Genomic DNA, 144,179 nt, shown 5'->3' on the forward strand with positions numbered 1-144,179 from the left:
GGAGAGCCGCTTGGTACCAGAATCTGCAGCAGCCCCTGGCCCCATACCTTCCTTCTGTGGCTCCAAGTCAACCCCTTTTTTTCCTGTAAGGAAGGCATAGAGCAAAGAGAGCTCTGCAGGTCAAAACAGATTGGCAAAAGCTGTCAAGGATATCAAACGCTGCAGTAACACTTGTGAGATCAGCACGGATGGGGCACGTTCTTTGGCAACCAAGTATAACAGTCAATGTACCAATTTGCTCTGCACTTAAGTACATAAGGCAACTTCTTTAAAGACAGGCAGAGACCAAGAAAACCTGCAGCTTCACAACTTCCTTCGATTTTCCTCATACTGGGATGGGCTACTAACTGAGAGCTAGCTGTTTCTGCCGAGACTTCTCTGCCCAAGCATGACCCTGCCTGGCTCTTCAGGACTCACTGGCACCTTGCCTCTGAGGAGGAAGCGCTGCTGATGCTGCCCATGATGGATGTGGCATTTCCCATCTGGCTCTCCCCTGCCAGATAGGGTAATGGCCGAGCTTACAGGTTGCAGCAGAAATCTCTGCCGGCACCTCTAACTTTTGTGAGCACGGCTGAAGCACTAGCAGAGGAGATGCAGTGTTTATCTCTTGAGAATACTGTTCTGTTTCCATGGCAGTAGACGGCTCAGTCCAGATTTGGGCAATCTTGTCTGCAAAGTGGTATGGAAAAAAAAAATCAGAGAGAAAAACTTGACTGCAACTGAATGGAGGCAGTCAAAATTAATCAAGCTTGCATACACTGAGGTTGTGTCTGCTCTATGAGACTGCAGAGACTAGGAAGAAACCTATTTTCTTCCTGCATAGCTAAGGTGTCTGATTTAAAATCAATTTCAGTGAGATTCTGCATGAGACTTCTGCCACTTGCACTCTAGGGGGTTGTCTTCTGACAGGTAAACTATAACTACTTGCAATGAGAAGAAAAAAAAAAGTTGCAAAATATAATTATTAATTCTTGAATCAACAGTAGAGAATGAGATAGCTATTGTTACAAAATCTCTACAGGATAAAATGGTCAATGAAATGGCTGTTTCTTCAGGGATGTCTCAAACATCATCAGTGCACACAGCTTTGGAAGACAACTTGTTAAAGTGGATCGCTTGCCTTGTTGGGACAGATATACTATGATCTCTTTCTAAAAATTGATGAAAGTAACGGAGTTTGTCAGAAAGGAGGAAAATGATAGATGAGGTAGGTTTCAAGTTGAGCTGTGAAGGAACACACAAACTAGGTGGAGCAATACTGGCCACATCTGAAAATGTCGGTGGATCTTTAGTGTGTTTCCAGTGATTTTGATGGCATCTGAAGGAAGGTTGTTTGACTCCCTCAAAGCTAACTTCCAGTGAAACAAAACTGTTCCTAGAGAATTTTAGTAAGTGTTTCTATTCTTTTAAAAATATAGAATAGCTGTTCTGTATTGATAGATGGTAAGCAGTATGTGTGCTGGATGATAGATATACGTTTATTTTTGTAAATTATGTTAAGGCGTTATGTGTGTGTGTGTGTCTGAGTCAAATTATATCCAACTCAGACCTAAAAACTAAAGATTGTTCTAAGTTCTTCATTAGGTTGCTCGAAGGTCCTTCTGGAGTATCCCTGCAAATAGGCTGTTTCTTCATACAGTCTTTGCCAATGAAACCAAAATGACAGATGTTGCTGAGCAAACTATGTTATAGATTTTTTTTTTCTTTTCCTTCCTGTGGAGGATGTACTAAAATAGATAATAAGGTATCTCTTCTGTTTAGACAGATTTAGATCTTTCAGGCCATGCTTTTCTGTAGCTGAAGAAAGCTCTCTGGCCTGTATCTTCCAGGGACTGTGATTTTATTATTATTTATATCATAGCACTGCTTAAAATGTGCAACAAGATGAGACCATCATTATGCTGAATGCAAGCGTAATAACAGAGTTTTATTACTGTTCTGTTCTTCAAAAGCTTCAGTCAAGAAGAATGAGATGTGTAAAGAACAGAAAATTGCAGAAATGCTTACATTTCCCAGATCTTTCATGAAGCTTGCATTCATACCAGAAAACAAAAGTGAAACCCAGTGGAGGCCACTATATCTCTGTTGGCTCATTTAGCAATACTGCAGGAGAAGATGCATGGCTTGGGCATTTCCCTGTCTCTCTGGGCTTTCTGGTTCCAAATGGAGAGATCATAAACCCCCTTTGAATGATGGAAGCTTGTACCCAAGAGCTGAAACTAGTTTGGAGTTGCTGTATTCATTTCCTTGTCCCTCTGGACTCTACATGCTTGACTAGATCATTCTAAGACAACCTCCCCCCCCTGCCCCATGACAGTCCCTCAGAAGTGGCACTGTGTTCTGACAGATTATGGATGAGAGAAATCACTGACCGTTAGCTGGAATTGAAGCAAAATTTCAGGATAGATCAAAAATTCATTCTTGCTATTTCGGCTTTTGGTCACCAAAAGATGTAAATATGGACAGAGCCTCAGGCAATGCCTCCTTCATGAGCAGAATGTAATATCCCATGCTGCCAGAGAAAAACGTGCATCCCACAAATATGAATCAGCACTGACAAAGCTACTTGAGTTACAGCAGAAACAGGTGAGTAATACTTCTTTCCACCATCTTGCATTACTAATATCTCTGACATTTGTAATCAAGGGGAGCCAAAGGGCATGAATGAAAAAGCCAGCGGGTTTCAGAGAATTCTGGCATGAGTGACATTTGGGCAAAGGGCATGTGGGATCCACTTCTGCTTTGAAGGAATGGTGCCCACTCTGTCATCAAAAGTGAAGGGTCATGGTTTCTAAGGGTCAAAGAAATGGTGCAGCTTTGTGGTATCACTTGCTTACAAAGAGGGATGTGGCTTTGAAATCCTTGGATCGCCTGTGGAAGGACTGCAGAACTGAGAAGAGGATGAGGACGTGCAGGCTGGTGTGCTCCAGGGTCTCAAACTACATCAGAAGAGAAGAGGAGTACTTCTGAGGGACAACACAGCCATGTGGCTCAGAGCTGTGCCAGGAGCCCCATGAGAAACATGCGGCTGCAGCTGGAACTGCGCAAGACCACATTGCTTCCCAACACCCCTTTCTTCTGATAGGAGAAATCTGAAGCCTACCTTAATGTATGGAAAACTGTAGACATTACTCCCCACCTCCAGGGAGCATAGGCTGTGCTGTGCATTGCTAACTAGGCAATGCAATTAGTGCTCACCCATTTTTCCAATGTGTCACGTGGCTTCTCAGCAGACCCCAGCCTGGGTCCTCTAGCTTTTTCTTTCCTTAATAAACATAATGTAAAAATGATGACAACTTCCTGTTGGCTTTGTTTCCTTGTGGACTTTAATTACCTCATGGCTTTCTAATTGTTGTTTCACAGACATTCACTTAACCTAAGCTTGTCCCTCTTCCTCCCCCTAAATTCTGAATAGTGATTCTGACTTATCAGCAGTATACTCGAGTATAACACGGCTGTCACATTCTGCAAGATCTGGAATGAATTAGTATATGTAATTGCAAATAGTAGAGATGATTATAAATAATAAGGGAAAATAGAAAAATAAGTAAAAGAAACAAGGAGAAGCTTAATAAAATGTTAATGATGGTGAATATTTAATTAGTTCATTTATTTAATCATCAACTAAACGGATATAAATTGATTGTATTTTGGCTGTGTTGCACTGTCTTCATTATAACTCTCAATTATAAAATTGATTTCTTTGTTTCCCAATTACAACATTGTATGAAAAATAGGAAGTGGTGGCTTCTACCTCATGTCCTCCTCCAGAAGGTAGCTGGGCAGGTTGACCTTCTTGGGCACCAGAGCTCCTCCAGAAGGTGGTTCAGAGCATAGCTGTAACAGGGGTACGCTCTATTTGCCCTCAAATCTGTTTTTCTTTTCCATGTGTCTTTTTTTTTTTTTTCCCCTGCCTTTGCCTTCCTTCCATTTACTCTTTTATTGTTAGACAGCTGGTAATTCAATGACTTTGCTTTGCAGCACTCAAGCTTGCATGAATGACGATCACTACTAGTAACTAAAATGCTCATTTGGCTTGGGTTTCTGATGGCAGTCTTCACAGCTAATTTTATTGCTTTGTCAGTTAAAACAATAACATAGGACCTTTCCTTTCATAACACCTATCAAGCAGGGAAAATTGGTTGTATATTACTTAGCGTCACTCTGTTCTTCAAATGAAGTTCCAAATTCTGAGCTACAGAAACGTTTCCACTGAACTTTTACTTGAAAATATTTGAGAGTTTATACTTATTGTCCCCCTATTTGCAGATATATTTCATGGTACACCTAACTCAGGAGGCACATTTCTTTCTTACATATGTTTCATACATTTCCACTTTTATTGGAAACTGAGAGGTGCCAAAATTCAGGTCAGTGTCTTGTGGGGTGTGAAATTAATTCATAAATGTTACTATTATTGCCGATGTAGAATATTATCTTCTTATTCCATTATATCAGTCAAGAAAATTTTGGCTCTGAAAAGTCAGTGTCTGACATAATTTCATCCTTCATTGAGAAATCTGCCACATGCTGAAAATACAAGGAAGAGCGACAGAGAAATTAATAGCGTTATGTTTAGAAACAGACGTGCTGTAGAATATGGACATTTTGACTTGACTGAGGGACTATTACATTACCGGAGAGACCACTCTTTTTCTTACCAATCAGAAAAATGATTTTTGTAGCTTCTTCTTCTCTATGGAATAATAATAATAATAATAATAATATAAAAACATTGAAACAAAAAATCCACAAAACTACCCTGCGTTTAAGAAGTCTGAAGCATAAACCTACAGGCCTTTTCGTGACATATGCATTATGGGGTATGACTGTAAAGTTTTGATTATGAGATGCCATCCTTGCTAGTCTTTGGTTTGTGGTGGTTGGTTGTTATTCGTGGAGGGGAGTGCGTGTCCTGTAACGTGACCATGGATGTGGGATTTGGGCAGACAGTGGTAGTTCAGGGGGAAGTCCTGGCACAGTTTGGTGTTTTGGCAGCTACTGCCACCCCATGGCTTTCCATAATGGATAAATGCTGCAGAGATGTAGTTGATTGCATTTCTCCAGAAACCTCTTGTAGGTCAGAGAGACAATGATGCATATTCATTTTGCTTTGCTCTCTCCTTCTGCACGTCCCCTTTTCTCCAGAATCCTCTCTGCAAAGAAAAGCAAGTATGGCGTGAGCAGTGCTACTTTGGCTCAGGGCGGGTGAGTCCTTTCCATTGGATTTACAGCTATGTAATTGAATATTAATTTTGGCTCCCAGGAGTTTTCACTAACTGATTATATTTGCCTTGGCAGGAAGTATTCCAGCTTTTTTTCTTTCCTTCTTTCTTTCTTTTTTTTTTCTTTTTCTTTCTTTTCAAGAAACTTCAAAATGTACATCTGGAGCAAGCTTCTGAAACTCATCTCAGAAAGTTGCTGCAGCTCTGGGAGTCTGCATTTACATCATGGATGCCACAGACCGACAGATCTGGGTTAAAGGAAGCTGGTCGAAGTGTGGTGTTGTCCTCTGAGCATTGCTTCCAGCATGGCTCTGACATGGAAGGGGATGTTTCAATACCATTATTCCCCTCGTTACCCTGCTTCATGCCAGGGAATACCCTTGGTATGGAAGAAAAATGTTGGTTTTATTGCTGTTTTTTGAGGAAGGAGCAAGAGGAATCATGTCTCCTCTTGCATATCTTCTGGGGCTGGACATTTCTTTCCTTTTCCAACTCAGCTGAAACCAGACATCAGTAAAATAGGCTGTAGAAAATAACTCACATGGCTTAGAGTCAGAGATGTCAGCACAGGTGTTTACAGTACCTTGTACAGTATTGGGATCTCTCACCTTTAATCCAGTCTACGGTGGCCAGAGCCTGTTGTGGGTGGAGAGCACCCTGAGCCCGGTATCTGTGCTTTCAGGCTGCCCTACAAACCGCATCCCCCCTCCATCATCTGCCCATGGTGCCTGAGGACCCTGGTGGCTGCAGGGTGCCAGGACCCTCTGCGAGCATCTCCTCCCTGCCCTCACCTGTAGCTGGGCGCCGCTTTTCTTCACGAAAATAAAATAAAATCAGTAAAACAAAACACCGCTCGCAGCCCCCATCCCTTCCCGGCTGAATCCCTCAAGCGAACCACAGTGTGCGGGGATGGGGGGGGGTGGAGGGGGGTGGGCTGCCTATTTTTTGGGGCGGCCGGGATTTGTTTGCGCTGCCGCCTCCCCCCGCCCCGGGGAGGAGCCTGGGCCCCGCGTGGGGGCTGCGGGGGGGTTGCGGGGGGGCTCCCGGGGCTCGCAGCTCCCGGGGAGGCGCCGCTCGCTGCCCGTGTCCCCGCTGGCCGCCCGCGATGCTCTGCTGGCCGTGCCGGGGCGGCGGCAGCCCGAGGAAGGGACGGAGGCGGGGGCGCGGGGGGGGCCGCTGGTATTCCCCTCGGAGTTGAGCCCGGAGGGGAGGCAGGAGGAAAACAACAAGTAGTTGGCGCCGCGGGAGGAGGAGGGGAGCCGCTTTCTGCCCCCTGGCTCAGGTACCGGAGGGGCAGGGAGGGGGGCGGCAGGGACAAGGTGGTGGTGGTGGGGGGGATCGGGAAGGATGCCCTGCGTTCCCCGACTCGTCCCTGAGATGCGTGGTTTCCCTGGGAAAGTGGCAGCCCCGGCTCCGCACGAACGGCTTCTCCAAGGGTGTGCCTGCCGCCCGAGCTGCTTCATCCCACAAAGCAATCCCTCCCTCCCTCCCTCCCAAAATAGATGGGGAGCGGGGAACAAGCCTCCCACCCCTCTTTATCTCCGTAGGAAGCTGCTCGGCTACCACAAGGCAGGTGCCCGCTCTCTGTTCCCCCAGCCCTGAGAGGAGCTGGCGGTGGCGGTGGTGGCGGTGGGCTGGGCGGCTGATCCTGCCGGGGGGAGCGCTGACAGCTCGCAGCTCGCCCCGGGGGGACCGGGGGACCGCCTGGAGCCGTGCCCGGGGCGGCGGGGGCCGGGCTGGGCGGGGAGCGGCGCGGTGCTGCCGGGGGGGGGCTTCTCCCTCATCCCTCATCCCTCATCCCTCACCTCTCTCCTCTGTCCGCGTTGAAGGCGCAGAAGCTCGTCCCCCCCGGACCCCCCCGCTCTGCCCCCTGCCCAGTCATGTCCCACCCGGAGCGATGGGGAAGCTCGAGGACAACGAGAGGGTGATCCTCAACGTGGGGGGCACGCGGCACGAGACCTACCGCAGCACCCTGAAGACCCTGCCGGGGACCCGCCTGGCCCTGCTCGCCTGCGAGTCCCGCAGCGAGTCCCCCGGCGCCGAGGAGCCGTCGCCGCCGCCCCCGCCGCCCCCCAACCCGCCGCCCCTGGCCGGGGGCTGCCCGGAGCCCGGCAGCGGCTGCGGCCCCCGGGTCGGGGGCGGCGGCGGGGCCAGCGAGTTCTTCTTCGACCGCCACCCGGGGGTCTTCGCCTATGTGCTCAACTACTACCGCACCGGCAAGCTGCACTGCCCCGCCGACGTCTGCGGGCCGCTCTTCGAGGAGGAGCTGGCCTTCTGGGGCATCGACGAGACCGACGTGGAGCCCTGCTGCTGGATGACCTACCGCCAGCACCGCGACGCCGAGGAGGCGCTCGACATCTTCGAGGCGCCCGACCTGCTGACGGGCGAGCCGCCCCCCGACGGCGACGACGACGACCTGGCGGCCAAGAGGCTGGGCATCGAGGACGTGGGGGCTGCCGCCGGGGCCGCCGACGGCAAGGGGGGCCGCTGGAAGCGGCTGCAGCCCCGCGTCTGGGCGCTCTTCGAGGACCCCTACTCCTCGCGGGCCGCCAGGGTAAGCGCCCTCCGACGGCGCTGCTGCCCCCGGGGGGCCCAGGGGAGACCCTGCCCCTGCCTCTGTCCATGCCTCGGGGTGCTGGGGTGGATGGTGGGGGCGCGGGGTGGCGAGGGGAAGCATGGCCGGCTTGGGGTGGGAGTGTGGCTTGGGTGGGTCACCACCATGGGGTGATGCTGGTGGCCCTCTGTGTCTGCAGGTGGCAAGGGGCTCCTTTCCGAGGGCCCCCAGGGCGGTGTGTGGGGAGCCATCATCCCACCCCAGTTCTCAGGGTAGCCTTGGGTTTGGGGTGAGGTGGTGGCAGCCGCATAAGGCCACCTTGTCCCTTCAGCGTCCCTCTGTCAGCGCTGGGAGAAGGTCCGAGTTCAACGCAGTGCGTGTGGCAAAGGGTCACCCTGACTGCCCGCACTGGTTTCTCAGGGTCACCCTCACCAGCCTGTGACTAGCAGGTTGGGGAACAGAGTAAGCTTTCATTATTTAGGTAAGGAATTGAGTTTTTGATGCTACTTTCTGCTCTGGAGTACGATCTGGATTTTAGTTCTGCTGGATAGCTGCTGCTATCAGTGGTGACGGGAGTTTGCTTTCTTAACCCTGGCTTTGGAGCAAACTAATAGTTGTAACTCCTTTGGGAGAAATACACAGCCATGCCTTGAACGTAGCTGTGACAAAAGCAACCAGCAACATATCCTCCCTGCAACGCGTGAAAAGAACTTGTAATGGGAAACGTGCTTGAATTAAGAATATCGGTAAGTGTTTTGCAGTGTATTTACTGGGATTCCCCGTGAAGCATTCAGACCTGAGCCTCATCCTGCAAAAAGTGCAGTTACAACCAGTGCCATCCCCCGATCAGCCATACCAATTTTGTTGCAAGCCGATAGATGCGAGCATAAATGTGTGGCTCACAGATTTCTTGAGTTGCACCTCATGGCCTGGCGCAGGTTCTGTGAAACTTGGCAACCCCCACGAACTTAGTGGGATAGGCAAAACAGAAAGCAACATCCTTGTAGTTATTACTGACATTTGCCGAGTGCCAGCACTGTTAATGTTTTCAAAGTGTCCAACAATTTGTTTACCTTTGGCAGCTGGCTCCAGCTGATAGTTGAAGTACATTTTTAATACTGGATTAGTTCTGAAGACGCTTCTGGGAGTTTTTTTCTGGTTTTGCTCATTAACGACTCGCACGCGTTGCTCACATCCTCGCTGCCGGAACTCCACAGCTCCTTTTGCTGTCAGGTACCTGACAAAACAGCAGTGTGCAGCGATCCTGCTGCAGCCTGTCTGTCACCACTGCTTCTGTCAAAGTTGCTGACAGCAGCGAGCCTGCAGCTGTTATGCTACGGAGCCTTCCCCGTGGACTGTGCTGGGGCACTGATGAGCCTGAAGTAAACATTACATGGAAGGTAGCAGAAGAAATACGAGGGTAGGGTGCTGGTTGCCATTACACCCCAAAATGAGAGCTGTCACTTGTGCTTTCAGCCCACTTCAGTCCACCCCGACAGAACCTGTAGGCAAGGTTTGCCCAATTTCCCATCCATGCTACACCATCAGTGGGTTGGGTAAAGATATCTCAAATTTGGAAATGAGCACTAATTAAGTTGATGTCATAGTGTAAGATTAACAATACTGATTTCTTAAAAACTGGTTTTAAGTGTTGTGTTCTGGTTTCTACCACAGGCACCGTCAGAGCTGTAGCAACAGTGTCTAAATTGGTGTTTTAATTTTCTTCTTCAGTGCTGCTACTCTGTATAGTGATCTTTCCAGTAGGAAGACAAGTTGCAGAATCCTGGCAAGTTTTAAACCATAAAGCACCTTTGCACTTAGGGACTGGCATACACCTGGTGTTCACACCTGAACACATAGCAGTTGAGGTGATGGGAAGCTCAGCGTGGAACTGAGATGTTACTGTCAGTTCAACATTTTCCCACACCTGAGAGAGAGAGAAAGAGAGAGAGAGAGAGAGAGACGTTATTTTCTGAGCATTCTGGCAAATGCCAGCACATTGTTGTGTGTCAGCTGAAATGATGACTAACTCTAAAAATATTTGGGTGAAATCCTGGCCTTACTGAAAGCAAGAAAAACTCCGTGAACATCAATCTTGTCTCATAGTGTTAGCTACTGACTCATGCACTGCTGGGATTATGGTGAGACTGCTTAGTGGTAAACTTTCTTAGTAACTGTGGTAATTATTTATTTATTTGTTTAAAGCGTTGCTGCCTGATTTAACTTCCACGATATCCATTCTGGGAAATATGATGTTGATTAAAAACTGGATATTTGTTATTAATGAAATGGTACTTAATATTTCTGATTTTCTTTATCCTAAACTGTGATCTCTAAAAATAGAAATTTATAGAAATTCAAATATAAGTTGCCATGGTAACCTATTGGGGGATAGTGCACGCACAAGAGTATTCTAGCAAGACCATCCAATGGTGTTATATAAATAGAGAAACTAGTTTGTTGACAAAAAGGTTTGCTTCATTGGAGATTAAAAAAAAATCAACTTTAATGTGTGCAGTTTGTTAATCAGTGAGTGACATCTACTAGCCATGTTTTTTTGTAAATATAGAATGTAATACACATATATACAATTACTTTGAAACCTGCAACTCTTTACTTTGTATTTCAAGTTCAGGAGTTTTTTTCTGAATATTGTTTTTGTTTTCATTTTGTCATTTTGGGTATCATAGTCTGTGAATTGTAATTAAAGGGTAGAGTGGCACTCCTTTCACTCCAGGCTTAATAGAGCTATCATTCACAAACTTCCATCTGACAGGACACTGCTATGTAGCTGCAGAGATGCTGGCGTAAGATACTGTCACAGAAGAAGAAGCGTTGGGCAAATAAATCTTCCTGTGTGTTGGTTTAAGCAGCTCTGAAGCAGATCCTTATCCAATTCTTACCTCAGTCGTGTGAACTGAGTGTGACTAGTTAACACCTGTAGACTATTTTGGTATCCTTTGGCATCCCTTGCCTCATAAGTACAAAGTATTCATTATGCTTTAGTGCAAAGAAATGTCTAAATAGTTTGTAAGAAAGTACAAGAGGCATAATTAAGCAGGAGTTTGAAAGAGCGTCTGCAGATGCCCAGAGGGACCTAGAATGTCAGTGCCAGTCTCAGATATCATATTTCAAATTAATTAAGCTTTTAAGGCCTTTTACTGTTGAATAATAGTTGAAGTATGGCACTGCTTAAAGAAATAATTATCATTTGTCATTGATTTTTCCTAAGGATTATGGATTATTCATGTACTTAGCGCAGGAACTCACAGATGCCCTGGGGAATCTCAATGCTCACAGCTGTCTGTCCATCCCTCTGAGAAGCCTGTCTGTCTGTGTGTGGAGCTAGGATGGGGAAGCCAGGGTGGATAGGTTGGTGGTGGTCTGGGGCACGCAGTCAGGCACTGCCTGCTTGTCCTGTGTCATGTGTGGTGGCTGTAGGGACCTGGCATAACCCCTGTGCTGCACCTTTCTTATCTGTCAGAAAGACCATCATTATTTGGTTTGCAAGGGAAGGATAAAAGCTAATTAGCATTTGTATTTGTAAAGTTTGCTTGGGTGTTCACAGAAATGCAAAAAAAAACAAAACCAGAGAGCCTTGCAGTTTGGGACTTATGCTCACACCTTGCAGGTGTTCTTAAAAACAGTGATCCTACAGCACTTCATCGTGACGCAGGGAGCGGGACATGAGCAGTAAGCAGCACTGCTGGCTGGAAATGCAAAGTTCCTGTGTGCTGCTCTACGTGGTGGAGTCACATCAGCAGAGGCTTGTTGTAATGCTTCCACTGGCCTCGAGCATTTGGTGAGGTTAGTTGTAGGAAGGCTCAGCTGAAATAAGTCAGGAGGGAGAATGGGGAGAATATGATTTTATGGATCCCCTCAACAACCTAAAGCCCCAGAAATCATATTGGAGAGCATTCTTAATAAAAGTAACATATATTTACTTGGTAGCTTGTGCACTTTTTTTTTTTCCAGGAAACTAGATACCTGTCATGTCCCAGGGTGGCCGAATTGCATGGTTTATATTTAGGACTTTGGCTATTCATAATGCAAAACAGCTTTTATTTCTGGTGGAAGCAATGCTGCTGGGACAGTCTGATGGAGACACTGTAAATAGAGTGGGGAGAATATGCTTAGCTCAGAATATACATTTGTAGGTTAATAGCGAAGAGAAGAGTTCATTTGCTTTCTTAAAAATATAAAAGCCATTTAATTTATAAGTGCAAGCCTTTACTCTCTATCTTTTATGCAAGAAGGAAAGCAAGTATACTTTAGATCTTACTATTAAGTAATTCTTTAATTATGAAGACTTTCTATCTGAAAATGATTATAGAAGTGTACAAAGAAAATAGTAAAGAATGGCAGAGAAACTGAAAGAGGGATTTCCTCTTGCCATCTTGGTAATCAAAGTGTTGAATTTTATTTCTAAGTGGGAAAGGAGAGTCCATTCTCTTAAATTGGCTAAAAACAGTGGTTCTGCTTAAAGCATTCAGCCTATGGGAGCAGTAGTTGCTTTTAAAGCCACAGCAAGATTTGTACCTAGTGACAAACACCATGAGGCAGCACTGTTAAGGGCATTTGTATGCTCCATAGTGTACACAGGATGACTAAATCACATTATAAGTCATTTTTTATTAATTTATTTCTGGAATGCTGGCTGTTGAAAGACTTAATTATAAATTGTTGCTTAATGAGTTACCTGTTCAACATGGGCAAGTTTGATCTACATTAAATTTAGTTGGAATATGATGGCACTGATATATCGGTGAGGTAAAATCAGAAAGATTTCTGCCTCCCTAACTTCTGCCTTTTTCTTCTACAGCTGTTCTGCCTGCTGCTGCTACTGTTTCCATGGAAACAAGCCAGCTCTTGGCTTCCTTTTTCCATTGAAAACAGCCTTCTCTCTGTCACTTATTAATCTCGGAGAAGCATTTTGTCATGGCTCTGACATGAACGCCACAGAGATGATCTGCCCTATCATTTCAGAAATAGATGCTGTCACATATTTGTCCATGCACATAGCCAGGTTCGTTTTCTGACTGAAATAATTTGGTTAATGGACTTATTCAGTATTTGCTTTGGTGTAACTGGAAGTGGAAATTAGCCTAACACACATAGCTCAAGATAATAACAGTGTGAGAATTATTCTTGGTTGAGAAATCTGGCAGACAGGATTCTTTTATGCAGTTCAGACATAACGCTCTGCTCTCTGTCATGTTTTGTTTACAACAGTGAAATGCTAAAATGATTTACTTTGGGGGTGAGAATGTGTTTTCAAACCTACTAAGATGGTGGAGGAGGAGTAGCTCAAATTCTGGTGAATATAAGGTATCACACAGAATAATGCCATCATGCAATGCAGTCAGGGTAAGAAAAAAGTGAATTAAAAATGGTATATTCAGGGACCCTATATTCATAAAGTGTCTGGTACTTAGCCCGTGATAAATGTATCAATGTTCTTTGAAGAAGCCAACATTTTTTTGCCTGCTTTTGTGAATTTGTGTTAAATAATAGTTAAAAAAAATTCAGAACTCGGACTAATCTCAAGTCCTTGATTAGTTTCCCTCTTTGCAGAAACTCTAAGATGTTTTAAAGAAACTCTGTGTAAAACTTATTTGCCCTTTTTGTCTTCAGCAGTCATTGGCAGGAAGTGTCTGTTCTCTTCCTATGAAGTTACCTTGCAATCAGGGAAGAAGTATCAGAGAAGAGGAAAGGCATCTCTATGCAATTTTTAAATATTTTTATATTCTGATTGCAAGTGGTGTTTTGGTGTTGTTCAACTCCACAGAGATTCCTGCTCTTAGCTGATCTTGGGGAAACATGGTTTCCTTCAGCCAGAACAGGAAAGAAAGGGTTTGTACTCTCCGTATTTAGCACCTGATGGGATGGGATGTTCCCTTTTAATTCTCTTTGCTAAATTCTTCTTCAGACATTTCTGCTGGCAGTGTGATTTGCATAAGCTTACTGATCCCATGTAGGAGCTTGTGGGGATTTCTGCTGTTTACTTTTTACCATGAGTAAAGTATGTAGGCCAGTAAAAATACAGATAGGGTAATATATGGAGTATGAAGCTGTTGGTTATAATTCTGCTAAGGATATTTCTTATAGTAATACTTTCTTACGTGTGCAGTTGCTTCTAAAGAGCCTTCCTTCTGATGCAAGGGCTGAAGTATGAGGATATTTCTTGCACCAGAAATACTTTGAAGTGGTGAACGCAATATACAACTATGGAAATGTGTACAGACATAGTAATATAATCTTAGCATTGGCAATTATCAAATTTAGCATTATCAACATGATAAAAGGGATTTAAGTTGTTAGTGCTGACCTGGTATATTTACATACACGTGTATATGTTTCTATAACTGAATGGTAATCATGTCAGAAAGAGATCCAGAAACAGTTGTAGAGAAAGAACATGAAATCACTTTTCTTTTTTTAGTTCTACAAATGTGTTTAATTAACATCATTGTTAGTACTTTATGATGACTAAAGCACTTTTGAAAGAAAAACTCCACTTCCATCTGTTAATCAGTAGTGTTAAAAATAGAATGCCATCTAATCACATAAAACACATTTTCTTGTGATTTGTAATTTGCTTTACAGAATTTTTGACTGAAGTAGTGACATGAAGCTTAAAAAATGGATTATCCAATTATATATTAGATCTCTGTTTTTTTCCCTGTCTGAAGATTTCGAGATGTTGCTGTGGTTTTGGTCTTTATACCTGTAGGTTAACTATTGCAGGAGTGTAATAATTCAATCTTTTCTTATGACAGACAGCCTTTTTTAGTTTCTTAGCATTTCTAGGTGAACCTTAGGTATCAGGTCTCTGATATGCTCCTGAAAAAATGCTGTAAATAGAGGAGAACAGTCTTTTATCCTGGTGCTGAATAATATGGTAAAGTTTACTAATATGTGTTGAATAAAGAATATGCTATCATTTAGTCTTATTTCTGAGATAAGTATAGTTTCTTAAATATGTACATTGTCATTAGTATATAGCATACAAATCCTTTTTTTTTTTTTTGTTTCTTTCTTTTTCTTTTTTTTTTTTCCTTTTCAGTATGCCTACACTGAACAAGGTGGAGTATCTTGAAACTTGTGTTTTTTGTTTCAATAATTTGTAGGGTATACTGCTGTATAGCAATAATATTCTTCTTAAATGTTTAAACCTTGTCCTAAGAGAAATAATTCTTCTTCAGGAATGACTTTCACCACACTGAAGTGCTTTCTTTAGTAAAAGCTCAGGGCTACTATAATGCTAGGGGTCTAGCAGTATGTGGGATTTTGAAGTAACAGAAATCATACACTAAGACTCAGTTTCAATGGCTGAGAAAATTCTCTTTCAGGGAATCGCTTTAGAGAACATGAAGTATAGTGACACAAATGGTGACACAGAATGGTGCTGTGAAATGCTACTTACATGTGGTTGCAAAAATAAGGAGCGTGAGATGAGATCCTGATGGTTTTGCCTGGGGGGCACCTTTGCTGCCGGTCATGGTGCTGGTTTGGAGTGGTCAGCCTCCCAACAGGCACCCTGCTGCTCAGTGGGTCTTAACTAGGGGGAAAAGTAATGTCTCTAATCATATTTCTCTTGGCTTGCTTAATTTCTCAAAACATAAATGTTCACAAAATATATTATACTTTTATATGCTGTCTACTGTGAGATCAAGGGTAATCAAGCATGTAGTGATTAGTATTTAATATGAAGACTGTGCAACCACAGAAAGATATATATATCTTTTAAAGTAGTGGTAAAAATTCTTATGGAATAATGTAAATGTTGTTTTTAAAGTACATAAACATATGGTTATAAAATTTCTTTAGTTCTTAGACAACACCATAGGAGACATCTTTGCTAGTCCTTATTCTTGGACATGTATTTGAAAATTCTAGGCAATTTTAAAGTGAAGTGTCTGTTTTTACATGTATATTATTCATTGGCACCTAGTAATCCTTTACCCATGTGAATAGCAATTATTCATATTAATTGGATTCAGGATTATATTAATTTTTACAGAATTACATTGGTTAAGAGGTAGAAAAAGCTATATTAGATTTTTTTTTTTTTTTTTCCCAATATCATCCCAAGCATTCTGCATTATTATGATTATTATTATTATTTAAACAGGAACTTTGCAGCATTCTAAATTTAATCCAGTTATGGCTTGGAGAAGAACCTCAATTCTCTTTTTGGTTTCTAATCACACTGGGGAAAGGAATTTTCTTTCCATTGAGATTCTAGGTCTAGTATCTACCTTCACTTTTCCATTTGAATTTTAGGGAATGACTCATCTCCAGGCACATATGGGTTTCATCTTGAACATCCTTGCATTGGTCTGGGAAAATATTTAAACACATTAGATGCTCATTTGATTTCTTGTGTGCTTAAGTTTAATCTTGTGTCAAAATATTCTGTTGGACTGGGAACTGAGTTTGGGCCACTTGCAGAGTTAAGTTCCGGCATACCGGACCTTAACTCTTTCTCTTACACTGAAAAATGAAGTCCTTTATGTAATAATTATTTTGTGATTCATATTTTCATAGTATAAAAAATAAAGTGTATATACAGTAACTGTAATAAATGGCATCAAAAGTTTTTTTTTTTTTTTTTTTTTTTTTTTGGTAGAAGTCAAGTGAGGTAGGATTTCAGCCCAAGTATTGAACATAAGCTCTGCTGCCTAACTCATTGCCTGCTTGTTATCTGGTAAAACTTCACGTTAAATTTATTTTAAAAACTTAGATAGATGTTTCCATCCCTTGGTCAGTAAATCTCATTACTGGATATATGCTAGGCTAGGTTGAAACTTTTGACAGTAGGCTGGAGTTATATTCCAGCTTGCCCAGGTGGTATTATACCTGTGTAGCTTGGAGAAAGAAACGGTCGTGTTTGTCAGTTGTCTCCAAAAGGGCCACATAAAGCTGATGTTTCAGTGACCCTTGAATGGTCAACAAAATTGGTTTGATGCATTGCAGCTACAGGGTCTCCTTGGTTAGTCATTGCGTGTTCTAAATTGGTTTCTCAATAGCAGGACAAATGAGCTGGGGAAATTAAAAAGCAGAGAATATTTGATAAAAAGGAAAAATTACATCTTGGTTGAAATTGAACCATTGTAGACTGAAACAAGGAATGTAGCTTCATTATTTTACTTTATCACAATACAGCTGGCCAAACCTTAAAACCAGGAAAGGCATTTTGTATTATGTCTATTTTTTATGAATGGCTTTCATTGTTTTAAGGATGGAAGATGTCAGTTACCTTTAAACTGCAGGTTTATCTACCAGATTGATGCTGTTCATTACAGTTGCCTCTTCCTTAATCTTTAAATGAGAAGGGAGCTTTGATTTTTTCAGAATGATTTCTCTAATGACTAGGTTTATTCAATTTTAGAAAAGTCTATTGTAGCAAGCACAGTTTTGATGCAGGTCTTCATCTTAATTCAGCTTCTGAGACAACTGCAAGTGTCTCCCCAAACCATATTTGGAGGCTGTTGGTTCTAACTTATCTGCTTCCTCAATCCTCAGCCTCACCTCATTGCATTCAATACCTTGCACTACAACTGAGCCAATGGCTGACTATTCTAATACTTATGAATCCGTGCTTTTCCAGTGTTTTTGTAATACAATTAACCATTCTGTTTGAGCTTGAGTTGCAATGATAATTATATATGCTTCTCTACTCTCAGTGCTACCTTCAGTAGCTGTGCTAGCAGCATTTGTTTGAGAGAGTGATGGCATTCATCACGTATTGTAATGATTTTTCAATTTTAGTGATTTTGTATTCTCAACAATTTAAAGAAATTTAAATTCAGTATTTGTTAGCAGAAATGTACCCATTAGTCTTTAGAGAAGTGCAGATTTAGTTCATGTTGGGTTTGTATTTCATTAGAGGAATCTATCTTGCACTGGAGTTATGACAGATTCATGAGATGAAGGCAATCCTCTTTGAAACAGTGTCTGCTTTTGTTAAAATATCGATACCTAACTTTCTAAAACAGAGTGAGGAAAATTATTGAACTCCTGTCTTCTAGTGCTACTGTTTGTTCACTCCTTGAAAATATAGATCAGGAGGCATCTATTAGTAATTAAAATGAACAAACATTGCAAATCTTGTTTGTTTACTGGCAAAGCTTTTTAAAAATGATGAGGTAATTGTTATGGTTTGTAATTATATGGTGAACATAACCCTTTCTTCATAAACCTAAACCTTGTTTCTGGTTGGGAATGTCTTGGCAATAGTGGGGCCTAAGGGAAAATGCTATATGCTGTAAAAAATTGTGCTATATTTTTTTTCTTGTGATTCTGCTGCTCAGACAAGCACCATGCCAGTGTGACAAGTACATGCCCTGCAAGACCAGGTGTGAAGAGTAAGTCTGACACAGGAGAACAATGTTTATGGTCCTTGTGCTTTCAAATTTCAGGTGGAGTTTTTATCCATATATACATCAATAGGGATGTATCATAGAATTACAGAAAGATTTGGGTTGGAAAGGACCTTAAAGATCATCTAACTCCAACCCCCCTGCCATGGGCAAGGACACCTCCCACCAGACCAGGTTGCCCAAAGCCCCATCCAGCCTAGCCTTGAACACCTCCAGGGATGGGGCATCCACAGCTTCTCTGGGCAGCCTGTGCCAGTGCCTCACCATCCTCTGAGTGAAGAATTTCCTCCTAACACCTAATCTAAATCTACACTCTTTGATTTTGAATTTACACTCTTTGAAACTCATTACTCCTTGTCTTATCACTACATCCCCTGACAAAGAGTCCCACACCAGCTTTCTTGTCATCTCATGTTGAGCTTCTCATCAACCAGCACCCCCAGGTCCTTCTCTTCAGGGCTGCTCTCAATCCATTCTCCACCCAGCCTGTATCTGTGCTTGGTCCTGCACCCAGCCCAGGTACAGGACCTTGCACTTGGCCTTGTTGAACCTCATGAGGTTCGCACAGGCCCACCAGGCCTACCCAGGTCCCTCTGGATGCCATCCCTTCCCTTCTGTGTGTCAACTGCACCACACAGCTTCGTGGCATCAGCAATTTTGGTATATATTTACACACACACAAATGCATTTCTAAACATGTACATAACAGTGTTCCTAACTTGATTATGATAGACAAGAAGATTTTCTCTGTGCATATGTATATTTTTCCCCATCTGTGTGTCCTTGAGGACTTTAATGAAGAAGGACGTATCCCAGGTCTCATGACTTAATTATTTTAATTGTTTGACACAGATTCCACCTATTAGTTCAAATACTAATAGTAGCATGTCTGAACACCTTGCAGAAGACATCTTTTCTTAAGAAAGCATTTACATTTCCACTTGTTGCAGCATCAGGAAGTGTAACTCTGCCGCAGTACCTGGAGTGGACTTGGCTGATGTAGGAAAATCCTTTGAGAGCTCTGCCTTTTGTTCAATAAATCATAAATCAAGTTGGAAATTGTTTTAGTGTTTCATTCAGTCAATCCTGCATTATTGCATGTGTGAAACCAATAGTCTGTGGTGTTCATTGTTACAAAAAACATCTACAAACTATAAACAAGAAGACTTCTTTCCACAGATTTGCTTCCAACATCCTTCAACAGTTAAGAGAATTATATTATTTTTATAGAGTTAAACTGAATCGCTCAAAAGCATATAACAAGTTCTGGTAAATTATACAGTCTTGCATTTGAACCCTACTGATTTTTATACTGTAAGATTCTGTACATTCTTTATTATTATAAGGCGTTTTAGGAAAAACATGTCTCCTAGGGATGTAGCTTTCCCCTCTGCAACTGTTGGTGAAAGGGAAATGCTAAATAACATCAGATTTGGCAATCATCTTCATGGGATGAGACTGATAAACACATACCATGATATTTCATCTTTGAAATAATCCAACCTGTTTTATTATTCATTCATTTATTTATTTATAAGTTTAGTTATTTTTTGTAGAATGAAGAGAAGTTCATCTCAAATCAGATTCACGCATTTCTGCTTCTTGTAAGGCAGAATGGGATTGCCAAATACAGAGAAGCATAAAAATGTGAACCTAACATTTATGTAGAAGATGCAAAAATCTTAGTACAGTGCATACTGTGAGTGTTATAAGGATTACGTTATGACAAACTTGCTTGGTCAGACTCTGTGGGAGATGGGGAGTAAAGAGGGCTTGGGGACTAACGCACTGGCAGGGAATTCTGGAGATCCAGTTTGTGCCTGCCAGGCTGTAACATCTTCCATGGTTCACCATACCACTGTGATTCACCCTGTCTGCAAACTGGGAAGACACAGCTGTCCTCCTGCTCTAGAAGATCACAAGATAACTTTTAAAAAATAACGCAGTGCTAACATAATGCAGTACCATAAAGGGACTAAGTATTTTTGTTGGTGACAGTCAAATGTAGTTCAGAGGAGAGTTTAGGAACTTTTTAAAGAAAGTTGGGGATAGTTTGCTGTTTTTTGTGCCCACTAGTTTAAGTATATATAATCATCTCATGTTCTTCTGTTTTTATTTTTTCATGACCTCTGTCTCATTTATTTTACAACATGGGTATATTCTGGGAATAAACTGGGGCTGTGTCATTGTGGTATATGCAATAATTAGTAGGAGAGGAAATCCCCTAAGTATATTGATAATTTGATTTGCTCAACAGAGACGGAAGGGAATATTCAAATAAGAAGGCACATATCCCACACCTGAACAACCTAGAAAAAATAAAATTTGGAATTCAGTAAGCAAACATTATCCATTTTGTGAGCTGACTGAGGCAGGGTTTACATGGGAAGAAACTCTTCAGTCATGTTAATGAAGATTTCTTTGTAGTATATGAATGCAAGGAGATCAAATTAAGGTGGAGCTTGGCTCAGATACACAGATTGTCAAAGTTTTTCCCTGGAATTTATGTTAGAACTTATGAAATCAAAGGTTCCTGGAATTTAATACACCTGAAAACAATGTAATTTTCAGTCTTTCTCACCAATTTCTGAATGTTTACAAAGACACTTGGCATTCAGCCTGTGCAGTTAAATTCAGGCAAAACAGAGCAGGGAGTCTTAAAATGAGAAATATTGGCCAATCTATACAGTTGGCTCTGCTACCAATTCAATCTGCAGTATATTAGAACAACTGTTCAATATTTTCAATGATCTCGTGTTGATTCTTGGTTGTGTTCTGCTTTTGAAGCATAGATTTGTGGTGGCCTCCCCATATCAGCTACCAGATATGGGGAGGAGGGGAGGAATGGTTGAGACTGCAGGCTGTGCTTCTAGGGAATATGTTTTATTAGACTCCTCCTAATTAAAAAAAATAATAATAATAAAAAAATAAAAGCAAGATCCCATAAGAGTGCCTCGTGTGAGCAATACTGATGGTACCATTTAATTTTGTACTTCAGGAGTGTTTGTATCATTTAGTGAAAGCTAGTTCCTACCTTTGATGCTTTTAATATGTTAACTTGTTGTGTGCAACTGTTCGGATATTCATTATTGGCTAAGCACACTGGTGTTGTGACTGAATTACTGTAAATATTGGTAAATGATTTTCCCGAAGGAGTAGGTCATAACTGCTCCTTAATTCTGAAGTAACACCCAACTTTCTGTCCTGCTTCACGTACAAGACTGATCTATATGAGAACTCTAGCTGTGAGTTTTTCTTATGAGGGAATTCTTCCTGTAGAGGTAAATGCATTTTCATGAAGAAGACATAATTTAATAGTTTACTGAGAATTGAAGTCAAACATTTTGTTAACTCGATAGATCTGAATTATTTTGTAAATGGTGGAAGCCAAGGACAGCAAACAAGTTGCCACAGAAATGGTTGAAGTGTTTTGAAAATCTGTCTTTAACTGTGGGCACTGACATTGTTGATTTGATTTCTCCTTTATCCCCAGAAAAACCCTTTCCCATGTCAACAGAAGCATTTATATTACTTTTACATATTATGAAAGCCATACAAATTACTACAGGAAATTCATTAATAGATTAGCTGCTATGTTTCTGTGCTGGAAATGACATCTAACTTTATTTCGCCAAGATCTGGGGATATGTTTGCAGCACATGGCATTGTTGGCTGAATTCAGAACAGAATACAGCAGCCTGCAAGTATTAAGTCTGCTCTGATTGCAGAAAGACAAGCAATTTCTTCACCCTGTTAATAGCTGTGGGACAAGAGGCAGGATAAATGAGTGAGCACTGTTTCTTTTTCCACCTGAAATGGTAACTGCCCGTAGTCCTGACAGGAGAAAGCTACATTTTTGGACTTTCTTCTGAGGCTTTTGAAGTTTGAAAAATTCCCCTCTGGAGCGTTGTTAATAGCTGCATAAAACAGATCTGGATTTCAGTACAGTTCCTTATGCAGAATAATATCTGATCTTGAAACAATATCCAAGATTTTACACAGAATTGAATGCACATTTCCAAGCAATAAAACAACTGTAAAGCATTTAGCAACAGAAAATATATAGAGTTATAGTTTTATGAGTCTACCACATATGCTTTCTCCTCTGTGCATGTGTTGTGCTGATTTTGTGCAAGGTTCTGAACCTTGTGAAAGTGAATCAGGAACACAGCACAGATCTGGTTTCATATTCACTGTATAACTTTGAAAACCAAATCTTTCATTACAGGAGTTTAACATGAAAAAAAAATAATTCTATGTATTCCTAGTGGCAATGGCAAATTGTTGGCATGGGTCACTAGTTTAACTCTAAAAAAGCTATGAGCTTGTAGCCATGCTAACAAGCTGTAGTGCTTTTCAAAGTGAATTTGGCAGTAGAGGTTAAGAAGGTCTTCCTTCACTGCCACAATATTTATTAGAGTAAAAAACTGATTTTTTATTTTTATTTTTAAAATTATTATTATTATTATTTTAAAGATAGTAGCGCATTGCACTGTTCTTTCAGTTCCAGGATATTTGTATATAAAAGAATGACACTGGGCTTCTCATTGGCCTGGCAATCTTTAAATCAGGAAAGGATCTCCTAGAATATGCAGGGAATCTTGGATAAACTGCACATTGTCAAACTGATAAGCTAAGTATGCTAGAGGATTTGAGTGTTCCTATAAATACCTATAAATAGGAAACCAATAAAAAAATACATTAAGACTTTGAGGAGACAGAATCTTAAAGGAAAAATCTAATCAGAAGAAGCTGAAGAAAAAATATAGATATTTGAAATGGCAATTAACAAAAAAAGGCTAGGAGAGAGAGAAAAAAAAAGACCTGATGATGGGGGTGGGGAGATTTTTTTTATTTTTTTTTTTTGAGGACCACGAAATGAGCTAGGCTCAGATAATTAGGGACTGGCATTGCCTTGAAATGGAGGTTGTGTTGGTTATAGTTGCTTCCAGATTTGTTTTATTCTGCAGCCTAGGGAAGGAAAAATACATGTTAACAGGTTTGTAGGGTGAAAATATTTGCATTTATTACAGTCCTTGGGAATTCTTCAGTTGATTAGAATAAAATATTGGTGGAGAGGAAGGGAAAAAAGAAGGCCAGGGAGAAGCCTCTGTGCCTATCCATGCTGAGCGGTGCATCACATCTGAGGTGTAATAATACACTTGGTTCTTGAACTTCTGAAAAAAATATTTAAGACTTTCAGTTTACTGTGAATCTGTCTGAGCTGTATCTGAAGGGCAAAAATTCAGTGTACCTCTGTAAGATTTGGAAAATGGTCCTGCCTGTGCACTTATTCTTTATTTTTCTAGTGAGAATCAGTAGCTCACAGTCTTGACACTGCTCATGCATAAACTCTATCAAAACTCGTGCTTATTCTGCAGTGTTTATAGTGGTTTAGATAAGAGATAACAAATAACTGGAAATATGTAACATATGGCATTGAGATGTAACTGTGTTAAAACACTTTCAGTTGTTAAACATATTTATGTACTAATATTATAAAAATTACTACATGTACTAATATTGTAAATATTATTATATGGTGATTTTTCAAGAAAATGGAGCACTTTTTTAAGTTCATAGAAAAATGAAAAATAGGTCATGATAAAGTGACAGAAGAGGCTAATAAGATAAATTTTTAATATTTGAAATTCACTAAGTAGCAGAAAGATTTTTTTTTTTCCTTCATAGGAACTAATGGGCTAGAAATAATAGACTTGAATAAAATTATCCTAAGTCAGGGTATACTATATCATTCTGAATTGGTCTATTCAAGTCAAAGCTTTTTCTACATCTTAAAACCCTTTTTTTGGGGGCTGTTGAAAGAACACTAGTACTGCAATTGTAAGAAAGAATACTAGCAAGGCTTTAAGGAACCTCAAATTCCAGGTGATTCTTCTACTTTTTTAAACAAAGAGCATTTCTGAAGTTATTGGAAACTAAGAAAGATGTGTGATCTGTACTCCATCATGGGGTACTCTTCTGTAAATGTTGCATTTACATGGTATGAGCTAGCAGCAGCTTTTATTCTTTTGTGGGAGAATCACCAGAGATAGTGCCAAGAATGGCTACTGTCTTGCTCTGAAGAGAAAAGGTGAAACCAACTTTAAATGATGGGACAGAACTTTAAATGAGGATGGAAATTTCCACCCCCCCCGCATTTTCCAGCACAGGAATCTCCCCCTCTTATTAATAAGGAAAATTATGAGTGAATTAGAAGCTTAATAAGCATGTTTCCTAAAGACCTAATTGTTCTTTAATCTTGTCTCATGCTTTTCGTTGATCAAAGGTGAAGTCTAGAAGAAACTGTTCAGCAAACATCTCATTTTACTATTTATTTATTTATTTAATATTTTTACTTTTTCTCTATGGAATGGTAGTAAATTTTCTCTCAATCATTGTCTTGAATACAGAAATATGATGACCCTTGGAGTTCCAGGCTTAAGCTAATACAAATTCATTTTTTTTAATTCCTGTTTTTTTTTTCTTTTTTTTTTTTGTTTTGTTTTGTTTTGTTTTGTTTTGTTTTGTTTTCCTTAGTGCCTTAAAAGCTATCAGAAGCTTTGTTGGAGAGTCTTTTTTTTTTCATCATAAATTTATATTATGGCAATATATTTTTTGTTGTTGGTGGTGATAGATGGTGTTTTTGATTTGTAATGTACTTTTATGCTCACAGCAGTGAAGAATGGGTGATTTGCTTCGTCATTGATCTGAGGTTGGATCTAAGATTGATAGTTGGACCAGATGATCTTGGAGGTCTTTTCCAACCCTAATGATTCCATGATTCTAAGGTGCCTCTCTGTATCTGATAGTGGTTAGACAAGTAGTATATGTATGCAATCCAAAACTGGAAATCTTTTGTTTGGCAGTAGAGTCTTACCTTATTTTCATCAGCTTACCTTATTTTCATTACCTTAGTTTCATCATGTGCTGTTTCTGCTTTGGGCTAATACCATAAAAAAATAGAATCATTGTCCTTGACTGTGTCATCAGTTTTCTGTCTTTAAAGATAACACTGTTAATGCTATTAGCTAATGTTGGATTGTTATGAAGAGAGACAACAGTGAGCGGCAGACTGAATGACTTGCAATAACATAAAATGCTATGCTGTTTGACCTGTAGGATACATTTTTATTACTGGGTCTAGGAGACTTATTATGCACCCATTCAATTAAGATGAAGGCTCAGGAAAGAAGAGGAAGAGCAGTAAAAATTGAAAATGAAGCCTGAAGATTTGCAGTACTGCTTTTCATGAATTATAGATGATGTAAATTAAAGTGTCAGACAGTATTGAAAAACTGCTTTGTCTGTGACCATAATCAGACCATTTTATGAACACTGGAATTATTTTGGAATAAACATGAAGAAATAGACCAAACCAACATATGAAAACCAGTATGCGTGAATGATGATTTTGTAACACCTTTTTTACCAGAGGTTTGATTTGGAACGCCTTATTGATAATGGTGTGGAAAGGATAACTCTTCCTAGATATGCACAACCAGAGACAATTCTAGTTCTGCATTAAACTTAGGTTTTTCTTCACCTTCTTTTATTCAAGTATGCAAATGTTATATCATCCTCATTTCATAAATTAGTTAATGTTTGGAACAAATTAATTTTCTTTTGGCCATGTCCTATTTTTTTCTTTCTAATTTGTTTGTTAGATATCTGATCCTGCTAAGAAAGTATGTGGGGTGAGTCCAAATGTTATTTTCCGCTTTTAAAGGAGAAAAAAAAAAATATATATATAAAAAAACAAACTCTGTAGGCTCACAGCTCAGTGCTGTGAAATATAATGAATAACGTTCTCTTTTCAAAAATAGTTAGACTTGCAAACTTAAAACAACAAGGAAAACTACCTCTATTTTTTGTTAATCTTAGCTGCAGACCCATTTTATTTCTATTACAGAACCCTGTACACAATTTCTGTCTGAAAAGTTCTCAAGTGTTGTGGTATGTATTTTTTTTTTTTCAGCTGGGTGTTTGGAAGGTACAATTCAGAACACCTAAAATTAGGAGTCTAAGTTCTCTGTCTTTATAGTTAGAGATACAGGCTTAGATGATCAAAAATAGCCAAGAGAGATGTATACAGTCAGAGAGCATAAAAACCCTTTTGAGTGTTTTCAATACAATTCTGCTATATGTATAACCAAACCACACATTTATGTGCAGTGTATTTTATTGGGATATGCTCGTTTGCACACAAGTTGTACTACTGAGAAATAGGCATGTGAAAAGTGGAAAAATAGCAAAATTGTTGTTTTTGTGCTCTAAATATAGAATTCGCATTAGCATAACTATATTTTTTTGCTAAAGCTGTTTTTCCTAAATCAATATAATAAGCTTGTATGGCCATGTTGTTTATAGTTCAATCAGGTTAAGAGTATCTTGTACTCGTTTAGCTTAGTTTGGGTCCAAACCAATTTTCCCACACTTTACATAATGCACTAGAGGGTTGCTCTGATGTAAATAAGACAACTTCCAAAGCAATTTACTAAATTGGTGCAATTTCTATGTATACTACTTTATTTATTAGGATATTTATACCCTCATCAGATATTGTAGGAAATCACTAGATTTCAATATGTCATACCTATCTTGAAATTAAAGTATTTGATTAAAAACAGATTGAACTGACTCAGCTACTCAAAGACTTACTTCAGAGCCACTCACCGCCTGCCCATGTGTAGTACTTTTCTGTTCCTGCTCTTTGCCTTGGTCTCTCTCAGCTTTAAATTCCTTTTAAGCACTGGTTTATTTCTATATGTGCATACGTATTTGACTTGAGCACATTTTGGATTGTGCATCAGGAGCCTTGGTATCATCCAGCTTCCCTGGTGAATGGAGAGTGATGGGTTCTCAATGCAATTTACTGTAAAGTTTATGGTCTCAGAGACAAGTGTAGTTTTAGAGAGCTTGGATTTATATATGTATATATAATTAGGAAGTCAGTAAAATCATCTTGATTCCATTCTAGCATGTCTTTATTAGTGTTAGTGGGCAGGGACAGGACTGTGACAGTTGCTAACATAACTTATTGCAATTTATGACATCACATAACCACCATGAGTTTTTTTTTTTTTTTTTTTTTAATTTTTTACATTTGTGCTGAATTTTCTCCTTGTCTGTAATGCCCCCCAATTGCACAACAGAGCTGTTGCATGCTCTTTTGACATGCTGTGACTTCATGAGCCCTGTTGGGGCATGAGGTGCACCTCTAAAGCTGTTATTTCTATGTTAGTGATCTCTATTGTGTGTCTCCTCCTTCCCCCCTAAAAAAAAAATAAAATCTGCCCTTCCAAGCAAGATAGCAGAGGCTCAGATGGCTGCACCACACAGGAGGACTGACGTGCATCTGGGCTGTGTTCAGAATCAGCAGAGAAATTCTCGTGGTAAATCGTGCCTTGTGTTTTTGTGGTGCGTCACTTGCAGGAAGTCAATCAAAGGGTGAGGACTGTTTGTCCTCTGCCATGTGAGGCAACGAGAACAAGATTAAAGTGGAAAGCTGCCTGGATGGACCTGTGGAGATCCATGCAGGTGCAGCCTTGTTTTTCTTCCAGGCCTTTTTTGGGGATAGGATAAGAGATGCATCAGAGCATCATTAACTTTCAAAGCTGTTTTTCTACAGAAAACAATACACAGCAATCAAAATCAAAACAGAGGCCAGCCCTAACCCAGGCATGCTTTCATTTTAAAAGGTATGTAAATAGTAAATAGTCTATGTTCAAAGGGAAAGCAAAGCAAGGGCTCAGCAGGAAACCTCATGCCCGACTGCAGTAGGCACACACCTGCTCAGCAGTGGTGTTCAAGTGGAAAGCACCATGTGCCTGTGCAGCACCGTGGTAGCGCTGTTTGGTTTCTTTTTACCTTATGAAGCAGTTCTTATTTTGTTATTTTAATTTTTGATAGAAGAAGCTATTTGTATTGAATTCTTGTAACTTTGAAAATTGTTGGGAAGGGTATTATTTTTCACGGTGTGTGTTTTAGAGAAACAGATTCTGAGGTTAAATAAGGTATAACGTGGCAAGGCTGTGAAGATCTTCCTGTTTTCATCACTGCATACTAAACTACCTTCTCAACACTGCTGTAGACATCACTGGGATTTGCATATATCCAAGCTGAATTTCGGTTGTGGATGACATGCATGCACTGGTTTGATTGGGGAGGTTACTGCAGCGTGGTGTTCAGTGATGGCAAAGAAGCCAGAGAACAAATACAGACTTCCCGTCAAAGACCATAAACTCTCCTCCAAATACTGCCAGAAATAAAGCATTAGGAAAAGCTGCTCTGAAGGGTGGCTGACCATAGCTATTTTGTTTTTCCAGAAGAAGTTTCTTTGGAGCTGGAATCCAACTCCATTTGCTTGTCTGAAATTAATGACTTTACCCATTGCAGAGGAAACTGTCTAGTCATGATCAGAAGGAGATTGATTGTGTGACTGAATGTCACTGGAAATGTCATAAACATGAAAACACCTTGTTTTAAATTTCAAGCAACAGGTCTTGCCAGTGGAAATCCAACCCAGTCATGCAGTATGTGGCTGTTGGATATGTGTCACTCCAATGTGTTGTGTTTTTTACTTGTACTTTCCAACAAATGGGAAAGGTTGTGAGAAACAAGTTTCTCTGCTGTAGTGGCTGTTGGATACTCTTATAGGGTGTGTTGCCTCATGCTGATAGATTTCTTTAATTAAGTCTGTTCCGGAATGTAGTAGGATTTATAACATTTTCAAATATTCATAACCACTATAGGATCTGACTTAGCAGGGAAATTAATGTTTCATGGTTTTGACCTCAAAGGATGTACAGACTTCACAGGTTGGCTATTGCAGAGCTTAGGTTTGATTCTGGATCCAAAAAAAATTTAGTCAGTCTGCAGCCAAGCACGGAAAACAAATTGAGCTCTATTAACTTGGAAAACCCATGGCTTAAAGAACAAAACTAAAACTAAATCTTCAAAGACACATATTACAGATGCTGTTTTCAATAATTAGAATTGTGAGATTTTTGGCAATGTTATGGATACAACATTTCTGAGCTTTCTTGTTTTATTTGTTGTGGTTTAAGATTTTGTGGATTTTCTATGAAACATAGTTTTATTATTGGGCACAAAACCTGTATGTCCAGCTGCAGCTGAACAGCTGTATAAATATTTCTAAATGACTCCCTTTCCACCATATCTGGCACAAACACAGGAAACATTACAAATAAAAAACAAACTGTTGATAACAAACCGGGTCCTAAACACAACACAGCATCCCTCTCTCCTCAGCTTACCTGAGCTTCTGCCCCTTCAGTTTTATCCATGCAGGTTGCCCTCCTCCTCCTTCTCCTGGTGCACCCCTCTGCAGAGGCTCTTCCACTGGGGTCAGCACCCTCAGGAGGAGCTGGTGTCTTTCCTTCAGGAACGGTAATAGGGGATGCTGCTTTTCTTCCCAGCATGATTCTGGGAAAGGGTGGGCCAGGCTAATTGCATCTTCAATTTGCTGCATAAATTCCTACTGAGTGTTATCACTTTATTGTTTTCATGTGGGTCAAATCCTCAAGTGTTGCTAAACTGTTGTGAACCAATGACTGATAATAACGTGTCTGGGAAAGAAGTAGAAGTAGGAAGGAAGGTAGGACTAGGATTTACCGAGATTGAATCTACTGGGTTTGAAGGGATAGCTTTTTTTCTCATAACCCCTTTTCCTGTAAGTGGCAGTTTCTGTTTTAATTTATTAAAATGCTTATGGAACAATGATAGAAAGATGTGTACTAATGGCAGACAGCCCAGACCACCAAAGCAATCAAAGATTTAGAAATCGTGGCCTATAGGAAAGGATAAGGGACCTAATGTTTGTGTTAGGGATTAGGATGCTGTAGAAAGACATAGGGGAGTTCCAATAGGCTGCTGCAAATAAAAAAAGTGAGCTTTTCCAGTGTCTATACCAAAGAGACCAAAATGTAATAGGATTAAATTGGAGATAGAGAGATTTAGTATAGATTTACACTTCAGTTCAGTGCTTTGGTATGACTAGAACAGATTCTGATGAGACTGAGTTGAAGCCATAAACAAGAAACATCAAGCCTTAATTTGCTTGTCTCCTTACATTTTTCCAAATTCTTTCAGGTCACAAAGAGTCTTTAGGATTTAAGTTCAAATTGTACTTGTGTATCTGGAGAGTTATAAATTAACAAACTATTGCCTTGGATGAGATCATCCATACTTTATTCTCATTCATGCTCATTTTATATTTTGTTTTTAATTGCAGTGTTACTTTTAAAGTTTTTAGAAGTGGAAAAATGGTTAATATTTAGGAGATAATATACTTATAGTCAAATAAATTTGGAAAATGTGTATTTACCCATAGATTGTGATCATACGCTTGTAGAACAAGAGAGTGGCCTCAGATTATAGCTTAAAATCTGGTGTACTCCTTATTTTTATTTATTTATTTATTTATTTTCAGACATTCTTTCTTCCTTACTCCACATTGTCATTATGTGTAGCTGTTAAAACACCAAGTAACAAAACGAGTCCCCTATGACAGAAGTGTTGTGAGCTAAGAGAATTGTGCTGCAAGGCAATGTAGACTGAAGTTATTTTGCATTTGTATTACAGTTGCTTTGTAGCAATAGTGGGATGGGCACAATTCAGATGATAAAGAGAGTAGTGGTCCTCCAAAAAGATCTGACTGGGGAACTGGAACATTTTTCATGTGCAGCCTTGATTTACAGTCATGAATTTCTGCTCCACAGTCTCTAGTCAGAGTCATGAAGCAAGCTTTACTTTTCTTACAAGTAGACTCTGAAAGGTGATCAAGGGGGTGCCATACCCTACTGTCCAAATTCAGGGTCATCACTCACAATTTCTGTGACACAAATCAAGCCTCTCCTACATAACAGAAGATGCCAGCCAATTTCTACCTCTATATCTACACTCCAAATAAATTTACACTAGTTTATAAATAATCCAGTGATAATCCAATGACGTATTTAAAGAAGTGCAGGGAAAATTTATAGTGCGTGCTTGAGACAGAAATACTTCATTGTTATTAAAAGGTCTATCTTTTTCTCATGGGAAATGATAGCAAAATTTTTACCTGAAACAAGACCTGAAAGCAGGTTTAGAAAGACTTGAAAATAATAACAAAACGCATCTGGAATACCCTCCAAAATCTTGAATTCGACCAGATTTTATCTTCCAAATATGTTTATTCATTCAACAGTTTCTTCTTCCAGCTTTGTCAAGCCTTTGATATTTTTCCTCTTCATGTTTGTGTATATGCAGATAAGTGCCCGTTTAATGTGCTTACATGCGTTCCTGAATCAGAGCTATAATTTTATTTCCTGTATTGTGTGTTTCATACATGGAAGTGCATTCAAATCTATGAAAAGTAGCTGAAATATTTGGCAGTATTTATTTCTGACCAAGTCCTTGGTCAGTAACAAATTTGTCCAAACTGAAGCTTAAAGGAGACAAGCTATATATATTTATTTATTTATTTTGATAACGTAGGTATGGAGAAAGAAAAATAGTAGGAAGGGGCAATATTTTTAAAATGAGTAAGTATTTTTACCAGTTTTTAATTCTGGAACATCATTTTCAGTAGCAATCTCATTATAAATTTGAATGAAAGATAAAAAAAAAGATTTAAATATTTCAGCGTTGAACAGAAAATATTTTTTTTTCCCCTGAAAAACAGAAATATGTATATTATAGACTCATTCATGTTAAATTCTAGTATTTCTTTGTGTTCCTCAAACTGAGAAGTTCATTATTTTTATTGCTCAAGTGACGGCCCATGGTTAGGCAGCATTAAATGGCAAATGGTGGCAGAGCACCCTGGGCATCAAACGCCTGAAGCAAAACTGACAGATTGCTCCAGTCTGAATTGTGTGCCAGTATGTCAAGGCCATGTGCACTTTGCCAGCAGTTTTCTGGTGAAAGTTCACTAATTTTGGTGAAATTGTTGTCCTGTCAAAGGGAAAATGGAGTTTGCAGCTTAGCGTTTCAGCAGAAGTAAGAGGCATGCAAGGGGTTAAAAACAAACAAACAGAAAATAACCTTGGCACATTTGATGGTCATGATGAGTTTACTAAATCTCAGACTCAAGTATAGATAAGTTAAAAAAATCCTTTTAGAGATTTGATATGTAAACTTGAATATATTTCAGTAAAAGCATGTGTAATTGGAGGTGGTGAGTCTTTATGAAGTGTTACTGGCTTTTTAGCAAAGTTCATTATGCAGAAATATTTCTGTTCTGCTCATTTCAAAGTTTGGTCATTAGGCTTACTGATTCATAAGAAGGTGATGTGGGTAATAGGCTGTTATTAATGTGCATAACTGCTGAGGTGAGCTTTGTTCTGCTGCATTAATAAGTGAATAGTAACAGAGATGGCCCAATTACCAGCTGAAATGGAATAGAATTTCTTTATAGACAAGGCATAAATAAATATTATCAATTGTGATAACTTTTACATTTTATTAAGACAAACAACAAAACAAGTGGAAAAGAATAATTGAAGTTTCAATGTGAGAAATCACAACAGTTAATTTCTCTATAACCGCAACAGTCTGAGCTAATGGAGCAGGACTGCATGCTGGCTAGGGAAGGGCTTCTCTCTGAAAGGAAATAAAAAGTAGCATCCTTAGATACACCCCTGGAAAAAAAAAAAGTGAAAAGCTCTTTAAAAGGCATTTCTGGAAGGGAAATCAGTTGCTTTTGCTCACCTATTTAGAATGCCTACTCAAAATCTCTTCTTATACACTTCTGTAATTTGTGTATGCATGGAAATGTTGTTGTCCAGGAGTCCTGTTTTCAAGATTTAAATGACTTTGAAAACTCAAAGCAGGTGAAATGCTATTTCACTGAAATGAAAATTTCTCACCAAGATTGAAAAATTAGAAACTCATCAGAAATTTGGACCAGAACTGTTCTTTGCAAGATGAGTTACTGTTTACTAGTTGCGGGAAATTTTTTTTTTTTTTTTTTTTTTTGTTACTGCTGCTGTATGAGTGCCCTGCAGATATATGAGATTTTGTGTAATGATGGCACAAAGAATGTGTTGTGTAAAGGAATACCCACCAAACAATCCCTAATTGTCTTGAAATTTTGTTCTAGTATTAACAGAAAAAAAGAAAAAATTGTGGTCCTTGTGAGCACTATGCTCAGTGCTGTTTCCTGTTCAGTCACCGCTGCACAAGTTGAAATATGAGTTAACTCAGTTCAGCAATCTGTTTGATGTTGTAATGAAGACGGAAGAAGTCTGAGGTGAAGGCCTTTTAAACAGGAGCACCAGCAGACACATATGCCCACAGCACAGGCCGTTTTTTTTTAATATTTCTGCTCACAGGACTGTCAAGGTTAACTGTGTCTAGCAGATGTTTTACCAGGAGTGCTGTGTTCCTGATGCTGCTGGAAGGTTTTCATCTGAGAGATGCAGCAGTGTGTTTTTCTGGCACTCACAATGTGAGAGAACAATTTCCTTTTAGAGCGATGTTGCTGAAGGGAGAAGTAAGTGCTAAGTTAATGAAAACACGTACCTTGAATATTTGAGGTTAAAAAGTTCATTGAATGATTGGAGCAGCAAATAAAACAGAGGAAAAACAAAACACAACAAAAACAAAAACAAAAAACCACAACCCCCACCTGGGAACTCCAGACACTCCCTAGTAACTGGATGTCCTCGTTTCTCAAATTGTTCCAGAGCTTGAGTAGTGGTCTGCACAGGGACTTAGGGTGCTCCTGAACTGCTTTTCCAGAATATGCAGTGTGAGGGGCTTCTCATGGCAACACAAACCTCATGGTTGTACTCTCTATGTCAAGAAGACCTTTCTTCAATGAATTATGGTGAGGAAAGAGGCATGAGAGGTAACTAGAAAATGCATATATGTGTCTGGAAGGGCAAGATGGAGTATCTCTACTGTCTCTTCTGTCCCTTGGGAGAAACAAGCAGTAGTGAACAGGTTTGTTAGGACTCACAACTCTAATTCACAAGATGTTTAGTACAGTGAACTAGCTCTGTTTTTGGAAGAGTCTCATTTTGCATTTTTGAATAACTGCTGTGGGTACAACCAGTAGCTTTTAGACAATAGACTTTCTGCAGCAGAGTTGGTGTCTTGCTTTCTGTGTAATTTCAACATTTAGCCAACAAGACCGTTATTATGTTTGTGACCTTACAGCACTGTAACTTTTTTAAAATTTCCAAGTAGTCTAATGGGCAAAGGGGAGAAGTGCCCAGGATAATCATGGGAAATGATGGGAAATGATTTGAAGCAGCCTGCGAAGGTAAAGGTGCCCCCAGCTTCTCTATTTGTAATAGAAAACAGAACTGTAAACTACATTTGCAAACTGCATCCATCTCCCTTACATACAAAATTTGCTCATCATAAAACACTGGAGACTGAAACAAGCTTTTAATTTTTCTTAACTTACTATCATATCTGGGACAGATAGAGTAAGGTGACAAAAAACAAGAGAGACTTAAAATGTATTTTAAACAAGAGAGACTTAAAATGTATTTTTTGAATTCACAATATGTTTATATATATTTGGCTTTCTATCAGTAAAACATGTCTATTGATAACAGTTTTCTTACCCAGCTTTTCAGCGACTTCAAAACAAATTGGCTACTAATAATGGGAACAGAATTTGGCAAATGACTACCCTAGCTAGGCAGTAACATTTGTTAAATCTGTCTTTTTTATTTTTGCTGTAATATAATAAAGCTAGTAATCTGAATATATTTGCTATTCAATGGAGAGTGATAACTACTATAATTATTAATGCAATGCCAGTCATTCAAACATGTGGTATTCAGTATGAATAATAGTCTTTCTTTTAAAACGATTTTCACTCCTACGGTAATAATTTCATTACTTACTTCATGTCTTGTTATTATTACATGGAGTATACCTAAATGCACTTCAGAAAAGATATTGCTGACACTTTCAATTTTGTTTTAGGTCTAATTAAACTTCTACCATAACAGATCAGGTATTTGGGGCTTTCCAATATTTCATTTTTATTTTTTAAGAGCAGGTGAAATGCCACTGGAACAGATAGAAATAGGAAAGCAAGCTGTTGTGGCATGATTTCATAGGTAATGCTGAGCCTTTCCTCCTTGTGGAAATGCTGAAGGAAGAGCACCAAGTGTCTCAGGGCACAACTGGACATCAGAGCTGACACTGGAATGTATTGCTGCTCAGATGGGATGCTGCAGATCTTCATAAGGCAAAGCAGGCATGTTGAAGCTTATGGGAGTATTGGAATCTGCAAGAGAGTAGGAGAAACCCTAACTTGCAATATTAATCACCGTCTTCAAGCCTGTTAAGTTTCCATTAGCAAGTAAGTAGTGAGATTAGATCCGAACACAGGAGTACCAAATGCATCCTGCTGATGGAAAGGCGGGTGGTCTGATTCTCCTGATAAGCATTTAAAAATAGTCTCAGGCACAAGAAACATGCCAAAGGGGATACTATCCCAGAGAAATTGCAGGAGGGGTCACTTTGATTCGCGTTTTATTTGCTTGTGTTCTGAATGTAGCACGACTTCCTGATCTGTGGCAGTTGTATTTTTTAGCTCTGGATCAGAACCATATACTGGAGAGAAATTTGCTTTTTTTAACATGGAAACATTTGTGGAGAACATTTGACGAGTGAAATTACGCATCTGGCTGCATCACAGCTTTGGAGTCAACAGAAGTATCAACTGATTGTCTTTATCGTACAAGCAATGAATAAAACTGGTATCATGTGAGAATTCCTTTATTCCAAATGAAGAACTAAATGGTATTTTGGCTCCCTGTTGCTGAAGTTCTCCATGGCTCATAGGTGCCATTTTCAAAGGAGAAAATCTATGTGCCAATTTGAATTGCATACGAATGCTTTAGTGCCTAACTCATTAAAACTGCCTTGCAAATCCTGGCTGACAGATGTCAATAGTCAGATATATCACCCATTGTGCAAACTGCTGTAAAACTGGGTTTATTGCATGCTGGTATAGTTCAGGCAAATGACCCTGGTTTATACCACAATAGAAGCTAACTTTTTTTCTTTAATAGACACACAAGAAAACTATTATTGATATTTCTTGGTTTATTTCAGGATTATAATTATATATGTATATTTATCAATATCATTGTCCTTTATTAAGTAGGAAAAAAGTCTCAGTTTTGTATGTAAGAATTTCATGGCTTTGTTCTTGGTAAGTATTCACTTCCTTAGTTTTCTGCTGTCAGATAAGAAAGTACATTGAAAAGTAGTTGATTCCTTCAGCTACTCGATGGAAAATTAGCTTGGGAGAATAGCTTAATTTTGTGAGGCAAAAGGAAATTATGATTTTATACCAAAATAGGGTGCATAAAAGGCAATTTCTTGACAGTTTGTCATGAGGTACTGATGGGCATATATGCAAAGCTTTGGAAATTAATTTAATATGGGATGGAAGCCAAAATGTAATATTGTTTTTGGGCCTGTGAACAATTCTAAGTTTACTATCAACTTACTGCTAAAAGTCATTGTTACAGCTGATGGGACTGTTTCCTAGACCTTATTAAGATATTGATTTCATACTCATTCTTTTTAGCTAGATAGTTCATTGTATAATCTGATGATACAATATATCTTTTGTTGCCATACTATTAGTTTATTTTTCTCCTAACTTTTAGTTAGAAGTGCAAGCCACATTTCCCCCATGTGACACAGTTCTATTTTCAATTCTGGCCCAGCTGAAAACAGGAAGGTACTTCTAAGTTAGAGTCAAGCCAAAAGGCTTGCCTGTTTATTAGCTCCGTTATTTAGGCTAGAAAAGAGCTGAGCTGATGTCACACATACAGAAGATAATAACATGGTATATTAGATCATTAGCGCTCCCAAGAAGTTGTGGAAGATTCAGAGAATAACTGAGGTAGGAAAGGGCCCCTGGAGATCATCTAGTCTAACTGCCTGCTCAGAGTAGGTCACCCAGAGCAGGTTGCTCAGGGTTTTGAATATCTCCAAGGATGGAGGGTCCTCAGCCTCTCTGGGCAGCTTGTGCCAGCGCTTGACCATCCTCATAGTAAATTATGTTTTCCTTATGTTTAAAGTTCATTTCTTGTGCTAGTTCCTCTTGCTTGTCTCTGGGCACATCCGGGAAGAGTCTGGCTCTGACTTCTCTGAGAAGAGTCATGCTAGGAAGGCACTCAAAGCCTCTCCATACAGATCTTAAAGACGGAGGACCAGTTTCTAAGGCTATATGAGAAAACAGTATTCTTAATATTCTATTTGATGTCATTTATTAGTGTTACATTTTGATGTGTTTTTGGTGTTTAAAATACATTATCACTCATTTGATTAAAAGAAAAAGCTTTGATTTTACTCGAAAAAGAGTAATTCTTCTTAAAATTTGTTTGTTTCTGAGAAAACAACACCTTCTTATTGCACACTCTTCTCTACTGCCTATTAGAATAAGTCTCTAAAGCCATGAATAAAATTAATATTAATTTTTAAAACAATGTACTTTTACAGTGTCACCTCTGCTGGCAGAAAAATTGATAAAAGAGAATGACTCCTTAGTAATGAGGGTCTAAATGTCATTCACATGAAAATTTACTGGAAATTTAAAATTTTCAAGGTAAGCAGTTCTTTTTAATTTTCAGTCAGTGGGGTAGCTTTATTTTCGGAGAATGGAGTATCTTGCTTTTAAGAAAAGCAGAAATACAGCAAGGAAAACATCCAGATACTTGCTTCACAACATGAGGAAGAATCTTATTAACCTAGCCTTCCATGCCAAAGGGATGGTTTTTCACAGTTTTTCTCAGTTAAAAAGTTGTGTAGTCTTTCTGGGTTCGTAATTGTGTAGTCTCTGAGAAGTGCATGTGAAATCTCTTGTTTAACAGCAGCAAACATTTTGGTAAATCTCCATGAACAATGAACACAGTACTCTAGCAATAGAAACCTGACATGGATTAATGAGAAGTATCTGTATTTCTTCAGCGTTTAGACGTTTCTTCATTATATAGAAAATTTAAGGAAGGTTCTGAGGGGTAGTAGACTCAGAGACTGCACATGGCTGTTGCCAAAACTCATGTCATAGAATCATGAATGATTTGGGCTAGAAGGGATCTCACAGATCATGTAATCCAACCCCCTGCCATGAGCAACCAGACCAGGTTGCCCAAAGCCCCATCCAGCCTGGCCTTGAGCACCTCCAGGGATGGGGCATCCACAGCTTCTCTGGGCAACCTGTGCCAGTGCCTCACCACCCTTATAGTAAGGAATTTCTCCCTTATATCCAATTTAAATCTACCATCTTTTAGTTTAAAACTATTTAATTACTCCTTGTCCTGTCACTACACTGCCTGATAAAGAGCCCCTCCCAGCTTTCTTGTAGGCCTTGAAGTCTCTTGTTTGTTGTAGTCTGTCACCTTCAGAAAATAGTGTTGTCTGGCTAGCTCTTTCTGTGTGTCATTATTAGCTCATAATCACCACTCTTCACTATCATTCCTAAACTACTAAAAGGTGCTTGCAGGAATGCTTCTTAACTATCACGGTATTGTCCCTCAATTTTGGATGCACTTCTGTTCTGTCGTGTTTTTCAGAATTTAACTATACTAAGTAATTTTTTTTTTTTCTGCTCTGAAATAAGACAGAAAAGGAGTGTTAGCAACAACATTTGATTGTAATTAATTCATTTTAGTGTAAAGCTTTTGAGAGTCAGGGAAATTGTCTTTGGCTTGGGTACCAAACCTGCATGCCTCCCATGGGCTGCTGCATTGCTTTGCCCCACCCTTCCCTCTGTCATCACTCTTGTGGAAGGCTCTGCATTGTGGTAGAAGGATAGAAGGTTGTATCAGGCCTTTTCTCCTCTGGATGCTATGGTTAAGAGCAACAGCTTTAGTTTCATCCTTGCTAAATGTCAAATTTGAATCTGGTTTTGTGGAAAATAAACAGATCTGTCATTACAACAGGTAAACATAAGGTTTGCCAATTTGGCCAATTCATGTTCTCTGTTAAAATAAAAATATTTACACAGGAAATGGCTCTTCTATACCTCTGACAGCATTATGAATAAAATTTCTGTATTTATGTTTTTATTTTTAAATAAGTAAAAATCATGGCTTGATTTTTATGTAAAGAGGAAAAAGGAAGACTAGATAGATCAGTTTCCAGTATCATTATTTGCTCATTTGAAGTCTGCAGGTTTTTGTAGGGGCATCAGGCTTCATGTAAATAATTTTTTGCTGCTCTAATGAGACATACGTGCCTTGAAATGATTACTACTTGAGATGAATACATACACTCAGACTGTCTAAGACTGACTTTGGCAGTTGTTGGCCTACAAGAAGTCTGCAGACTTTGCCTATGGAAGATAATTACAGTTCTTTTGGGAAGTAAAAATCCCCTCTTTTCAGCAGCCACAGAATATGTGCTTAGACATCATGGAGCATTGCCTTGGATTATAAGCAGCCTAATTTTATGCACTTTAGCACTTTTTTTTTTTTTTTTCTGGGCTCTGCTGGCAAATCAAATGTTGATGTAGAACAATTTAGGCTTTCATAGAACTATGAAAACTCATGCCATCTAACAGCAAAGAGGAAAAACATTTCATGTAGAGTTTAGTAAATTCATGGATGAAACTGGGTGACAAGGCTTTTAGAAATTGAAACAACTAGTCCATGGTGTGTCCAGCTTGCTAGTATGCTCAAAGTATGACTGGTATTGACAGCATCTATTTGTACCATTGTTGTACTAATCCCAGCCCTCGAGTCTTCTGCTGTTTGCATACTGGGATTATTCCTGACGTTACGTTGTACATCCTGTCTTCTCAGGAGTTTCTCATTTTTATTTGTAGCAGTATAAGAGAGGCTGCAGTAGGTAGCCAGGAGAAACTGGTGGGATCTGCTGATGCCATGAGAAGTACCAGAGCATCATCAGTCCCTGGTGTGGTTTGTCATGCTCATGTGCTTAGATCTGTTACCAGCTTTGTGGCTGCAGCACGATTTCCCACCCAGGTTTGAAAAGCAGGCGATGGTTGGGTCATTGGTTATCATTTTAGTTCCATTGCAGAATCGGGTCTGGTCCACTTTCTTTGAGATTTAGGTCTCTTATATGATGGAAATGTAAGATGTATTGTGTTTTTGTTTGTTTGTTTGTTTAATGGGTGTAGTAAAGTGCTTGTTGCTTGCAATGTGGGGGCACTTAAAAAAAAAAAAAGAAAAAGTATTTTGTTCAGTTACAAGGGATTAGGGTTCATGACGCTGGCAACATGGTCTATTCCTGTGAATGAGGGCTGAATGAGTGAGCCTGGCATTTCCAGCTTCTGAGTGTTTGAATTTTATGACCTAATTAACATTTTTAATGTAATTCCTTATGAGTGGAGTGTGTAGTATAGATTATTGCTTTATGCAAATTGGTTTTTGAAAAATACTGAAGAGAAAATGAAAATATTCCTTTCAGAATGACAAAAAACAAAACAAAATGCAACAACCTTCTCATGTAGGAAATATCTACAAACATTATATAAAAGGCGCTTTTTCTTATCACTGGGAAAAATTTGTATTTTTCCTCTTGCAATTTTACTTTTTTATTCATTAGGCAGTAATAATTTTGAAAGACAAAGCATTTACAGGTCCTACATTTAAGTACAACAAAACAGAAAAGCAACAGGAGCCTGCTTTCAGTAGTTGTTGCATTACAGTTCCATTGAGTCATGAAATTTAACCCCCTCCCCCCGAAATATTTTTAGTTTTGAGGTGGATGAATCTCTCTCAAAAAAGGTAAATCTCTATAAACTAAATTGATTTAATGTTCATTCATTTTTAAATATTTGCACATTTGCTTTGTGCCAAGATAGTACACAAATATTTCACCTTATCATGCAATAGGTCTCCTTCAAACAACAGATTTTTGTGTTTATTAAGAAATTTTGAACTTCTGTTGTCACTGAATAGCCTGCAGCTGTTATGAAACATTGACTAATGATTGCTCTTTCATGTACATCAGTAAGAATTGCTTACCTGAATGGTATTATCAATTATTTGTGAGCTATGGGAGTGTTTAGCATTAAAAACTGCTTCAAAATCTTCTGAATGGAGCAGTGGTCCAGGCTTGGCTTGTCATAGGAAATAAAACTGCTGCTTTTGCCTGGACTACTATCTAATTGTTTGAAATGTTATCTAATTATCTAGCACTCTATCTAATTTCTAGCTATAAAACTCCTGGATACCAACATTTTTGAAGCTGTCAGATGTATAGGAGGCAGCATCGTGTAGCTCTGGGGCTGAAAAAGAAGCGTGCTGTGATCTGACCTGAATTCACATGGGCTGTAGATATGAATACCTTGAGAAGGGTCTAGAGGCTGGTCCTTCCTTGGGGCAGGGATTGGTCTGGACAGCGCTAGGATGACCAGTTTATTAAAAATATGCACCATGGTATTTTGTACATGGGTAGATACAGATGGTAAACTGAGAATTACAGTTTTCTCCTATATGTTGCTTGTACAATTGAAATTCTTATCAGAGGTGAGATGAAGATATTTAATTCTGCAAGTTTTGCAATCTAAAGGGTTGCTAAACTACTTCTCAGCTTAAATTTCCAAATGACTTTATTTTTTCCTTTAAAATATTTATTCTTTAAAGAGATGCTTTCTTTAGTTGCATTTTGCTCTGCTGTCTGACACAAATTCTACCTTTTTAGTACTGTTCCTGGCTGAATGGAAAAAAAGAAAATTCTCCAACCTTCTTTGCCTGTTTTCCATGTGATATAATGCCTTTTGTGAGAGGCACTAGTAAGGAACTTAGGTGCATAAAACTGTGAAATACATGAAAATCCTAAAAGCATCATATAAAAAATTGAATGTCTAAATGTACAAAGCTCACACAGCATATCACCCTACTACATATTTAACGGTTTTTCCTGAGCAGTAGGCAGCTCATATTGGAAAGTTCATGAATATTTTATTCTGTGAGATGAAAAATAACCATGTAGCAAACGTGCAAGACCTGCATTTTTTATTTTGTTTATTCCTTTTGGGGAGCTTTGTTTTCAAATGTGTGAATCAGCCTTTCATCTCCCACAAACCTAAAATTATTCCCATTGATTTTGTAGTCCTCACTGCTGAGGGCAGACCTCATCTGTTGGAGGTTCCCTTAGTGAAAAACTGAGCTAAACAGCAGATAGATCATGAAGGATTCTTTAGTCTTGGGGCAGTTCATGGGGAAAAAAAAAAAAAAAAGATGAAGAAAAAAGAAGAAAAAAAGGAAGTTCTGAAATGATAATGCTGGGTATCAGATTTAAGATACAGTTCAAGCCCTTTTTGCTGCTGTGAATGATAACATTCTATAGCTTTCTAAATTGAGAATAGAAGCAGAAACCTGGGATATTGGCAATTTGTTTGTTTGTTTGTTTGTTTTTATTATTTATTTATTTATTTATTTATTTTTGACAGAGGAACTAGCTGAAGAGAAACTGGCCAACCTCTGTGGAGAAGTTCAGCCTAGGCCTGGCAGTCATGTTGTTGTAGTTCTGCTGTACTAAAGATGGAAGGTAAATATGAGTTATAGGTAGAAATAATATCTTTTCTTGGATTAAAAGTCATAAATAGAGGAAATAAACAAGGCTTTGTCTGTGTAAGCCCTTGTTCACAGAAGAAACAGAGAAAGCAGAGCTTATAGATTTAGAATACATTCCCTTTGAATTTAAATTTATTATGTAGATCATCTAGGCAATTGAGAGAAAAGGGCTCCTGCCTTTAGCAGAGAGAGCTGTTGTGATGGATCATATTTTTTGATCAGGAGGTGGCAAGCCTTAGGCTGGCGAGATTTGCTGGCATCCATATTTTCCTTTGAGGCTAGAGGTATGTTAGGGGAATGCATGATCTTTTTTGTCTAGGCAATTATTTTGTCACTGCACTGGAATTTTTTTTACTGCCTGTTGACAGGCATCTGTTCAAATTATCCTAATGCAAATTTAAAATAGTGTTTTATGACTTTTTTTTTTTTTTTTTTTTTTTTTTTTTTTTCCCCTGGGAACTCTTGAGAGCTTTTTTTTACCCTCTGCCCTTTTTCTTTTTCTAAAGGGTATTTTCTTTCTTTCCTATCATAAATCTGCTTAGCTTACATCTTACTGTTATTTTGTATGTTAATCAGAGAGTTCTCTTTTCTGTGGCAAGATGTCAGGAGAGTTAACTGAACATGCCAGTACAAGTTCCCCAGATGTCATGTCACATGCATGGCATCTAGAACAGAAGTAAAGGAGTGATCTGCATGTATTGTAGTTGGAGGCAGCGGACAGGAAAGCCTTCAGCAGCTGCCAACATTTATTTATTACAGATGCTGAAACCAGGCAATCATTCTGCAGCTGTAGTTCAGAGGTGGCCAGAAGATCTAAAGAAGAACCAGCAGCTGAATAATTGTCTCTCTCTTTTTTTTTTTTTTTTAAATGGAAATATCAGTAACTGGTAATCAAATTCTAAAATGGACCCTCGCAGCAAAGCATAGATGCACTAAGACAGCAAAAGCACCTGAGCAGCTCATGGCTAGGGGAAGGGGGCAGAAATCCATGGAAAATAGACAGTTTACATCAGCTACAGATCTGCCATAAATCTTTGTTTTATGTCTCTAAATCCTAAAATGGACAATCATTTTCCAAGTATGTTTACCCTGTAAATCAGAAAAAGGGATAAGCCAAAATCCATACAAAACATGTATGGCAACCATAACTCCTCTTCTGAAACTGAGGATTGAAACACCGTTGTGTACCTAAAAAGAAAATCAGGATAGTTTGCGAATTGTTTAATGAAACATGAACGTCTGCACATACAGCAGTTGGAGGAGGGAACAGAAGGTTTTGTCACAACCTGATGAAGGGATAATGTGATGCTGAACCTCATGGGGAGCAGAAGAAGCACTGAGTGTGCTGCCTTTCTTCCAATTCACATGGCCTAAAGAGAAGACTGTATAAATGGGTCTGGGCTTGTCTCTCTTTTAGGGACTTTTCCTTGGCAGATCTATCAACAAAAATGAAGATAGAACTTATAAACAGTAAAAATACTATATATTCCCATTTGCACTGTTTTTTGTTTTGTTTTGTTTTTGTGCATACCTTTCTTGAAAGGGTGGACAGGTGGATGTGAGGATTAAGTGCTGGGGTGTTGGAATTCCCTGAACCCTTCTTCAAATTTTCAAGTCCTGACCACTTTTCTTTTTGCAAGTGAGCTTGAAAATGCTGCAAGTCTTTGAAGCCTTTATTCTTTCTCTCTCCATTTGTTTATACCAGTAGAGTACCGCTCCTTCAATACATTCATGCCCCTTAATCATCACTGACTCTGAAGGTAAAACAGATGGAATTTGTTTGCTTATGAATTATGCAAAATTGTAGTTTATTAAGTTTCTGCATTTTAATGGGCAAATGAGCTAATGGCTATGTGGGTGGGCTGGGTACTCTACAGAGTGTATCTGCGTAGTTGGACTCCAATTGCTTCAATTCACTAACTGTGCTTTCAAGTACACCTGTTCTCCATTGTGATTTTCAGCTGGAAAATCTGCCATCTGGATACCGATCACTCTTTGAACAAAAAAAGTAAGGCTATAGATTTAGGTCAAAAGTTTTTTTTTTCTTTTTCAGCTAAAAAGAATGCACTTTTTTTCATGGAACTTGATAACAGAAACGACTATTTGTTGAGAAATATGAGGATAATTAGAAAGTGAAGATTTTCATATTGCATGCTAATGAGTGATGAAAGCTGAAAATGAGGGGAACATGTGAAGTGTATTGGCACCACTTTCAATTTTGCAGATTGCATTTAATCAGAAACTGATTTGGCTTGAAATGAATGTTTGTTGAAATTCCATTTTTTTTGTGTGTGTGTTCTGAGAGACAGTATATAAAGCTCCACTGACTCTTTTTGATTTAAAGGGAATGAACTGGAAAATATAAGCAGCAGTAGAAAAAAAGGTATGTTATTTGGCCATTGCCTAACTTTATTCACATTATTCATAGACAGGAGATGGGATGCTCATCTTACTTTATTTTATAGCTGGACAAAGTTTGATGGAACATTTAAAAAAAATCAATTTCCCATTTTGGTTTTGAAAGACACTATGGCAACTCAACTTCATAATAGTAGCCCAGAAACACACAAAAATATATTACAAGATACCTGGTAGTGTAAAAAAATGAAATAATTAAGGTGGGAAAATTAATATTTTATATTACTTTGAGTATTCTTGTAAGCATGGAGAGTTCATGGCTATATAGTTGACATTAAAATGAATTGATATCTAAAGAAAAATAGAGATTGTAACTATTAGCAAATTAATGTTCAGTGGTTAATTAAGTTTATAGCTTCTCTTTTTATTAGTGTGGGAGAATCAGAATCTAAAAAGATGAGCTGTAGGATGCCTTTACATACCCTGGTGACAGTGCATTGACCTATGCATGATTGCACAGCTGTAACCAATGCTGAAATGTGGCCATTAAATGAAAGCCTGAATGACAATTTCCTCCTCTGCTAAGGGCAAAGACAGATTCCCCTTTACTGCAGACGTCAAAGATGGTGCTACAGTTACCTGTGGGTTATCACCAGGATGTAGGTTATGATGACCAAAAGATGAAGAAATAATTATTTATCCATTTGTCATTTGGGTCTTTCAAAATGCTCTAGAAAGGTATGTTAATGCTGAGATGAAAAGCTTTGCTTTGAAATGAAGTAAGCTTACATGTTTATTTTCCTCAGGGAGTGGTAAGCTGTAGGAGAGGACAAAGAACAAACAGCTTGGGAAAGAGTAGTACCACCAAGTCACTCCAGTATCTTCCAAAATAGTCAAGGGTATCTTTTTGCTACCTCTCCAGTCAGTACTTTGTGGTCATTATTGCTTCCCCTTGCTATTTTTATGCCAAGGAAAGTGATTTTAGGTGTTGATGTCGGTGGTTTGAAAACAGTCTTTCCCCTTCAGAAGGGAAGGGCCAGGCTGTCAATACTGCAAGATGCACCCACGACGAGCACTGCTGACAGCTGCTCACTCACATTTGTCATCGTTACGTAAATTGCTGTCTGCCAGAGACGGGTACTGTCTGACCACGAAGCAAGGGGGTTCACTGAGCACACGGACCTCTGGGATGAGCTGTGGGGTCGGGGCTGAAGGGGGGGGTGAGGGGGTGGGGTGGGTCTGCTGCTGGCCTCAGCACCTTCCTGCCAAGATTTAGGGTTTGGACCAGTCACTCTGCCTTGACTGGGTGATATGTAGTCCTCGTTTCTGGAACTGACTGGGGTAGCTTTTGTATCATGTGCACGGTGAACTGAACTGCTGTGTCTGGGAGAAAAGTCAGGCTACCTAACTATTGCCTTCCTGAGAAAACAGCTCTAAAACTAAAGCAGCTGGCAGGCTTGGAAAGAAGTAGTGAAACACTACTGTAAGCAGAATAAAGGGAAAGAATAATTATTAATCCGCAATGGAACAATAGAACAGTTTTCATCTTTACAGTATAGAACAGTTTGCAAAAGCTTTTCTGAAGACTTCATTTTGGTCCAGTTAGTGTGAGATGATGTATGAGAAAGTTCTAGCTGAGTATATTTAAAAACTAGTGTTAATTACAAATTGACCTACAACCTCCTTGCTATTCAGGTGCTTCTTTTTCAAATTTATCTCTATATTTTTATGTTACAGATAAGACAGCACTAGTTTTAGTCCAGCAGAGTAATATTCCACATTGGCCAGTATACACTAGTATTTTAGTGATCTCTAGCTGCAACAGCTCCTACAACAGGGGATTTTATTTGTTCACAAGCCTTATGTTGCTGTAATGTTTAAAATTTTCAGTCAGATTTCTTGATAGACTGATTAAAAAATAATTAAAAATCCTACTTTTTTAATCGAAAGAGATGAGAGCACTTCGGTGATTCTGTTAGAGGTAATATACATATTTGTATATATAAATATTTATTTCTAAATGAAGGTAATACTACGAGCAGCCACAAAATATGCAATAAAAAGTGAAAACTTTTTGAAGGTAGTTAAGCTGGCCTTTAAGATGGACCTTCTTCCTCGGTACTGTGTTTCTCGGCTGCTGTGAGGGTTTGGATCCTATGGCTGGACCTGCTGCACTGGTGGGCTGGATGGCAAGGGGCCATGGCACAGAGAAAAAAGAAAAATCAGGAGGCAGGAAGAGGTGGGCGGCTGAACTGCACGGTGACTTCTGAAGCACGACGTAGAGGGTGTTTGTTTGGTGGTCTGTGGAGGCTGCAGCTCCACCAGCCCTTGTGTGCTGCACATCGGAGCCATGCAGCACGATGGTGCCTGCCTGACCCTACTGCAGTGCCCTGCCTGAACAGGGCAGGAGATGAGCAGGGACTGAACCCTCTGTGCTCTGGAGGTTCACTTCTCTGTGACAACAGCGACGCGATATGATGCAGATTGCTCTTGGTCACAGGCCGTTTACAATGTAATTAGTGCATTTAGTCAAAGTATAAATAGGAAATAACCGTCCATATAAAAGTATTTGTTGTGTATGATTTTTTTTTCCCTCGTGTAATAAATTAGCTAGTAGGAGATTTCATGCGATTTTCTGATGTTTATTAGCTATTGTGCCACACCATACTTTAGAAAAAATTGTCTGCAATTTTATGTAACTGTAGAAAAACTTTAAACAAAGAGTTCATGGCCAGGTATCCCAAATGACAGGTCCAGGAAACAGTAATTTTAGTTTGTAAAGTGTTTTTAGCTTTACTTCATCAACTATTCAACTTGCTGGAACAACAACAACAAAATATTTTATTTATTTTATTTATTTTATTTATTTTATTTATTTTATTTTTTCTATGCAGCTTGTACTTGGTCTCAGTTACCATGTTTTTCTTTAAGGAGTTTGTGAGTTAGAGGACAGGAGTGCACTGAACACACTTTCCTTTATGGTGTCCCCAGTCAGGCCATTCCTGGCATTAACACACAGCACTCCCAGTTTGTGCACCATGGTCAGACTCTGTTATACACCAGCAAACAGCACTGGATTCTCCCAAAGCCTGGGATCCTGCTTAACCTTCTCCCTGCTATACAACAAACCACAGTTGTTTTTTTTTTTTTTTTTTTTTTTTTTCTTTCCTTGGCTATCACTCCATCTGCTTCATGGAAAAACATAAGCCAAACTACAAGCACGATGATTCAAACCATGTAAGATCTTCATAAAGTATCCAAAGGATTTCTATCCCATTCAAAGCCCTTTTCACTTTTTTTTTTTTTTTTTTTTTTTTCAAGGGATTTAGGACAAAAAGGTGGAAGAAACAGCTGAAATAGACTTGAACAATTTGTTAACTGCTCATGCAGTTAGCTGTCCTTGTGTGCCAAATATGCAAGTACCCTTCACTCCAAGTGATTTTATCACATTCATAGTTAGAAAGAAATGATATTTCTGGTACTCTTCCAGTATTTAAAATAGGGCAAGAATATATATACATGTGTGTGTATACATATATATATATATATATATATATATATATATATTTACAAGACTCACAGCAAAACAGCTTCTTCTTTTGTGATGGTTTCACATGTTCTGTATTTATTCTTTTCCCTCTTAATTTTCACCTTCAAACTGATTCATAGGATTTTTTAAATCTTTCTGTAACGTCACATTTTGTCTGATACTAAGAAATGTTTAATCTTGCACTCGTGGCTGAGATAAAATAAGTACGGGGAAAAATGGAAAACTGCTTTGAGGAAAGGAACCTTCTTGCAACTTTGAGAAAATGGCAGTGTAACTAAAGCTGAGATATTTTATTCAAATCCCTTCTCTTCAGCTGTTCATAGCACATTGAAAATAATGTGATAATTTATCATATTTTACTTAATGGGCAATTTGTGGAGACAATTTGTATTTAATTCTGAGAGAGAAAAGGGAGTATTATTTTTAGATAGGAAAAATCAGAAATACTACCTGCAGTGTCTTTTACTGGTGTAAGGTCAGGGTTCCCACCCACGGAAAGCACATAGCTAGTGGTATGAAAAACTTTTAAAAGAAGCTTGTAAAGGCTCCCTGAGCAGCAAAATGATACTCCATATAATGTTTGAAAACCTGTGACAGAAACCATGTAGGCTGAACTCAAATTCAGTCAAGAGAGAAGGGTCTTTCCACCCTGATTTCTGAATCCATACAGACAGTCTAACTAAGCTTTTGACTGTGAAATTTTCTGGTATATGTGGCAAATAGTATAGGTAAAATAAGGAAATGTTTTTTCTTGTGGCAAACTTTTATTTTTATTTATTTATGTATTTATTTTGTTGACAGCAGCATGAAAAAAGGCTAAACAATTACTACAAAACACCATATAGCTAAAATATCAAATAGGAGGAATACTTTTCTAATAAATCTGTCCTCTTGCAAGAATATTTACACAGAAGCTTTTCAAGGAGAACTTTTGCAGTCTGAGTTCTAAGCTGGAAAGGATGTCTGACAGCAAACCTGACTGTCAGCTCTTGATATTCCTTATTATTATCACACAGGTTAGTGAAAGAGTGAATTCCTATTATCATCTTGATCTGTATAATCAAATTCACTGGAGCTCAACAAGTTCTAAAAAAGTCTGTGCATAGCAGTAGATAACTTATTTTTAATTCTCTGTGTTGGAGATGCACTGAGATTTCTGAGATTGTTCTGAGATAACTATTAATAGCACCATGCACAAAGAAGGTCTGTAAAGCTTCAAAGGGCCATGCAAAGCCTCTGGGGATGCTCAGGCTTACTGCTGTGTGAGACTGCAGAAGAAAGTCATGAGACTTGCACACTTCAAAAGTCAGGACATGGAAAAGTTCAAACACTGCATGCAACTTCACCTCCCCTTTTCTGCTTGTGCATTACAGTTTGTGCAATTGCTCAAACAGTTTCATTTTTTTCAGTGTTTTCTCTTAGCAGTTAAGAGATTTGATGATAAAAGTATGATTCAAGTTCTTAAATAGTGTTTATTGCTATTAAGCTTTTTAGCTGAATAGAAATGCAAGCTTTTTGCTCTATTGCTGCTTCTTTGCCTTAAAAATCCATCTCTTTTGTTGTTGTTGTTTTGATGTTGTTGTTGACCATGACCTTGTCTATTAATGATCTCTCTTTTCTACCTAAGCAAGACTCTGTTCGCAAATGCCTATCTGGTACATAATTCACCAGTGTTTTAGTCTGTGGTTAGCATTTTTATGAGCTGCTGGAGTTGAAAGATTACACGTGAACAGTGCTGTCTGCCAATATTTAAATATAATCTATTAAATGTATTTGATTTCCATACCAAAAAAAAAAAAAAAAAAAAAGCAATCCTTTATAAATATAAGGCTATACTGTGTGTGTTGAATCCTAGCTCCATGGGGCTCCTGTGCAACAAAATGACTCTGGGGTGGTGCAGACACATATGGGTTTAAACCCGCCTAGGAGTATAGTGGATGATAAAAAAAAAAAAAAGTATTAATGTAAAGGTAAAAAAGTATTAGGATAAAGGATTTTTATGATCAGATGAAACAGTCTGAACAAATGTATGGTGTCTGAATAGTTTTTATGCATAAGTTGTAGGTGATATCTGGTAGATGTGATGTATATTAATTGCCTCTGGCATTAGCTATTGCTTACTAACCAGTTAGTAAACACATACAGTAATGTCAAATGTGTGAATAGAAACTATACTAAAATATTTGTACTTATGTTTGTGAACTGTTCTTTTCCCCTGCATGCTGAGCCAATTTACTTCCAATGCCTTTATTGCTGAATTGTCATGTTTTGCTGAAACTACTGCACTTTAAGGCTGATTTTTTTTGATTGCATAGTTCAGTCTTTTTTCTTCCCTGTGTCCCAAAACAGAGGAGTTCTAAAGCTAGTGGTGAACTGGAATGTTAGCAGGGGATGACAGATAAGGCAAGACTTCTGTAGATAATATTTATTAAAAAGTATTTTAGAGGAAAAAGCTCATAATTACAGCAAAGAAGTAAGTCAGACACAGTCTTTATTTCCAGTCCTGGAAGAAACTTTAGGAAGCTGTTTAATATTTTTACACGTCTTTGTTTTTGTTTCTGTAAAATGAAACGGTAAAGGTATATGGGAAGCCTAAACTAATGCAATGCTGCAAATTATGTGAAGTCCTGTGGATGTGTTAGATGGGAAAAGTAGCAACTTAGTTCTGTATGAAAATTTACCTTAATTCAAATTAACTTGATTACCACACTAATTATTTTTTAATCTAGAGCATAAAGCACACTATTGAGTAGCTCATGTATCAGAGTAATAACTTAGAGAAAATTGTAGAAGAGCTAGAAATGTGTGATTTTTGGGTCACACATGAAAGTCCAAGTTGATAATTGGTTTATTCCAATTGTGATAATTTTCAATTTTTACTATGTATATGCAGCAAGAAAACTCCTTGAACAAACAAGAAAATGGGAAAAACCCTGAGTTAACTAACTTGCACAGGATTTTGGATGGTCTGCTCTGCTGCTTTATGCCCATCCTGATTATTTGATTTTGGAATTGCTGTTAGAGTTCCCCAGAGGTCCTGTCATCTGGGGTAGCAGAGAATGGAAATTCTTTGGAGGCACTCTGGTTGAGCAAAGTGTTTGTTTTTGACATTTGAATCAGTTTTAATTTCACATCAGTGTGTGAACTGTTTTTCTACCATCAAACAGCTTAATGTTTTAAAATATCCCTCCCATTAAGACTGAGCATACTACTGTTTTTGATTTACTCTGAATTAGAGCATTTATTGTCCTGTGGTAAAATACTTAAGAGCCAGTCTGTGCAAATGAAACAAACAGCTAAAAATAAGTGAATAATAAATTAATGAGATGCATGTTACTTGCTAAAGTGTCTCTAAGGGTTTATTGCCTTAGTGAAAAGAAAATGAAATATTCTGTGTATATTCCTGGTGATGATGTGGCAAATCAGTCAGTGGGAAGGTACTGTCTTTGCCGTGACTAACCTCTCAGGGAATGAATGCAAAAAGAGCGAAATCTGAAGCCAAATCTGTTCATCTAGAAAAAAATACTGAAAGTATTCAAATTAACTTTTTTCTAAATAAATGATAAAATTTTATTGAATTAGGCAAATATTATCTAATAGTAGGCAAAAATATTTGAAAATTCTATCCCTAACATGGTTTATCATAGTAGGTGAAAAGTAGGAAGCACGTAAACCAGGTAAAAGGAAGAAGTCATGCAGGATCCAGAAGGAAGCTCTTTTAATATTTTTTTCATGTCTGCAAGTATCCAAAGTACTCGATTGCAAGGTAATAAATAAAAAGGAGAAATGAGCAACCTTTTGAAAATACAGGTCTTCTTAAATGCAAAATCCAGGTGTTGATTTCAAAAAGAGGTAGTAACCTGTATAAGTGGTTACACCTTTTGTATGAAAATGGAAGCCTCTACCATCCCTGGCATGAACTTTAAATGAGTATTAGGTTATATGATCCTATTCTGTACATTGTGAGGAATCTGTAGAGTGAATTAGCCCAGCCACTAATCTGCTGATAAGCAGGACGAACTGTGCCAACCTCTTTCTTTTTATATTAGATGTAGTTTTGAATGTCACATACAGGATTTTAAGCCAGTAATATTACTCCCTCACAAGGCATTCCTACACATGTATGGTTTACTGTGTTGTCAGTACAGTGTAAGTGGTAGACTAAAAATGATGCTTTGTGTACTCTCTAGCTCAAGAAATGTGCAATATTTCATCATCTCTGTTTCTCCAACTCAGCATGGACATTTGTTTGGGTTATGTAAAGAAGTTACTACTAACTGGGCTAAATGTTTTACTCTGTTCTTTTTCTTACACGCTTAAAGCTAACTGTGCACAAGAGAGAAATGAGTTAAAAAATTGCACATGACAAATTATAACTGTGTAAACCCTAGCTTTAAAAATATTTCTGTCCTGTATAGCACTGACTTGAAAATCATGGGTATTTAATTTGGAGTAGAATCAAAACAAATGAATTTAAAGTTGTCTTTTCAAAAGGAATTTGAAAAGTTGTAGTTCCTGAAAGAATAACAGTATTATTTGCAGATGAAGGTCTTTATCTTACTATGACAGTTTCTATCAGCTAGGAATATATGGTTTCTTATTCTGACCTTCTTTTGAAAGCAATGACTTAAGGGGAAAAATATGAAAGTTGAAAGGCTTTACAGAAACCTTGTCCTTAAAAATCTGAACTGTAGGTGAAACCACACTGATTTTATATTGTGTGGCATCAAACTGTAGAAGACTCTCCAGACAGGAAGATTTGAAATGTCACGTGCACCGTCTGCTATGAATATGCACTGAAAGTTTGCTGAATAGGTAATCTGAACACACAGGCATTTGCATATAGGCACATTTTTGGATGGGTCTCTAGAGAAATTCAGAAAAAATCCATCAAGAGAAGATTATCAGCCTTCTAAGAAAGAGTTCCCATTCCCTTCCATTTAAACATAAAAATCAGAAGAGGCAGATATCTGTGTAACCACTGTTGGACCTGAATTTTTTAATTATTATTTATTTATTTATTTTTCCTAATGAATAGGGGTAGAATTATTCTTAGCAATTTATGTCAGGTTTGTAAAACATCTTTTGGCTACTCATCCAGACTATAATAATAGATTCACACTGAGCCTGAAAGACATCTGGACTTTAAATTATCTTTCTTCCTTTTTGTTCCTAATGGATTGAACAACACCTTCTCCCTAACTCAATAAACAGTGTAATTGCCTGCGTAGTAGAACCCAGTGATTCGGCCATATTCCTATTAATTTCACGGGGAAAACATGATTTGTTCTAGTTTTTAAGTTTCCAACAACCTGGCCTCTAGCAGGAATTACCATCTGCCCTGGCTTCTCTAGGGTGAAGAGAGATTCATCTTGGCAAATAAACTGAAATACATACTCAGTTGTTTATGGTAACAATGCATCTGTCAATGAATGGGACTTGCAAACAGGACTTCAAGAAACCTTACACTGTGAACTTTCCCGAGAAAATCTTCTGCTTACATTGAATAAGGGGGTCCCAGTGAGGTCCCATAAAGGACCTTATTTTGTTGTGCCTAACCAATAGTCCAAGAATGCATGGCATATGTATGGTCCATTTCTGTTATTTTTCACTGCCAGGGCAGGTATGTCTTGATTTACTTTTTTTTTTTTTTTTTTTTTTTAATCAAAAATAAGGTTTTCACAACTTCCCTCTGCCAAACAACAACAGCAACAACAGAAACCTATTGATTTCAGTTTCAGCTAGCTCTTTATTTATATGCCAGCGCAGAGTGTTAAGCATAGGAAGTGTTTTCAGGAGTTCATAATCAGGTAGATGAAAGTCTGAAATACTTTACTGATTTTAATAATCTACTTGCCCCAAAACAAATAAGCTGACTTTTGTCCTTAAAACCTTTTGATAGTTCACATTAACCCTCATCACAACTTCCAAGAACAATCCCAGAAGTTTTAAATGCTTTTATTTGGCAGAGCCAGGTATGTTCATTGCAATATTATATATATAAACCTCTTGTAAACAACTTTACTAGAGGAACAAACTCAGTGTTTTCCTAAAGCCTATCCCTGGGCAACTGCATGAAGCACAAAATACAAATTGTGTGTAGGGACACTGAGCAGTTTCTAACTCTAGTTAGTCTCAGGTTATTATGCTTGTATAATTCCCAGTCAATATATACACAGATTAGAATCATAATTAAGAAAAGACAAAATTTCTGTGATAGACTTTTAACTTCTGTTTTTTTGCTTTACATGGCTTGTGGTTGGGGACCATGTTTCCTATAGTGCTGTAAGTTGTCTGACATTCTGCATTCAGGTCACTGAATATATAACTGCATGTAATAATGTTTGTACTTAGCCTAGTGAAATGCTGATCCCAGCCAACAATATGTGGGAAAGAGGGGATAGTACAGATTTAGAATAACTTGAGGTAGAATAAGTCAATTTGTATATTATGCTTTTTGCCTAATCTAATCTATTTAAATATTATTTGTCTACATCTAGCTAGTGTCTGCACTCTCACTGTAATCAACGAGAATAACCACATTATTCTGTAACGACAAAATAAGATAGATCGCTCTCCTGAGATACCCATCTTTCTCCTTAGAAGAGTAATTCTGTTCTTGGTTCCTTATCTAGCATATTGCTTTCCTGAAGGCATCTGTGGTTAAGAATGATGGTTGGCAAAAGTATTTTTGTTTGTCCCAACTTAGATTTTTTTTTTTTTTTGCTATATTACATGCAACTTTTTTTTTGCTGTATTGTGTGCAATCAAATCTATATTCAAACAGCCAAGGGGATATATTATTCCTACCTGGATTTATACTATGAAAAATATAAAATCTGGTATATTTCCTTTCCTACTTTTGTTGTAAATTGATCTTGGTTGTTACAGCACTTCAGGCTCTTCTACCCAAATCCATCCCATCCTCCAGCATGCCCCTACCTGTGGGCACAGTGACTGGAAGGTCAGTCATTGGCTTTGCCGAGCTTACCGTCCTCTTTGCTTTGATCTCCATCTTCTCCAGACTTCTCAGAAGAAGTTTACAGATCTCCCAGAATTTCCAGGAGCCTGTAAACCACAAGCTCAAAACTAATACCTCTGGGTTGGTGGGAGATGCACACACTTTTGGGGAGGTTCTTCCACCATAGGCAGGCCGGACTCTCCTTTTCCATTGCCTGTACAGAAAATTGAGGAAGTATTGCTCCTTAACTAGGTACTTAAATGAAGATGTTCAGCAGCACTGAAGTGAAGCTAAGCTGCATGCAGCTACCTGCCTCTGTGGTATACAGACACTTTCATTGTCATCTGCACTATTATTCCCCATTGATATGTTTTTCCAGTTGCTTCTCAGCTGCCTGTTCTCCACACTAGGCAACGCTTAGTAGTCTGCTAGTCAGCTCAGCCTCTACTAATATCCTCTTCAGGCATTTCTGTTCATGTAACTGTCTCTTCTCCTCTTAGTAACCCCTATGTTCACATAAAATATTACAAACATTTTACAGATCATGTATACTCCTAAGGTAACTGTAGTGCTATTGCATTTCTGCTGTTTGGTATTGCAAAAAATTACCACAATCCTCAATTTTCTTCCTGTTTGCTTTTAGTTGTTTTTACTGTCCTTTTTTATTGCAAGCCTTTCAGAAGGTTTACTTTTTTCTTTTTTTTTGTTTTGTTTTTGTTTTTCTTTATAACCATGACAGCAAAAAACAAACAAACAACAACAACAACAAAAAAACTCTTTTAAAATATATGTACATTAGGAATGTGGATGAGCTGAAATTACTGCTCCAGAGGAAAAAGACTTTCAGCATGCTGGGAGTGTGATAATTTCAACTGTGGGCAATATTTAAATCATTCTTCCTGGGGAGCTGGGAACCTCATGTTGTATTAAGGTTGAACAGTTTCTGTCTGAAGAGATCTGGGATCTGCCAGATCCTCCCAGGACTCCCAGCTTTGCTTCCTCTCTAGAGGAGGGGAGAGAGGGAACTCTTCCAGAGGGGCCTGGGTCTTGACCACAGCACAGTGTGGTCAAAACAAATTTCTGGACCCATGAACTCAGGAAAAACTCCCAGGTCCAAGTTCAGCCACAGCTTGGATATACAGGAGACTTATAATCAGATGGAAAATTCTTCTTTAATACACCGTTGTTATCAAACAATTATTTTTTAATTCTGATAAAGTTTTAATTAGGATTTACTTTTATGAAAATTTTCTTAAAGCTGATATTTAACTGAACTGCAGTTGGCTGAGAAAGGGGACAACTGAGTGCTCTCTGGAAGTCCCTTAAGCAAATGTTAATTGTCTGCAGTTGATAAGGACAGTAAGTGCTGGAGGGGAGATGCTGCCTGCAACCCCTGTGGTTACAAACCTAAGATTGACTAGAACATAAGGAAGGTAACCCCTTGGCTAAAGTTAGACTCAAAGTGAGATGTTGCCTGTGAAAATCTGAGCTTAAAGCAAAAACACATGACGGCTGGGGATTTCTGCTAGCTAGAAAATATTCCTAATAAGAAAACACGGACTGGCAGGATAGTGCTACATTTAGCAGGAATTCTGCTCCAAGGCTCAGGCTAAACGTGGAAGCTGTGACTTTCACTGTCTTCTGTAGGTTTTATTTAATTGAACTGCAATTGAATGAATAACCATGGTGAATAACCAGTCTAATGTTTCTGAGGCTGTCTGCCATTCCAGTGTTTAGTTCACCCTCAGATAATCCTACAGAATATGTAAGTTCCAGGACACAGATCTCTTTTATCTCGATATCTAAAGATTGCCACTGAATTGAGGGGACATATTGAAAATGTACAAATGCAGGCTTTATAATTTGAAGTTCAGCTGCTTTTGTTCCTAAGAAAGCACTTTAAAGTTGGAGATATTTTTCTAGGATTTATATCGTTGAGGATTTGTTAGAATCTGTGTTCTTCTCTTCAGGCTCATCCAATCTCAGGCCTTTCAAAAACTAATAGGTGTTTTGGAGTGAAGTGCCAATGCAAAACCAAATACTAGTCAGCCTGAAGAAAATGTAGAAGTTGATGCAATAAATACATACAACCAATTTGGGAGAATAATGATAGTTTGACTCCCACGCCATGCACACCTGCTTAGGTTGTGTTGATGTTCCTAGTCAGAAGAGCATTAACAAGATGAGATTTCCACAGGTCCAACTATTCTTTGGCCAGGGAGAAGAAGCATGAAGAAAATGCAAAGGGTGTGACTGGTTGATTTAGTGAGACTTTTTCTACCCTCTAGACAAAATCCTGCAGGAATCAGAAAAGAATTTCCTCCCCTCACCCCAGGCTAGAACATACAGTCAGGAAAAGAGAGGGCCACAAGCACTTCCATGTGTTAACGAGTATTTTCTGTTTCTTTTGAAACAGATGTGCTGTATATCCACTGAGAAACTAACAGTCTTTGAGCTCCCATGTGTACTTCGCTTCTTAAGTATGACATGAGAAAAAAAAAAAAAAAGTCTGCAGTTACTTATTTGTAAACTAAATGAATAAATACATGTGGAAACCATACCATACTTACATCTTGAGTATTTCACTCTGAATTGAAATGTGCAATATCTGCACATATTCTTCTCTGCATGGGTCACATTAAATAACAAAGCAGTGTCAGTAAGTTAATTCTTAAAACTGATGTAGTTATGAAATTCATATATATATACACATACATATTTATTTAATTAATTATTTATTTATGTATTTTTCTTTAAAGTTACATGAAACAGAAAAGCTTCCAGACAAAGGCTGGCTTTGAGAAGTTCAGGGTCAGCACTGAACTTTGTGGTATGGGCCCCGAGACAAGTGAGAACTTGAAGAAAATTCACATGATGGAAGAAAAGGTGATAACCTTAGAGTAAAAGTTGCATATAGACATCTCTTAGCAACACAGTCTATGAAAATAAGGAAGCTGATGTTAGTATCAACACCCCAAATGCCTATCACTCAGATGTCATAGCTATGTAGAGTAGTCTCAAGGGTGAACTAAAAGGCAAAATAGTTCCTGTCTTTATTACTTGGTGGCAGGAGAGTTGTGGAATTACCTCCTTGTTGTGCTTGTCTGATCCTGTCTGGAACACAGCAAGCCCCAGAAGGTCCATCTGCTAGAAAATGAAAGGAAATGCTAATGTGTTTGTTTTCTTCATCCTTTTTATAATGCTTGGCTGCTTCTAGCTGTTACGTCTGATGGTTGTGAGTACTTGTATTGCATTTTCCGTTGAGAAGACAGAGAACAGCCCTTGCCACTGATTAAGTTAAACCACCTTGGACCTTGATAGTGCTTTGCCCTTTTCAAAGTTTCTAAGTGTATGAGTCTATCTGTGAGCTTTTACACTGGGGCCACTTTGGTTTCCTCCCTCATGTCTGCCTCTTTTTGTTCTTGTCTTTGTGTACCTTTCACTCCCAGAACAGGATGTCTCCAGCAAAACTTCCCACTTCTCCCAGTTTTTTCTCTGTAGAGCTGAGTATATCAAACTGTTCACTTGTCTCACATCCATCTGGGCTCCAACAACAAATCCTCACCTTGGGCTAAGGTGCAATCCCTATTAAGAATGCCTATTTCTCTGCACCATCTATGACAGAAACCTGGATTTAGGTGTGTATGGCACAGGCATCTACATTTGGTTATTGGTGCCTGCATAATGTTAAATGTGCTGTTTGCCTTTTTGATTTCCATATAAAATAACCCAGAGATCTGGAGAAGCTGGGGAATCAGCCACAAGGAGAGCATAGTTTATCCAGATTCACTATTCTAATACTATTTGGTGAGGTCTAAGGATGAAAAGGAAGTAAGCAGTTGACAGGACCTGTTGCTCAACTTTTGTGCTCCAGCACTGTGTCAAGTCTTGCTTTATCTGACCACAGAGAAAGCTGTCTTTAAGAAGCTGGGAGGAGACAAACCTCCGTAGTGCCAGCTGCAGTGCAGACAGACTGTAGTATGTGTTTTCAGAATAAGCACAGAGAACCCAAATTCTTTTTTTGAGAATCAGTGTGTTAGCTGATTCAAACTGTGAGGAACATCGTTCTTATGCTTGTGTATGCGTATATGTACACTCTCTATATTTCTTATATTCATATTTAGAACACATGAATTATACTATATATATTCTTACCTATGTGTATATATATATATACTTTTAATGTATATATCTGTTTCAGAGAGAGTGAGCTCCTGTGTAAATGTTTTATTTTCACATAATCCATGCACTCTACTTCAATTCTGCATGAGTAATAAATATTATGTACCTTTTAAGCATACAGCTACAGGGCTTAACAGATTAGCTGCTGTAATGTAAAATGACTCTACAGTCCCTGAAGATCATACTCTGTCAAAATTGCAACTAATTAAGGCTCATTGTCTATTCAAGTTAATACAATTGAAAATAACTATACACACTGCTATATTTTATAATGAAGTAATCAAATAGAATTTGCAATAATCTTACTCAAAAATTTCATTCTTGCTTTCATCAAACAGATAGTTATATTCATCCTCAAAAAAATGTGAAGCAATTAAGCCGGTACTGATTTCGTAAATTCAGATTATGCTCAAAACTCTCTGGGGCAGAGGTTTGTCACTTAATGTTTGCAAAGTTCTGCTCTAATTGCAATTGAAAGTTCTGGTACTACCACAATTGAATTAATAGCAGAAGATAGAATTCCTGTAATGTCATATATTTGGGAAGTACATTAAATAATTTATTCAACTTTGATTCTTTTTATTTATGCTACTTTGCTTCTTCTAAATCTGACAAATGTTATCAGCACTTTCGTAAAAATTGGACATGTTTTATTTTTTATTTCCATATGCACTTCACTTACTTGCCTTGTTAATGTGCAATTTCCTTTATGATAGAAGGGATGGTAAAACTGTAAAATTCATAAATTGGCTCATTTCTGAATGCATGCCAATTTCACATGGGCTTACAGTTTTTTCCTATATTATATACTTCATAATTCTCTAGGAAATAAAAAACAACAAAAACAAACAAACTTTTAAATGCAAGGGCAATGTTAAAAAAAAAAAAAAAGTTAAAGACTACAAATCATTTAGGTTACAATCTAGCTTTACATATCTTTATATTTGAATTAGTCCTGGTAATTATGGAGAGAAAGATCTTGATGTTTAGGTGGTTGAATAGTCAGTTCTGAACTTTTTCAAATTTACTTGATGGCAATTCATAGCCGTATTTAAAGGAACTGACAACTGCAGTATTTACGAGTATCTACAAGCTCTTATTGTCTGCTTAGCAGCAGTCAAATAACAAAATGAACAGATGTCTCTCCCATGCTTCTTAAAAAGAGCTCAAGAAGAGGGGGAAATGACTTATTAAGCATAACTAATGCTGCAGAAACTACTTTTCTCTTTGACATAGATTCACATTTGCATGGTGAGGTGATGTGGTTCCTGTTATGAATAAAGCAAACCTGTTCCTGATTACATCCTGACTGCGGTACATTTATAGCGCTAGTCTTTGCTCTAATCTGTGGTGTATGCACTTTGAGAGCTGCGTGTATCTCTTTCATTTTCAGGTGTCCAGGTAACCTTTTCAGGTTATTTGGGGATACAAAGAAGGGTGGCAAAACCAACTCCAGGCCAATTGTCGTGGGGCTGCAGAACATTAGGAAACCTGCAGAATTTAATTGCTGCTGGTCTCAGCAAAAAGCACATTTTTGAGGGACTCAGGCTCAGGGAAGTTTTTCCCACTCTCAGCCTCTGCGGTCCAGGAGGCAAGGTGACTTTGGGGGACCAAGTCTCCTGACACATACCCCCGTCATTTTCATCAGCTGAGTGACTTTCCTACTTGCTGATGCAGGTCTGTGATTAAAAGACATTAGCTCAGGATGTATAGTTTGTTCTAGAGGTTTGTCTAATGCAATTTGTATAATGCATAATCATCCCGGCTTCACTTATCTAATAGGGGTGGAAAATAATTCAGGTTATGAAACTTGCAAGAGAGACTTGTGGTTGCAACATTTGAAAAGTAAAAAAACCTTGATGATTGTTTATGTTTTTGTTCTCCTTTATGCAAATCGGCTGATGATAAATGAATGCAGCTTTTTTTTTTTTTTTTTTTTTTTTTTTTTTTTTTTTTTTTCTCCTTCTGTAAGCAAACTGAAAACATGTAAGACTATAAGACACAAAATCCTCTACCCTGCATAACTATAGCTGATCAGGAAACCTAACTGAATGTTTATGTCTTTTGTTTCTTTTCTGCAGATTAACATGAAGAATGGCAGTAACTGTTACTGCTGAAATAAATCTGTCACTATTTAATCATACTGTGTCAAATATACTGTTGAAGTTAGAAGTTCTTTGGATGTGGGTACTTATGTAGAAATTCCCACCTCTATTTTTCAACACGTTTCGCATCCAAAGGCTGTCTCTGCACTCCCTCTCTGAATAATGCTGTGGCACTGTCTTCCTCTGTTTGTTGGGTTTCTTCTGCCTTTATTATTATTATTTTTTTTCTGGTGCATCATGCCCTCCATCCTAGCTGATCAAGGCTTTAAATTTTGTGTAGGGAATTGGGAAATTCTGTAGTGTACATGTGACCAAGTTATGCACTGTGTTGTGGCATTTACCTCCAACACTCTATGAATGGCGCTTGGACTATAGCTCCTCATGTGTCTATCTACCTCACTTCATAAAGAGGCACTACTGATCCTTTCCTTTGATTCAGTCATAGGCTTAAGACCTGCAGCTTCTTTCACCAGATTTGCTGTTATGTGTTGATTAGGGATTCCTTTTATGACAGCTTTTGATGCTGTTAAGTAAACAACAGCAACAGTTTGCTGGTGTATTTGGCATAATGCAGGGAGAACATCAATAGGAATCCCAAATGCATCCTGTTTAAAAATACTGTGTGGTATCAAGTATTCAACATTTCTATTCACCTAGATTAATGACTAGGTCAAAATGTGGTTACTGCCGTGTCATTTGATGAGTATGTATATAGTCTGTCCTCCTTTCCCTTGACAGTAATAAGAAGATCAGTGAAAGCAAAGCTCTTTTTAGCTCTTTTTTTTTTTTTTTTTTTTTTTTTTTTCCATCATCTATGCCATTCAGTGTTACTGATAGGTGTGTTTCATGCAGACCTACCTTACCTGAGTGTGGTAAGATCTAATACATTTTCTGAACTATTCTCTGCATCTGGTTGCCATAATGGCATCCCTTTTCAACTCATATTCTTTCAGTGACTGGTAGTCTTGCTTCATAGTGTTTTTGTTCATTTTTCCAAAAGCTTGCCAGACCATAGTTGAAGCTCATTGAAGCTCTTCTGTTCACTCTTTGAAGCTCTCCCAAAGCCATCTGGGAACCTTGTAAGAAGTTATGCTGCTTCAAATTTTCAGTAAGTATAGAAATACCATGAGAGACAAGATTGTGTCGTTAAGGGCTCTGGACGGGAGGTGAAAGAAAATACTAAGTAGTAAGAAGAGAGTAGTCTTGTGACGTGAAGAGGACAGTAGCTTTGTGATTTACATAAATGAATAGATTACCCATCTAACTAGTTTGAAATAATATCTTGGTTATACAGAAGCAAAACAATCACATTGTAAAACTTGGATGCTATTGAGACAGGATGTTGTATCAGAAAACATCTACAGAAAGCAACAAGAAAAGATACCAATTTTTTTTTTTTTTTTGAGTTGTGTGTTTTATTATCAAAATACTGATAATGTTTGCAGTAAAACTTAAACATTTTATCTGCTTATGCATGTGTTAATGTAAATTGGAAACAAAGTTTTTTAAACAGCTTCCTCCAATTTTTCAACCACTGAGAAAATTCCTATATTTCCTTTAAGAGGACTACCTATTTTGTTTTCAAATGACATGAGATAAGGTGAGTGAAAGAAGCTATGGATGTTTTTTCCACCAAGGTTTTGTTGGTTCCATTGAAGAAATCAGGCAGTGACACATGGAAAGAGAGCACTGTATACAAATAAATCATTCTTGACATATCCCTTGGGCAGTTGGCTTTCTCATGCTATGCAGTGCACTGGGATGTACTATTATTATTTCCCATGTGATTATATGTGTGCATATGCTGTCACTTTCCATTGCTGGAATAAGCTACTTGAGCTAGATTGTTTCTGTGTTTAAATATTGCTTCTTTATTCATCAATGAAAAGTTGTTTTGATGCAAATTAAGGGCTTGCTGAATTTGATCAACAAGAAAAAATATAGTTCTTTCCTCTGTCCAGCTAAGGGATAACGACTGTGGTTGATGCCTTAGATGCTTGAAGTGGCATGAAGTGAACAAGGTGCAACTTTAGCTGTCTACTTCCAATTTGAAAGCCTCCAATTTGAATGTGTTGAGTGTTGGCAGCTAGCACAGAAGCCCAAAGGAGCCATGTGAGTGTTCATTATCTCCCCACATATAGACCTAAAGAAAGACATATGAAGCAGTGGGAAAGATAATTGTCTTTTATAAATCACCATGTGATGTCCTGTGTGGCTTTCAAAGCAATTTTGTTGTGACTTTCTGTCCCTTCCATCTCTCCTGCTTAGAACCTGACAAGATGATGATGCTTTCACTGTATTAAATTAGGACTAAGACCTCTGTGACTCCTGATCACAATCACATTTGGTTTGTCCTGGAGGGAAGAAGAGTCTTGTTATGTTTATTTGTTCATGTGCTCTCCTCCCTCCTATTCTTTTTGACAGTTATTATTTCTCACTGTCTGTAGCTGCTTGTTGGAGGGGCAAACACTGTGTTTAGCATTTCTGTCAGTACAGGGAATGTAACATGCTCAGTATTTTGCACAAGAAGTACTAATCATTTTGTGGCAGATTAATTAGTCCAGTAAATATCACTGAAACATGAGTGTTAATTTTTTTGTTGTTTGCTGGGTGTGCACATGTGTCTCTGTGGAAAGTCATAGGGTTTGTATGGGGTAGGTTCCTAATGCAGCAATTCCTTAGTACTAAAGGCTGACATGAGAAAAGACAGGAGATTTCATTACCCAAATTCAGGCATTTCCTTAGCTAACTGCAGTAAAGGTTCTGTAAGACAAAGAAAATATTGTGGGGACAATATAGGCCTGTGGTATTCCTGCTTTGTCACCAGCAAGTATTTCCCTTCCTGCTTCACAGTGCATTGCTCCCTTTGCTGTTTTGCCACAAAGCTTTGTGCAGCTGTGCTGTGAATTGGATTCAGAAGTGGATGACATAAAAGGCATATGAGATGGGAAAATTTAAGTCAGAACAGTGATGCTTCTTGTGAAACCACAGCCAAATTCACCAGACAGTCTTCTGAGGAACCTTATGTAGTAAGTGGAGAGAGCGTGATTCCTAGACAGTACTGCCTTCACTACAGAAGGAACTGGCTGGAAGTTGGCTAGTGTGAAATTTTTTATTTTACTATTATTGTTCTTTATCAAGCCTTCTTATGCTCACAGAATATGTAGGGTCATGTATTTCATACAAACGAAGTTGTTATCAGGAGCTTCCTAGCTCCTGATACTCCCGAAACTTCTGAGAATTTCCTCTTTCCCTGGCTTTTTCCAGCCACAAGTACCAGTCACTGTGCTTTGGCTGCAGCTGCTTCAGCACCTGCTTGCAGCTGGTGGTTTGGGCAAGGGAGCAGTGAGAAGCCACAGCCCAAGGGAGCTGCCTTCAAAGCACACCTGGCGCTTGATTCTCGTACTTCAATCATGTTCACTTCAGAGCATCTCTGACTGGTAGGAACTGCACAGGCAGGGTTAGCTCTCAGGCTGTCAGATGTGCACACTGGATCCATCCCACATAAAGCTCAGGAGGTTATTTCAGCCTTCTATTATTAAAGCATTTAAAAATAAACTGTGGCTTTGAGCTGCTTTCCAAGGTTAGGGGATTGTGAATATGCCCTTCCTGGCTGGGAGCACAGCAGAGAGTCCACAGATTCAGCTCTTCCAAGGTTGTCAGAGGCAGGTGAAGAAAAGTGCTGTTTCATATCTCTTTTCTTCCCCGTAATTGATTTTCAGACTTCTTTGATGTGTTTTGACATCAGTTGCTAGGAAGGAAAACTGCTTCCAACTCTGTGCATTGCAGAAGGTGTGCAGGATTTCCCTCACACATGAAATTATGGGTCCATCCCATTCAGTGTTCTTCAGTGACTTCAAATCAGCCAGCAACATTTCTTGTGCTTTGCTTTGCTATCCCTCCTTTCAAACATGGTATTTTTCCTAATACAGTAGAGGCAGAGAGACAAAATTGTTTCATGTAGAAAGGGAAACTGGCTTAGGATTTCGAATAGTTATACCAGAAAGTATATAACAAATTTTCTTAGAAATGTGAAATAATACACATATATGTGCCTATATAAATTTGGTAATCTGAAATAATTTAGTATACAATGGTATACATGCTGTCACTTAAAATTCATGTAGAATTTTCTGCAGAGAATATATGGGGAAAGCACAGGGACATACCAGTACTTCTAAATGTTTACAGTGGTATGCCTTAGTCCCGTTTTAACCCTTGTGGTTCTGTGTGTATCAGTGCAGTAACAAACAATGCATTCACATTTTTGGAAGAAATTATTCAACTTGAAATATAATTCTGCCAAAATCGCATGTGCCTTAAGGGATTGTTGCAGAAATTTATGTTTTGTATAACTCCTTACTTCACAGTTTCATAATTCGATTATTTTATATTTCAGAATGAGTTTTGTAATGAGTCAACCAATGCATGAAATTATGAAAAACACCCGTTTCAATACCAAACAGAAAATGCTCAGTCAAAGCAAGTATCTAAACTTCTTCCTTTATTCTTTGTTTATATGGCAAATGGAGCAATAGATAAGCAATATATCCATAAAAGAATCAAGTAGGATTGAAATCATGTAAACAACATCTGTTGTCATTTGAAGCTCTCTCTAAATGGTATCTTGTATGTAACCTTCATAGTCAATGGCAGAAATATTTCCCTGTCTCCTCTTAAAACATGGTTTTGTGTAGTCTGCTCCTGGTCAGCTCTGGCAGTGATCAGCTCAGAGGGATTTCAGAGTCATAGAATGGTTTGGGTTTGAAGAGACCTTAAAGAACATCTAGTTGCCCTTGGATGATGTATGCAAAGCGTTTGATGAATACTATTTACTGAAAAAACTTTCTGCAACTGTGAGACACCAAATGGAAATGTATTTGATCGTTGTGGTTCTTGAATCCTGTGACGATATATTTTTCACCTATGTCACTTAGGAGATAAAATGGATATAAAATAGTTCCTCTAATCAGGAATAAAGTACACACACATTTGAAATGGGGGCAGTGCAACAAAACAGTAGGTTTTTTTTTTTTTTTTTTTTTTTTTTTCTTTTCATTATATTTTTTCTTTCATTCATGTTGTATATCCAAATTCTCCAGTTTCAGCCCCTTACTGAAGAGTAATTTTTCCAGAAAGGTGGCCTCCCTGTTTGCATGGTCTCTTCTGCAAGGGATTACAGTTATTGTCATGATATCACACCTGTGTCACACCTATTCTGTGCAGCACATACTGTGGAATATAAACCTTCCTGCTGAATTATTTTATTCACCTGTAGTAACGTACTCTGAGTGCCATATGGTAGCATGTAATGGGCATTCATGCTAGCATTTCAGGGGCTGAAGTGTGCCCCATAAACTATGAACTTGATTCATGGGACGTGCTTTTCACTCCCCTTGCCTCCAGACTGCTCATCACCTGTACTTCCTATATAAGAGTCACTTGTGAATAGCTTGTTCTGTCTTTTAAACCCTACTGCTCTATGACAGTGCCCCTTTTGTTGCAGTTTTCCTGGCTCCTCTGGCTTTTGCAGCATCCTGATCTACCAACTTGGACTCCTTCATTGAGAAGATCTGCAATGAGAGAGTGGGTCTGAAGAGAATTGCATAGAGAGCAGGGAGTCACTGAATGTCAAGGAAACAGTTGCTTTTTCTTTTTTTTTTGCTTTGTTTTGTTTTGGCTTGTATTGATAAGTCCATGGGAAGATGCAGTCTGTGCATGTGTAGAGCAAGGATGTAAAACTGAATGGGAAAGTGTCTCATGTCCCTTTAAATTGTATGAATAATACATTTACATCTTAGAGAAGGAAATTGTATAATGTCTTCAAAGACTGCCAAAAATATATGATTTTTGCAAGTATTTTATTATTTAAATCATACTGTGTTGATTTCTAATTGCTAATAATTTCTTACACTTGAAGATTTAAGAGCTATCTGGAAAGCCATCTTTTCTTCTATTGAACTTTCTTTATTAATACTTTCTTTTACTTATTCCAGAAAAAAAATAATACAAAAACCACAAAACAATAAGAAAATATAGAGTCTGAAGTTGTATGCGAAAGGCAGCAAGTCAAAATACTCTTTCATATGCTGCAAACCTAGAGGTATAAATAGGTGTAGTTACCAACAAATCTGTAGGTCAGCAATTTGAAAATATTTTTTACTCCGTAGGGACAGTATTTCACATAATGCCTACACTCAGTGGTTATAAATCTGTTCATGTTAGTTTATACTGGTATGCTATTTCTTTCACAAGAAGAGTTTACCAAGCAACACAGTAATCATCCATCTGTTGTGTGTGTATTAAAAAGGTTACAGTCTTCCACCCATGATTTTTTTTTTCCTGGTATTATTAGATCCATATAAAGACCTATTTAACTGAAACAAGAAATGCAAAATAAGCCACAGTAAAATATATGTAGCTTAAAAAAATGTAGCAGTAGTAGCACATCAAAGAAATATGAGGTTGATTGTGAATATTATTGAATATAAAAATATTAATAAAGGGAGTAGTAACGTACTGCTTTAGTTGCCCTCTGTTTATCACAGGTATATGTATGTAGTTTGTGAAACTCGTTCATAAAAACATTCAAGAGTGTTCTTATGTTTTTTATATGACTAGAGTATTGTGCTTTAGTTTTTCCCAACACCCTGCCATGAATGCCACCCACTGGATCAGTTTGCACAGGACCTCATCCAGCCTGGCCTTGAACACCTCCAGGGATGGGGCATCCACAACTTCTCTGGGCAACCTGTTCAGTGCCTCACCACCCTCTGAGGAAGAACTTCCTCCTAACCGCTAATCTAAATCTCCCTGCTTTCAGTTTAAAACTATTCCCCCTTGTCCTGTCATTGTCTGCCTGAGCAAAAAGTTGCTTTCCATCTTTTTATAAGCCCCCTTTAAGTACTGATAAGCTGCAATGACATCACTCCTGAGCCTTCTCTTCTTCAGGATGAACATCCACCACTCTCTCAGCCTTTCTTCATAGGAGAGGTGTACCAGCCTTTGGATAATCTTCCTGGTCCTTCTTTGGTCCTGCTCTAACAGGTTTACATTCTTCTTGTGCCGGGAACCCCAGTCCTAGACACTATTGGTAGCTCAAGTTGTCAGCCAAAGTGGAAAGTAGCAAGATTAAACTCGTTTGGGGTAAATTAGAAAATGTGACAACAGTATCAGCAATTTAGTGACATTCTTCATATAAACGATGTTAACAGCTAGTGAGGATACTACACCTAGCTGTGGAGCTACAGCATAGGAAGGGGCTAAAAATACTACTCTGACTCATTAAGTCTTAGTTTCTTGATTCTTAAAACATGTAAAAATTAAGAGGTGTTAATATTTGTAAAAAACACATTGTGCCCCAGGAAGAAAGTTTGTTATGGTGCTGTTGCCTTCGCACTCGGCAGCTGTTGTCCCTGTGAAAATCCCAGTCTGAGCCCTGAATTCTTCTGAAAGATCTTTGGGGAGACCTTCAAAACTCACGTTCTCTGAATCACGATGTCTAGCTTGAACAGTAGCAAGCAAATCCGGTTTTGCTTCTATTAAATAAAAATGTGCCAGTGTAAAAGGAAATATCACTTGTCCCTGTGGTAATAAGTGCTCTTTAAATCAAACTATGGAAAAGATGTTTTTCTTCTCAAACTTTTCTGTGCACTGTTTCTTTAGAACAAAATATTTCTTAGTTTTTATTCAAAATAAGAAGCTTTGCTTATTAACAATACTTTGTCACACACATAGAAGTTCATTTATAGGCTTTTTTTTCCCCTCTTTTTTTTTTTTTTTTTTTTTTTTTTTTCTACCCCAGGTTGTATATCCATGTTTTAAATAGAAAGGAGTAAATGGCCAGTCATCCAACCAAATAAAATGTATTTGAAGGTCAAATTAAGACTGCACATTTGTTTCATGACCTGATAAAACTGCAGTGTTATTCTTTTGATAGAAATATATTCTGATCTGGCTTTTAAAATACACAGAAAAAAACACTTTTAAAACCCACCCTTATATTAAAGTTCCCTTTACTGCCTCACTTAGCAGAAATCTGTCTTTGGGCATAATTTTACAGATACAAATAGCCTGCGATGCAACAAGCAGAAATTCTGTTCTATTGTGTTTTGGGGTCTAAGACAGACATTTTTATTCGAAAGTTTAAAAACTAAATTAAAGGATATTCAGGAGTATCTAAAGAATTTAATGCTGTCTAGTCCTAATGAAATGTTTTTCTGGGGGGGGGGGGGGGGGTGGGAAATAATTCTGTCAATTTGATACTTTAATGCGAAATTTTTAGAATTCCATAAACATCGAAGAATTTTGAATTTTCTCTGCAAAGTAGAATCTTATATTCAATATATCAGACTCTTCTGATATGGTCTGAGTTTTACATCTGCACCTCTTTCTCTCTCCTCAAAGTTAGTGTAACTCAAATCTAACAGCTCTAACGAGACTTGCTGTCATTATCAAACTCATTGTCATAATACTCTACTCTCTCTGTGTAGGAAGTTTCCACAAGTCATCCCATGGTATTAGTATTCCAAGTGCATTAGCTATGAAGACGAGAGTCATCTGCTGAAAGGTTGGTCTCCGCATGATAGTTCAGACACAGTGGGTTCCTTTCATGATCAGTGGAGGCAAGTGCACACTTTTATGTCCTGTGGTTCAGTTCTACAGGAGGTATCTTTATGGTTCAGATAAGTTGTAACTTAAAATTGCCAGACTCTCCGCTGACAGTAAAAAGAGGCTAGAAGGCAGGAATTTTGTGAGGAGGTGCTATAAATGTGAGAGAACATCTACTGTCTGGAGTCCCAATCAGCTTAAACTTAACAGAGTCCTTGAAATCTATGGTGAAATTCTCCAAATGGGGATGTTGTGGGTAAGGAGGATATGCAGATCTCCTGACGCTCAGAAAATTATAAGGACACAACAGGGAGCTGGTAATTCAGGGCACCTCCATACGAGGAGGCTTCTTTAGACACTAGTGTTGGTGTTTGGGGGGACTGTAAGTCATATGCAGTGTCTAAGGCTTCTGGATTTGACCTCATGAACCTGGGGACCCAAGAACATTTTCCTTTATTAGCTAAGGAAAAATAGAAAATGTAGGTTTCAATTCAGGAAAATGAGAGCAAGTGCTAGACTTTCAGCCTGAGCTTATTTTCCACTAACTTGAATGAGATTTATTAGTCCTACAATAACATGAACTTACAAGATGTAAGAAAACATCCTTTATTAAGACCTCTTTGAGATAACTTCCAGCCTGGTCAAGGATTCTCTAACACTTTCCATTCAAAGAAATTGTGTGCATGACATTTACATTAAAGGGTACATTTTCATAGAATTATATGTGGTTTCAACTGCCGTATCTCAGCACTTAAGAAACATACATCAAAGAGCTTTAAATCCTACCAATCTTACCAGCTCTGTTTCTCCCTTTCAACATAATTAACTTAATCTTTCAAGGCAAGTTGACACAAATATCCAATTGGTTACAGGGATTTTAAAAATCATATTTCAAATTCTTCCAACAGGCTAGTAACTAAGGTGAAATCTAAGTTGGGATATTTTGTACCTGTGCTGGCAGTTCTTTATTACTAAATTCAACGTGCATATATGCTGGTTGATTTCTGATCATATCCTTTTCTTCTGGAATGCTCCTACTGAATTATCTAGATAGTTTCTTTTGCAGTGAAGTATTATGAGGGAATAATTCACTGTGTTATGTGCAATTATTTGCAATAATAATGATTTGATCAGTAATATTTCCAGGATTCCAGACACTGGCAACATAAATTGCAATAAAAAGCTATTATAGTTCAGTTGTAATTTTCCTCACATTTAGCTGCTCTCAGTGCATTATTAGTTGAACTGTGAAATTTAAAGGCATCTTGAGAAACTAACAGCTACCGAGTATGGAGCAAGAAGCCTGCTCGTAGTGGCTGCTGTCATCTTGATCGATATGCTATTATGCTAAAGAAGAGGTATATAAACTGTTTACTGATGAAGAGAGAATCTTTAATTGGGACTTCCATCAAGACCAACTAGATATTAAGAAGAAGGTCATTGTGCAGAAAATTGGTTCACTGATAAATGGCATGATCATCTGCAGAATGAAATCATGTCTTCACATGACTAATTGTCACAAGGGTGACTGCAGTATGGTCCACAAGATCCTAATTTATACCGGCATGGTGAGATGGTGGTGTGTCAGGTGCTGCTCTTGACACTCCGCTTTGAATCTGGACAAACTTCTGAAATTGCTGAACCAGCTCAGGTTTCTGTTCCCTCTATTCTCCCTGTTGCAGAGCTATTTCTGCATGCTGTCTGGAGAGCACAGAGCTATCTGTGTGTTTAAAGACACTTGTTACTGCATCCTTGTAGGAGAAGCATCCAAGGAAAATGTGCCAGAGGAGGTGGGATTGTGACTAGGATTGTTTACTGACCTTTGGCTCACAGAACCACCACGAATGAGCCTTTCCAGCTGGCACCAAGGGGACATTTAGGATGAAGGACAGATGTAGAACTGTTATATTTGGTGGAATTAGTCCAGGCTCAAGTGGCCCGCTGTTGACGATGGCATGGCTGTTGTTGCTATGAGAAACCAACCACATATGAGCAAGAGGGAATTAGTGCAGATTAAATATTTATGTCATGTTTGTTTACCTTTTCATTTGGAAATCAAAAAATTAATTGCTTATGGCATGGTCATGTTAAAGATAAGATTTTTTGTTTGTTTGTTTGTTTTTTATTGTTCCTAGTTAAGATATATCTCTATTCAGATGTACTCTTAAAGCATCCTAAGCAGAGGAACTATCATATTGTGGAAGCTGCAGAGGAACCAGCAGCAAGGACATATTTTCATCTATATATATTTATCAGAGAGGGATCCTATCTGATAAACAGTAGCATTTTCTCTCTGTCCTTTGCTGCTGAGAGTACAAAAGCAATTCCTAAAGTTGTTGCACTGAGAGAAGGCAACATTTGCTTCTTTTCATGATTTCCAGTCATTGGTAATCATGAAAATTACATTAATGTTAAGCTGTGGTAATTGTGCTAAGCTCCTTCCTCACAAATTTTCAGTATCGACTCATCACTTGTGGACACACATGTGCACTGGAACAAGCCTCTCACCTGAAATATGTAGAGTTAGTTGTCTGAGTCAAAGCTACACATCGCTTTTTTTTTTTTTTTTTTTTTTCTCTCTTTCCTGTGGGAAGTGGTAGAAATTCATGGAAAACTTGCTTTTGACTGTGGCACGAGTGACTGCCAAGAAGCCTGTGAATGACTATTATGTTAAATTGGTACTAATGAACAAAGCAAAATTCAGCCCAACCAGGCTGCTTACTTGAGTTATCAGGATGCTCCTCCCAGGGGAAACACCATAAATAACTCTCTGACTGAAGATCATCTCTAAGAAAATATATTACATTTACTTGTGTTGCATTTCTGCACTGCAATGCTAAGAGGAGTTCAGCATAACTCGAGGGCTGGAGCTCATGGACTGCTTATAACACCTGAGCTAGCCCATTTAATGGTGAACTGCACTTGAATGTGAGCTTTCCTCTCCCTCCTTTCTAGCATGGGAATTCCTCCTGTCTCCTCTTTGAGCTTCTTAGCATACATTAGATAAGCAGCTCTCAGGTTTAGCCTGTGGTTTAAAGCAAATTCAAGCTAAAGACAAAAATAAAGCTTCTGATCAGATGAATGCAAGTAATTCCAAACATTTTTTCTGACATTTCATCATTGCATCTGAGATAAGAATAGTACCAAGATAGAGATTAAGGCCAGGTTTACTTTTTTTTTTTTTTTTTTTCTCTTGTACTCATTTATATTATTTGGCATAATTTTTTGTACTATTCTTAGGAATCCATTTATAAGACTAGTTTGGAAATAGAAACAATGGCTTACTGTCTCCTGTAAATCATTCTACCTGATAATCTTGAAAATGGTGTTATCATGGCTGTCTCAGAACTGCATTATGGAGAACTGGGTAAGGTTTATTTCAGTGACATTTTCGCTATCCACACATGCCTGGTTTGCAGTGACAACTGAGTGTTTTCAGTTTGGCTGGTGTGGCGTATGAAGAATTTCCAATAATTCGATGTGTATATACCAGCCAGACTTAGTTTAATGAACATGTTTATCATGCCAATAGCATCAAGAGAAATTTTGCACGGTTGTGGGAAAAGTAGAGCTTTCTCTCTTATATTCTCACTGCTTTGAACTCTAGTTGAAGCTTACTTCTGAGGCAAGTCTGTAAGAGAATTTTAATTGATGATTCAAGACCAGCACCTCACTGCACATTTGCATATCTTACAAGCCTGCACTGAATTCTTTTGTTGGGCACTTCCAAATTGCATTTGCTTCTCCAGATTTACTTTAAATAAAAGAAAGATCTTAAGGTCCCTAGCATAAGCTGAATGTTGGACCATGTAACAATGGATTTCAGAGTTTATTTTACTGTCTCTCTATACCTGCTAGCTGTTGAGTAGTATGGCAGAAGCTGTGGACATAGAGTGAGCTTACACACACGCACGAGGCACAGAGTCAGCATCACATTACCAAAATCAATATGTTTATTCCTGGGTCAGCAAAATTCTTAAACATGTGCTCTATTCAAATCTCCGTGTCCTCACACTGACTTCAAGAGAACCGCACAGTCACTGTCTTTGCTAGTCTGACATTGCCAGGCATTGTCTATGTTACTTTTCTTTTTTTTGGTTTATTTTCCCATTTTTCATTTTTTTTGATACTGTGTGTGTTTTTCATCTCAGTTCTAACAACATGAAACTCCACAGAGTCATACTAAATTATTCTGTTATTATACCACCGCAGCTGCATTCATAATCACGTCTTGTATGGTGATGATCAGCCACTGGAGGAGTTCAAGCCTGAATCAGCTTATATTTTTTGAAGAATGTCATTGATAACAGCTAGCAGTGCAGGCAGTCTAGAACTGAATGAAGTGAGAAAAAGAAGTCTTTGCTTGTGCAGGACTTTGATGATCTGTTACATAGCTGGGTGTACGTCTACCATACCAAGTCTTGCCTAATGGCCCACTGCCTCCCTAGTATGCTCTATAAACACACATCTGACTGATGGACATTCTTTTGCTCTTGACTGTTGCTTGCTATACTGCCTTCTATTATCTTTCATGGGCCCAAATGTTCATTTGGGCTGCTTCTGATCTCTACGTGTATCCATTTGTATATGTAAATTTTATATTACCATGTCTTTCATGAGTCATATTTATTCATTACCATTTCTGCAGCCAAAAACCACCCAATTCTAATATCAGGTTCCATTTTCACATATTTTTATCTCATTTTGCTTTCCGAAGGGAAGTTTTTCACCTACCCTGTATTCTTTCTTTGGAAAGTGCAAGAACCTCATGTTCCAGACCAGTTACGGCAATGTCACATTGTGGCCTTTCAGCCTCTTGTAATGTGGAGATTGCAATAACACAGAACTTCAGAAAAAAATGTTGTAATATTTTCATATATTACTATTATGACTAGATGGTCTTAGTGGTCTTTTCCAACCTGAATGATTCTGTGATTATCAGATAAGTAAAACAAAATATGGAAAACACTTTAGCTCATGTAGTACAGGTAGTGGCTTTTTATTTTGCTGTTCCAGTTATCTGATACGGTCATGGATTTATGGCATGTAAGCAATGTTGTAATATAACAGCAGTCCATCCTTCTGGGGTGGGCACAGCTCTATTAATAAACACATCAAAACCTTTTCAGACCAGCTTTCTTCACCCTGCTTCTAACATCTGAGCACTTGGATCATTAGCCATCAGTAGATAAAAAGGAATTTAATAACAGACTTTTGTGCCTTTTTTTTTTTTTTTTTTTTTTTTTTCTGGTCATAAACAGCATATTTTTTCATACATTTGAAATAAGCTGATAATGAATATGAAGCTGTGAAGCAGATTTTTTACAGTGTTGCTTGTTGCTTCATATCTAAAGCATTATATCAGTTGATAGCCTGCTAATGGTCATAATGTTTAATGAAATTCCTACAAGCAACATACGGAATACAACTTTTTTAATCTTTTAAACATTGGCCTCTACCCGGTAAGCAAAACTCCAAACTCCATCTCAGCTAGCCTGAAAAAATATATCAGCTGGGGATAAAAACCCATAACCTTTTTTTTTTTTTTATTTATTTTTATTTTTATTTTTTTTTTATTTTTTACAAAAGTATTTTCAAAAGCTATAGGATATAAGTACTGTTTAAGAGAAGCAATAACTGGCTGTACAATACAACTTCTTGTTCTCCTTATTTTCAGAAGCTAGCTTTTAGAATATATTCCCAAACTATAATATGTATCTATAGCCCAGGATGCCTGTCGAGATTCAACTGAACTGAAAAAAAGTAATACATAAATAATGACTGTTTATTTTAGAAAACCTTTCATCCTGGTACTGCAGTTGTCTGTACCTAAAGGTTTAAAGGTTTATTTATTTCCTACTCATTTACCTTATGAATAACCTACCATGAACTTACAAACAAGAAAGGCCCCAGGGTAAGGATTCTTACATAATGGCAGCTGTTCTAAGAGCCTGCTTAATCTTCATACTAATTTAACCCCATATGACATAGAGAATTTTCTGATTCCCATGTAACTTATAAGGTCGGACCAAGAAAATAAAGTTGTAACTGGTAGTGTGGGTAATTTTAAGAACTGCACCAGGGCATTATATACTTTAAGAGATAGTAGATGAAACATTAACAAAGTGGAAAAAAATCCAGGAAGCTGACAGCAAGACACAGATTCTAGAAGCACTATCATAAAGTTTACTATAAATGCTATACAGAAATTGAGATAAAAGCTCAAGAGAGTCAGATGAAACAGTGTGTACAAACTGAGATTTCTACTGTTTTTATTTTCCATAAAGCTAAAGTGCTTTGTCAGATTCCCACATTCATACTTTTCCTACAGGGAACCTGGGCAGACAGCCCCCACCAGAGTAGTCCTATGTTCTGCTCATCTCTCCCTGTATCAAGTGTCCTCAGCTTTCACTGAAGGAGAGGCTCACTATTTCATAGGTCTGAGCCTTTAAAGCTCTATATATTTGGGTCTGGTTGAGTTCCAACTACTCTTTATATTTTTATTTTATTTTATTTTATTTTATTTTATTTTATTTTATTTTATTTTATTTTATTTTATTTTATTTTATTTTATTTTATTTTATTTTATTTTATTTTATTTTATTTTAATGATAGAAATAGTATTGGTGCCAGCTTTGCAAAATTGAAATAAATCTTTGCTTTGTCTCATTCTGTGTCTGATTTCTTCTGGGGAGAAGCTCTTTTATTCAGCGAGTGCATGGCCAGGCCATTTGTCTGAAGGCCAGGTTTTGTTCTGGGTTGGCAGTGTAGTATTTTTGCAAGCTTCCCCCCTGCTATCACTGCAGCTGCACCTGGCAAGAGGAAGCAACCCACAATCTAAGAAACTCATCAGAACAATAATGTCTGCTTCTCTTTTGACAGGTTAATTAATTGCATGCCATTATATTTTGTGTGTGTTTTTGGATGGTTTTGATACTTCCCTTTCAAGTGTGTTTCCCAGTAGAATTTGAAAAGGCATATGTATTGTCTGCCTGTCTGTTACTTCGGATGGTGCCTGATGCAGAAAGAAGAAATGGAGAAGAAAAGCAAGAGGCAGAGTATGTTTGGGGTGTTGCAGCTGGAAAATCTTGCCCACTAGGAACTGGCATAAGATCACAATTACGGATGAATGGAAAACAAGAATGTTGTTTCATAAAAATGTGTTTTTGAAGCCTGTTGTAATTCTGCATAGAAAAATTGAAAGGCAAGGAAAGGTAGACTCCACACCAGTCTAAGCTAGGAGTCTGGGGCATGCATTGATTCTGTAGAGGCTTGGATGGGGTCTTTCACCTCCCATTTAAGCATTGCAACCCCTAGGTACTGACTATTTTGCTGGGAAACAACTTTTGTGGAAGGGAGGAAGGGGAGCTCAGACATTGAATTCTGCCCTGTAGAAACTGGAATTCCAAATGAAACTCTTGTCAACAATTTTTCTGTGAATAGCTGGAGCTTTTCATATCTTGGATCACATTATTTTAGGAATTAAAGTAGCAGCATGTACATACTAAGAGAGTCGACCAGACATTTTGATTTTTCAAACTGGCACATTTCCAGAAGTTGTATAACACCTCTATGTCTTCCCACCTAAAAATATATTAATACTTATGGGCTGAAGAAGCTTGACAGTTTTCAGTGTGCTTGGAAGATGCACTGCCACAGGAAGTTTTAAAAGGCAGAAGTGCCATATTTGTGTATTAAGACTATCACTATTAAGACAAACAGTGTGACATATCAATGCCCACATACAGCATAAAAGTATTATTAGAAATGAGGTATTCATATGCAAGTGTGCAGGTTTGAAGAGTGTATGTCTATGGCCTGAGAGCTTTGTCTCCATGCAACAGTTTGCCATTCAATGACCCTGTATGCCATGCTCTATGCAGCCCTTCTTAATACTTTCATCATGTGCAGATGTGTAGATAATGCTGACCGCTGTTACCAGTTGCTGTTTTTGTGTAGTGCTGCATGTGGTACCAGTGCAGAAGGCATGCTCTGGCATCCAGGGTTCAAATTCACATGAATGAAAGAGAAGCATGTGGGCATATTTGTACCTAGAGAAAACACAAACCAAAGCAGAATCCTACATTAACTGGGTGGGTAGGATGGCATCCTACATAACTGGATGTCATTCACTATATAGGATTTTTTTTCCATTGTATTTAGCTATGACTGATAAATGGGGTTCTTTGCTTCCCAGATCATCAGGTTGCTGAGAGATACACGAGCCTGAGATATGTGGGAGAGAGGTTAGTTCTATCCAAAGTTCAATGACTGTCATCTCCATTGTATATGAGGAAGCTAGAAGCAGCCTTTTATGACACTGGGACACCCAGAGCAGCGCTGTGCCTGGGAACTGCCTGCCCTTGCCATAGTAAGAAGGAGCTGAGCTCAGGGTCAGGAAGTACTGGAGTCACCTGAGGCTCAGAATCCCAGCCCACACAGAACAGATGGTAGCACAGATCATTCTGGAGGACTTGAACTGGGAATAAAAAAAATATATATATATTCTGAACAGGTCGATTTCTTTGTTGTTAATTTTTATTTAGCTAGTGAAGTCTTTTTCATTGTTTTCCTCTGGAGAATAGGGGAAAGGGTTTCCAGTCACTAGTTACTACTGCTGGTGTGAAATAAGAGCATCACAGTTTCTTGCAATGCTAAAAATCCCTTCTGTTGGAAGATTCTTCCACTTGTTAAGTGGACATGCTGCTCTGGACTTTGGTTCCTCCTGAAAGTCTTGTAGCACGCTCATCTGACACCCTAGGGACCAAACTCCTAATTGCACTGAGATGTGCACCAAAGGTTCCTGTAACAAATCTGGAAGTCAAACATGATGCAGTATAAGGAGTCCATATTTGAACATGAACTTGCAAAACTAAATATGACATAGCATACATTATTGATATAACACATGGTAAACATGGCATACATGGTAGACCCTGCTCATGAGTGGTATTTCTGAGTTGTTCATGTGTTGAGGCAAGAGGAAGTACCTAACTTGCTGGCATAACATTTATGTTGTAGCATATCCTTTAGTAAAGCAAGGAGCAGTCTTTTATTCCTAAAAGGGAGAGGAAGGACAACATCTCCCTGCTGTGTGCTGCAAACCGTAAGGAGCTCCTTGGTGAATTTAAGTCAGCTTCTGTTTTCCCCTAGTTTTCCAGGGCTGTCACATAATCTTAATGTGTCTCTGCTTGGCAAGTTCATCCTGCACCCTGCAAGTGGTAACTTTATATTGGACTATTTTAGTGAGCATCATGTTTTATAAGTGTTTCAGTCTCATACACCCCAAGAAACAAGCAAACAACATACAAACAAATAAACCCACCAAAAAGCTATATAAATAAAGGGTGATGTTTTAATGCTCTTATCATATTAAAAATATTATCAAATTAAAAATATTAGGATATCGTATATTTATATCATATATAAATATATCATGATAAATTTATATAATATATAAAAATATTAGGATACAGAAAGTCTTAATATTTAAGAATCCTTTGATAATAATAAGGCTTTTGTTAGAAATTAAGCTGCAAAGAATGAGGTTGCCACTAGCATCCTGCCAATGTTTTGGTTTTATTTTCAGTTTCCCCAAGAGTTACCAGGGCAAATCTCATTAGACACCAGGGAAATAGTCTTTCATTCAAATCCTGAGGAAGCAAATCATCTGGAAAATTTGTAATGAAGTGGCTTATCTTTATTTTCTACATCTTGAACAACAGAATGGTAAGAGAAGAGTGAATAGGTGAACTGATGAGAAAGAGCTGAAGAAATAAGATGAACATGAAGGCTGAACCTGCCAGTAGACTTCTCTGCTTGTATGCTGCTAAATAAAGTTGTTTTTCTTAGCATGTATCTTTTTGCCAAGGTGTTGCAAGACTGCTAGTGTTCTGTAAACAAAGAGACTTTATTACCCTTCAAATCAGAGCTTCAGAGCCCTACACAGCATTCCCAAAAGCCCAGTTTGCTTCTCCATAAACAGCACCAGTGACCAGCCTCTGTCTCATATGCATATTTTAACAGCAACAACACTTGTAAATCCATGTACAAGCAACCTGTTCCTTATTTAAGAATATACAGACATATGTAACTGCTCCTGAAAGGAATGTGCTGGCAGTAAGCATCCCACGTAGACCTTAAACTGCAAAGCATGCCTCTGTGCAGCATTGTGTGCCACTCCTTCTGCAGATTACATTTGCAAACAGCTCCTAATGAACACAGTCTGCCGGGTAGTGGCAGCAGTGGCACTTCTCCCAGAGCTCCCACCATGATCAGTGCAAGACCTCAAGTCATGTCAAGGAACCCATTCACTGAGTGACTGCCTGGCTCTGGTCTTTGCTACAGAAACTCTCTCTAGAGAAATACATTCCCTCAGTGCAGAGCTTACATTATGCGCTACAAGCATTGCTGTGAGGATCATTTTAAAGATACCAGCACAAACTGTAAGAAGTGCAGAGGTATTATCCTTCAGGTAGCCTAAAATCCTAGTTATATTGAACAAGAACTGCCCCAGCTGACTCAATGGCATATTGATTCTGACACATGAATTGTAAGTATTCACATTGCTGGCTGCTTTGCTGCAGATGAATTTTAGTCATCTAAGGCATCCAAATATTTATACTAAGTTTATATTTCTCCCTACACCCCTCTGCCCCTTTGTGTGAAGAATTTAATAAAAAAAAAGATATCCTGGAATGGATGCACTACTACTTTTTTTTTTTTTTTTTTTTTTTTTTTCCCTATAAGTAAGCTATTAATGTAGAGTAGAAAAAAATATAATAAGTGGGGTTTAGAATCACAAGAAAATCACTCTTGGATAAAGAAGTCTTCAGCAGGATGATGGCCTGTGCACAACATCACTGGTATTTGTCGTTGCGCTAATTAGTCCAACCCTGAGCATAAGGATTAGTGTCAGCCCTAGGGCAAACTGGTGATAAAGCTTTAAGAGAATGTTTAAGCTAAATAATGTTGGCAATGCAGATGCCTTTTAATAACAGGAATACATTTGAATTGGTGCTGTATGCAGCTTCAGTGCTAATGCTTGCAAAGGCAATGGCTTAGAAGATAATCTATGAATCAAATAAACGTGTAAATTGGATTTGGACATATTCGTGTGGACAGAGTGCTAGAGGAGCCTCTTGGGTCATTCAGTCCATAATCACAGACCCAATGTCATGAAATCCCTCTTACAGACTTCTATAATCTTCATACACTGAAGCATGCTTGTCCCAGGATCAAGAGGAAGGACTTGAACTATCGTTCATCTGTGTCCAAGTGTCTGCTTTGAACAGGGCTTTGAACGTCACAGTTTTCTCAGTATCCTAAAACGTGTTGTACTGGTGGCTTTGCTCTTTCTTGTTTCCTTCCTCAGTCCAGTTGAATGGTCACTTCTGCATTCTTGGAGATGGGAGTAAATGGAATTTCAATTCATTGAAAACTGCAAGTAGACCAACTATAGTTTCTAACTTATTTTTAGGAAAACCTTCAACAAGATTCTGGGTGAGTTGTTGATCAAAATATATATATTTATAAAATATATATATATATTTAACTTTTGACTTTATGATGTAAATATATATATATTATATATGTTACTTCATACATATACTTATATTTATTATTTATTTATACTTATTTATATATATAATATTTATATTTATTTATATATGATATACTTATTTATTTATATTTATATTTATTTATATTTATATTATTTATTTATTATTTATTTATATTTTTATTTATACTTATATTTATTTATATATATAAATATATAAAATATGTAAATATATATATTTACATCATAAAGTCAAAAGTTAAATCTGAAAAAAAAGTGTATGTATGAACTAACATTGTCTGGGATGATGGGCTGAGTTCCTGAGAGTCTGGATAAGCCTAGCTGACTACTGTTACAATAAATAATTCACTATCTCTAAATTTAGCTTGGGTCTATGTGATTATGTTGTGAGCTTGGAACATATTCACATGCATCATGCACAGGAGCTTTAACAGCTTTGCCCTTCCCCCTCTCACAAGAATGCCCTTCTGACCTCAAACTGTTCTCCAAGTGCATCACTCTTTCATCTGTACCAGCGTTAGGGCACACAGTTCATTAATTTAGGCATCTCAAAGATTTTTTTCAAAACCTTGAAAGACTATTTAGAGGCTTCTGTGAGATTGAAGACGAAGTCCAAAGACACTGGCCTAGTAAAATGTTAAAGCTGAGATACAGTTTTTAATTTATAGACTATCCAGTAACTTGACTATAGAAAGGCATAAATCTCCATCTGTAAGGGACTGTTTTAATTTTATTAGACGGTAGATTTGTTTAATTAAGGTCAGCATTTATCCTGTGCTGTCTTCCGCTTTCCTGGCATCTCACTGATGTGGGGGAGGAAACCCTCAGGCTCAAAATGAGGCCACGATTGTAGGAAGAAATGATACCTTTCATTAGGCCAGTAATACTGCTGGAAAAAGCAGATGAGTTTGCAGGCACGTGTCCCCTGCAGATTCAAATACAAAAGTCACAGAAACTACATAGGAGACTGCACTGGGACAAAACAAACAAACAAATAAACAAAACAAAACAAAACAAAACAGCCAAGGACAAAGAGGGCAGCAAGTGGAACAAGGGCTGAGGCCCGGGGAGAGGGAGACCCAGGAAGAGGAGAGACACATCAGCTCTTGAGCGAGGGTGGCGTATGAAAATACAGTGGTTAGAGATCCAGGGAATGGATATAGAAATAAAGGTAAGAACAAGTTACTCAGAAAGGAGGAAAGCCTGGGATACAACTGTAAACCTGAGCAGTAGAGCTGAGATTGAGACAAGAAGTGAAGGATAGGGTAATGGCACACTGAAATGTAGAAGGCGGAAAGGAGCAAGCTATGGACAAATGGGGGGAAAAACAAAACAAAACAAACAAACAAACAAAAAAACACCACCATCTGTGCTCCCTAGAGGTTTTTAATGTCAAAAACAGGGAACCTGATCTTCCCGAGTATCAACACTGTGCACTCTACCATGATTCAGTTCAAACTACTCTTGCTAGTGCAAAGGGCAGAGTGGTTTTGTCTACTGGGTTGCAGCTGTGACAGTTCCCTTAAGAGGCCATACAATAAAGCATCTGGGCTCATAATTCGTTTTTATCAAACCAAGGTTATACCATGAAATCTGCTACACTGGAAGCTCACTGTTAAAACTGCCATACCAATAAATTAAGATTTAGGCAATGTCATAGTCTAGGCGTGGGTAGTTTACTCACTGTGCTTATGCTTTTGTGTAAGTAGTTTGAACAATGAAATCAGGATGGTATCCTAAACCATGGGGAGCTGAGTAAAGGTTGCTCAGGTAACCCTGCTTTTGGCATTTCCTTTCTTTAAGGTATTTGACTTTGCAATTTTTGTAACGTTCTTTTAATGAAACCTTGCTTTATGTATTTAATTGAATATAGATTGCATTAATCTCTGTTAAAAGAAAACTCTTTAGTACCTTGATGTTTTGACATGGGACTCTTAAGGATCTCACTTTTCTGACTCCAGACTGGTCTTTGGCAGAGTAGAGAGTTGGATTTTAACCTCCATAGAGAGAGTTGGATTTTAACCTCCATATCCATTATTCTTGTATTCTCTTTTACCTGTCAGCAAGGGTACCGCTTAATATCAACTGAATTGCATATACTGTGGTGGAGGTATGAAGAATTAAACCAGTTAGTATAAGGAACAGCTTCCAGTCAAATGAGACCTAGTAATCAGCTGTTTGAAGTCTCTGTGTAAACTTTTGAACATCTTGGCAATGATTCCATCCCTTCAATTTTTAGGAAGTTTTTTGATAATTTCTATTCCAATGCTTGAAGTAGAAGTCAAAAGACACAAGCCTGGAAAACTTATAAATAATCCCAGTATATTTTGATTGGAGTGCGGTTGTCAAAAAAGGGCTAAATGGCTTGGTGATATGGCTTCTGTGGTAAAAGCTAAGATAGTCTTAACTAGTAAGTAGCTGTAACAGAAAAATATTAATGGATGTCAAGCCTTAAAATCTTAAAGTTTTCTAAATTTGCTTGAGTGTAATTTTAAAGTAGACTGTCAAAATTGTTTTGAGTGAGAGAAGAAGTAGACATAAGTGAGCCTGTGTGCTTAAATGAGACTGAGATAATAAGGCCCAAAATATTTCTGTAATTTTAATGGACATGAGATTTATGTTGTAGGCAAACTACAGCATAATAGAATTTTCATCAATTTGTCTTAAGAATTTCTCTCTTTTCTCCATGTCTTCATGGGTGTGAATGTCTATTAATAATAAATAATATAATATTGAGGAATTTTTCTAGTTTTGACCCATTAAGCCAAATAAAACCTTTTCATAATACATCACATGGGAAAGAAAGATACTGTCAGTGTAGTATTTCAAGTTGCCAGGTCCCAGAGTCTAATCTATGCTGTAATGGTGCAGACTATGGGTAGTCTAGGGAAGGAAAACAAAGCATGCAGAGAGGCTAATTCTCCTCAGCACATAAATTTGGGATTGGCTGAAATGGGTTGTTCAAAGTCTGCCTTCCTCAGCCATCAGTGAATTTTAGATTCTTTCTGTAAAATGCTCTCTTAGCTATACAAACCCTCTGATACCAGATACAGAATATGGACTGAGAATTCTTTTTATCGCTTTTGCCTTGACCCCAGGAAGAACATCCATTGCATTTTTGCAGCTGCTAGAATATTCTTCCTGTTTTAGTGTGCAGATTTATAGCAATGTTTAGGAATGTTTAATGAATGAGTGGTGGTAGTTTTCTAGTTTTCTTATCAGTCCATGTAACCACACAGACTGACCTTTTCAAGTAAAGCAAGGTCAAAACGAGCCTTGATGGTGATTTTTTTCTTTTTTTTTTTTTCTTTTTTTTTTTTTTTATGATTGCTAGATTATAAATGCTAAGTGTACTTAAAAAAACAAGCACAGCTGGCTGTAAGACCTGGTATATTGCCGGGGTAGTCACAGCTCAGAAAAAAAAGTGAAATAAGGCTGATAAATTCAAGTGGATGGGGAAGGGAAGCTTCTGGAGGCAGCATAATTGCTTTTTGATGAGTTCTGCTGAATCTTCAGGAGCAAAAAACAGGTGGTGGGATGTTTGCTGTTTGTTGGTGTGAAATGTTTTACTTAGCTGCTCAATGCAACAACAAAATCAGATCATTCTTGATTTACATAGTGCAAAACTGATCTGTTTTTTTAAGAAACTGGTAATTTTCTGGATCATAAACTGACAAGGGATGTCCTGTCCTAGGACTCCCATCACACAAAGTGTGGCCCAACCACTGAAATGTACTGTTACATCTCCTTTCCAGTTGCCCAGCAGAGGCAAAATATTCTGTGCTGAGCAGGAGAATGTGTGTATATATCAGGGTAGGTTTGTAAATCAGTTTTGAATCCTTTGGAAGTTACATGTCACTTAAAATGCAATTAAAATGAAGAATAATTTGTAACTCTGGTTTTCTTTGTGATCTGCTTTAAAATGTAGATATGCCTAGGATTTGTTGAGTCAGATATGTATCTGAGTGTCAAACTGCTGATTTACCTGACAGCTGAGTTAGAGTGACTTAACTGTGGAACTGGGTTTCTGAATAGGAAAAGAGGCATTCATAACCTTTTTATTCGTGCTCCAGCTGGTAATGAAAGACAGCTGCTTTGCAAGACTATAACAAATGGGGAAAGAATGAGCAAGCAAGAGCACGTTTGTGTTTCCACTACTACATGCAGATGGTAGCCAGTCTGAACTGTAAATATTCCTGTACTATAAATCTACTCATGGTATATTACTGTCTATCTTACTGTCTGTTCTTTAACAGTATATCAATAAAAGTGCACTGATATATAGAATTTTTCATTTAAATATGTCCGTATGTAGAATTGTAGCAGCAGAGTGTTAACTGTTAAACTGAATGCCAAATAACGTTAGCAGTAGAGTACAAATGAGGAAGAAATGCAGTAGGGATTTGAAAACAGGAGACTCAGCTTTCCCAGAATGAAAACTATAATATTGGCAAGAACTCTACCAACTGTGGCTTGATGTTGGTTGAGAAATTATTCTCAATGAGGAGTTTTCCAATGAGGTTTGGATTGTTAAATCTTTATGTATATATTCAAAAATATTTTAGTGCTGATATTCCACCCTATCACCTCAAATGAGGATGAGTTGCAGATTTTTAGAGACATTAAATTAGTCTTTTCTTAGTGCCTGATACTTCACACATTGAGTTTTTGTTTTTCCCTTGAAGATTTATTTAACATGCTGTGCCTGTATCCATTCTGTAATCTTTGGAGAGTGATAATGTGAGAGATTATGATTTATGAGTGATAATACAAAATGATAGTATATTTGCCCTGAGTTTATATTTTAAATGCCAGTAGCTTCATAAGTAGCTGCAGATGGTATTTGGTTTCTTACTCAGTATACCCAGATGTAATGCACTGAAAATGCATCACACCATAAAAAAATCTGTGACTTTTTTTTTTTTTTTTTAATTTTGAATGGAATAGTAATTTTCCAATGGAAGCTTGTAGTTAAGGAAGAATAACAACTTGGAGGAACAGAGTTGTGAAGAGACTGATGATCTCTTTCGTGAGATCTTGCAATAGCTGCTAACTGATTGGTGTTAGTGTGAACTGAACTTCAATATTTAAATTTCACTCCACAGAACATTAAACCAAACAAGGAGGTAAGGTCAGCATGAGAGCTCATTCTGAAATCCTATTATGATTTTAGCAGTATCCTAATACCAAAATGAATGTGAATAGAGGAAAAAAATCTATTGTGTTAAAGACAGAAATGAGAACAATCTGTCCAATCTACATGTAAATCCAGAGACAACTCTCTTTAAACCTGGAAGTGATATCTAATTCTGTGATTTCTTTCCAACATTAATTACTACTCATTAGAGTGAAGCATGTCATATACTTTACAAATACAGTTTCTTTTTCTGCTTCTCTATTCATAGTTGAGTCATAGTTTCCTTGAGCAACCAAATTACTCAAAATTACTGGAATTTTTATGGGATTTTTTTTTCAAGGCAGGTTTTATATGACTAAACAGATATAAAACTGGATTAAAAAGTCAGCAGTGCAAATTAGTTGTAACTGATTGCAAATATTTTCTGGCTTTGTTCACTGTTTGACTGGGTCCTGCTCCTATAGCACTAGGAGGATTCCAAAAAGGAATTGGAGGTTTGAGTTCCTGGGAGAATAAAAGAGGCTGATGGAGAATATTACATGACAAATATATGGAAGATTTACAGGAACAAAGACTTTTCTGGCCTGTACCTTGAAAGAAAAAAATGTCAATATCTGATTATAAAGTTTATGGTGGGAATAAATAATTTTGATATAATCACTTATATATGTCTTATTCTAAGTTTATTTTAATCAAGACATAGTATCAATCAATTAGCATTGGAGTACATATCAAAAAAATGTAAAATACAGTTTCATAGTTAATATATCTGACTGCCTTGTTGCAGATAGTGATGTTGGATGCATTTAATGATTACACAGATTACCTTCTGTGGTCAGAGAGTTAGTGGGAGGAAGAAGCTAGACAATCTATTTTCTCCGAATAGCTTGCATTATTTTCTGAAATATAAAAAGATGAGGTTTAAAGTAACAGATATTAACGGACATCGCTGGAAATAATTATCGTATCTCCAAAGTATGGGAATTTATTTGTAATTTTTCAAAATAATTATGATATTAAGAAAAAAAATATATACAGCTTTCCTTTTAGGTATCTTCTTACCTAATGGAAAAGTTGCTTTGTTTTGAGGATTCTGTTTAAAATGAAAGCTCTGGTAGGAAAGTGAAGAACTCCTGACTGTGGAAACTCCCTCATTCTTGTTTTGTTCAGGAAAAGTTAAGACTCATTTAGTGAACTCTTATCATTTGTAATGAAAGCGTAATTTGGGTTTCAATAGCAAGCAAGTATTCAAAGTTGGCTTCTTTAAGAAACAAAATGCAAACTCTTGTCCTTGCCTGTCTCCCTGTGGTTGTATTTTTATCTTAATTGTGAAAGGGAGGATTATGGGGTTTTATTTATTTGTTTGTTTGTTTGTTTTTAGCAAAATGTATATATCAAGTCTCATGATATTTAACAAGAAGATATTTAACACAACTTTTTTTTTTTTTACTTATTTATTTTTATTTTCTTTAAGACAGTTCTGTACCTGCATTAGAGAATATTAAATGTTGTATTTCCAAGGGCTTATTAAATATTTGATAGTTTTCTTTTTCTGTAGTCAAGTGTGTCAAGGGCAACCCTTGTAAGTCCTGGAATGAAACTCAAATAAACTAACCAAACCTTAAAAGCTGCTATTGAATACTCATGCTAGAACATACATATTGCACAGTGATGGGAGTTGAAGGAAGAGGTGTTGAGATCCAACCCCAGTACAGTTTGGATCCAGATAGCATAGACTCTTTCTGGGAAAATACTGAAACGTAGAGATTTTATTCAAAACTTACAAAACAGGAAGTAACGGCAACCGTGACTACCAACAATTATCTATGCATTAACCTCATCACTAACTGTGACCTGTCCATTGTGGAATACTTAAATAATGTGTAGAAACAGTTTGTTTTATGGGTTGAAGGGGATGGACGAAATATGGGGTAGTGAATGTGTCAGATTTTATGAATATGAATAACATACCTGAGTACAAGGACCAATTTCTACATCTGCCGTTGGTTTATTTAGGCATTGTCTAAGCTGATAAACCTTAGAATGACTGATACCAGGTGCCGACTCCATCACAGAGTCATATTGAGGTGTGCAACACTCCTATGTCTGGGTTTGCATTGGAAAGGAAACAGGCAGGTGACCTGGGCCATGACATCCTCTGACAGGGCACCTTTTCCTATCATGAAATCCAGACATGGCCTACAGGACTGTTGTCAGACCATTTGCAGCCAAGGTTTTTAAGGTGACTCTACTTCCTTTGAAGAACTTCAGGAGTTCAAGTGTGCAAGATAAAACGTATAATTGAATGCACAGAAGTTCTCATAATCCACAGACTGCATTCCTAGAAATGGTTGTCATTTATGAAATTGTTTTAACCTCTGAGCAGCTCAGTTCCACATGGGACACTCAATACAAAACAGGAATCATGGTTATCTACCTCCAACATGTTATCCACAGGTATCTGCCACTTGCTTTGGATTTATATGCTTCATCAAAAAACAAATAGTAGATGATTAATCCAGCTATTGTGAACAGTAGTAGGACTCTGTAGCAGAGCTTGACTTGTGATCCTATCAATTAAAGAAGCTGGGATCCAGAATCTGCACCAGACTTGTCTGAAATGTGATGCAAACACACATTAACAAAATTGGGTGCGCATTGCCTTCAAAACTCGAGCAGAGGGAATCAGCAACCTACTGAGAGCTTTAACTGCTTAATGAAGAATGTTCTGTTTGTTTTTTATTACATACTGAATATTTTCATTTTGCTTTTAATTGCTCTCTTCTGGCCTACATACATCGAACATTTTGTTAATTCAAATAATTTAGAAAAAGACTGTTTTTGGTGGCCATGAAGTGTATTTACCACCATTATCTCATCTACAAAATTGTTGTTCCTCAGGGGAAAAAAAAGTTGTGTCATACCCTGTAATTGTTTTGGACATTAGGAGGACTTAGGAACAGAACCTGGTTGATCCCATCCAACAGAGAAACTGGAAGTTTGAAGGTGTACCAGTTTTCTCTGGAACATCATGCTTATCCACATGAACAAAAATAGATGTGTTTTTAGTGTCTCGGTGCCTTCAAAATGAGAGAACATGGAACTAGGAAGATGCAGAAGAATAACTGAAAGTGAGAATTCTGCATGACTTTCTTTCTATCTGTAGAAAACATGACAGACTCTTTTCAACATTTTGCCTAATGTTACATAATACGATATTGAGAAAATATCTTTAATTAATGTAAAGTAAATGCCCAAGATCTTTTCTTTCACTGAGTAAAGGTTCCTCCTTACATTGGCCACCATCTTCTTTTTCTCTGAGCCCTTTTGACTACTGCAATAATAATGTAGAAGTGTCTTCTTGTGTATGTGGTTTTATTGTGCTAGGTGCTCTGCAAGATCTGCCCAAAATGTCCAGATCCAAGGCATTTATATTTCAAAACAAACCACAGAAAGAGATACAATGTATAGCAAAAAGAAATTAGTGTCTTTGCTCAAAATCAGATGTATATGCTCTTGTGTACATGTATATGGTAAATGTGTACATGGTTAAATTGCTTTACATTGCTGTGAATGGAAGGTGTGAGATTATCAAGAAATCTGCCACTAGATTAAGACATGTAATAATTTGTTCTTGCCTTTCTTATAACTTCATAAAGATGATTGCCTCTAGGGAAACAGGATAGACTACCCAGCTGATCTTGAAAATGACTGAAAGTATTTTTCTTTTAGGGTTAATGTAATTAGCCCTAAATTACATCACTGAATGTAATTTTACAGTTAAAAATTCGTAGCTGCCTTGCCAAGTGCCAAGTGTGCTGTGGCCTTTCACTGTGTCAATGTTGTTCAAAACAGTAATAAATAGGTTGTCAGGCAGTTCTACCTGTAGTTAATTCCTTGCTTTTGGGAACTTTTAAGTAAGAATCTGAACCAGAGATATATATATATATCTTTTTCTGATATATAGCCTAGAAATAGATGCTAATTATTCACCTACTGTTAGATTCAGTGTACTGCTGAATGCACATTTAATATTTATTATATCTGATTTGGTAATATATTTGAATTTTGCTAGGCTGAATGTAATTTTCAGTTCTTTCTAGACAAAAAACATTCCTAGCTTCCTGAAGTCACCAAAGTGTTGCTGCTACAAGAGGTATTTTATCTATTGAAAATTCCCACACAAACTGCAAACTACAACACTGACTTAGCTTCAGTGACCCTCAAACTCCACAGGTTCATTTGCTTTGTATCCTACTGCTGGGTAGAAAGATGCTGGAGGATGCTGAAGTAGCATCCCAAGGGAATAACCCTGTAGATCTTAGTGCACCACTGGCTTAGAGTCTGATAAATTCTCTGTCCCTGTTATGGAGAGGTTTTGCAAATAACTACTGAGATTAATTCACTTAAGTTACATAAATCTGGTTGTATTTGCTGACTTTAGCTGTCTCACATAAGACGTGTGTGTGTGCGTGCGTGTCAGGTGCCAGGAAGAAATGAGCTATGAATGTGCAGAAATTTTGTAGTTCAGGCAAAGGCAGAAATGTCTGCTTGGTAAAACAGACAGTGTAAGATTGTTAGTTCGTGATTAGAAGTTGAGATCGGATGATAAGTGTTCAGTTCAGTCCCTGAGTCAGACCTTTTTGACAGAGAACAGATTAGAGTGTTTGCGATTGAGAGGCTTGGTATAATAATCTTGTTTCATTGATTGAGGAAGGGAAGCCATAAACAAGCTGCAAATCTCTGATATAGATGCATTAGGTCTGTGGGGTTGGGGTAGATATATCTTGTCACTCTGAATATAATAAATTTACCAGGCCTGCATTGCAAATTTGAACTTGTTTCTCAGAATCAAAGCAATTCAATCTACCTGTTGTAGAGACATTTTGATGTCTAACTAGCATTCTGTGTTAGAAAAACGTAGCCATTCAGTGTTGTACCAGCCTAAAGGAATTCTTCTATCACACAGTGTAAAATGTATGTGCTAATGCTAAATTCAGTGATTGATACCCGAATACACAAAAGCAGTTTTACCACAATGTTGTGGCCTGGACTAAAGTGCCAGAATGGAGACATTCTTGCTTGTGGCTGTTGTTCTGACTCCGACATAACAATTTATTTATTTATTAAATGGGATTCATAATATCAGTGTGGTAACATACCAGTATCCTGCTGCCACAGTTTCTTTTGCCACCATCATTGAATTCATGCTCTAAGCTGCTCTTTCCTGTAGGCTGATAGTAGAGAGCATGAAACCTGTTTTGACATCATTTTATGTCTGAAAATATTGAAATCTTTCAATAAGCTTTTTTTTTTTTTTTTTTTTTTTTTTTTTTTTTTTTTTTCTTGTCCTGGAAGTAGTTTTCTGTAGTTTTCTTCAATGCCTGACTATGATGACTGGGTAGTACCTGGTTTTTAAGTCCTTAACAATCCTGTGTGAGAGCAGTCTTCAGGTTATTTATCTGCATTTTATGTTCATGTGCTGCTACTAAAACTGAATTTCTGTTTCCGTATTTGTTCAGCTTGTCCTGGATTTGTAATTTCAATATCAGGATTTAGGTAGAGGACTGATAATACACTGCCGTAGCAATGAGAGAGGCTCTGCTTATTTCTAAAACATCTGTGCATGCTGTGCTCACCAAGTGCCCCTTGAGGCAATGTGGCAAGACCCCATACAAACTGCTTTAGTCTTTGTGTTCCCCAAAGCTTTGCTTCTGATAAGCCAGGCAGTGGGTGAAGGCTGGTTGGGGCACGGGACTTGATTTCACAGAATTTGTTAAAAGTAGATATATTGTTTTGCTAAGAAAGTTTTGTTGGAAGTGGAGACAGCTTTGTTAGGGTTACTTTTAGTCCTGCCTGAGAGAGTATGATGGATGACTGAACTAAACAGGCTGTGAAACCTGCTCTACCTGTAATGCAGAAGGCATTTTCTACCAGTGAGTGTCAGTTATTTTTCAAAGGTCTTGGGAATCTGGAGGTCCCAGTTAAATGGAAGCCGGCAATCTTTTTGGATATCAACAAAACCTCTGTTATTGTTTCTCATAGCATATAGCTAGATAAAGGCATAATACAATGGGTGAACAGTTGGCTGATGGGTAAAGTTCAAAGGTTTAGAGTAAATGGGGTCACATTGGGAATTAGTGGCATTCCCCAGGGCTCCATTTTAGGGCCAGTTCTCTTCAATGTTTTCATCAATGACTTGGATATAAGACTTGAATATCCTAAGTTTGCAGACGACACTAAACTGTTCATAAGGTGCCATGACAACTCATAGAATTCATATGATTTAGCATGGATTTAACATTTTTTGCCACTTTTTGGAAGAGTTTCACCCTGGCATATTGTCCATAACCAAGATGTTCCCTGCTCCCAGACTCCTGAACAACATGTGAGAGCTGTCTGACACTTTCTGTCTTGGATGCAAAGTTTTATGCCTATGAATTTGTGAATCATTTGGGGATAAATCAGTAAAAGATTTAAAATGACCACTGATCTACTGATATTATTAATGTGAAGTGCTGTGTGATTCTGACATCTCTTTTTTCTCTTTTTCTTTCAGTTCATTGCCTTTGCCTCTTTGTTCTTCATCCTAGTTTCAATCACAACCTTTTGCCTGGAAACACATGAGGCTTTCAATACTATTATAAATAAAACTGAGCAGGTTGTCAATGGAACAGAAACAGTACTACAGTATGAAATTGAGACAGATCCTGCCCTGACATATGTGGAAGGAGTCTGCGTGGTATGGTTTACATTTGAATTTTTAGTGCGTGTTGTTTTTTCCCCCAACAAACTTGAATTCATCAAAAACCTCTTGAATATCATTGACTTTGTGGCCATCCTGCCCTTTTACCTAGAAGTGGGCCTGAGTGGGCTTTCCTCCAAAGCTGCTAAGGATGTACTTGGTTTCCTCAGGGTGGTAAGGTTTGTGAGGATCCTGCGAATCTTCAAGCTCACACGGCACTTTGTGGGCCTCAGGGTACTGGGCCACACTCTGAGAGCCAGCACCAATGAATTTTTGCTGCTGATAATATTCTTGGCACTCGGTGTTTTGATATTCGCCACCATGATCTACTACGCAGAGCGGGTGGGAGCTCAGCCCAATGACCCATCAGCAAGTGAGCACACACAGTTCAAAAATATCCCTATTGGCTTCTGGTGGGCTGTAGTAACCATGACCACCCTGGGGTATGGGGATATGTATCCACGGACTTGGTCAGGCATGCTAGTGGGAGCCCTATGTGCATTGGCAGGGGTGCTTACTATAGCCATGCCTGTGCCTGTGATTGTTAACAATTTTGGGATGTACTACTCCCTGGCCATGGCAAAGCAGAAACTGCCAAGGAAGAGGAAGAAGCACATCCCTCCAGCTCCTCAAGCTAGTTCTCCTACTTTCTGCAAGACGGACTTGAACATGGCCTGTAATAGCACACAAGGGGACATCTGCCTTGGCAAGGACAACCAGTTGATGGAGCACAACAGATCATCAGGTAGGACCCCACTGGAGATGCATGTTCTCTGAAAACACTTTATAGACCAGTATGTTTGGTAGGGGTCAGAAAGCTGCCAGCCTTTCTGCCAGGAGAAAACATAGCTCCCACCCTTCTCCCCTCCAGTGTTTGCGTGTGTCAGTCTCATAGAGGACAAAATAGTTAGAGCAACATTCCCAAACCTCTATGTAGCTGGTCTATACAGTTTTGCTTGCTCTGTTGAGAATGCTTTCCTGCTGATGATATCAACCTTTTCTTTTGCCTGTTGTTTGTTGCGTTGTATGGATGTTTCTTGTTTTTCTGCATGACTGTGACTATTTGAGCAGCCACCGTGTCCCACCCTGTTGGACTCCATGGTGTTTTGCCTCAGTGTCTGTCTCTTGTGTCAGCTTTGCCTGTGCCACATCGTGGCCTGTTAAGCAAGATCCTACAAAGAAGCAGTCATTTAAAAGGAGCAGGTGCTTTACATCAAAAGCCCAGCACTCAAAGGAAATAAGGAGAAATTCTCTTTCTAGCTTTCTTTCCATTTGGCATTCTGCTTTCCTGGCTAGAAGAAACTCCTTCATCTGAATTAGATGAGATATTGCATGATATTTACCATTAATTGGATGATAATTGTAAAGCTGATGTAGAGTTTGTTTGGAAAAATGAAAGTGGCAGCCCCTCACAACATCGATATTAGTGTTGATTTTTTATGATTTATATTACCTTATCTCTCAGAGTTCCAAATGCTGAATGAGGAGTATTTTGTGCTAACTGCTGTGAAAACACATATCAAAAGGCAGCCTCTGCCCCTCTAAGCTACTGCCCAAAATTCCATATTTCTTCAATTTTATCTGTCAGTATAATTAAAAGTCTTTTTTTTTTTTTTTTTTTTTTTTTTTTTTTAGCAGCAGGGATTTTTGTTTGTTTATTTCTTGAATGTATTTATTCTTAAGCAATACATAATCTGATTATAAAACTCACAGACCAGTCATTATGCTCCTGTTGGAAAGTTGCTAAATGTTAATAAGAGAGAAGAAAAAAAAAAAAACACACAAAACTGTGACTGGTGTCATTCAGTAACTGAAATTTATTTTTTAGAAAGAAGAGCCTGGAAAATCGGTCTCTGAACAATATCCTTCTTTGTTCTGTTGCTCTGTTACTGAATAGCATTTATCTTCAAAGAAGCTCGGTTTCAGTCTCCGAGTGAGTGTTCACAAATTTAACATGCCTTTTAGATGTCCTAAATATATTAAGGAGGTTGGAAACCCTTGAAAGGTCTCACATCAAGGGTGGAATAGAATTAGTTTTACAGTGCTTTGACTGATATACACTTTCAGACAACATCTTCAAAGTGATAATGGTAACAGCTTTTTCATGCCATCAGGTCCCGCCAAAGGTATTCCGGAATGGAGGAGGCTTGGTGTGATCAGAGCAAAGAGACACTTTTGTGTGTCTGCAGCTTTATTTACAAGGTGTTATAATCCTTAAAGTTAGACAGAAAGCAGATATGCAAAAAAGGAGCAATGTTAAAGTGTTAACTTTTTCCTTGGTAGTGCCAGCACTCACACTAGATGCTCTAACTTTGTTTCTGGTAGAGAATGCTATTAGAATCATCAGGAATTTTGCACAAAACCAAGGCTGAATGGCATCACCCTTGGCATTGCCAGTTCAGAAAAGCACATGCTCAGGTTTAAATGCAAAGGTAAAGCTGAAGTAAAAAACATGCCATTACCTGTTATGTGCCGTACTAGCAGAGATTTTTTTTTTTCTTGAAGTGTGGCCTGAATCTAAAATAGTAGATAATTTTTGAAAATAGTCCTTTGGGAGTCTCAAATCAGAAGAGGTAAGAATTTCAGTGTTTGACAAAATACACAGGCCAAAACCAGCATTTAATGTTGGGTACAAATGATGACAAGCTGTGCAAGTATGATAGCAAGTGCAGAAATGAAAACTGTGTGTGTGATTAAACAGGTTTTAGTGTAAAATGCGGATAATTTAACCCTTCTGGGGGAGGGGTTGTCTTTAAAATATGCTAAACAACATATTCTAGGAAAAAATGATTAGCATGACCTCTAATTTAATAAAAAGGGTAGCCAAAATAGTAAAACCATTTATAAATATCCAAGACTGACTATACTTACAGTCTTTATCAGGCAACTAATTGAGCCTTGTGTTGCTTATTTCTTATTTAATGGTTTAGTAAAATCTTACATGAGATTTAAAAGAAAGTCAAAAAGATCAAAAGTCAAAAGATCACTTGCTCTTGAATAAAAAATATATATATATATATATTTTTTGCCATTTTGTACTGATGAATGACGAACTGCAATCTTGTTTTCTAATGATTTATCTTATAACTAGTTTTTGAGTGATGGGAATATCTGGCATTCAACATAAGCTCTTTGTGATGTCTCATTTCCTCATTCATTATTGTCTGTAAATGGGCATGGTGCTTTAACCAGTGTTATCAGGTGAAGACAGTGCAGGAAGTGAGCAGCCACTCTCACCTGGTGAAAGGCTCCCTCCCATCAGACGCTCTAGTACCAGAGACAAAAACAGAAGAGGGGGAACATGTTTCCTACTGACAACAGGTGATTACACGTGTGCTACTGATGGAGGGATCAGGAAAGGTATGGACTTCTTTCATTAGATCATAAAGATCACTCAGCAATGTGCTTGTGAAAAGCAAGCTTAGAGTAAAATGATGTGCACAATGCTCTTAGAGGAAAGATTGTACCACAATGTATTTTTTTTTCTTTATTCCTAGCCATTCTTTCCTTGTTTTCCTTTTAAAAACACTAATTTCCTTTAGTCTTCACAAAAAGTGCCTGATGTTAGATCCTCATTTCACTTATGTCTTCATTTGTCTGTTACCTTTTATAGAAAACCCTGCAATTCAGTCCTTGCTCATTCAACCATTCATCACTTGATACCATTTCTCGTTCTAAAAGACAAAATAATTATTTTAATAACTTTGGTCCACACTTAATAACCTAATAAAAATTACAGCTGAACGAATTACATTTAAAAGATTAAGATACTAGAAGTAAACAACGTTTTTGTTCTGAACACAACAAAACCTATCAATGAGATGCTATTTAGATTTCTATCAAAGAAGAGTTAGCACCACTAATGCTAAACTAAAGAAGAGTTAGCACCACTAAAGAAGAGTTAGCACTACTAATGCTAAAACGTGACTGTCTACCCCAACCAGAATTCAACTCCAGTAAGCAAGTCTTGATCTTGCAAGGTGATAAAAATGTCTTACAAGTTATTTAGCCTCCTCAACCCTATTCTGGGGTTGGGTTCCCCTGTAAGAGTCTACAAAACCTTCCAGAATTATGTATCACCGTGTGACCAGTGGCATGGCCATCTGATCAGGACATAACTATCTGTGGCTGGAAAGCTAACCTCAGGGTATAACCCCCAAATCAGCAATGCTAGCGGTGTGTTTTTGTTTGTTTTTTTTTTTTTTTTGGTTAAAAATTGTTTTTTTTTTTTTTTTTTTTTTTTTTCTTGGCAAACTGTAATATTCTAACAGTTCTCTCATTCCTGATCCTTGGTGTGCGATCATTCATGTCAGAGTTCACCATCTGCAGTAGCCATGTGGCACTGAACAAACATCTTTGGCTGAGAATTTTTTTTTAATTAGCTTTGTCTATTGCAATTGTAGTTGTTCCAGCCAGCCGAATCGAAGACCCTGAAGCAATTCTCTTGGTTATTCTGCAAATGCTTTTTTTTATGTTTCAAAAGCATGAGCTCAGTAGGTTAAACTTGTGAAGGCAGATATACAGCTAGAATGGGATATGTGTAGAATTTGTAAAGAAAATGATTGTCTCTATGCTCCTACATTGTACATATTCCTGTAAATAACATTCAGATTAAATAGGACTTGGTAGCAAAAAATTTTCTGCACACAGATTTAGGACTTTGCATGGTCTTCTTCACAACTAGGATTATTTACAATTTCTCTAACAGTAAGGGTCCTGTCTTTTGGGGAGGTCAGAAAAACCCATATAATGCAGAATGCCATGGCATCTTGCAAGATTAAGTTCTTGACTTCTTTTAGAAATGTTAGTATAAGCATTGGAGTGCTGTTAACTTGGCTGTAACTGTACTTAGAATGGAACAGAAATAATGGAAGAAATTGCCTGTTAGTACTAATGACATATCCATATAGCAATAAAACATATTTTATATAGGAATACATGAATATTTTCATTTCAAAATCTAGATTCAAGGAAAAATTAATCATTTAAGAGTTTCTATCAAAAAAACCAGGGCTTGAGTTCAGAAATGACATTTTCTCAATAAGAAATGTGCTCTTTGACAGTTTGTAGTGATAACTACAGAGTAGGGAAGCTAGCTTATAAGTAGCATATTTGAATTTTTGAATTCTTGAATTTAATCACTCGTTAAGTCTACTAGTTTTTAATTTTGTTTTATTTTTCCCTTTCTTTCTTTTTGTATATCCTTCTTGTTTGGTTTATTCCTTGTCTGGTTCTTGGTTGTGTTCAATGATCATTTATTCTGAGCTTTTCTGCATTGGTGCTTATCTCCATCTCTAAGATGATACTGATTCAGAGCTGATCCAAACCCCACTGATCTACCTGGAAGTCACTGATTTTGGATTATGCCTCTATGTTTATTCATCTTGTATTTCTGGTTTTCATTTTTTATGGGTTCCTGTTTTCTTTGCCATCTTTACCACCTTCCTCTATCAGTTCTTTTCCATTATCATTAGAGAAGTATCCAGAACAATATACACATGTTTTTCAAACAATTAATCCTAGTTTCTGTGTAAAAAAACTACCTTATTCTTTTGAATTGTTTTGTAAGCATTAAATTTAAATGAGAGGTTACATATATATATTAGCATTGAGTGTTCCTTCTGTTCTGCTTTCAAACATGATTCTTTCTAATCTGTGTAAATACTCAGAAACAGGAGGCTGGATTTGAAATGTATCAGAAGTCTGTCAAGCAACACAGTTCAGCCTGCCCTTGCAATCTGGAGATAACACTGCACAGTGTTTTAGCAGACATGAGGTTATACATGTGTTTTAAATTCAGTTTTACAGTATGCAATTTTCAGTAAGTAAGAAATATTTTTATTATTATTATTATTATTACTACATATTTTTTTTCACCATGGCTCTCAATAGCTTGGGACCTGTACAAACAAAAACAGAGGTACAATGCTTCCGTAAAGAGTATCTATTCTGGGTAGAGCCTAAGATATAATTTTTCCTGAAGATGTTAATTGCTTGTGGTCTGTTATATGGAGATTTGGAATTTGAACTAGTAACTGTTTCAATTAGAAAAAATAAAAAAATCTGTTGACATCCCATGTAATGCTTAGATGCACTGTCACTGACATTGTATAATTTCTGTGGGAAAAGTCTCAGTATTTCACAGCAGCTCACAGTAGACAATAACACTTGAATGTTTTACCTGGCAAATGCTTAGGTGCTTACTAATTTTTAAAGAAATAGGTTGTGCCACTGAAATCAATGGAACCTCTCCTGCTTGCAGTGAAACATGTATGCATACTTTAGGAGCAACATTCCAGCCAGCTTGATCTTCATTTTATACTCCCTTCTGGTATCTCTTTCCAGACTAATGCAATGATCCTTTTCTTCATAGGCAGAATTATTCAGGCACTGTTGAAAATATTTGAGTATGAAGATAGTGAGACTATCTTCATACACATGGTGGCGGAGCTCAAGGAGGAGGTGGAGAGGTTGAGGGCCATCAGGGAGTGTGAGCGGGAGATAGACTTCTGGAGTAACTCCCTGCAGGGCCTCAAGGGGAGGTGCCGAGGTGAGACTCCCCAAATGGGGGCGGACCCCCTGCCCTGTCCCCGTCGGGCAGAGGGAGGGGATCTGGGAGCTGAGGAGGAATGGAAACAGGTCCCTGCTCGACATCGCAGGCGATGCTCTCCCCTTCCGGCCCCACCTTCCCAGGTGCCCTTACGCAACAGGTTTGAGGCCCTAGAGATTGAGAGGCCGGTGTGTGAGGAAGAGGTAGCAAATGTTCCCAGGAGGATGCCTGGAGCGAGGAGGCCGACTCCGCGCCTCAGGACTGCCTCCACCAAAAAAGACAGGAGGGTTATTGTTGTTGGTGACTCGATTCTTAGGGGAACAGAGGGCCCTATTTGTCGGCCGGACCCTACCCGTAGGGAAGTCTGCTGTCTCCCTGGGGCCAGGGTCAGGGACGTTGCCAGGAAGCTTCCTAACCTGGTACGCCCCTCTGACTATTACCCCCTTTTGATAGTCCAGGCGGGCAGTGATAACATCGAAGAGAGAAGCCTCAAGGCTATCAAAAGGGACTTTAGGGGGCTGGGTCGGTTAGTGGATGGAGCGGGAGTGCAGGTGGTGTTTTCGTCCATCCCTATGGTGGCAGGGAGGAGTTCAGAGAGGACACGGAAAGCCCACCTGTTAAACACATGGCTCCGGGGCTGGTGCCAACGCAGAAATCTTGGGTTTTTTGATCATGGGGCACTTTACTAAGCACCTGGCCTGATGGCCGCAGACGGGTCCCTATCTTTTAGGGGAAAAAGGATCCTGGGCCAGGAACTGGCAGGGCTCATTGAGAGGGCTTTAAACTAGGTAGGAAGGGGGATGGGGCTGAGGCTAGCATTGTTGGGGCTGTGCCAGGGGGAACAATGGCAAGGCCGGAGGATAAGGCAATGGCCCAGCTGAAGTGCATCTACACCAATGCACGCAGCATGGGTAACAAACAGGAGGAGCTGGAAGCCATCGTGCGGCAGGCAGGCTACGACTTGGTTGCCATCACGGAGACGTGGTGGGACCAGTCTCATGACTGGAGTGCTGCAATGCCTGGCTATAAGCTCTATAGAAGGGACAGGCAGCATAGAAGGGGTGGTGGTGTGGCTCTCTATATTAGAGAGTCTTTCGAGGCTGTAGAACTCGAGGTTGGGAATGACAAGGTCGAGTCCCTTTGGGTTAGGATCGGCAGGGACAACAAGGCTAGTGTCCTGGTCGGGGTCTGCTATAGACCGCCGAACCAGGATGAGGAGACGGATGAGGAATTCTACAGGCAGCTGACAGAGGTTGCAAAATCATCAGCTCTTGTACTCGTGGGGGACTTCAACTTCCCTGACATATCCTGGAAGCACAACACAGCCCTGAGAAAGCAGTCTAGGAGGTTTCTGGAGAGCGTGGAAGATAGCTTCCTGACGCAGCTGGTTAGTGAGCCTACCAGGGGAGGTGCCCCGCTAGACCTTCTCTTCACAAACAGAGAAGGACTGGTGGAGGACGTGATCGTCGGGAGCTGTCTAGGGCAGAGTGACCACGCAATGGTGGAGTTCACTATTCTTGGCGAGGCCAGGAAGGGGACCAGTAAAACCGCTGTATTGGACTTTCGGAGGGCTGACTTTGAGCTGCTCAGGACACTGGTTGGTGGAGTCCCTTGGGAGGCGGTTCTGAAGGGCAGAGGGGTCCAGGAAGGCTGGGCGCTCTTCAAGAGGGAAGTCTTAATGGCGCAGGAAAGGTCTGTTCCCACGTGCCCAAAGACGAGCTGGCGGGGAAGAAGACCGGCCTGGCTCAACAGAGAATTGTGGCTTGATCTTAGGAGGAAAAAGAGGGTTTATAAGCTTTGGAAAAGTGGGCAGGCCACTAAGGAGGACTTTAAAGAAGTAGCGAGGCTGTGCAGGGACAAAATTAGGAAGGCCAAAGCTCATCTGGAGCTCAATCTGGCTACTGCCGTTAAAGATAACAAAAAACGTTTCTATAAATACATCAACACAAAAAGGAGGACTAAGGAGAATCTCCATCCTTTACTGGATGCGGGGGGAAACTTAGTTACAAGAGATGAGGAAAAGGCGGAGGTGCTCAATGCCTTCTTTGCCTCAGTCTTTAGCGGCAATACCGGTTGTTCTCTGGATACTCAGTACCCTGAGCTGGTGGAAGGGGATGGGGAGCAGGATGTGGCCCTCATTATCCATGAAGAACTGGTTGGTGACCTACTACGGCACTTAGATGTGCACAAGTCGATGGGGCCGGATGGGATCCACCCAAGGGTACTGAGGGAACTGGCAGAGGAGCTGGCCAAGCCGCTGTCCATCATTTATCAACAGTCCTGGCTATCGGGGGAGGTCCCAATCGACTGGCGGCTAGCAAACGTGACGCCCATCTACAAGAAGGGCCGGAGGGCTGACCCAGGAAACTACAGGCCTGTCAGTTTGACCTCAGTGCCAGGAAAGCTCATGGAGCAGATCCTCCTGAGAGTCATCATGCAGCACTTGAAGGGGAAGCAGGCGATCAGGCCCAGTCAGCATGGCTTTATGAAAGGCAGGTCATGCCTGACGAACCTGATCTCCTTCTATGACAGAGTGACGCGCTGGGTGGATGAGGGAAAGGCTGTGGATGTGGTCTACCTTGACTTCAGCAAGGCTTTTGACACCGTCTCCCACAGCATTCTCCTCAAGAAACTGGCTGCTCTTGGCTTGGACTGGCGCACGCTTCGTTGGGTTAGAAACTGGCTGGATAGCCGGGCCCAAAGAGTCGTGGTGAATGGAGCCAAGTCCAGTTGGAGGCCAGTCACTAGTGGCGTCCCCCAGGGCTCGGTGCTGGGGCCGGTCCTCTTTAATATCTTCATCGATGATCTGGACGAGGGCATCGAGTGCACCCTCAGTAAGTTCGCAGATGACACCAAGTTAGGTGCGTGTGTCGATCTGCTTGAGGGTAGGAAAGCTCTGCAGGAGGATCTGGATAGGCTGGACCGATGGGCTGAGGTCAACTGCATGAAGTTTAACAAGGCCAAGTGCCGGGTCCTGCACCTGGGGCGCAATAACCCCAAGCAGAGCTACAGGCTGGGAGAGGAATGGTTGGAAAGCTGCCAGGCAGAGAAGGACCTGGGAGTGATGGTGGACAGTCGGCTGAATATGAGCCAGCAGTGTGCTCAGGTGGCCAAGAAGGCCAACGGCATCCTGGCTTGTATTAGGAACAGCGTGACCAGCAGGGCTAGGGAGGTGATCGTCCCCCTGTACTCAGCTCTGGTGAGGCCGCACCTCGAGTACTGTGTTCAGTTTTGGGCCCCTCGCTACAAGAAGGACATCGAGGTGCTTGAGCGGGTGCAGAGAAGGGCGACGAAGCTGGTGAGGGGCCTGGAGAACAAGTCCTACGAGGAGCGGCTGAGGGAGCTGGGCTTGTTCAGCCTGGAGAAGAGGAGGCTCAGGGGCGACCTTATCGCTCTTTTTAGGTACCTCAAGGGAGGCTGTAGCGAGGTGGGGGTTGGCCTGTTCTCCCACGTGCCTGGTGACAGGACGAGGGGGAATGGGTTTAAGTTGAGCCAGGGGAGTTTTAGGCTAGATGTTAGGAAGAACTTCTTCACTGAAAGGGTTGTGAGGCATTGGAACAGGCTGCCCAGGGAAGTGGTGGAGTCACCATCCTTGGAAGTCTTCAAAAGACGTTTAGATGTAGAGCTTAGGGATATGGTTTAGTGGAGGGCTGTTAGCGTTAGGTTGGAGGTTGGACTCGATGACCTTGAGGTCTCTTCCAACCTAGAAATTCTGTGATTCTGTGATATGAAGATAGTGAGACAGAGCAAAGCAATGCTTTAACAGTATTTTGCACAGACTCTACAAGGTGAGAACAATGTATATGTAGCAAGAACTAGGTAGCTACAGCTCACAGTGTGTGTTAACAGAAATGTCTGCAAGTGCAATGTTCTCTCCAAATTGTGAAGCATCATGTTTTTGCATTATTTAAAGATTAATTCTTCACTAGTTGCTTTTGTGGATTAACACCATTTATTTTGTATCAGTTGGCTGAAGAAGGAACACAAATTTGGTGACTTAAATTTACCAATCTGGAAGCATTTGCAAATATGTCAAACTCTGCTATCTTATAGTTTACGTCTTAGGGTTAACATTTATGAAAATGGAGCTTCTTTCCCATCATATCATTCAATGCTCTGCAGAAATGACTTACAATTAATTTATGCATTTTTTTCTTTTCTTTAAATAATATTTTATTTTTAGAGAAAAATCTTCCTTTATTAGGAATTGGATTTAACAGAGGTTATATCATTCTAACAGTTTTTATAGTCTGTCTTAACGGGTTTTTGATTATGCTTAGTCAGATAGCTCACCCAAAAACTCTGTTGGGATCTTTTATCTTACGCTCTGTGCAACCCTGATGACGCCAATAGAGTGGCACAAAGTGCACATGGGGTTGGGAAAGAAAAGGCCAGACCTTTTACATGGTGTTCTGTTTAATTTCCTGGGAAAGAATAGCTGCATTAATTCATAAATTATTTTATTTGTTAATATCTTTTGGCAGTACTGTTTCTCTGCATTGAGTTCTTTTGCAGGCAGATTCCCTCTGAGTCCCAGATAGCTCCTTGGATTACACTACATTGTATTGTTTGTCTTTGTCTATTTTTTTTTTTTTTTTTTTTTTTGGCTGAATTCAACTGATGTCTGTGCATTTTCTCATACAAGGCTACGAAAAATCTCGAAGCTTAAACAACATAGCTGGCTTGACAGGCAATGCTCTGCGACTGTCTCCAGTAACATCACCCTACAGCTCACCTTGTCCTCTAAGGCGCTCTCGGTCTCCCATCCCTTCTATCTTGTAAACCAGATGGCATCAATCGGCTATATAGTATTAATTCAAATACTGTTTACCACATATTGGATATAAATGTAGCATTAACCATAGGCTCCACAAATATGGTATAAGTCCTGCATGATATAACTGTCAGTAGTAAGAAATGCCACTTGGGTAGCTGAAGATTTTTATCTTGGCTTTTAAAGATCATCTAAAGTAGCACTTATTCTTTCATCTACTTTATTGTCCTACTTTCCTGTGGCAATAAAAGGACAGTTAGTGGATGCCATTGGCCAGTATATTCAATAAATAAGCAGTTTTTCAGGGAAATTTACTTAAAATAATGTGCTTCCAAATAATAATCTGTCACCCCATTGAACCTCCATTTCTTGTGACTCTAATCCATTCTGAAGATGTCTGGAATCGTGTCTTGGTTGCGCACAATGTGACTTGGGTCTGCTCATTTGCATGGACCATCCTGTCTCCATTACCTGACAAGCAGTGTTGCCGATCACGGAGACCACAGAGGCCTCTGGATGTGTGTACTCTCCATGTACCATCCTGCTGAAATGAAAGCACTGATAAACTGGTCTGCATGTGGGATTGTTTTTCTTTGTTTAACCTTCTCTTTTATTTTTTAACGATCTACTTGTTTATAAATGGTCTTATTTTGTGATTAACTTACTTTGGTACTGGATTACTGTATCAGAGTTCTGAATGTCTCCGGTTGTTTGCACACAGATAACTGCAAAGAGGTTGTCATTACTGGTTACACGCAAGCAGAAGCCAGATCTCTTTCTTAATGGCTTGGGGAAGGCACAAAACATGCAAGAAAGGTAAACGCCATCCAGACTTGCAATTTTAAGCTAGCAAGTGCTGCTTGGTACTATAGTCATTTCTCTACTCCAGGGTTCTTCAACATTTTCAGAGGCTGAGTACCAAGCAAAATCGAGAAGATAACTGGGGGCTTTTTTGTTCCACTGTAAGAGTAGCTCTCAAGTGGGGTTTTTGACCAGACTTATACCTCTGGCTCATGAGCATTTAAAAATTCTTCAGTCAATGTTTTTTGAGGTGCTTTGTCCTATGTGTTGTTTGTCTGTATGTTTTGCAACTTGTCTACTGTATTCTCCATCTGTCTCCATAAAGCACAGATACTGTTTAAAATGCCCCCTCTTTTAAGGCTAAGACACTTTTCTCCTTTTCTCTATATATTTCTTTTTTTTTTCATATCAACTATATGTATGTGTATAAATACATAAATATATTTTTCAAGTGCAAGTTAGTATTATATAGACTAACTCAGAGTGAGCACTCTGAAGATTTTTTGAATGGGATTTAGTAACAATTTTACAAGGCTGACCGGTTGCCTATTGCATCAATCCTCCTCCTAGCAACCAGTATCCATTACAGTTCTGAAACTGTATCTCCTCTAGTGGTTTTTTCATTCCATATAAACCTGTATTTATGCAACGGAACAAATGCAATAGCAGATTTGATGTTCTGGGCTGGTGAGGAACAATTACCTTAAAATACATAAGTTTAGAATTTCATAGGGTAGGGAAGTCTGTAACTACACAGATCTTAAGAGATCCTTCAGATTGTTGAATAATCCCTGACTGTCATGTTTTATTTTTTGTTAGGACAAGAATTATAACTTATTGTTGACCATGTAACATGTTTTTCTGTATATAGGCTAGCCCAATAGCATGACTTGCATGTCAGAATTCTTGTACAATAATGTATTTATCAAAGTATACATTTCTGATATTTAGAGATGTACATTGATTTAGTTTTGGTAAAATATTGTCAATAGAGAGATAACTGCAAAAAAAAGCTTTTAGCAAAGGAATTAATATAATATTTGGTGCTGCTGTTATATTAACTACAGTGTTGTACAGAATTTATCATGGATTTTTGACTGCTGAAAAAGGGACAATGGAATTTAGCCATACCAAGGACTGTACTGGAAAGAGACTGCTGCTGCTGAATGGGCCCTGATAAACAGCTCACACCTTGAGGAGGTCACTGAGACTTTACTTGGGAAGTAGAGTTTGATAAAGAAGATTAACGACTGCTCATAATTACTGCTGCCAGAGGAAGGGGTGACTAGTCACTGTTGATGAGTCAGCTGTAAATAAAACGTGTGTGCATGGAATATCAGTTTTTATCTATATCAAAGAAAGCTGAATTCAAGTAATCATTGCTAAGACTCCATGCAAAGACCCACACCCTGATGCATATTATTCCTGGTTCCTGCAGTAAGTTGTGCTGTGAATCATACAAAGACACACACTTAATAATGATAGTGATGTAAACTACATCTGTCTTGACTTCTGTCATAACAAAGGTATATTTTGCAAAGGTCACAAAAATGAACAGAGTAGGTTTGCATAAGTCCTCGCTTTCTCAGTTTGCCATGATCTATATTTGTATGAATTCTAGTGTATATGCCAAGTCCTAAGTTTACTTTTCACTTTGATAAGAGAAATGTGACTGCAGACAAACATCACTGACTTTGTTCACAGCACACAGTCTCCTTTCATTGTTACCTCAGACTACAAGTATTATGAGAAATAAAATTCTGGCAGCAAGACTATTTTTTTTTTTTTAAATTCAAAGTGTTGCAAACCCAACGTCAATAAATATAAAAGATGTATTAAAATTATATCTTAAAAAATGTATATTTTACATAAAAGATATATTCATTGATCAGCTACTTTCTGTGATTTTTGTGGTAAATGGATCTAGTCTATTCTATGTTTATGAGGCATTGTAGTGGTATGATGTGGTAATTATGTTCTCTCCATCTTATTCAGTGAAAAATTCTCCAAAATCTGTTTTGTCACCCTGGTGTCCCAATTGTAGGGACCTGTCCCAGTTGTGAAACTCTGTACTGTGGAACTTCTGTGATCATGTCAAGGTGCATGCACAATCCTGGTGGAAACCAGTGGCAATGTAATACCTGAATTGGAGAATAAAAGGCAAAAGACCTGGGGAGGAACTTGGAACATATTATCTGAAGTGGCTCATGCGCTTTCTTTAGCTGTATCGGTCCCTTGCCTGCCACTGGCCATCCCAATTCTCAAACCAATTTCCTGGGGCACATGCGGAGCTAATTCAATGACTAGCATGAGCTGGCTTCTAAACCCATATAAAATCTTCTTCTTAATGAGCCCACACCTTCTGCAAAAGTTGTAATCGGTCTAGATATTATTGGTCTCAAAACAGTTCTATTGCATTCTGGTATGAAATGAACCTAAAAAAGTGATAAATGATTGCTTAAAACTTGTAATCAAATACTGTATTTGGGGTAATCAGTGAAATCCATGAATACACAAGCAGGATATCAGAGGGGGTGCGGGTACTCGTACATCTGCATGCATAATCTAAGACGCCATTACTACAAAGGTGTTGGAACATAAGGAAGATTTCACAAAATGAGCCAAAAAGTGTTCAAGTTTTGGAAAATGTGTTAAGTGACATGATATCAAAGCACAATGTTCTGAGTTTGCCTAAAAGGTTAAAAATTTCTTGGACTGTGCCCTGTAAGCATTACATACACGAAGAAGAGGTGTAGCAGTCAACCAGGACAGGGCTTGCAGCCAGCTCCAATTGTGCATGTCTAATGTCTGCCCCAGGCACAGAGAGAGAGGTGCCTGCCTTTCCTCAGTGCTACCTGGGGACAGTGAGAAGTCCCAAATGGGATGCAGACCAGGCCATGGATTGGTTGGGGAAAGACAGTAGAAAACACCAAAGACTACCAACACAGGACCTTGAGACCAGAACATCCTGATTGCAGCTATTTATTCTCTCCTCTTCCCTGCTAAGAACTAAACCTATGTGCAGATGTTTTCTTTCAGAAGTGACCATGAGGCCAAGGGAATGGTGAGTTCATTAACAGTTCATGTGTCTTGGGACTATAACGCAAATCTGACTTTTCTAAGAGGGAATACTTGCTTAACCACTGACACTCAAACACCAGCCCCCTTCTGGCTTCAGGGCCCAAGAAGGGGAGGCAGGGTATTGTCACAAGAAGTGAACCAGCAAGGTTTAACTTGTTCAGACCAAGGAAGGCTATGAACCCATTTTTTCCTCTTCAGGGTGATGTGCTTCTTGTATCTCAAATACCATGTAAAGGATGAGCAGCATATTTGCAGCCATTTCCTCTCTTGGCCATCCTTTAAAATAAGTAAGTAAAATGATATTTTGCTAAAGAGGGGGCCTTACCCTGCCACTGTGGTGCACTTACATGCAGCAGATCTACACGAGTTCCCAGGGACCTGCAGCAGAACTGCACTTGGAGAAAAGAGTTTTGGGTCAGGGAGAAAGAGGCTGTATGAATGTAGGTATCCTGTGGATCAAATAGTCATCAAGAGGTGGTGATGGGAGTTTATGGGCCTGCTTGAAAGGTTCTAAGATTATCTAAGGACCTTTCAAGCAGGCCCATAAACTCCATAAATGATTTAATCTTTTAATAAATGAGATTTAAGGATTAGAAGTCAAAACTGGATAAATTTAAACAATAAATAAGTTTAGAAATAGTGCACCCACTAAAGTAACTTTCCAAAGGCTGTTGCTTGTTTGCCTTTTGAAATTGTAACCTTCTAATATCAAAAATGAGCATCTTTTTGAAAGATAAACTAGTGCAACAGCAGGACTGATGCAGAAATCAAAATCTGTGACATATAGTGGAGATCAGCAGCTTATGGCACCTTTGGACCTTGAACATAGCTATTGTTCTTATTGTTCTCTATTCAGCACCGAGAAAACTTTGTTGGCCCACTTAACTTTGAGATACTGTATGAAGAGTCTTATAGGTATGTACTACAAACTGGCACAAGAACTGCTACGAAGCATGCGGCTTACAATAATTAAGATCACGCTGTGTGTTGGAGGCTTTTTCAAGTTTGAAAAAAAATATTGTTTCTAAACATTCTCTTACAAAAGGTTTAGATTAAATTAAAACTGCTAAAAGAGAAGGGATTATAAAGATGCCTCTATTCAGACTGATTCCTGAAAACCAGAGGGGGAAGGGACCAATGTGACATTAGCAAACTTGCCAGCATATTTAATATGAAGATATGAATTTTAAAAGTCATAAATGAATTAGACTATATGAAAGAGGAGGGCATTTTATCATCAGAATAAATCATGCAGAAGTCAGATTAAGGAAATTGGAATGGAAAACTGCTACTAGAAAGAGAAAATGAATATATTAATATGCTGTATTACAAGCAGTGGCTTGAACAATTCTATAATAGAGCCTTTGAATACTAACTGAGCAAGAAGAAATTACAAAAAAAAGCAAAGGTTTCTATCAAGTTAAAGTTATCAGAAATATTAATATTTTTATGATACATTATTTCTCCCTTGTTATTTAATTAATAAAGAGACAAGTTATTTTAAAAATGATGATTTCTACAGCAGAGAAATGGCTCATGAGCAAATACTGAAATCTTGGTGTACATGTCCTTGTGTTGGGGACCTAACTGGTGTGCCAACACCAGCATTTCACTCCTTAACTGTGTATCCCTGGGACACTTTGAAATTGCTGAGGTATCTGATTCCTGGTCCTCGAGATGCAGGTCTGGCACACTCCATCTCTGTGGGAATGAAATCTACTGTGGGAATGAAATCTCTGTAGGAATGAAATCTACTTAGCACTGGGGTGTGCTCCAGCCCCTGATGTGGAAGCACCCCAATGCAGGAGCACCCAAGTCTGTGGCTTCTCTTTGCTTGCTAGCAACAAGTGCATACTTCCGCCTGCCCAGCAACCACCTCCCCAAAAGCCAGCTTTCTGGTACTTGCATTTTTTTTTCTCACAAGCATCTTGTTGAACAGCTGACAGATTTCAGATTCCTGCTTTCCCATCTTCACACTCAGAGATGGCAATAATCTAGCAGATTTAAAACAAAACAAAAAAAAGGTAGGAGATGGACACTTTTTGAAAATTTGACACCAAAACTTAAACATTTAATTTAATATCTCCTGTATTATCTGCAGGTGGAAATATTGAGGTCAGTTTAAAACAAGGACAACAGCCAGGCTATCCTGAAACTCCCAGGCTGAGTTCATTTTATCCTCTGTACCTGGCTGCATGGCGCTATTATACAAAGCTCTCAGGATTTCTCCTAAAATGGGACTTGGGGATAAACAGCTAGGGCAAGTCAGATAGTACTGGTTGAAGATGAGTGTTCTCACTACAGCATGGCTGTGACCTCTATAGGACTAAAAACATAACACCCTTTAAAACACAGAAAGTAGAGAATCCCCTATCAGCCTCCTCAGAGCAGCATTAGACCTACATAAGGTAATGAATTACTAAAAGATGAAAGTGGAAGCTGTTTCCCTTGACCTTAACACAGCTTATTTGCAAAAGCAGCAAGATCAGACTTATTTAAGAATCTTAGCCTTTGCAGGGAAACAATGCAAGACTCCATCAATCTGAAGAATAGTAAACCATAGCCACATTATCCTATTAGGCTGAATCTAAATATAGAACAGATTTTCAGTTTCTTACAGGGATTTCATTTCTTTGTGACTAAATTCAGCACCAGGGATTTTATGAAAATCTAATTTTCTTCATGGCTATAAATATTGTCTGTACAATGCAGTGTTTGGCACTCTGAAAGCCTTAGAACTATCCCATTGTTTGCCAGTACTTTTTTCATGCTTTGCCAGCATGAAAAATCAGGCTTCTTCTGAACTGGAACAGCAGAGACGAGAGGAAAGGGAGCACTGAGGGACATGGTATTCTTGATTTGTTGTGAAACCTGCTGCATGTAACTGTAACTACACACAAGTAAAAATACACAGCTTTCCTTATGTCAGTGCCTTGACATTAACTGTAACTTTTCCAGTTCTGGAACTCTGTGTTGGTTGGAAATCATGGCAACAAGATTTATTTAGCTACTGCTGTTTGTAACCTCAACTTAACCCTTGGTAATTTTGCTTTAAATCTGTGAATAGAACAATAGAGCGCTTAAAAACACTAAGTCTAGCTCAGAAAAAAAACTTACACACAAACTTAATAGGTCCGTCTGTAATTATTTAGGGGTGTTCTCAACACAGGACATTATCTAGGTAAGTTTTCAGGCTGAAACAACCTCACTGAAATGAATGGCAAAACTCTCCTTGGCTTACTTAAGAGAAACTAGGTTTTGGTAAGCAATTTGCCTATATCACGGGCATTTCCGGAATATTTATTACCAACAATTTAGTATTGAAACATATTTCAACTGGAAAGATAATGATAAATATTCCCTGTGAATTGTCACAGAGGTCACCATTTCTGCTTTGAGTACAATAGCCACGAGGATACACAGCCCTAGCTTTCATCTGTGTCCTGTTCCCCATCCTCCACTGGTTGCTGTGGCTACAACAGAATGGCTTGGGCCAGTGCTGCATTTAGGGTGCTGAACCTTGCCACAGTGCAGGAGTGGGGAGGAGAAGGGCATTGTCATCTTCACACCCAAGTAACCCGCAGAGTGTGCTGCAGCACCTGTGTGCCTGGCGCCCACTCCAGTCAAACCATGAAGCTGAGACCATGAATTAGACCTGGACATTATTTATTTATTTATAGCATGTATCATTGCTGCTCTCCACCTTCTGCAGCTTACCTAGCTTCAATCAGTCCATCGTGTATACAGGATTTATCCCTATGCCTCCTTTCTCTCCCTACTTGCTGCAGCACAGCTGTGGTCTGCATGGGAGCTGCTGGAAGGGGATGTTGATGAAAAAGGTAAGTGAATTTGAGCCATAAGCACAAGCATAGAGGAATGCAGGACTGAATCTCCTTGTAAAGCTGACTAAAACTTGTTGTACATGTCACTCTTGCCTAGCTGGCTCCAACCCAGCTTGGAATGAATTTGCAGTTCTCTGCAGCTCCTTTTGAATGGCTGCCACAGTTGGAAACATTAAATTTTGGAACCGCAAAGTGTTTTCTAAAAGCTGCACAGCTGTCAATGAAGAGTGGTTTGCAACTGGAATATGGCCAGTGCCAGGGACACTGCTGAAGTCCATGCCAAACAACGATAGAAAAGATTGCTTAGAAACCAAACTCATAAATTAGATTCTCCAACCACATATTCACTGAACTATTGATTTGCCAATCAATATGATAGTACTGAGCAGACTGATTGGAGTGCTGAATGTATCATAACTTATCAAAAATAATGGAAAAAACTGACATGATTCTTTCTGCATTTGTTTATGGCTTCCTGTATGTAATACTGAATTTAATTTTGACCAGAAAATAAACACAATGAAAATAAGTGCTTCAGTTAAATAAATATCAGGTAATAAACATCCCCCAAGAGTAACTAGTAGAATTTACTTTAAGAAATGTTTTCATATGCTAGTCCTTGATGTAAGCAATTCTTAAATGGAAGCAAGTTTTATTCATGGTCCTCACTACCCTTCAAATAGGGCCTGATTTTAGACTGCCCACTGTACTGGGGAGCTTTTCACTTATCTATATTTGAATCTTTAGGCTGTTAGAGGTCAGTTTTTGACTCAGTCATTCCTGCATTGCCTGTGTCCATTGGGAAAAAAATAGATCAAGTTCGGGAAGAGGCGTGACTTTTGCTTGCACATCCTTAGGCACCTGGAACAAGCTTCCCACTCTTGCATTATGTGTTTTCAGGTGAGCCTGAAAACATTCCTGGGGATGTGATGTACATGACTGCTAGGCAGGTAGAGCAGGGACATATGCTGTAGTACCAGGTTAATGGTCTGTATCTTGCAGCTGGTCCCGGGGTGGTCTGGTTCCTCGGTGGAACAATGTCATGGGGAAAGAAAGAATCTGGGACTGCAGCCATCTACCTCCCCATAAAGGTTTCAGCATGTAGAGCTGAGAGATGCCAGCATCCATCTACGGCCAATGCTGGGATTTAACACCCTGACTCCCTAAAAAAACTCTTCCCAGCCCATTGTGCAGTTTGATCAACCTCTAGGGCACAGCTCTGGTGTTACACCTGCATTTCCAGCACACTTTTTCAGCCTGGATCTGATCTCCCATCTGCAGCCAGACACCTAGTTTGGGACCCAGTGGAGGCGTGTGTGTTAAGTGCAAGAGAACCCAAACTTTAATGCTACTCTGCAATCCCTAACAGAAATTTTAACAAGTCAGATAAAATGTGCTGTCTGTCCAAGAAACAGACACCAAAGCTGCTATAGCAGGGGTCTGTTTCCTCATATCTGGAGACATTAATGAGCATGTTTTCCTCTGCACAGTGGGTTTCACTCATGGAGCTCCTCACAGGGCAGCAGAGCTGTGCTGTGAGCACCGAATGCATTGGAACCCTATCATCCTTCTCTTTCGCCTCTGCAAGAACATTGCATCATCATAAAAAGATCTGAATAACACAATACCTTGGTGCTTTATGCTGCTTGGTATAAACTGCAAATTGGATGGCATGGCAGTGAGGAGTGGGGAGTCTTCTCCAAATTTCTTGGCAGGAGTGTGGCTCTGGGAGCTCAGCTGTAAGAGATAATGACACATATTTTTTGTCTGTTGGGCTTGTGGGTGGATTTGGATTGTCAGGCTAGGGAGGGGCCTGAGATGAGAGACAAATGTGCACTGTATGGTCCATGTGTCCATATGCTGGCCCGCTGGCACCAAGACCTGAGGAACCTGCCAGTTGCAGACAACAGTGTGAGGGGCCCTCTCCCAGAACTCATGCAGCCACCAGCTCCTCTCCTTCCTGCCCCATCATCTCCTTCCACCCTGTGCAACCTTGGCAGTTGCAAAATGAGAAATCAGTGTGTGTTTCTGATCCTGGTGAGGTTTCTCCTTCCTTCTCTGACACTCCATGAAATATAGTGTCACCGTGATGGTTGGAAATGTGCCCTTTGTCGTCACAACCAGCACAAAACAATGTGGTCAAGCATAAGGCTTATTATCATTGAGTGGCTCTGTGCACTGGATGTGGGCTCCAGGTCCCTACAAATATGGTTGCTCATGTGCATTTTGAATGAAGGATGAACATATTCTCCTAGAGCCTGCTTCTGGTTGTGTTTGAAGTGACAGCAGGGCTTGTTTGCTTCTTGGATATTTCTTCTTTCAGTCATTCAGACTTAAATTTCCAATTAAGCTTTAACATAGGAAATTCCTTCTTTTCCTTTATGCAACACCATTTTCTCTTTCAAGATCAACTTGTGACAGTTTCAAGGGGACATTAAAAGCACAGCAGCTGAAGTTGAAATGCCAGTGCTGGCTCACAGTTTCATAGCTGCATGCAGTCTTTAGCCTCACCAGGATTACAAATCCACCAGTGTTTAGTTTTACGTAACTTCAGATGAATACATGCTTCTGTTAAAAAGCATACCAAAACACTACAAGTGACCTCCTCATCCCTTTGAAGGATTCAATCAAAACATAAACAAGGGGGAAATTCTGTCTTTTCATTCACACTGTGGATTTCAGGTAATGGGTTTTAGAGAGAGCATACTTACTGTTAAACATTCAGAGAAGGATCCCAGGAACCCTCTCGCTTGCCAGTGTTTGACTTCAGGCTTCTCCTGCTTCAGAAGCCCCAGGGAAGGCAGGGCATGGCTCTGAGAGTGGTTTCCATCATGGGCACTCCAGTCCTACAAGCTTCTACCCTGCTACTGGCTCACACCAGCTCACTTGGGTGAAAATGCCAGGCTACTCTGCTCTTTAGCCAGGGAAAAAGCAACAGCAGGGACCAATGCATAAAATTGACAGCCTAGCATTTGAGACCCAGGGATTCACTGAAATCTATGAGGTTTAAGATCCTAAATGCTTAGGGGTCTGGCAGATAGAGTAGATCTGCTCTAGATGTGGAAACCAGAGCCCTGTTATTCCAACTTTGACTGTTAAATTGTTGTGGTGTCTTGGCTTAAATGCCAAGGGTCTGGGCCTCTTTTTCCTTCCTTTTAACAAAACAAAACTGAACAGAGCAAAACAAACAAAAGAATCCTGAAAGCACAATGTTACTCATCCACTTCTGAAAGGTGTTCTGTGTACAGTGTACTTTGCAGGGGGAGGCTGTGACTCAGGTAAATGGTACCTGTGGCCTTGCACTGGTAAAAGAGGATAAGATGCAGTTGGAAAGACACCCTTCCCTGTATGCATGCCAAACACAGCTGCTGTAGGACACACAGGAGCTGGTGGTGTGTTTGGTCACTGGTGACTCCGGAAGCACTGAGACCCTGGCAGGTCTGGAGACCTCAGGAGACAGCTAACTCCTCAGCTATGCAGCACCAGCATGTCATAAAATAAAACTCTGCTCCCCTTAAAAGGGAATTTGATCCTTACCATCAGACAAGCACTTGATGACATTGCAAGTGCTGCTTGTGAGTATGAATGCAGCAAGCAATGCATATGTAAATGAACTGCACATTTTCAGACCACTGCAATCTGGTGTGGCATGGTGTGGCATGCCAGGTGTTTCTATCACATCACACACAGTTGCCCGGAAACCATGGGGAAACCATAGCCCTGCCAGGCTGCTGGCGACACCAAATTTGTCTTCCAGGTGCCCCAAACCAGTGATACAGTGGCAGAAGCCATCTCTCTTTCTGAAGAAAAGAGTCTGCAGTTCAGCTCATGAGTGCTTGGGCAGCTTCCTGCATCCTCCTGGAGGACACCTCAAGGGTATTCCCTAAGTGTATGGGCACTTCACAACCTGCCACCAGCTTTAATTTGGACAAAATCACTCTTCCTTTGGAAGTCCTTTGTCTGGCTTACAAATAAACTAACCAGCACTGTTTTTATTTATTTATTTATTTATTTATTTTCCCCTGAAGAAAAATGAACCAGGATAAAAGAAACTTATACTAGCAAAGCTCTGAAGCTTTAGAATATTTTTAATGTAATAATTGTTTAAGAATTATATTGACAAAAATCCCCTGCCTAAATAATTTAAGGAATTCATGTCATCAAATGGATGCCCATTAGTACACTTACTTAATTTTCACCTCCTGAGCCTTTCATTGGAAAGACTCCTACTTACTCCAGTTTCCTGTGTATAAACAATCAAACTACAATAATAACAAAAGTTACTCCTTTCAATAATTATCTCAAATGTATCTTTTTTTTTCTTTTTTTCATCTTGATCAAACTGAGCTATATTTTTTTCCGTCTACATAAAAAGTAGGAGAATTCAGTTTTACTTTCTCTTAACACTTGACAATACTGAAATATATTGCTTCGTCTTGTGATATAGATTTCACCAACATTACTTTTATTCCTTAGCATTGAAAGAAGTGATGTTACATATTACCCTGAAGTACTGGAACAGGCTATGGCAGCACCTGTGTTATGTGGACTATGTCCAGCATTAAGGTTCTCAACCTTTTTGATTTCTTCCCTCATATAACAAACAGTGAAAGGGTGATGTTATTATGAACTATTTTTAAAAATTACAATTTCAAGCTAAAAGTAGTACTCCATGAAACTTCAATTTCAACTGAGTTATTTTCAGCCATATCTATTAGCCCTTCCCATTGAGATTGCATTCAGTTTTCTTTAATATTACTAAACATTCACTGAATCTGCTTTAGTTTCTGGGCAAGCTGTTTCCAGTGTGGTAGCTTTGACTCATCAGCTGGGAAATACGTGCCCTTCTGGAGAGGAACAGAGAGGTCCTGCTTTAATCATGCAGAGGTTACCATGCTCCTGCTTGTCACACTGACTCTGCACAGGCTGAGGCTGAATAGACAATGGGCACTGCAGAGAGATGAGCTCTTCTGATGCAAGTGTATAGCACACGCAAATGTTTTCACGAAAAATAAAACAAAACCAGAAGCCATTAAAATATTGAAACATTTGTAATTGGTGTAAACACTATTCAAACACTCCTAATTGACACAAATATTGAATGTCTCATATGTTCCTCTATTTACAGCACAGCCAACCTTCTTTCAGGGAAGACATTTCTTCCTGCCATATGAAGTTAGGAGCACAATTTCAAAATGAGAAATCAAAATTACTGATGAAAGCAGGATGAACACTATGGGAGAACATGGTGTTTGCCCACTGTACATTGATTGGAGGGATAATACACAAGGAAGGGCATTCAGAAGGGCAGGACAAAGAGCTCATACCAGCCATATGTGAGGCTGCTCCATAGTCAGAAAACTGGCAAAAAACCTGTCCATGGACTCTGGGGGAAAAAAGGGAAAAAAAAAAAAAAAAAAAGAAAAAGAAAACAGCCCTCCACCTATTAAGAGTATGAGAAGGATTTAATTTCCTATCAACCTTGCCCAAACCTCAGTGTAGCTTGTTCTCAGAACTTTATAAACATTATATCATACATATTGGCCATGTGAAAAGTTCTTTTACAGTTTAATGAAAAGAAACCCTGATGGATTATGACCAGAATAGTGAGTTTACACTGGTTCACCGATTGCAAAGCTTGGGGACCAATATAAATAACATACATCGGATATGAGAACATCCAGATTTTTGCACCATGCTCATGGCCAGACAAAAGTTGAACTGAGGAACAACCATGATGTAAGGAGGGGAAGTACAAGGACAATAGCCCTTCTTCAGTATACTCATTCTTATTTCTTGCTCTGTCTCACAGCATGAATAAGACTCATACAACTGTAGCTCCTTTGGCCACCACAAGAAAAGTATGAGTGGCTTTGACAAAATCAGTCAGACAGAGACATGCTGCTGTTGCTTATACACAGTCTCTGATTTTCTTCCCACATTTCATGTATTCCTCACCAGTAGCAAGGTAAGTTTAGAAATGTGATTTTTCCAGAAAACTGATATAAAAGTCCACACTGGCTTGCAGGTTGGCCTCAAGCAAACTTTTTGCTCTTTTATTTAAAGCAGCATCAAAATGGCATCTGCTTTCTCATTGTCAAAACAAAGACACATGGTGAAATTTTATTTTGAAATTGCAGATACATGAGAAGCACTAATGCATCCTGAAGTATCTGTTGCTTATAATAGAAGATTGGAGCTGAAGATTATGAAAAATAAAATTGCAGGAAAAAGTATTAGTGAGTGTTGTCATATTCAGACATCAGAAGCCACCAGTTAAAATACAGAGTGCCAAGAGCAGGCATCTTTGAAATATAAATAAGTTTTTGTGCAGAGTGAGGAAAAAACAGCACAGATGCAACAGAAAAATAACCTGCTGAGTCATAAAGTTTTACAGTAACCCACTCATCCTAAATCTGCTCCTGAAAAGATTAATGTTAAAAAAGTTACTATATAAGGAAATCTAGATTACCTGTCCAGCTCCAAAAGTAAAAAAAAGTAAAAGAGTAAACAAAAAGATAATAATTTAGGACTAATAATTCAACTTGAAAGTTTAGCTTTTCTTACTGCTCTTGAGTATACAGACAGATACAGAAAATGATTGTCTTGAGTGGATCTGGGGGAAAAATATATATACATATATAAATATAAATGCTATAGATGAAATTTTAGGCATATATTCTGGGCCAAATTCTTATTTCTGTAAGGTTGCTCCTGTTCCAAAAATGCTCATAATGATGTAAGTTGGGAATACTACCTAATATAAGAAAACAGATCTGAATATCACTAACTGTGAGCGTAGAGTCCACAGGGTCTATGAGCGACCCATGTTTCATCTGTCTGTGGCCAATATAACAATTGCATACTAGAGTATTTTTCCTTTCATTGGATCAGGTTCTCAGCCAATTATAATTTCTTGAATAAACATTACTATGTGTCAACTAAAAGTTTGTTTTTCTACAGTCATGTGCATCCACAACTTGGCATTTTCTTCAAAGGCCATCACAGTAAGTATTCACTATCTTAAAATTTGCTTGTTCTTATTATAATGATTGAAGAATTGCATTGAATACAGGTCATATTCTGCACAAAGATGGATCTCATCCAAATTAAACTGAGGTACCGATAAGATTCAATTACAGAAACAATTTTTAAAAATGAAACACAAAATTCTTATGGATATGGCTGAAATGAATACATTAAAAAATAAGTGATGATTCATGTAAGATGTTTGACAGCTTACATCCAGATTTAGAAAGGAGACTCTGCTAGTTTTTTTAGAATAGATCTAAACAAGAAGCACTTTTTTATTTTTATTTTTATTTTATTTTTATTTTTATTTTTATTTTTATTTTTATTTTTATTTTTATTTTTATTTTTATTTTTATTTTTATTTATTTATTTATTGTGACCAGGTTAAACAAACTGATGCCTACTTTGCTCCAGACAGTAAGATTTTCCTTTTTCCTTGACACCAATATAGGCTGTTTCATTTGAGTTTGTCTCATATTTTGGCATATGTGACAAACCTTAAGACTTTCCATAATGCCACAGTTCATCAATCGTCACAGTTCGTCAGTCTAAAATATCTCTGTTTCCCCTCTGAAATTTTTGAGTCCCTAAATAGCTCTCACGTGGCCCTTAAATACATTTTTCTGTAGGCATTCAGGAATGATGCTCTTTCTATAAAAGAACTCCAAATAAATTATTGAGAGCTCTCCCTCCCACTGACATAAGGGTCTGAGAAAATGCCCAAGGTAGCATATCTTGCAAGTACTAATTATTTTGATTGCCTCCTGCCAGGTGTCATCCGTAGTTGCACTACAGCAGCCCCAGATCACTTTATGTCTGAGCTCAGGCAAGATTATCATCAGACAGTCCAGACAGAGCCCTGTACTGTTCCTTGTTTGCTATGCTGGAAGTACAGGTGTCAGTGACCACTGAGCCACTTCCAGGCCTCCAACTCACCTCTATGTGGAGTTGCACGAGGTGGTCCTACCCTTAGGAAGTGGCAGTGCTTTGGTCACTTACTGGTAATACTGGTGTCCTAGAAAGTTCCTTAGCATTTTTAATATGGTCTCCAGTTTTACTCACAGCTTTGTGAAAGTTGCCCAATTCTTCATGGAGAGCTTAGAGTATAGATGCAGAGAGCGTGTTGGTGCTAAAGAGTCCAGCTGACACTCACAAGATCTACTAAAATAAGTCAGCATGAAGTGATTAGCTTGTGCAGGGGACAGGCATAATGCATTGAATGCACTTAATTCTTCCAGCACCTGAGATAACTTGTGCAACCTCTTTATTATCGCTTCTTTTGCCGCATAGCTATAATCATTGTCTTCTGCTATCATAAAAATTCAGGACTCTTCAACTTCTTGACCATTTGCTTTGATTTTCATCCCAACTCCACCATGTCTTTGCCTAGTAATTGCTCTTACGCTATTGATCTTGGCAAGAAGATCAGCCACAAGCTTCTCACTCAGTTCTCTGTTTAGAGTTTTTGGCATCCTTCCTCACCTGGGAAAAAACCAATCTGGTGAAGGCACCAGCATGAGTTCCTAGAGGAGATGAAAAATCTCTAAGGGAAATGTTAACTGCTGTATTTTTCCACGAAGAATTTTGTGCTTGTTCACAGCACTCCTTACTCAGTGTTTATCAGCTACTCATAGCCAACGGCTGCTTCATCTTTTATTCAAAAATTTCCATACCCCTTTTTTAAACAACCTCTGACTTGAGGTGATCTATTTCTAAGGTTGAATGTGTACATGTAAGTCCTTTACACAGTACTTTTCTGCCATAAAGATCAGAATCTAGACTGCAAAATAATGCCCTTTGAACAGATAAAGATCTTGTAAGGTGTTGTGCGACATTGTTTGACTGCTTCCTTTTCTAATTTTTCAGTCAGGTGACTCAGCTCCTTCTGATCATTCACAAATATCTGCTGGAAATGTTTAACACAGTCAAGAAAATTCTGGCAGCTTCAAACTTATTCTCTCTTTCAAGGGTGATTGTAGCTTCTGCTTACTAATAATCAGACATCAGAAAGAAAGAAAAAAAAAAAGTCAAGCATAAATTAACCTGGAAATAGCAGCATTAAATGTTTAATGGCTCTGGAGAGTGCACATCTTTGGGATATTCATTAACATATTTATATGTACTGCTCTGTCCAACAAGATTTTTCTTTGGAAAATTTCATACCTTTATACTTCTACATGACAAAATCAGTAAAAGCTGATATACAAAGACTTGGGGGTTTTCCCATGTCCAAGGTGGTACATAAGAAGTAAATCTATTTCTCATAGGTCCTTTCTGAAGTTCCTAATAAATCAGTTTTGTAGAGTATTTTAAGAATAAAGATTTCAGAGACATGAGGCACACTGGAAGTATTTCTAAGAGTATCTTAAAATTAAGGACCAAGTAACTATTCTCTGTGTGTTGCCATTTGTACAGGAACTGTGGACTATCAAACTGTTCTGGAGTGTTATTTCATTCCCCTTCCTGGTACCACTTGTAGCAAAGTGTACAAAAGGACTCACACACTCACCTGACTCTTGTCCTTCATTGCTAGTGCTTACACGCAACACACAGCACCTCCAAGACACTACTTAGGGGTGCCCAACACTAAAAGAATCTGATGTTCCACTACCAGCAGTAAATCCTCATGGCTGCCTGCTCCTGGCGTGAAGGCTGCTTTCCCTCTCTTGGGCAGATCAGTATCTGGGAGGCAGGAGCCCTTCCACAATTTTGTGATGATGCCTTCTTATGCTCAGCATTGGGGTTGGAGGTACAGTTGCCAAATCTTGAGGACGAGATGTCTCCGTGGACTTGGAAGTGAGTCACCACATTCCTGATCTCCTGTCACCTCAGCCTTTTGTGAGCTTCCTCATCCCCAAATTATGGTCTTCAAAGCAGGGCCTTGCAACATCCATACACATTAGTCTTAAACTCTTTATATGAATGTAACACAGAGAGGAGCTGATAAGGTATTATTTTAGCAACTGAATTAATCAAATATTTATAAACTACAATACAATTCCTTAGAATATCATAGAACTATTTCACACAAATGGAGCATTGGTAAATTTTTAAAACACTCAGACCACTCTGGACTACAAATTAAATAGGAACACCTGAGTGACAGTAGGCTTTCATGAGAAGTAATTCAACTCAGAGAGAAAAGAAGCAATCGGGAGGCTAGCCTATTCTGGGCAGTGGCTGGCTGTCCAGCACAAGGGATCTGCAGGGACAGAAAGCATGTAACACCCAGACATGCACAAGGAAAACTCATAGGCTCTTAGTATTGCTGCCATGGTCACTGATCCATCTCTCTACCGATAAACTTAATTTGTACAACAGCTAAGAGCTGTTGCTGTGCTCTCTTCATGTGGTACATGAAGTGTTGTTGTGTTTGTGAAACATGGCTTCTTAAAAATTACTCTTTTTTTTTTTTTTTTTTTTTTTTCCCCAACATCTATCAAAGATCTGTTGGCCAAGAACCAATTTCCTGAATACCTCTTCTCAATCCATTTTAGTAATGTGTATGCTATCATCATACTGATATAATTTTTTCCTCCTTCCTTTTCAGTTTGACTTCTTATCCACTCTTGATCTCTCTCCTCAGGTGAGATCTTGGCTCAGGGAATGCTTTGGTTATGCAGAGCAGGACTTGGATCTGGGAGGTTCCTGTCCTGCAGGCAGATACAGACTGGCTGTGGTTTGATGGGCTGGGAACTGTGCCACCAGCTGCACACCCACACTGAAAGAGATGCATGCATCTCATTTGCAGGATCAGGCTTTTAGGGTGAAAACTTCTCTTCTCTCTGATTTATGGGGCTTGCAGCATACTTTGAGACACCACAGGATATAACATCAAAATGGCAACAGAGACCTTTAGAATCACAGAATCACAGAATCACAGAATTTTCTAGGTTGGAAGAGACCTCAAGATCATTGAGTCCAACCTCTGACCTAATGCTAACAGTCCCCACTAAACCATTTCCCGAAGGGGAGATGTAGCCTGAAACAGGGGAAGCCTGCAAGTCAGAGTAGTGGAATTGTTTTCCAGGTTTGCTTCTGACTTGCTGGCAGAGGTAAAGCTCAGCCTGTGCCTCAGTGCTTATAACTGCATTAATATTGCAATGGGCACTGAGGTCGTTATCAAAGTGAGTTTTATAAATTTCAAAATGATGATTATTTGGCTGAGCCACGTTCTTCTGAAATGCTTACTTGCATGAAAGATCTCTTTTTTTTTTTTTTTTTCAGAGGTTTGAAAGATAATTTGGCTAGATTGTTCCTTTCAAGTAAGGCAATCTCACATTTAGCATGGTTGGATACGAAGTTGTTCACTAGTATCATTTCATTACTAGCTTGCCATTCATGTTCTCAAAGAACATCAAAAGGGACACTTTAATGTACTTATGGACTTTATCCAGCTAGTGTATAGCACATGGTGTCTGTGCTTTTGTAGCAGAGCATAACTTGACTTGTGCGAGTTTTAATATTTTAGCGACTGCCAGAAGGTGCATACTTAGGGGTGCCTTTTGAACAACATACAGGAAACAGATAACAAGATGACAGTCATAAATGCAATATTTACATTGACAGCAAAATACTCTGTGCTCCTGGAAAAAGCTAACCACATATAAAATCTACACTTCCATGTAGCTGCTCTTTAGATGTCTACAAAGAAAAATGTAAGTGTGTAGCATCTGAGTTGCTTCTGGCTTCATTCTCTCTTAATTTTCCCCAAGCTTCCCAAACAGGCATGATAAAATCCCAGTGATCAGCATGTGGATCTGAGCTTAATGGTCCTGCTGGCTCCGTGTGCCTAGTAGCACAGTTGTTACCCCCACCAGGCAGTAACAGGGTTATTAAAACTGCTCTCCACGGGAGACAAGTGGGTAGTGCTGGGAAAAGACCCAAGAAGCTTTAGAAACTGTTGTACCTAGTGAGAAAGCTCAGCTTTCCAGCCAAAACTGCCTAATGCTGGCTCATCAGCTGAAAGACACATGAGGACTGGTCTTAGTTTGGTACAGTTGTGGAGTTGCTGTGTGCCCCTGGGATGGCACTCTGCTGTCCAAAAGAGGGATCCAGGCAAGGTACTACCAACAGTGTCTGCATCTCTCCTCAGGGTGTATATGGAGTGATCAGATTCAGGACACTGTCATCACTGTGGGATCCCTTACCCATGGATTTCCCCCAGAATTGATCACCTGGCCCTTGGGAAACCATTTAGCTACACAGCATGCAGGTGACACTGCTCTGTCAGCCTGGCACCGCAGCCAGGCACAGGCTGCCACCACCGCAGCTCGGTGTGCAGATGGGATTAGGCCACAGGATTTGTAGCTAATTGCTAGACTTTAATCTTTATTTTGAACCTGGGCCCAGAGTATCTGCATAATGTCCTGATGTGCTGGGATCGAGACCAAAGCTGACAGCTGCCAAATGACAACTGGCACTTTCTCAGAGGTGAGGCCTGTGTGTCTTGGGCATTGGCCATTCCTGAGAGCTGAACCTGAACCACAAAACTTAGTGTGCGGGACCTGAGGACCATCATGTTTTCTGATGCTGAGGATCGTTGCTTTGACTGGTGCAAATGCAAACATGTTAAAAAAAACCTGCATCAAACCACACTAAATAAAAGCCCTATCAAGAAGTCCAGACCTCTGGGGCAAAGCTGAGAAACTAAGACTGTGACTGATTTTTAAGTCCGTTGCTTAATGCACTATGGGTCTGTTGCTCATGCTATGGCAATGAACTTGTTATAAAAGCTTACACAGAACAGAATGAGCATGAAAAAATTCAGACATCATGTTGAATTTGCGATTCAGATTGAAGTGCATTAATAATAAATTGAACACATGTATTATATATGGTGGTTCCTATTGAAACATTTCTTGAGGGCAGCTGAATTTTAGTGCCATAGCAGAATGATAATAGTTTTAAAGGAAATTCAGATTACCGTCCTTTCTCTTGTAAATTTTGTTAGGCAATAATCATGAACAATGTCAGGGCTCATACAGGATATATCACAGGGATCTCAACTGCACTCTATATTCCCACCTCTGACCACTAAGACAGATCTTACCAATCTTTTTGGTGAGAGAAAGAATAAAATATTTGCTTCAGTTTATAAGTCCAAAAATCACAGGGAGCATATCTGAAAATTTTAAAGGAAAATTTATTGTTGCTGGGCTTAGAAAACTCTCACTGAAGTCTCATTGTTCCCAGAAACCCAACCCACTTATAAAAAATACATGAAGCAGTGGAAGCTTTCTGAATGCTCATTTATGAGCTTAAGGATGACAGGTTGCAAGTCATATGCAGAGGGATTTCTCAAATCCCTTCTGTTCAATCCTTCCATTAGGAGGCAGGTAGAGGTAGAACTGGGGTCTAGTCACAGCAGCACATGTGATCTTACAGATCAGCATGTCTGACCCTTAACATCTCCCTCCATTCAAACAACTCTATACAACCCCTTTCCTGTTGCAGAGTGTCAGATATGGGTTTAATGTGCTCTATCTCTTAGAGACAGCAGAATTGGTAGCAGGGGACAGGTATCTGGTACTCTAGAGGAAAAGAGGAGATTTGCTTATGATAGAGGGCAAGAGCTGCTAAGTCCTCAGCTAAATTAAAAATCTCCTTCTAATTACAAGACCTCTTTGCTTCTCCCCAGCCTTTGTACTTCATCTCTGTGTCCCAGCAGCAAGTCAGGTGGTCCCAGAGCTTCTGGGTAGCAACACTGCCTCTTCCAGAAAGAAATGTGCTGTTTCCTCCCTGAAAGGTATGTAGGGGTCCTCTCTCCCTGCAGAGAGACAAGAACAGTCTTTTGATACCTTTTACTATTGAACGCAACTTTAAGTCTTTTTCTTCCCACAGAAAGGCTTTTCTGTTGAGGAACCCGAAGGACTGGGTTTGCTTTTGAACATCCCTTCTTCCAGGTGTGGATACTTCACAATTGAAGAACACTCCTTTGGCACTTCTTGTCAGGGCCATGATGGTAGATTTAGGCCCTCAGCAATGACTGGGACACCTGCCCACACTTCAGTACCTTTCTTCTTCCCTAAATTTAGAACAGACAGGAGAAGAGACCAGGGGAAGGGCAGCTCCCTCATCATTCTGAGAATCCCTGGAGGTACCAAATGTGGGGATCATTACCAGACTCAAAAAGGATGTCCTCATCCAACTCTAGGTTTCATTCCCTACGTTACTGCTGAAAAGGCTGAGAAGGGAGGATGTTTTCCTCCTTATAAGGAATATTTTTTGTTTCTGAAATGTTACCCATATGCTGGTGCTGTGTCAGGATGATTCCTCCTCTCCTTAGGGTGCTTTCTCTAGCTGGGGTTTGACCTATCTTTGGCTAACTTGGATTCCTGCACTGATTACATGGGGATTATATGTCCAAATTCCTTGCTTAGAACCTGTCATGACTAAGACATTTTTGTGTGTGTGTGTATTTGTCGTTACTTATTTATTTACTTATTTATTTTTAATGAAAGCTTGATTCCTGGTGTTATATCAGAATCACGAGTCAGAGACTTAGGACCGAATATGGGTTCTGGATTCTTGAATGTGTTTAGGTACAAAGATACTTAGGGGGCAATCAGGGAAGAAAACACTCCTTCCCAGTTAAGAAAAGTAATTTATTTAGCTGATAAACAAAATAAACAATGTACTGAACCTTTGCAGAATTTGCCAGAAGAAAATGACTCAAACTGGATGTGGGAGGGTTATTAACATTAACATCATCATCTCTTGTCTCTGCCTTAGCCCTGATTATCAGAACTCTGTCATGGAGCAAAACCTTCATTCATGATGGTCAAAAATGGTGATGTGGTCTACATTGTGCCCCTGAGAATTTCAAAGACTTAGTTACTGGTGTAGGCAGTAGCATCTGCATCCAGGAGCAGGGAATGGAAAGGAGCCACATAAACTTACCAAATGTGAAAGCTAGTGGGGCTCCATAGGGCTGTCAGATATATCACAGGAGCTATAGGAGACCTCAGGCATCCTGTGATGGCTGCTGGAAGTGAGGCTGACACTCAAGAACTTCTCTGATGGCACCAGCAGGCTAAGTTGAAGCAGTCAAAGCCATTTTAAAAGCTGTCCTCTGGCCTAGGCTCCACTGTCTTTGCTCCATGGTCTGTACTGGCAGCTAAGGTGCCCAGCTTACATCCAGACACTTCATTTACATGTCTGGAGCTGAATCTTGCTAGAAGTGACAGGATAAGAAAGGGAGGGAATTTGTCATTACACAGGAGGCTGTCTACCACCTAAAATACACACCAGAACTTGCAGGTCTAATAGATTAAAAAAAAATAAAATAAAATAAAGCCAGGAAACTGATGCAGCACCATGCTATCCATGCCACAGCAGTGCTGGGGGCCAGAGCAGGACAGTACTGTGTGCATGTCAAAGCTATGGGGTATTTGAGGCATGGGAAGACCTGGATGCCCCAGGTCATGGAATTACTGCTTTTAACCATGTTGATCCATTCTGAGCTGGAAGACATGATTCCCTCAGCCCTGGCTGTCATCAGTGCCAGTTTAACTATTTTTATTGGGCATATCAATGAGCTGTAAGTAGAATATTGATGGATATAAACACCTCACACAAGAGGTGTGTATTTCCAAACGAGGAGTGGTAATTTGTAACATTGCTAGCTCTGTTTTTCAGGTTTGTCTAACCAAACCTTAAATGCTCAGGAAACCTGGGTCAGCCTTGGGCTGCTCAGATACATGGCCCAGGTAACTTATGCCTTAATTTTCCAGATCTGTAAAAATAGACATATTGATCCTGTTCTTTTTAAATTACCCCAAGGTGTCATAAAGAAAACTTTTATGTAAAATTCAGGAAGGAAGGAAGGAAGATTCTAATGGTTAACACCAATTTGTAGTAGGTAAAATGTAATTTTACAAGATACCTGCAAAAATTTGGTGAACAGAGAGCTACCACCTTGTGGGAGCACTGCCAGAAGTCCTCAGCTTCATTCTCTTCCATATGTCAGCGTGGGGGTACCTGAGATAATGGTGTAACTTCTGTAGCCATTTGATTTAGGAAACTATAAAATAAACATTCTTTGGATTTCTTTACAAGTGGAAGAAGTTGGACTTAAAATTGAGCTTCTTGCTAGATCTATAGTTTCTAATTTCACAGCAAGACTATTGGGACCACTTAAAGAAGCAAAGCCACAGGAAAAAAAAAAAATCATTCTTTTGTGTCTAGATGGGGAGTCCTCACTCACCTGGGTGCCATTAAGCAGAAGACAGACTGTAATGATAAACAGTCTGTGCTGAAATTTTATATTATGAAGGAGTATCACATATTATTTCATTGGTAAGTCACAACAAGCCTGCAGGTTTAAAAAGAAAAAATATGGCATCTGGTTGAAAACAAATTAGCTGAACTTTTCTGAGTTTATATCTTTCAAGATGGAATCATAACTATAAAACAAAAAAAGGCAAAACTAGGCTAGTAAAAGGAGCTAAAAGCAACTATTGGTTTCCAAATACACATCAGAGAGAGTATTGCTGAAGAGATCACACACTATATGAAGTCATATACATTTTGGTTACATTATTTAGGGACCATGGATTTATAATGGATATATTAATATTTCAGGATGTTATTTTGCTATCTCTAACCTCCATCAAGCTTACTTGGCCAGTGAAATACTAATTGTAGAATTTGTTCTCTTGCACCAAACTCTGAAATTCCCATGATAATTCTAATGGCACCCTGTAAATGCCAGTTGCACTGAAAGAGCAGTTAATGTACTGGACTTCTAACATTCAATAAATAATTGTTTTTTCTATGCATGATACTTTTTTTTTTTTTTTTTTTTTCTTTTTTTTCCTGGTGTTCTTTCATCAAGCTTTAAATGATATAGTGGTATCTTCTTCCACACAGTGGTTCCTGACTCTGGGCAACTCTTTCAAAGACAGAAGGCATCAGTGACCATCAGTGGTGACACTTCCCTTTAAAAGTGCTGACATGCTTTAAAGAATTCATTTACACATTTGAGTGGTCACTGGATGCTGGAGGTACAGTCCCCATCATGTAACATTTACTTAAAAGTCTTCTTCCCAGGCCAGTAAAGGTCAAGATAAATTATCTTTCAGATTGTCTGTCAGATGCTTCTCAAAGTAACGTTCCTTCCTATCTTGTAAAGTGAGGCTCCTTCTTTCTTCCTTTCTTTTTCTGCATGGCCCCACAATCCAGCGAGCTCATGTGACTTCTGATATTTGAAGAGCTGAAGACAGACAGAAGTGAAAATGAACCTGTATTTGAAGATGAACTTCTATGTTTTTATCAATTGATGGTGATGGAAAGCTTGTTTTACTGTGCATTCTTTGTCCATATGTCCTCTTCTTGCCAATGGATGATAGTAAGGCTTTCTCTAGCCCTGTTTCTCTTCCCCTATTCTGTCTGTAGAGCTATCCATACCACTCCTTGTTAATCATATTTTCTTTTTCTTTTCTTTTTTTAATCTCTAATTGTCCACATTTCCTCTTCTTTTTCTTCCTTTGTGTGCCCAGCATTTGACTAGGTACCTTTATCCCCAACTGAGAGCTGTTTTGATGTGAAGAGAAGCCAGGCCACAACCTTCCTGGGCTAAGGTAGGACAGAGCACCATGAGATGTGGGCAAGCAGAGCCATAGTCACTGCAATGGTCACTGTGCTGGCCAGTCATCCTGGCCAGCTCTCAACCTAGGGACTGCAAGGCTCCCTTCTCATAACCTCAAGGCCAAAAGATCTTCACTTGTACTTCTGTACTTACAACCCCCTTAATGTAGCCCAAAACACTGATGTCAGTCTGTTATTCAGCTGCTGACCTTTTTTGCTAACTTTGCTAAATTTTTTTTGGTCACAATGCAGCAATTTATCTGTGAGAGGAAATTCCAAGTTTCCTGGGGTAAAAGCAAACATTTAAGAAGAGAAGGTGAGGACGGAGTTGGGGTAGCTTCTTGTACAGCTCACACTTGCGACCTACAGAAAATAAATTGGGTTTGAGATTGTAGTATGTCAAGCCTAAGTTAGCATGGCTACAGAGTAAATCTTTCACTTCATTACTAATCAAACATTCATCATGCTTATGAAGTCCCAACAGAAACATCCATGATGAGAAGAAATATGACATATTTCTTCTAGTTCAGCAAATTTCAATCCATGTTGTGCAATGATGCCTCTGAATTTAAAACTTATGTCAGACCTGGGCAGGTTTCTGGTGGCTGAGTTGTGGCTCTTGAAACTGAAGAGCAGTTTTGCTTCACAGAACTGTTCTTTATGACAAAATATGAGACAGGTGGCAGTTCTTATTTTGAACTTTCTAACTCTATTTTTATATTACCTTTCAGCTCCTCTGTTAAGCTGATTTTTCCAGTCAAGCTGTCTTTTCACCTGTTTCCTCATTTCCCTAAAGAGTTTTATTTAGCCTTAATCTGATGTCACAATAATAATACATAGGTAATAGTGTTCACAGAGCAATGAAGTTGTTCAGCTAATTACAGTCATTTTTCAGTCCCTATATTTTCAGCAGCTACTTAAGTTACATTTCATCGCTATTAGAGAAATTGTTTCTCATTATTGAAGGACATCATTATATTCAGTTCCAGCAACATTTAACTGTATATTTGTGAAGTCAAAACCACCATAAGTGTGACTTAAGACAAAGCAAAGCATGCCACTGGGCTTGAACATTTGAAAACAAGCAAATAAACCAATCCACCTTTGTGAACTAAATAAAACTAGAAGAATGAGAAAGAAAGCATAATGTCTAAGTCTCTTACCAAGACTTTCTTTAGAGGCAATGGAGTTACACACCTCCTGTAGGCAATTCATGCCACTCCTAAGATAATGGTCTGAACTAAATAGGATGACTTGCTTTCAGAGTTAATTTTATTGAATGTATAGAGCACAGGTGTAGAGAGGTGTAGAGAGCACAGGTGTAGATACAGGTGTGGTCTACTACTTTAGACCAGATGTCTGACTTTAGATGGTCACAATTAGGAGTCCAGCTTTATTAACCATCATTACAGTTCATTACATTCATAGGAAACACTTTAAAACAGAGTAAGTCACGGAAGCTTATGGCAGTGACACTGAAGACATGCTGATATCAGCAAAGTGTTTCCTATGCTTGCTGTATGCAGTTGTTGGATCCTTTTGTGTATGTCAATCTATCTGTCTTGCTGCAATGGGAATCAACCTTACCAAGCTGACTGAAAATGGCAATATAAAACACAAAGGAGGAATTAAATGCTTTCTAATAAACTTTTCCAGGTCACTCAGTCAGTGATTTCTTGGAACAAAATTAAAAAATACCTTTGTGGTAGCAGAAACAGCAGTGTTGTCCATCACTGAACTGCAGCTGAGGACAGTGAAACCGCTCAGCGCAGGTTCAGATGCTAAAATTTCCACTGCTTCTCTTATGTGCATTCAGAGATTCAGGCTTGTCTCCTGCCATGTAGCTATGATAGTACAGTACACAGTGTTAAACAAGAATCTCACTAGCCAGAGGAGCATATATATCTACAATGTTCTCAGAAGTAAGCTGTGTTCTGAATAGCGTTTAGTATACCCTTAAGCACCTAATGATGAGCAGGTCAGTGCCAGGATAAACAAACCTCACGCAAATTCTGATATCATGCTTTGATTTCTCTGCATGTTTCATGCTTGTCCCTGAATTTACAACCACACCAACACAGCAAAGGAAGGTGCTTTCTGACCCTGCAGCATATTGCTCTGGTAGCCAGTCTGTCGCTATGTGAGCTCTTGTCAATCATTTATTTGAAAAGTCTAGTGGCCTCTGAGATGTTTGACTTTACTAAGGAGGAGTCATATATCTCTTCTACTGTCTACTGCCTTGCTGGAATAAAACAGATGAAAGAGAGGAGTGATAACATCTTAAATCACCATTGCCTATTGTCATGTGAATGTTTGTTTAAACCCCAGAATCTACTTAGAGAGATATTCAGAAACCATATATCAGAATCCTAACCATTTTAAGGTTGTCTTAAAAATGATGACTTAAAATAATAAATACTTTTTTTTTTTTTTCCTCTTCCTGTTTAACCGTTCAAGAATTTTCCTGGTTTTCTTTGCAACCATGAACTCTAGAAGACAAAATGGAGACTGAGGTTACTCAAGTGATTTCAGAAGCAGGCAGTACCAGAAAATACCCCAAATGTTAAAGTGGGATATTATACCTCAATGATGAGATGCTCTGTATATCCACCTGTATGTTTAGGTTAAAAGTAGGAACAGGTGACATGTTTATATTGTGAGACAAAGTGCATTTCCTTACAAGGCAGTATTTCAAGTTTGTATTCTTGAGACATAGCATCCTTTCACATCTTTTATATGTCATTCAGAAAAACTCAGCAAGGATGTATGTATTTTTCCTAAATTTCATTAAGCTACAGAGTAGGCTGCAAAAATCTAACTGATGTTTGCCTGTTCTTATGTTGAAGATGGTTCCAAGACGCTTTGTTGAAATTTCACTTTTCTTCTTCAAGAAGACCTATGATCCTGATACTGTGGAAGAGCATTTCTAGGTAAATCTCTCTTTCTCTAAAAATGATTTGAGGAGTTTGTCTCATGCTGTGTGGCTGTTCAAAATGCAAGAGTTTCATTGTCCTAGGATTCAGCTTTCATCCTTTTTCTCTCTTCTGGAAGCAAAGTGTCCAACCAGAGTGTCCTAAAAGTTAGCTGTCTTCACTGCTATCATCAAAATGATTTCTGAGAGCACGAGAGGATTCTGATATGCCTTGTCTGTAAGAAACAAGATAAACAACAACCACAGCAGTAGTCTCTAGAGGACCAGCTCCAAAAGGCATCACAGACACTGTTTTATTTTAACTCCAGTATACATATTCATCAAATGCTTCCTCATGATATTTAAGTTACTGTCTTTCCTGTCTTCATAATCAAAGTGTCTTTCTTATAAATCCATTTTTTACTCCTTTTTAATTTAAAGCACTTCCATACTACCAGTACAACATTACAAGAGAAACTTGTCATCAGGTTGTATAAAGGCATCTTGATAGAGTAGATTTTGGGACTGCAGTAACAAACTAGGCATGCAGGTTTTATATGCAGAGCTAACCCGAAGTATTTAAGCATGATTTTTTTTTGTTGTTGTTTGGCCCTTGCAGACAGCTACATACCATACAGCTGCTCATTCACTCTCCCCAGGTGGGATGCAGGAGAGAATCAGAAAGGTAGAAGTGTGAGAATTCATGGGTTGAGATAAAGACAGTTTACTAGGTAAAGCAAAAGCCATGCACAAAAGCAAAGCCAAACAAGGAATTTATTCACTACTTCCCATCAGCAGGCAGGTGCTCAGCCACTTCCAGGAAAGCAGGGCTCAGCACACAAAACATTTTCTTGGGAATATGAAAACTATCACTCTGAATGTTCCCCCCTTCCTCCTTCTTTATCCCAGCTTTATTGTTGAGCACGACACCACACAGAATGGGACATCCCTTTGGCCAGCCAGGGGCAGCTGTCCTGGTTCAGTTCCCTCCCAGCTCCTGGTGCACCCCCAGCCCTTCACTGACAGGGCAGCAGGAGAAGCTGAAAAGTCCTTGGCTCTGTGCAAGTGCTACTCTGCAACAACAAAAACATCAGTGTTTTTGTTATCCACTATTTTCATCAAAAAAATCCCAAACACAACATCATACAAGCCTCAATGCAAAAAATTAACTCTATCCAAGCCAAAACAATGATTTTTATTTTATTTTATTTTATTTATTTTTATTTATTTATTGCTTTTTTCCTCCTGGGTTATATACAAACTGATGAACCTGAGAACAAAGCATTTTTTTTTTCTATAATTCTGAAACACCTGAAATTCCTATAGTGTTCCAAGTTTATCAGTATTCAAACAGAGGAAAGGATAGCATGTAATAGGCTAATGCATACATTATTTTAATGCTGCTATATATTTTAATACCATAAAAAATGTAAAGGGTTATTCTGCACAATTTATCTATTTGATTAAAATAATAAGCTAAAATTCCCGTTCCTGATGGTGGTTAAAAACCAATATTATTAACACAAGGCTGATGGCTGGTGCTCTCATGCAGCGATTAAGTTCAGCTAATTGCAACTCCTTTGAATGTTAGTCCATGTTTTGATCTCTTCAGGCCATGTATCATCATTCTCTGTTACGACACTTTATTTTTCCAACTATTTTCTTTTCACTCTTGGCTTATTTGTATGAAAAGCTGGAAAAGTTAATTCCCCAGCAAATGACAGTACTCATGATAACCAATGAATGGAAATATACTGCAAGCTACCCTTGCAGAATGGCACATATTTTCCTGCATTTTTTGACAAATAAAACACACTTTCCAGCGTGGAAACAAATTACAAGAGCAGCCCTTATTTAATTAAATTAAAGCTTGAGGCTGTAGGCTCAGGCTTCTAAATGTAGGCTTCTAAATGCAAGTGTTTATTTTCAACCCTGGAACATCGGTATAACTGAGGAATGAACAACTTAATCAGATCACACACTTTTTTTTTTTTTTTTTTTTTTTTTTTTTTTTTCATCTTGAGTGCACTATGCACATATTTTCTGGTCTCTTCCTGACAGATGAACCCTAGGCTGTGCAAGGGAGGTATTTTTTTCATCTCAGAAAGTGAACTCTATAGATTCACAATTATTTACTATACAATGGGAAAAGAAAACCTAGAGACTCAGTAATGTCAAAAATAAAGTGCACCAATAGAGCATTTGCTAAGCAATGAGAAGCTGTTCAGAAGACTTAACAACAGAGTAAAGGGTAAAAGAAGCCATGGGGGGAGAAAATAAAGTAATGTGAGACAAAAAATGTAGAATAAAACAACAACAACAAAAGCTCAAAATGACATGAAAGTGTGGCAAAATTTCTGTTGATTTTGATGTGAGTAGATGGGTTTTTCCAGAGACACATGTGGAGGATAACAGTCTTGAAGATGAAAGGGTAATTGCTTCAAAACAAATAAAATAATAATAAAAAAAGACTGTGGTAATTAAGAGAAACAAAGTCTGTGCAGGCAGGAAAGCAAGACATTGTAAGGTAATTAATGGCTTTCTACTGAAATCTGGTACTAATATATAAAAGCCTGTGTTTCCAAAACAGAAAGGAAACTTTCTTCAGAAAATTACTAAACGAGTAACATCCTTATGTCTGATGGCTCAAGAGTTCTCTAATTTAAATGTTTCTTTTAGCAGCAAAGTTGAAGGTAATATATTGAGAAACGTCCTTTTATTTTATTGCTTTTCACAGCTGTCAAGTCTTGTGAAAGTTCTACTCCTCTATAAAAGATAATCAAAACAACTTGAAAAGTATGTGGAGTTCTTTTTCAATATAATATCATTAATTAAAACATAATATTAATAAAGTTGATATTTGAATGGTTGATTTTTCAATCTCTGCAGAACGTCATTTTGAGAAAGCAAAGAATAATAAAGATGATCTACAGCAGATGTAACATTTCTTTAATAAAGCATGTAATGCAGTGCAGTGTAAGGTCCCCATTGCTATCTGCATGAGAAGATGTGTTAGACCGTTGATATTTGTCATTGTGCCCTGTTCCTGTACTGGATTGATTGTTCTGTGGAATATAACATCATACGTCAGTCAGTAAGACACAATGATTATATGGTTTCCTCAATGGGTATCAAATGTGTTTCTGTAATTAAAATGTGACCTATGTAGAAGTGTTTATGCAGAGTGGATTTTAATGTCAAGTAGAATGGCAAAGCCCAAGTCAGAAAGAGTCTTTAAAGAAAACATATAAATGTATTTTATTCCATGACTAACCTCTGCTCCAAAATCTACCGTGTCTGATAATCCATGGTGATTTTTCTTCATTCAGTTAATTAACTGGAATTCCCTGGACCAGCTGGTTTCCTTCCAGGAGGCTACTGATTCCTGCTACCTGTAAATATGGTTAAACTTGCCAGAAAAAAAAAATAAAAATAAATAGTTCCATTAGCAGACAATTGACTGATTATTTAGTATAGCTGATGTGGTAGGAGAAAGTAGCAAGCAGGCTTGAAAATGAAAATGAATCCAGACCCTTGTAAGGTCCCCTAAGACCCTTGCCCTTGGTTTGAATTCTGGAGCTGCCTACTGAAATTCTTGGAACTTCCCAAAATACATGTATATGCAGAGTAGGAAAAGAGATCCACAGGATGTGTGCTCACTTAAAATATAAAATTACTAGGAAATTTTTAGATTTTTTTTTTTTTCCCTGATTTAAGTTTGTTTTGCCCCATTGAAAATACGAATACTCTGCATATGTAATGGGGCATATTTATGTTCAGCCACCCCACAAATTCAAGTCTTGTCTGGAGCTAGGAGAGGTGCTGTGGTATGGGCTGGAAAATCTCCATAAAGGTCTATATGAATCTTGTTTCCAGCAGGTTGTAACTAAAGAACACCTACTGAATACCATTCTGATTCTAATACAACAGAAGATTTAAACAGTGGAAGGTTATACAATATCAGGTTTATCAGAGCTGTCAGACTCTAACTATGCTGAGGATAAATGCTTTCAAAAGTAAAACCTTTCTCATGGCAAAAGGCAATGCAACCTGAACATCAACATAGCTTGCTCTGCTGTTCAACAAGCTGGCCAGTGGCAATAGGGAATTCTATCATTAAATTAGATTGGGCATGTACTTTTTGATATTTTGAACATTATGAGAAATATTTTTCTTCTCCAAAAAGAGAATCTCACACAAAATTACATTGCCCCTTTACAGGCAGACCATACTGAGCATTACATTGCCTCCGGTAGTAACTTAGCAAGATATGAACTGACTTTATTTATTTATTTTTTAACCTATACCAGAGGAAAGCACGCTAGAGTTAAAGGGGAAAACCTTTCCTTTTGATGGAGAATGGAATAAAATGATTTTGATTTAATGAAGAAATGGTTTTTAATTGCTGTATCTACGTAGTATTAGATATGCAGTTTTGAATGTAGTTATTTTTTACTGAAATAAAATGCTTTGATTTGAAATGTTATCAAATGAACTTTCCACTTAACCAAGCTTTTAGAATAAAATAAAATAATCCATAAATTTGATAATACTTGATATGAAAGAGTTAGTATTACTAATTAAAATTCTATGGCCAAAAATTTTTGGTTGGTTATTTTTTACTGGTTGTAAGTAAAATGTAATGTAATAATAATAATAATAAAGGAATGTCTACATGGAGCTAATGATATAAAAATCTGTAGGTTTAGTACCTTGATGGAAAAGGAGTGAAGCAATTGGATAGAGCTGAATTATTTGAAGCAAGTTAGTAATGTCAGTTTACAAACCCAAGCTGGAATGCTAAGGGAGAGGCAGTTAAATTTGTGTGTGATTTGTGTAAATTTCTAAACACTGATGAATCTGTTTGAATCGCAAGTTCCTTACTAAGATCCCCCCATCCCACCCCCTAAATAATAATAAAAAAACCCTCAGCATGCATGCATTAATTATTTTCAGTGCTATAATAGAATTATAAGCATGGGAAGAATCCTCTTATGAAGGATTTGTGGCTTTTTTTTCTGTCTTCACTGAGTGAATTTGGTCCAGTCTGTATAGCCACTTTTTCTTACAGATGGACAGGACTATAATGGAGCATTAATGAATGAAGGCACCAGCAGACATGGGCAATGTAAATGAAGTGATGAGAAAGAAAATTAGAATTTGCAAGGCAGATCAATACAGCACAGTGTGAATCTTCTACGCTGTTGTTCCTTCTCCTGGAAATTAAGGTCACTGTCTAACAAGCTGCACTGGTAATTGTTCTGGAGAACTGCAGAGAGAAGCTGCTTGGTTCCAGCCATATTTTATAACTCTGAATAAGGTACTTTCTTCTCCCAGGAGCAGCAAACATCAGAACAGATTAAAAGTTTCTTTTGATGTGTCTGTGCTTCTACAAGCAACCTGGAAACTTAGGCAGGCCTCTTTTCTTTGGGACCACTGATCTGAGGGAGCAGCACCAGAGAGCCAGTGTGCCATAGCCCTGACTTGCATGCTAAAATTGCTGACCTAATTTGACTAGCAACCCACTTCCCCTTTGCACGTCACAACTGCTCCATAATCAAAATTATTGACTCCTTCAGTTGATCACACTTGCCTTCTTTATCTTTCTATGTGCTTCCATGGCTATCTGGGGGCTCTTGAGTCTGAAAATCCTATTTCTTGGTATAAAATTTTAAGGAAAACAGTATTTTTATTTCTCCCCACAAAATGCAGTGGAGATGTTAGGAAGTAGATGGGTTTTGGATGAAGATATGTGCAGGTGGAGGGAGGAGGCAGATATTCTGTGCTGAATTCTGTGGAGATTACATATGGAACATAAAGATCAAGATGCAGGTACCAATGCACCTTTTTTTTTTTTTTTTTTTTTTTTTTTTTTTTTAATAAAACAGTAATTAATTTTTGAATTCTTTTTATCTTACATTTTCATAGAATCACAGAATGTTTGATGTCAGGGACACCAGAGAATCCCCAGGTTCTTTACTGCAAAGCTGTTTTCCAAGTGGGTGGCGAGCAGCACATTTTTCAAAAATACAATACTTCAATACTTTCTTAGCAAAAAGACTTGGCTGGATCATATTCTTCTTGCAGAAAATGCTAATAGCCCCGCTACTGCCTGCTTTCAGTGAGAGTGTCCTCTTTGAAACAAAGCCAAGCAGTTGTCTGTGACAGAAGGGAAGAGGATCATGGAGAGCCCTTTCAAGTCTCTGTCCAATACATTTCCAACAAAAAAACATCAATAACAAAATATATGACTGTTGATTAATTGCTGGAGGCTTTTTCTTTTGAGTGGGACTTCTCCTGAGTTCTTTATCTGGGAGCAGCACTGAACTCAGGGTGAACACAAGTTTGCTTTTGCTTCTAGCTCATCACTACTTTAACAGTAATATCCTCCTTTTGTGCAACTCCTGTGCTCTTTCAGTTACCCACTTACTTTCTATTTTACTATACCTTGTGGTTGTACTCTAACTCATAGACATGAATGGTATTTTGCTTTTGATTCCTCTGAAGAAATATCAACCACTTTTGAAGGTTATTGGTGCCATGGACATTTATTTATAAATAGGTATATTTAAGTCCCGCTTCTTCATGAAAAACTCTTTGTGTTAGTCAGACAATGAAAGGATGAAAGGCTTTTGTTCCAAGCTGATACTCAGCAGTCAGAACCGCATCCTGACTACATCTCCTTTTCACAGTCCTCCAGAGTATGGGGTTTCTTTGGTACACTTCAATGTGTAAAACAATGTGTGTTGTTGACACCTAACAAGTGGTATCAAGGCCCACATCTTCGAATATTTAACCCACATCTTCAAATATTTAACCCACATCTTCAAATATTTAACCACCTGACCTAGGTTTCCAGGATCTGTCTCTAGAATTCTAATGTGTCATCTTTAATCCTTATACTACAAAACAGTAGACTGCCTTTGTCTTCTGGGGCTTAGGCTATACGGCTGGAGCTCTTGCTGATGAAGACTGAGGTAAAAAAAAGTCATGGAGTACCTCAGCCTTCTCCATATCTCAAGTGACCAGGTCTCCCGTTTCCTTCTGGAGATAGCCTACAGTCTCCACAGTCTTCCTTTTATCACTGATGTACTTATAGAAGCCTTTCTTGTTGCCTTTCATGCCTCTGGGCAAATTTAATTCTAATAGGGCTTTAGCTTACCTAACCTAATACCTGGCTGCTCCAACAATTTCTCTGCATTCCTCCCAGGCTATGCATATTTGCTTCCACTCTCTCTAGACCTCCTTTTTCCATTTGAGTTTGGCCAGGTGCTTCTTATTCGTCCATGCAGGCCTCCTGGTGTTTTTCCTGACTTTCTCTTTGTTGGGATGCATCACTCCTGAGCTTGGAGGAGGTGATCCTTGAATATTAACCAGATTTCTTGAGCTCCTGTTCCCTCCAGGGCTTTGTCCCATGGTACTCTACCAAGCAGATCCCTGAAGAGGGCAAAGTCTGCTCTCACAAAGTCACAAAGTAAGGAAGCTTGCTGTGCTCCTTCTTTCCTCCACTCTGGATCCAAAATTGCACCATTTCATGGTCACTGCAGCCAAAGCTGCCCTTGAGCTTCACATTCCCCATAAATCTCTTCCTGTTGGTCTGAAAGAGGTCCAGTACAGCATCCTCATTTGCTCCTCTATCACCTGAAGAAGGAAGTTTTCTTCAGTGCATTCCAGTAACCTCCTGGATTGCCTATGTCCTCCTGTGCTGGCCCTCCAACAGATAGCAGGGTGGTTGAAATCCACCATGAGGACCAGGGCTTCTGAACACAAGGCTGCTTCTATCTGTCTACAGACCTCATCTGCTTGGTCTTCCTGATCAGGTGGCCTGTTCAGGATCCCCACTATAATGTAATCTGTCCCTGATCTACCTGTAATCCTGAATGTAGTTTTTATATAAGCTCCTGAGCTATAGTTTTTATCACCTTACTCTATTTGTATTTTGGGAGAACACTTTGAAATCAGCTCTTGCTGCTTCAGTGAGTTGTTCAAACACAGAATATTTCTAAGTCTTTTTCTTCAACCATCAGGTTCATGCGCAAAATGTTACCTTCAAACATGTCTCTCTTGGAGGCTAGATTCATGTGAGTCTTGTCTCACCCCCAAACAAATGCTTTTGCATGAGTCATAGTCTGTGTAATTATTAACCCTAATTGAAATGCACATCAAGACTGACACTTAACCCTGATTTTTTTAAGCAGCACATGAGGCTGTGGGCGATACTGTCTTATTTGGATAGCACCTTACAGCCTGAAGGCTTCAAAAGTCTTTTATTTACTTAATGTCTCCTTTATTTTGTAAGAATTACACTCTCCCCAACACTGCTATGATCTTCTTTGGCATAGAAAATATCCAACAGCTGTTTACCAGCCTACAGAAATGCTGTGTAATAAGAAATAAAAAGAGATTGTACATCTCACAGAAATCATGGAGTAAATCAAGAAGCAACATCATCAAGCAGAATAAAATAAAATAAATAAAATAAAATAAAATAAAATAAAATAAAATAAAATAAAATAAAATAAAATAAAATAAAATAAAAAATAAAGTCAGTCATCAGGCTTCCACCCTCCATTTGTGCCATCCTGCTGGTTATCTGTAGACACAGAGTCAGACAGAAAGAAAACAGTCATTAAATTTCCACCCTTGATTTGTACAGTCTTAGTGCTCACCAGTGGGCACGGAGCACTAAGGCACAGGAATCATCCTGGGAAATCTCTTCAGGGAACATTATTATGTAATATGGAAAAAACAAACAAACAAACAAAAACCAAACAAGAGCATAAGCCAAGATTCTGAGGAATGATACGTTATTTTGCTGTTGAATAAAAGGTATTTGTAAAGGGTGTAAGGCCTAAGGGTTTTTTGTTTGTTTGTTGTTGTTTTTTCAAAAGCAGGTACCTATGAAGGAACACTAATTTCACCAGACCAGGCAGCCAGTGACAAACAGAAGAGTGCAGAGAATAAATTTCAGGAGAGAAATTACGCACCTGCTGAACTGGTAATACATTAAAAAAAAAAAAAAAAAAAAAGTCTGATTAGTATTCTTGTTTGGGTTTGATTAGGATATCAGCACAGAAGAAACATCAAAATTATAGTAGCTGGAGCTGCTAGTAGGGCAATGCTTACTGTAGCTTAAACGTGTTGGATTACCTCAGAGGTATAGTGGGAGAACTATTTATAGAACAATAAAGGAAACACTGCTGATATCTTACAGCTGAGAGAATATTTAAGCATAGAGATACTCAATACAATTTCAGTGGTTTAAATTATAGCTCTAGCAAATTGTAAGAGATTGAAGTTACAAAATATAAAATTAAAGATGATGGAAATAACAGGAACATTACAAAAAAAATTATTAAAATATAGTGTAAGTAAACACCTTGAAAGCCAATTCATATGAACTTGCCTTGAAATACAGAAAAGAATGAACGTTAACTGAGCAGCATTTGGGATGACAGACCTTGTGAATTTATCTCTTCAGAAAGAATGGAGTATTTGGAAAGAAGTACATTGCCATTTATCATTATCAGCTGTAATTGAAATTGGGGCAGCTCAATGCTTTACTCTGAAACTGTGAAAGCTGTGTCATCAGGTATTGGGCTAACACAACAGAGGACCTTAATGCTCACTGACAAGAAAGCTTTAGAGAATTTAATGCCCTCCCTCGTCAAAGTTTTAGGTTATTAAATACGACAGTAGAATATGTATATAGGGGGAGAAAGAACCTTGGTGATAGATTCTATGTCTTTTTATATAGTGCATCCCTTGCAAAAGGTCTTTCAGGTGCTCTTGTCACTGATACACGTCAGTGTTTTTATTTAGGGATTATGTATCACTCTGACATCAGTCAAGCACATTCAACTGACTGCAATAGGATGACAGAATATCTAAAATCTACGCTGCCAAATAAATTTAACTTTTACATATGTGATGTTACTTTTACAAGTGATTAAGGAAACACAGAGCTAAAATTTGTAAATTATTTAGGTTCTCCAGGCTGGGGTTTTGTACAAAACCTCAGCGTTGAAGGAGAAAAATGGCTGTTCTCATCTATATTTCTTGACTGGTGACAGGGACTTGCAGGAGGGCAGTATGGCTTGCTGTGTGAGTCCATAGCCTGCAAATTACAGGCTATTTAGCTGGCTTCCCTTTTCTATTTATTATTATTATTTTTTTTGCCTATTAAATACTTTTCTTCCTTTGCTTGTCAGACTCTTCTGTAAAGAAGAATAGCATTCAGGAACAACTACATGGACTGATACAGAAAAAGAGCTGTGCATTAATTTCAGCATGTGGTCTTGAAGATTATTAAGGATGAGATGTCTGAAGAAAAGGTGTTTGTCAGTCACCAAGATCTCCTGTACAGACAAGAGAAAGGGTTCACACTTCTGGGGACTGATGCCTTCAATTTAAAGATGAGGGTTGGTACATTGAATTACCCTTTAACTTGCCTGACTCTCCTTCATCAGCTGTAGAGCAGGACAGACTATTAGCTTCTATTTCAGGCCTGAGCTTTTGATGTCTAGAAATAACATAATTCCCCAGTTGAAATGAGACTATTTCCTCATTTGGAGGCCCAAAACACTCTTTTCAGGTTCTCTTCTGGAAAGAGGAAGAGAAGGGACTCTTCTCAACCAAGACTGAACAAAAAGTACGACCTCTGTAA

The 144,179-nt window shown here is 38.7% G+C and overlaps 1 protein-coding gene across 6 annotated transcripts; it reads left to right on the forward strand.

Moving 5' to 3' along the window:
• Positions 1-7,122: 7,122 nt before the first annotated feature.
• Positions 7,123-107,234, forward strand: KCNC2 (potassium voltage-gated channel subfamily C member 2; the record flags this gene model as incomplete). Of its 6 annotated transcripts, XM_082751514.1 has the most annotated exons (5): positions 7,123-7,779; positions 93,747-94,677; positions 95,004-95,135; positions 97,125-97,292; positions 105,128-105,264. In XM_082751514.1, 5 exons carry the CDS (start codon positions 7,123-7,125, stop codon positions 105,262-105,264), a joined length of 2,025 nt encoding a protein of 674 aa, XP_082607640.1. The 6 variants fall into 6 exon arrangements, with proteins under 6 accessions (XP_082607640.1, XP_082607642.1, XP_082607644.1 ...); XM_082751516.1 differs by lacking the exons at positions 95,004-95,135; positions 105,128-105,264 and adding an exon at positions 107,125-107,234; XM_082751518.1 differs by lacking the exons at positions 95,004-95,135; positions 105,128-105,264 and adding an exon at positions 105,978-106,039.
• Positions 107,235-144,179: the final 36,945 nt, after the last annotated feature.

Source organism: Aythya marila (assembly GCF_965140915.1).
Source record: "Aythya marila genome assembly, chromosome: 1".
Taxonomy (NCBI): Eukaryota; Metazoa; Chordata; class Aves; order Anseriformes; family Anatidae; genus Aythya; species Aythya marila.